The following is a 136,234-nucleotide window of genomic DNA, read 5'->3' on the forward strand; positions in this document are numbered from 1 at the left end:
AAGTTTCAGAAGTTTTAAGAATTTTTGATTTCAAGGCCATCTAAAATGATAGATCTAAGAATCTCTATTGTCTAATTTCAACTTTATGTCAAAAACTGGAAATGCTTCTAGCAGAGTTGGCATGAAAGCTTCTGTGGAATAATCTTAGAGTAATAAACGGCAATTTTTCCCAGTGGCCAGATGCCAGCGGCCTACGTGCGACTAAGAATGTGCGTGGGCACACGTGAGTTCTGCAAGTTCAGATTTTGCTACCCCAGATAATGTGGGTGGGCGCGGGATCTCCGTGGGCGAATTCAAGTCAAGGAAACTGAACTTGAACCCGCTTGGGAGCCGAGATGTACGGCTAATTTTAGATCCTAACCTGCGGCTGATGTTTGTATTCAGCGTTAGGAATGCTTATATGTATGTATATTCTTGCCAAATGGATTTTCGTGGAGAGGAGGTGGGTAGGGGAACTTAACTGCGGCGCAGTTTGCATTCAAAATCTGAAGGAGGTATAATGGAGAGAGGGGTGCGTAACGGTACGTCGGCCCATTTACACGCCCACATTCGCGAGAGAGTGGAGGCCATCGTTTCAGTTCCGCGCAAAATTTACACACGAATTCCGATTCCAATAACAAACACGAAGCAAAAACAAAAACAAAAACGCAAGTACTGCAAACACGCACACACACACAAGCAATTGCACGAATAGGCACGCCACAGACTGCTGGCTTTTTCGGCCCCTCTCACTCGCACTTACTCACTCGTCTGCACAGGCAAAGTATCAACAAATGTTCACGTGAACATCATGAGGTCAACGCGTGATACCAGACGGACCCACACAGACACTCACACACACCAAAAGACTCCCAGGCGAGCATGCTCAGCCAGTAATAAGGTTATTCGCAATATGCTCGATTAGAGGATACCATCTAAAGACAAACTTCGTAATAAGAAAATTGGTTTTAAATATATATTTTTAAAACAGCATTAACAAATTTATTAGCTATTCTTGAAAATTGCAAAAAAAATGTGGATGTATAAAAAAACTTTGAGTTTCTTAAAAACGACTTTGATTTAATAATTTCAAAGAACTACAAATGTTCGTCAAGTTTCTTTAATTGGTTTCTAGAGTACCCAGAACTGTATAATTAAATCAAACTTCAATTTTCATCTAAGGATTTGCGTTCTTCTATAATTCCCCTTTATACCCTCGATGGCGTGAACAGTCGCCCCACAAGTCTGGTGTGGGGTATGGCGTGCTAGTTATTCGTTGTTGTTGCGCAAGAGAGAAGGCGAGCGCCGCCTTTTAATAGTCACAGCTGTTTCTGGCGCTCGCTCTTGCCCGCTCTTTGGTATGTGTGCTGTGCACGAGCCCCTTTTTGCTTTGAAAACTGTTACAGGAGAATCGAGCATTGCCAGGTGGAAATTACTTCTGCATCGTGTGGGTTTTCCAATCAAAATAATTTAATCATTCAAAGAATTAATAGAATTACATGCTTCTGGTAAACAAGCTCATTTTGAAATGCCTGTTTTGGTGACTCATCTTTCTTATCTCTCCGTTTCTTGGGCCTGGCAATGCCAGTCGCTCAACTGTTGAGCTCCCACACTCTCTTGCTTTCTCGCTCTGCCTTTCGTTTATTAATGAAATCTACGTCTGCTTAAAGTCAGACTTTGCTTTTAAAGTTAATGCAAATATATGCGGCCGGGTCTTAGATTTAAGCTTGAGGGGCGTCTGCCCAGGTCCCGAGCCAGTTTTTAAGTATTTTTTTCGTCGATTAATCACAGACTTCCGTGGCAACAACTGCGTCAGCTATTCAGTCACGGCTTTGGGGTGTGTCTGTTAGTGTTGGTTGGTGCTCGCTGTGCACGCGGCTTGGGCATGCACAGCCTATGAATAGACAGCCCATGGAGCCCCCTAGCCCCTCTTTTGCTTCCCCTTTCACCTAAGCACCCATAACAAGACCCGCAGTAAACAGCTGATGACGTCCATGCGTTGGTTACGTGCTCATGGGTCTCTCTTTTTGCCTCTGTGTCTGTGTCCTGCACAGAAAAAAAAGAAGGGAGATGATGACCGACTTAATAGTTTTTCTAACATTATGAAACAGCTAAGACATTATTTTGTTATGATATTTTCTTCATTCGACACCGATATTGGTAAGTTGTATTGGGATATAGTGACAAAAGCGATATTTGTGTTCCGTGATTTCTACAATCTAGTGATGTAATTGATAGGAACTTGGAAGGTTCTCTGTGTGGTTCTTATGGTAGAATATGAATTTAAAACTGTTTCCTTAAACTGTTTTTTTCTGTGCACGTGGGTTGCTGAGAGGTAATTGAGGAGAAGACCTGACCTTTTCGCAGAGAGAGAGAGGGAGACTCTGCCCACGTTGCTGGTGGCTGATGTTCGTCCGGTTTCATTGCACTGGTTGCTCCACTGCCGATGACGATGGCCCGCTCACACACACTTGCCCACTTACAAGTGATTACGTCGTTGGCGTCTCCACTCACTCACACACGCAACTCGCGCACTCGCTGCCGGCAGCGACGTAGGCAGCGACAGCTCTGCTGGGAGCTGTATGCCTTTGCCTTTTTCATTCGCCTCTTGAATTCTGAACACAACGGTTCGCCTCCGCTCCAAAACGGCAAAAGGCACTCGAAAAGCGCCAGTGCAAAGTTAACTAAAGTGCAAACACCTAAGAATACTGAGATTAAACCCAGTGATAAGCTACAGAGCAAAACAACAAACAAACAAACAAAGACTCTAAAAGACTCTTCTTCGCAAAGAGAGTGTAGTTGAAAGTGCAATGGACATGGATACCTTGCTACCTTCACCGCCCGCAACACCCCCTCTGAGGGATAACAAGTTGGAAAACGTAAGTGACCTACAAAGTGGATATATGTAGTGTGATTAGTTCTATTGCTTATTGAGTGAGGATAGTGCATTCAAGGCAGCGGAAAATCAAACGGAATCGGACGTTAGCTCGCACTCGCTTCCACTTGCCGCGTTTCTAAAAACAAAAGTGCTCCATCCCGCTCGCACTCGCACAAAGCCATGCGATCACGCAGTCAGCACGCTTTCACGTGAACACCGCATGCACAGCGAGTGATGTGTAAGTGCGAGCGAGAAGGCTTCAGACTGAACATTGGACTTGGCACTACTAGGAAAAACAACAGAAAGACCCAGCAATTGAGAGAGAGAGAGCGCGCCGACTTTGTTTGAGAGCGAAGGTGAGTTGCCAATTGGCAACTGTGGGCGAGAATGAGAGGGGTAAAAGCTAGGCAAACAGGCCAAGCCCCAAACCATAAAATCATGTCACATTTCTGGCTCGTTTTTATTTTATCTGGCCAAGAAAGAAACAAACAAACACTGTCGCACATTTCAGCGCAACGTGCCGAGCCCATAAAAAGATTTCGACGTCTCCCCACACGAGTCATAATACACCCCTCGCAATCGCCTTCCCCATCGAATCGTCCACCTGAGGCTCTTATTGGTGGTGTGGCTGCATTTTCGTTTGCCTGCTTTTAGGCGGCACTTTTAAATTATCTAGTCCGTGAAAAATTCTACCGTACGGGAAAGCCTTATTTTTAAAATAATATATGTAACAGGCAGTTTAATATCCCAAATGAAGAAAACATTTTTGTTTTACTTTATACCGTTTACAAACCAAATTTTTAAAATCGAACCTCTGATTTTGAGATACTTAAGTTCCCAAACACAAAATAACAGATTTCTAAGAAATTGATTATATTTTTTTAATCAGATTGATGGTCAGAGATTTTTATGATCATAATTTAAATCACGTCGTAGCGCGAATCATTATTTCTCACCCTAAACGGCCTTTACAGCAGTTCAAAAACCGCCAAAACACTGTCCCCTTTGCCTTTTGAAGGACGTTGAACTTGGAGGTAGTGGGGTGCTACTGGGTGTGTGAAGGTTAACGGTGAACGGCCCTGTCAGCCGTCGGCGTAATTAGCGAATTGCGAGGGAAAAGTTATTGTGGGTCAATGCTGGTCAGAGAAAAGTGAATGGGAATGTGAATGCACTCCTGAATCCGATGTTGATGAACTCTCACTAACCCTAAACTTGTTCTTTCTTTACTTCAGGTCGCCAAGGACGAGCAACAGGTAAACGAGAACCTGCTCAAGGCCAAACTCAAACTGGTGGCCCAAAAGAACCAGAAGAATGGAGGGATTATCACACCCAATCCCTCGGACACGGAAGACGAGGCTCCGGAAATGGCGGTTCCCAACAAGAAACCCCGCCTGGAACAACCAGCAATGACCATGACACCGCCACCGGATCAGAAGCTGGATGATGAGCACAAGGCCGAGAGGGTTAGCGTCATAATGCGTGTCAACAGTTCTGGCGCTGTCTCTTCCAGCAACCAAGACGAGAACTCATCCAGCTCCAGCTCCTGCAGTTCTGCATTCAACACAACCACAAGTACAAATTCAGCCCCACCCACCGTGGAGGACGACTATCCAGAGGCCAATGTGTGGCGCAATCTCAAGTTCAAGATGAACAGGAAGCGGGCTGCGGAAGTGGCTCTACCACCATTACAAAAACTTGAGACACCAGCTTCAGAGCTTCCACCTCCATCTGCTCCAGCGGAAGAGGCGGAAGTCAAACCTAATCTTACTCCCATCTATGTGACTCCAGGAGCTTCGTCTGCCAGCCAGCTTATTCTGCTTAGCACAGTGGCCGCCCAACAGAGCCCAACACCTATACCCGCAATGCCCACGATATCTGAGGAGAAGCACACAACCAGAATTACAGCAGCTCAGGCGGCAGCCACCAGAAGCCGCATTTACGAATGCAGTTTCCCTGAATGCGGCAAGAATTACTTCAAGAGCAGTCACCTAAAAGCCCACCAAAGAGTTCACACTGGAGAACGACCTTTTATCTGCAAGTGGGAGAACTGTGACAAGAGATTCTCCCGGTCCGACGAGCTGTCTCGACACAAACGGACCCACACTGGAGAAAAAAAGTTTCAATGCAGCGTCTGTCAGAAGAAATTTATGAGGAGCGATCATCTGTCCAAGCACGTCAAACGCCACAACAAGGACAAGGCGAACGGTGTAAACCGTCATGTCTCCCTGGCCAACAGCTCAACAACCTCCACAGTACCTGCTTCCCTCTGCGATACCTCGCTCCACTTGCGTGCGATAGCACCAGCGGCTTCTAGCGTCAGCACCTCGCCCATCACCTCCGCCAGCTTGCAAATCTACAGTGCCCAGGACCTGCTGAGACTGCAGCAGCAGGCCAGCAGTTTTACCTTCGGCGGAACCTTGCTCCAAGTTCAGCGATGAAATAAGCTAAATGGACCACACCACCAGAACTAATCTCAACCCGACAGTATCGCCAGCTAGACAAAGAAAAACTACCACCGAATCAGGGAGAGGACACGTTTGAAGCTCGAATTATCCTACATTGAGAATGGTTCCGTCAAATCCAAAAATTCAAAATTATATTTTGAGTTTTACCCTCGTGTAGCTGGTGTAGACTTAAGCTTAGTTAAGAGCTAGATCTTGTCAACATTTTGTGCATATATCACCTTTCAAATTCAATATGCTTTGCATCTGTTAAACACAAATCGGATAGATGCGACTTCCTTTTCAGGAGCACAGAGCACTTTTTGGCTTAGCGATCTTCTTCAGATTCAGATTTCGATTCTGAATATCCCTATGCTTGTACATATTATAAAGAGGCGCATTCGGCGTCCAACATCTGTGATATTTAAGTTTTCTTAATTCTTTTCTATTGTACCATAGTTATCACTCTAATTCTCTAAAGCTTACACACAAACAATTGTATTTATTGCTATATGTGGAAAAAAGAGAAAGAATAACAAAACAAAATGAAATAATGGATCCTCACACGACTCCAATCTCAACAAACGAAAATATACATATTTTCAAAATAATTATAAATTGGTTGTATTATTATTATTAAATGGGCGGTAAAAAACTTAGGAAACCGTGAAAATGTTTAATGGAAAATCTAAAATTCCTTTGGAACATTTAATATCTAATGAAGTAGAAGATTACATTTCAGATAGGTGAAAAATAGTCGCTTGCTCACCTTTATGAATAATTTTGAATTAAATTGATTGTAGAATAGAGAATATGTGGGTTTTAGCTTGATTAGTAGCTTGCTTGTAATGTTCGGTGTGTTGATAGAGATGAAAATTTGATTTACCAATCAAAACTGAAATGTTGATTGGGAAAATATTATTTTTTGTTCAGTTTATTTATTTATTACGTTTTTTAAGTATATAGATCCCCAAGCAATATTTCCAATTTGGGAAACATTAAGAACTTTAAAAGAAACCTACTTGCCTTCTTTCTCTTGAAATCATCTTGAATAGAATTTGTATGTATAGTTAAAGAAACACCACATTAAACTCCCAGCAAAGTGGAAAGTTCGCAGACCGCTCTCGGTTTTGATTGGGGAGAACATGCCTGACGGACGGCCATTTCCCAGGTGTCCAAAAGATGTGAGAGTGAGTAGTTCTTGGGCAGCTTGGACATGCGAGCGATAAGGGCTTGTTGCACCGTCTGCAGAAAGGGGGTTGCCGAATACTCTTGTTCGGCTAAGGAACAGTCGGGAGCCTGCCAGGGATACTCCTCCGGAACACTGACACTCACTGGCGGAACACTGGGCAACCGTTTGTCATCCAGACAACAAATCAAACGAATTGCCTTTGTATTTATCTGCGACGTGGTGTCAAGTTTCACCTTAAATTTTGTATCCAGCCGAGCAATTTCACCCTGAAGCACATGGGGCACATCTTGCTCAAATGGCGTCGACTTCTCCTCCACTCTAGGTCGCTTTGCGGGCACTGGAGCTGTTATATCCGTACCAAAGAGCAGTTCCAAAGTGGGTCGGAAGGTACGATGAAGCGTGTGATTTGCGACTGGACTTTGCAGTGTGGTATTTATAACCTCTAGCAGTGGATTCGAAGATTTCTAGAGATGAAAACGTATGCTTTACCGACTTATTTGATATACCAATGTATTTTTATACTTACCCCAAACTGCTGACCGAGAATAGGAAATCAGATCCATCTTCTCAAGGGCTTTTTCACACTTCAGGAGAGTTTCCAGCGGCACCCGCTGGGTAGGATTGCAAAGGATTTCCAACAGCTTACTCATCTTGGTCATCTTCTCCACATCTTTAAAATAATGTCAACAGTGACATGATTAGTGAGATTTTAAATCCACCAATGGAATACTAATATTGTTGCGAATTTTATAGGTAAAAGATGTGTGATCCCAGTGAATTTTATTGCTATATGTTTTATAACATTATTAATAAATGTTATTCATTAGATCGTGTAATTGACTTTCGGATCCTCTACAAGTTCCGATAACATGCTTATATTATTATTTTATTCCGTTCTACTTTATAATTCTGAAAAAATATGTAATCATATACTCACTTGTTCCATCATTGCTGATCTTGGCCAGCATTCTCTTTAAAGGTTCAATGTATTTGGTCAACTGCTTATACTTCTCGCGGTACAATGCTTCCTCCTGGGGATTAAATGGACTGTTTGCAGTGACTTGACCAGGTGTGTTGATCGAGGCACTCGGCGACTGTTGTCGAATGTTGCGCTGCGGATTTTGCATCTGCATCATCTGCGGACTTGATTGTGGAACAAGTGCCGGACTTGGAATCATTGGCGTGGGCATCTGCGGAGTCGGAGGTTGTTGCGTGGGCGTCTGATTGCCCACAACCAGCTGCTGCTGCTGTTGCTGCATTTGTTGGAGCTGAGCCTGCTGCTGAAGCTGCTGAGCGTCAGCGGGCGAGGGGCTGGATCGCATGAAGGGCTGTCCTGGCTGCTGTCCTCCGACCCCCACACCTCTATTTCCGGGGAACATTTGATTAGACTGACCCATTGGCATGTTAGGCTTTTGCTGCAGGTTCGGTGGCATGTTCACGCCCATGCCACCCATGGTGTTTATACCGCTTTGTTGCACCGCATTGGGCGGTAGACCTGCGCCGCCCACTTGCTGCTGACCCGCCGGCCCGCCAACAACATTGTGAGGACCTTGCGTCATACCCTGCATGCCCTGGCCGGGCATTCCCTGAGGTCCACCCATTCCGTTGCCTTGGCCCATTCTCATCATCGGATTCATGCCCATCTAAAAAGGGGAAAAAGATGGTGTATTGCATGCAGTGTAATCACAATATTTTCTATCTACCCCCATTTGGTTCTGCTGTATCTGCTGCATGGGTGGCATCTGTTGCATGGCATTTACATTCATAGGGCCGCCCTGCATTTGGTTCGGTACAGGGCCAGTCGCTCCTGGGGCATTATTTGCCCCGCCGGCTCCGACGACAGCGGGTCCACTGTTTGGCCCAGGGCCTACCATTTGGTTAGGCATTCCCACACCCATCTGTTGCCCTGGATTACCGACGATCTGTCCTTGATTCTGAGTGCCGCCAGCTCCCATCACGTTCATCACTCCTGGGGCATTTCCCTGCTGCATTTGCATCATTTGCTGGGCTCCACCACCACCACCAGCGCCCATGGGCATCTGACCTCGGATATTGGGCATGGGCTGCATTTGCTGCTGCCCAGGTCGCTGTTGGTTAAGAGACTGCAGCAAATTGGAAGCTGTTCCCGGACCGCCGGTGACAGGAGCTCCTCCGGCGCCCATCGGCATCATCTGGGGGTTGCGATTGCCTTGGCTAGCGAGGTTTTGCAAAGCGTTTAGTGGATCCTGCATCATAGGCTGTCCGCCGCCCATTTCAGCATTTGGGGGCGGGCCACCCTGCTGTTGTTGTTGCTGTTGCTGCTGGGACTTCCTGGACATGTCCTTATAATGCATAAATAGCTTGGCCACTAAACCCAAATATTCGTCCTTTGTCCGGGACTTCCGGAATATGTGATTCTCCATAACACCGGCATTCTTTGATTGATCTTGCGCATTTGGTGGCAACAAGTCGTGGCTGCAAATATACAAACATAAGTAAATGATCGGAATCAACATTTTTGGTGACCACTACATTTTGGAGATGACGTTCTGCCGAAACTTTTGACTTTGCCAATCGTCCGTCATATTAGCAATCTGTTAAATGTGAGCTTTAAATTCTAAAATCAATCTATTTGCAATTTCCTTTCCCGTTTCTTGTTTTCGGCTTGATTTTAAAGCAGTATGACCGTTTGCGATTGATGCTTAAATGCCTAAAAATGTTAACTCTCGATAATAACACTTAACAGCATGTCAAGCATAAACCAGTTTTTCGTAACGGACTTTCAAATAATCTTTTATTTATTTTTTTAAAATTTGTAAAATTTTAAAATTGTTTTCATTTATTTAAATTTTTTTTTGCATTTCAGTTTAATTTATATAACAGTTTAGAAATTAATTTGCTTTCGGACTTTTTTTAGTTTTAGCTGTGAACACAAGAAAAATTTCCATCCTGCAGGTGTTTTATAAAAAAAATTATTTTTAAAAGTTAACATTAATTAATGTTATGTGAATTTCCAGTAAATATAAATGGTAAATGGATAACTCTAAAGTAAAATGCAAAGTACATGAGTATTTTGTAGAGATAATAGTGTGCAGGAGGGTCCAATTAGCACCTCCTTGATTGGTTTTGGCTATTTTCAGTATTGCTAATCAATATTATAGCAGAAAAAAAATCTTTATTCAAAATAGTGGTTTTTTAAACCAAATATCCTTTCTTACCAACTATCGAAAGGTAGTGTGCCTATTGGTAAGTCTTAGTGTCACCATGTCCTTTATCGATATAAAAACATTGGGATTTGTTCTATTTAAATTTTATTTACATTTTTCTAAAATGAACATCGCATAGCGCACATATATATTTTTGGATGAATTACAAAAGGGAAACGTTGCAGTTCAATCAATTACCTTTAAAAAATAGAAGTACCAATCTGGCATGCGCAGATGGCTTTAATATCGGAGGGCTTTTCTCTCCGTGTAAAAAAGAAGACCACCTGTGTGAGCTGTCTCCCTCGCACACCGAGAAAGAGAATGTTGCACTCTCTCCTCGGCTCTCCTGGCGCGTGCTGAGCGTAATTAGCACTCATCCGCCGTGTGTGTTTTCCCTGTTTGTCCAATGGCTCACTCGCGTTTTTGTCTTCGAAGAGAGTGGACGTGCACGGACGCGTACGCTGGCGCATCGCATCACTAGATTCCGTTCGGTTACGTTCCGGCGTGTTTTTTCTGTTTGTCGCGTTGTTATTAACTTTTGTATTTTACTACCACTACGGAACATTGTATAATTTCTGTTTCTGTTCTCCGTCGCTTACCCTCCGCCTTTTCGCCTTTTTTGCCACCTGTACAAGTGTGCGCTGGAAAAAGATAGTTCGGGAAATGGAGCGTTTTTAATGCCGGCTTTAAAGTGTGCGTTTTGCTGACGTTCTCAACTGTCATATCTATTTCGTGCTAACAGTTAAAAGAAATAGTAATAATAAAAGTGGAAAGAGCAAAGCAAGCGTGCAAGCAAAAATACAAATTTGGTTATTATCAGTTGATATCGCGCATACGACGTGCGCTAACTCGAAGGTGAAATGCCAAACTTGTGCCCCCTATCCATATATATATTTTCTCTCTGTGTATGTTTGAGTGCGTAGTCAAATAATAAGTGAAGTACAGAAACAACAATGAGCCACAACAGTTACTATTAAATTATATTGCAAGTTACAAGCTGAGGGAGAATAAAAAACAAAAAACACAAAATAATCAAGCGAAACAAGGCGAAAAAATACACAACAAAAACAAACAATAACAGCTCCAAAGCCAGCGAGAAGAACATTTAAGTGAGCAGTGGCTGCGCCGTCGACGTCAACTTCGGCAGAGGGTGCAACAGCAGCAACAACAAAAACAGCAGCGAAAATATCAACAAAATGCCGAAAAACTGTTGAGGTTCGTGCACCGTCAAAAATATTTATAAGTTTTAGAAATTTATCAAACGACACAAAATATCAACATTTTATAGATGATAATAAATGAATTGAATGAATGAATAAATTTAGGGCACATTAATATTTTTTATTTTTCACACACAATTTTAAAAACTTTGTAGATTTTTGTATTTTTTAATGGGTACTGCTATTAATAATTTAAAATTTATCCGATTTTTTTGAGCTTGGACGTTTTTGTAAATTTGTGTGTAAGTATGTCGAGTGTGTGGAATACGTGGTTTATTTGCTGCTTGAGTGCATACGCTTCCCCCATTCATTGTCTCCCCTCCCGCATTATTTTGCCGAGTGCGGCTTACGCTGCTGGCGTCGCTGCCGATGTCTCGCTGCTGACGCTGACGCCGCCGACTTGGGTGCTCTACTTTATTCTCTTCTTTGGCATTTTTGTTTAGCGGCAAGGCAACAACAAAGTCGATTACAACGACAGCACCAAAAAGAGCCACACAGACAGCAAAAATATTAACGCCCGTTTGGAAAGGTTCGACATAATCATACCCTTTGAAATAGGCTACACTTTTGTGGCAAAAAATTCCAAGATCCCGTCAAAACAGCGTTTTCAAAAGCTACAATAATATTCTCATCTTTGCGGAATTTGTTTATTGACTGTCAGAACAAATCGATGTAATGACCAAATATAAAGGGTGTAGTCTGCTACAAATTCTTTTACACTGTTCCTCTGAATTGCAAAAAATTGCCATTTTTAATAGTAGTGTGCATACTCCCGATTCCCAATCTAGGCAGGGTATTACATCAACAACAATAAAAGTGTGTTGACATTTTTGTGAGTGTGTACATTTTTTTCGATTTTTTACGTCTGTTTTGCTCTATACGTTGTGGCATATGTGCGAGTGTGTGTGTCGGTGATGTCGCTGAGTACTGGACTGTAGGGGTTACAGGGGTGCTTGAGGGTGGTGGGTGGTGCTTTGGGGGCGCAGTCCATGGCAGAAGCTCTAGTCGAGGGCTACGTGTTTAAATTATCAAGCCGAGCTTGTCATCGCCACACGCACGAACATCAAAACTACTGACACACATACGAGTATGCATGTTAACGTTCGTTCGTATGTCAGATCTATGTGTATACTGAAATATATATATATAGGTTCTATACATGATTGAAGTGAGTTTGCCGGCTGGCACTTGGATCGCTTCGACATTTGAATTCCGAGTTCCCTACCGCTGGGCAATCATGGAGAATGAATGACAAGCGGCCGAGCCTATTGATTTTCAATCAATATTTTGTCGTGGCCACATACCGTTCAGATATTTACATAGGCACACAGCACTGGTCAATAGTATAGTATTAATCACCATTATGAGTTAGATAGCAATGAACTTTGCATCTGCTAGTAAAAATATAAAATAATTTAGAATCAGTTTAAATAAGGAAAGGGAAAGGAAAAGAAAAGTATGCACGTAGTAAACATTTTTTAAAAATTTGAATATATTTAAGTAGTTGCGATATACCTTTAATAATAATAAAGCATGGAATACTCTTAAATGCATACATGGCGTATACTTGATGTACAGCTTTATCAGAAAGGTTAATGGCTTTAAATTGGTATATTTTGGATTTTTCAGCATTTAAGTTCACTGCTAAAAATAGTAGATATTAAAGGGTAAAAAAAACAACTAAATTTGATTAGGATGTGTTTTATAACACTTTAAGTTTTAGGCCTTTCGACCGCATAAATTAGAACCGATAGTGCTCCCATAATTGCGACCTCGGTTGTTTGTTTTTATACGACGACACCAGGTTTCTTTCTTTCTTTCGGTTTTCGTCAACGTCGCTGGCTTCTATCTGTTGTTCGATTTTCTTGAATTCGTTTTGCATTTGAATGTGGAATTGGGAATTGCTATAGCTTCTTCAGTCGGAGCCCCTATTTTCCAGCTCTTTCCTAGTGTTTCACCTTTGGAGACACCGTGTATGTAGAATATGTGGCATGCAAAATAATGGGGGACAGAAGCCCCACTGTGGCAGCGCTGCACGCGTCTCAGCCAGCGTAATCGTCGCTGCTTTTTATTATCATTTGATTGCGTTGCCTTTATGATTGCCCGTTGTTGCTGCTTGTCGCCTATTTTATTGTTGCCTTTTTCCACTTTTTCTAGCTTTTGCTTTTTGCCCATTTTCTGCTCATTGTTTTTTTTCTATTCTCTTTTTGATCTACCCTCTCTACACGAAAAGAAAAACTTTGGCTTTATTTGTGTATTGATATTTTTTTAACTAGTCAAAAATTGTATATGTACTTTATAAAAACTATTCTCTTAGTTTTTTGATAAAAATAAAACAATAAATTCGTAAGTATTTAAAATTCTGGTTGCTTGTTTTGTTCAGAGTGTATCGTTTCTCCCTCCAATTCTTTTACCACAACTCCAGATTTGTTGCTGTAGCTTGTTTGCTTGTTTACTAAATTTACTTAATTTGTTTTTGCGGTCGATGATTTAGCTCTATTTAAGCAGCTCTCACTCCGGCAAGCCATAAAGTTTGCTAGGGTCCGTCACCTCCCGGGGGAAAGCCCTCGATGCACTTTTCCAATCATTTTGGTTGCTCGAATCTACTGCCGTTATTATTTGTCACGCTTCGTCATGGAACTGGAAATGGGAAATGGGGAAAGAAAGGAGTTGCAAACAACAAAATTGGAACGCTAATGGGAGCGTGGAGCTGTCATGTTTGCTTATGAGCGGCGGCTTCATTTCCGCCCATTTCAGGACTAAGGACCTGGGTAAATTAGAGCAGGGAGTAGTGTGGGAACTGGTGCTGTCACATGTCTGGCAAAATGTTTCGGAGGCGACTGGACCCTGTAATTACTTTGGAGCAGGAGGTATGCTGATCTGGGCTATGGAATGATATGGAATTCCAGCATTTTGAACTCTTAATCTACAGGTTTATATCTTTTCTTTAAGATGTCTAACTATATCTGATTCAGCTTTTTCATTCAGCTTTTTAATTTTAAAATAGTCTTTTTGATTGCTTGCAGTGGTGAAGCCAATAATTTAATAACAGCCTTCAGTGCGAATGAACTTAATTAGTTGCCATATGTCAATCCACTAACGGACTGCACTTCGGAGCTATTTGAAACAGGGTGCGAGTGCAGCCGCTTTTCCTTTTCCTAGCTCAATCCTTTCGCTCTATTTTCGTGTCCGTTTTCTTCTCACCACGGCAACCACTTGTTTTCCCAAGCACAACAACAACAGACACACAGCTACACACCCGGACATGCTTATGGAGGACCTACACATCTAAACCTTATGTCTGTTTCTTTCCTTTTTTCCACACCCTTCGGGGTATTTTCATCGTCGGCTTTTCCTTTTCGGCGTCTGCGTCGGCGCAGGCGTCGCTGCCAGCTGTGCTGCTTGCGTCGCTGCCAATGTCAGCTTCGACGTCACATTCCTCGGCCTCAACAGCTTCAACAGATGAATAAGTTTTTGCTGGAAAGTCGCACGCGCTGTCACGCCTCCTTCTCGTAAAAATAACTGCAGTCCTCAAAGTTTCATAATTAAAACAAAGGGAACGCTGTGTGGGGAATCCCCTCGCACACACACACACTGGCACGACAACGTGTCCTTTCAGCGTGTGTGCGTGGCTCTCAGTGAGTGTGTATTTGTGTATTCGTGTTAGCCCGCCTTTTTCCCGTGCCCAACATATGGCAGCATAATTCCTCGCATTTTGGGTAAGAATTTCATAAAAGTTTGCCTGAAATGAAATTTTTCATTATTTTTTATGGCTCTACATTGAAGTATTTTCGTTTATTAAAAAATAAACAATTATTTATTTTCTACATTATAAAATAACTTAGAAAAGGGACTCTCCTCATAGCTTTTGTTTACTTATGTACTAATTAGTTAATAAAATGCATCAAGTTAGTGTGTTATTAATATATTAATGAATGGAAAATTGGATGTATGTACCTCTGGAATTATTCGTTTACTTATCTAAAGTTTATTTTATAACATTCCAACTTTATTTGTGTTGCAAAAGAGGGTCGTTTTGTTTAGCTTTTAAAATTCTTATTGTGAGGTGGTTATGTATGCATTTTGTAATTAAGTTTTTCTGCTTTAGCAAACATACTTGCACTTTCTATTCGAATGTGAGGCAGCAAACTCGTTTAATTCATTTGTGGTGATCTCCGATATCGGCGTACCCATGGGCGTATACGCAATGTGCTCGATTTACGACGCTGGCCGGCTGTTTGTACACCAGTATATTAGGTAGCGAGCTGAACTTCTTCGATTACCAATTCCCCTTTTTGGTTCACCGAGTCCATTCCTGATTTGCATTGCGATCCCATTTCGATTAGAGCCTGACTTGACAATCGCGATCTCATTTATTCCGGATGGTCGTTTCACGCCCAATTAGACTAAAAGCCCGACCCGAAACAAATCGAGAGGTCGATTATCCGGAGTCGAGTGTCCGGGTCATCAATAATATTTGCTTCGAGCGAAAGTGAATTATCATAATGAATTCCAGTTCGTCACTCGCTGTGCTCGGTTTACTTACTCTGTTTTAATTTTATTCCGTTCGCAGCGTTCTTTTGTTCCAATTGTCCAGTTTTCCACTTGTCCATTTCTCCGTAGTGTAAGCTATGTGGCTTCCAGCGGACAGTAGTTGTCCTTACGGATGGAACTGCCCCTGGTCCTCCCAGGTGGTTGTGAATGGACTGTGGATGGAACTTCCACCGGGGTACTACGGCAGTGCCAGAGGAAAGACGGGTACGGCTAAGAAATTGTTACACTATGCGAGAAACCAGCTCAACACCAAACAAATTATTACTTTTTAACATTTCTATAATAACCTATTTAAGCACAAATGTGATTTTTCTCATCCGACGCTATATCAGCTTTCTTTGAGTCGTTAATTCTTAATCTGGTCTAGAGTTTAAAGGTTGACCGCGTCTTTCCAAGAGCAACCATTCTTATCGGCATGCCAATATATAATCATAATCGTATTCTAGGAATATTTCAGCTTCTGTGACTGATCTTGAATGGAACGTGGGCTTCAGACATGGATTCGCTGTTGATCTGATCGGTCCTAAAATGGTTGTCTATAGGAAAACGTCTGTACCATACTTACTCCTTGTATTTCTCTCAGTGTGCTGCTTCTGCCCGAGCTCAAAAGTATTTGTCATTAGACAGAGGCGTTTCATTGGGCTCTAACAATTATCTGCGACAATTATTGGTTTTTCCCAGTGTGTGAATGTTTGTGGCCCACTTTGCGGTGGGCGTTGGCATTGGGTGGGCGTGGAAAAGGGCTTCGATTGTTTTTGTTACCGTTGCTCCCTGCATTGTCCATCCCCTTTGCCGGTGAGTGCGTGCGTGTGTGTGCCGGGGTCAATCATTAATATTTCATGAACATTCCACATTTCCATTTCACAAAGCCGACGCGCGCGCGTTTTATTTTGTAGTCCCAGTCTGCGCTACACAGAGAAAAATATCGTCCCTTTGGTCATTTGTCTGGTTCTAAGAATACATCAGAAACTTTTCAATTTAATCAGTCTTTTGATTTTCCTCGTTAATGCCGTTGTCCTCGAAAATAGATCCAATTTAAATTTTTATGGAAATGTTTTTAGCTTAAGAATTAGATGGCACTTCTTCCTGTGTGTGGGCTTACCAACATCACTGCACTTAGACATCAAAAACCCCACTGACACACTTGCAGGACTGCGAAGGACCTGCGTGCTGTTGAAGACCACATTTAATGACCAACAAAATCGAAACTGTCGCGGGAGAGTGGTGTAGTGGGGGGTATGTAGTGGGGCTTTCCATTTTACATTTAAATGCCAGGGAATAATTGCTTTTTCCTGTTCGCGGTGTGGGGAACCTTTAACAATTGCGAATGCAATTTGAGAATGCAGCCGGGCGAACGGAGGGGAAATCCTCCAAAGGAGGGTGTGGGTTAAACGTGGACATAGCCTTGTCTGGTGGGTGGGATGTATATGTTGACAGTACATGAAAGAAGAAGGCATTGTGTGCAGTTTTTAAAAACTTAAAAAAGCATTAACAGATTTAAATGTATTCCATATTATGGCTTTTTCAATAATGTTGCTCTTAGTAAATTTTAAACTTTAAAAGTTATCCAAATTTAATTGCCAACCCAATTTCTTCTTGCAGCCAAAAAGATGCAAGCGGTCATGGACACAGCTGCCATGGCCATCGCCGTGGGCTCCTCCGGTTCTGGTTCCGTGCCCGGGTTGAGTTCCGGCTCCAGTTCTGGACCGGGCAGCAGTAGCAGCGGGAGCAGTAGCAGCGGCTACGGAAGCGCCACTACCACGCCCACCGGCGGCAGCCATTACGACAACTCGCCCACCTCCGTGCCCATGGCCACAATTGCGACGGTGGCTCCGTTTTACAGCGAGGCTCTGACATCGTTGGATGCCCAGCAGCGACAACAACAGCAGCAGCAAAATCCGGGACACTATTATCACCAGAACTTTGGTTACGGAAATTCCCTGCCCCTGGAACCTGCCTACAATTACAGTGGAGCTCCGTACAACACCTACAGCACGCCAGCAGTGGGGCAACAACTGTCCGGCTCCAGTTATCCCGTAAGCGGAACCCGGTACGAAAAGCTGACGCCTAGTTCGGGGGTAAAATATGGAGGAAATCCAATTGGAGGAAGTACGGGTATAAAGCCGCAGGCCACGGCCACTCCCTTTTACGCTCAGCCGCTATCCGGTGGAGCGGCGGGATCTGGTGGTTATATAGCCCAATCGAATGCCATGTACGATCCGTATAAGTACAAGATGCCCTCCGCCCAAACTGCGTCGCAATCGATGTTGCCGAGCAATATGGCCGGTAGTGTGATTCCCGGTCCATCGGCGAGTCAGTTGTACGGTCAAGGCCTAGCCCTAAATCCTACCGTCCAGAAACAGTCACAGATGCCTCAACAGACGCAGCTAACCCAACTGGAGCCGAACTATGCGGCCATTAAGCCGAGCAGGACCTATCAGGGAATGTCCACAGCTGCGGCTTACGGCGGGTCCGGTGGAAACTCTGGTGGAGTGGTTAATTACGATAAGTACGGAATGGCCATGACCATGTACTCACCAAATGGCGGTCTGCCCATGTACAGCCAACCGGAATTGGGACCCGACTCCGGCGGACTACAAACTTACCGCAAATCCTCGAATAACTGTCATTGGGGAGTCGACTATAATTCGCCCAACTATAGATCTCTACCATCGGCGACGGTGTCCAACAGCTCGTACCATCATCCCCACCCGGCTCCCGGACCTGGACCTGGACCCGGACCTGCAACCATTAACAGCGAATTGTATTACGGCTCAACGAAGTACGACAAATATGGAAATACGGGTGTTTCACCCTATGTCAACAATCCGTATGCGGGTCCATCGATTACGCAATCCTATGCCGGACGAAACTTGTGGTCCGGTACGGAGAATGCGTCGGCAAGTTCCCGCCAGAATTGCTGCTCTCAGGGATACGCCCTAAACCAACCGAGCTGCTACTACCCGAGGAGTAACGGATATGGATCGATATCTGGACCATATGGAACAGCTGGAAATGCTCCGCAATCGCAGCCTCAATATCTAGGCTCTGGATCATCCGCCTCTACCATGAAGCTCAAGCATCCGACTGATATGTACGCGGGCCATGGGCCCTATGAAGCAACGCCGAGTCAACCGAGCTATGGGTACAACCCACAGGGGCTGTCAGGATCAACCTCATCGAATAGCATGAACAGCCAAAGATATGCGGCACCCTTGAGCCTGGGAATGGGTGCAATGGGAGGTATGGGAATGGGTATCGGAATGAGCATGGGCATGGGTATGGATCCCGGAAGCGGAGGCTACTACAATGATCTTAGTCTGAACAGCTTGGACAGCTATGTGACTCCGTCAATGCCTCAGCAGTCGCTGCGAACCCAACCCTATCAGGATTATCGCAAGAGATCTGGAATGGTTGGTTCCTCCTCGGCAAATTGTTACCTGGGACAAGCTGGAAGTGGAGGAGGTGGACCCCTCAGTAACCTGGAAGCCCAAGTGGAAAACTATGTGGGCTTTAATCTCCATGCATCTGCGCCTTCCAATATGAACTACGCAGTGCAGTCAGCGAAAGCTACCCAGAACTACAACATCCGGGACTTTCTTTCGACTTGGAAGGTCGATGACGAGGATGACACAAGTGCTGTTCTTGAGATAGATCCTCCGGCTGTGGCCATAGTTGCTCCTGTGCCCAGTACCCAGAACTTTATGTACGAATCTCTGCCACCAACTGGACCACAAGCCACAGCTGTCGTGGACCATCATGGTATTAATTTACCGGACATAATAATAGATATTGAAAAGGCCAATGGAAATGGCAATGCTCCTGTGGACGATTCTTTCGGCAGTTTCGATGTGGAGAAGGAGTTGGATGAACTGCGTCTGAAGACGTGTGCGTCTGATCAGCAACCCGTTAACGAAAGCGACGCTCTTGCGGAGATCCTTCGACAGCCTGTATCTGCTTCATTGATTTCGGATCAACCCCCAGCCCTTCCTTTGTCCAGCCCCAATCTCAAAAGCAATGAAGTTTTTGGCAGTGTATCCCAACCTCTCGCCCCCATGGACTTTGACCAGAACAACAGCTCGAACTCAAATGAATCCACCTTTGCCAAGGAGTACGAGACCTTCATTCACAAGAACGAGGGTTCCGAGAATGAGATAAAAGAGGCGTCTGTCCGGATTAAAGGTGAATATAAAGAGAATCCAAAGCGATTTAAGTTCTACAAGAGAAAGCGAAGAACCACAGAGCCCGAGGAAAGTCAGGATCAAAAGGATATAGAAGATCGGATGGTAGATGATAACCAAAGTCCCAATGCAATCTCTCTTTCGCCAAAGGCTTCGGCCAGAGCCAGTAAAAAGCTGCTTGCCAAGAAGCGCCGAAACCGCATCAAGATGCTAAAGATCCTGGAATTCGAGAGTCCAAAAATCAAGTATCGGCATTACTTCAGGGTACTTAAAGTTTTGCGAAAGAAAGCCGCTTTCAGTAGAACCAGAAAACTCCGAGCAGTGCTGATGAAGAAACAGTTGAGCAGATTGAAGGAGAACCGTCTACCCTTGATCAAGAGGCTGATCAAGAAATACACTGCTCCTCCAGAGCTGCGTAATCCTCTAAGTCTCAAGGGCTTGAGCGTATCGGCTTTGAATTCCTTCGAATTCAGGAGCAGTTTGTTGAGTGGAACGAATCGGGAGACAGTGATCAAGAGTGGTTACAGCTACAAGGATAAGACTGAAGAAGTTCCTGGAGAGGTAAACCTGGAGGAACAGAGCTTGGATACAAAATCGCTGGAGCTGCAGTCGAATTTCAAGGGATTCGATGACATAGAAAACACAAATATGTCTCCAAAAATAAAATTGAGAGTGGAGCCAGATGACGAAGAGGACACAAAGAGCCCCCTCAAAAAGTCAGAGGATGATGTTGTCCAAAATAAGGAGAAGCAAATACAAGCCTGGCTGAACAGTAGTGTGGCACCCATCCCAGAAGCAGAAACATCGAAACAAGTCACTTGTATCACTGTAACATCATCCTCGTCATCTTCGTCCAGTTCGAGTTCCAGTAGTTCCAGTTCGGACGATGACTCAACTAGTACGAGCAGCCAGGAACAAGATGCTTCGTCCAGTAGCAGCAGTTCAAGTAGCACCAGCTCCCAAAGTTCAACGGCAGGAGAAGAAAGTGACTTCAACGAGCTGGCAGCCCTGGAAAAAGAACTATCTCTACCACAAGCCGACGAACCCAAGAGGCAACTCTCTCACCTGGAAATAGTTGTCAAAAGGGAGGCCCCTGAGGAGTCACCACAAGAAGGGGAAGTCTGCAACCATGATATTGCCAAACTGAAACAGATACTGGAAAGCGACGGCGAGCCAAAGCCAAGTGACCTTAGTAAGATTGCCTTAAATAGTTCCTTAAAATCAAAAGAGTTAGTCGTAAGCGAGAAGGAGGATGAATCTCCTTTCGATGAATTGAATTCTCCGGATAAAAGTGACCCTGCTCCCCGAGAATTAAGCGTTGAAGAGGCGCTGGCGGAGATGCATCAGTTTTCAGATTTTGAGAGCAAGGAAGATGAGGAGGAACCGAATACCAATGGGCAGGATGTCCTACTCATTGACCTGGCTGAGATATTTGATAGCAGCAGTAATCTATATGTGGTGCAGTGTGATATGAACGAGAACATCCTGGGAGTGGTGGCCAATGATGAGGAAGTCGAGGGAGAACCCAGTCAGGCTAATCTCGTTCAGGTGAGTCCCGAGGAGGAGGAGCAAGTCAACACCCTGCAGCTCATCCAGCTGTTGGCTGAGCCCCAACCAGAATTCGATGCCACCCCATTGATACACCACGAGGAGATAATTCGCGATGAGAAGCCCGATCCGCACAAGGATCGGCGAATGTTGCTCAAATATCTGCATGAAAAGTATGTCCAAAGCGGAATCAATCGCTTCTTCCTTGCCCATCAAATCTTGCGGAAGTACAAGCGCCAAAGGGCAAATAAGAAACGCCCTCGCAGGGTCAAATAGGATTTCAGCTTCTACCAAAGATATTTCTGGTCCTCGGATAGGATCAGGTGTGTTCGGCCTGCCAAACCTGACGGTCCAGAAAGGCGCGCCTAATCGAAAACTAAGTAAAAAATACACCACACACACCTAGATACACCACAAAAAGAAAAGATACGGATGTAAATGCAGCTACACTTTACCAGAATCTCAAGACTTTTTAATATTTGGATTTATTTTAAGAAACGGAATATAGCTTAATGATGTGTATGTATAGTCGTTTTAGGGAAATCATAACTTTTAAACATTTACGATACTTATTTTACACCTAATCACATAGAGTACCACATTTATATATATGTATATATATATATATATATATATATGAGTATATATTTTAGATATTTGTGCAATATTTACATGGAAAATGTCGTGTTTATCTGGAATGCGCGAATTCGAATCTCGATGGGTTAACCATGAGTAAGCAGCGTTAGACGTCGGGTTAACCGGGGGTCAGTCGAGGAGTTGTGGGGTTTCGGCCCGAGTCCCGTGCAATTAACCAGATATATACATATTTTATCGGCTAATGTATCAGCGTTTTTGTCGCTCAGAAAGTCGGGCCAATTTAAAATGCTTTTCGCCAAAGGTCATGCCCAGATTGAGATACAATCGCAATAAAACACCTAAATCGAAAGAATAAATGCGATTCCAGTTGCGTGTTAGCCTCGGCATAAGTTTAGGGCCAAGATCCCCGCCAACCCCTTGAAGCTTCTATTTTTTATTGCCACCAAATGCAGCCTAGACCAAAAACTAAAAAAGAAACTAAATATACATATTTGTTGGAATTGTTTGATCTGTTAGTAGCCGAAGACTTTGTTTGTTTTTAGTACAATTATTGTTAGGTTCCTAGAGCAATTTGTTGTTTGTTTTACGGTTACGGGGAGTACCAGAATTGTTAAGCTTGGACCTAATACATTTGAATATGAAAACCATATTCCTATATCGACCAGGAAATCGAAGTCGGATTCGTTTCATAAGGCCCATTCCAAATTGATGGCTTGTACAGTCTGCGACTTTAGGGCATAACCGATTCGGGCCACAAATCAAATTTGGTATGGGGACCTTAAAGAATTATCAACGCTCGACTTTTGGAAAGTGCGGATGAGGAAAACAATTCAAGGGCAATGCCAATACCAACTATGAAATGGACTTAGGTGCTGGTCTAGTCTTAGAATCCTAGCCAACTGCTACACTAACATAATGATATCTTATCTTATAATCGAGACCACCTAGATATATTTTTTCTCTTGTAACACATTCCAAAGGACCAAACGTTTTGAAACTTAAAAATATCCTATGTCTAGCTAAGCCTCTGAGTGTACGACCTTTCGTTTAGTAACTTGTTTAAACTAAGAAATACGCTTAATTTTAGTACAAAAGTTCAAGAGCTAGCCCACTAAATGGAGTAACAACGTTAGCAGTAACAATAATATTTATTGCGCAATATGTACATACCATCCTTTGCCACTTCACACATTCCACAACGGATATATACCTACATATATGTTTCTAGCTCTGTGCTTGCAAATCGGAATGTTTTCACTGTACTTTAGCGCTAAGATTTGTGACTACATTAATGTGCGTGTCTTTGAGCAACCAAACAAAAGAAATGATATACGAAATTCAAAAAGAGAAATAAATGTTTTATGTAAATGTTATTTACTGAGTTTTCGTTTTATTAAATTGAAATTGGATCTGTTTTCACTTCTAAAGGTAAGTAAATTGAGGAGTGGTTTCTATTGTACAGAAATATTGCAATTTATTTTGTAGAATAAAAAAGAACAGCACAGTTCACAAATCTAGAATTTGCAGGCTAAAAGTAAAAAACCAACTTTCCGGCTTAGATTGGCGACCAGTCCTCACCTCCTTCGTCATATATATCATAATAATATCAACTATAGTTGATATATGGCTTTGGTATAGTTTCCTGCCTCTTCTTGCGAGGTCTCTTTGGTCTCTCCATCTTTCGATCCCGACCCATCTGACAAAGGGTCGACCGACAGTCTCCGGCCGCAGCTACATCCAACTCTATCCATCACTCGAAGTAGCGCTTCTTCAGGTCCGGAGGATAGGTCACGTAGATGTAGTGCTCATTCTGACCAAGACCCGCTTCCTGCTGCACAATCTCGTGCGTGGAGGCGGAGGCACGAAGGGATTGCTGCGAGGAACCCACATGGCGCCTCGTCTCCAGCGGCCGCGGATGCGTATTGTAGTGCCGCTGGGTATCCCCAGGTGCTGTAGCTCCTTGTCCTGATCCTGATCCAGCCAATAAATTGGTGGCTATGGGTCGCGGGGAACTACTTGTATAGTCGCGTCGGTCTAAAATGTCCTGTGGGTAAGCCAGGCTCGTCGAATGACGATGTTGCAGGTGGGGATGCTGTCCCGGATGCTGCACTCGATGGTGCAACGGCGTGTTGGCGTTGGAGGAGCTGCTGCGCACGGCCCCTTGGGTGGGTGTGCCCACTGGTGGCCCCACCGGACGCTGATCGGCGATGTAGTGTCGCGGACTGTGCCGATGGTACTGAACCTGATCCGGATATAAGTCCCGGACGGTGGCAGCCTGCTGCTGCTGCTGCTGCTGGTAGTAAAACTGCTGCTCCTGGAGCAACTGCTGCTGCTGCTGCCCAGCTATCCCTCCGGCGTCCAGGTCGAGGTCGTGCCGAGTGGCATAGTCTACATGGTAGTGATGACCCGCTGCTGCTCCGGGCATGTAGATGCTCCCTCCGCCGCCGATAGCTCCCTGGCCGTAATAGTGGTTCGCGTTGATTGTCGTCTCTTCGGAGCTGAAACAGATGACTTGGGTTCGCTCAATCTCAATGGAAGGAACAGAAGGCCAGGACACACTTACTCGAACAAAATCCATATTATGTAATAGCAGAAGCAGATCCCTGTGGACAACACGAAGATCAGGATCACTATCAATCCCCAGGGGAAGGCTCTGGGCTCCAAAGGGCCATCCTCCCAGTAACGATCGCAGGTTAAGTACCAGCACACTGCCTTGTTCATCTCATCTGCGGGCAAAAGGGGTTTAATTGTGAATTTGGATTACTTATAAATGACAAAACAAACCTTCCATCTCCTTGAAGGCTTGGTCCGACATGGACAGGAGTAATCCTCCAATGCAACTCCTCAGCAGCAACTCGCAGCGGTTCTTCAGTTTACTCAGCTCCTCCGGCTTGCAGTTGGCCCTAGCCTTATTGCCGTTTCCTTCTGCTCCTGATCCCTCCTCGGCTTTGGTCTCATGGGTGGCCTGGCCACTGCCCTCGGATTGTCCACTGCCCTCCTCGTCCTCCTCCTCATCTGTTTCGTTCTGCCTGCTGCTGTCCGGATCCGCTGATGTCTTCAGGTGCGCCTTGCCCAGCTCCTTGAGCTTGTGGAGCAGCTTTTCGCCAGCCGATCTCGGCCTAGCCGCCGATCCGTCCTCCGGGGATGGATCTAGGCGAAGGGGATTGGCTGTGGTGGATGCACGCTCTCGGGGATGGATGTGATGGTGGTGGGAGTGGGGATGTTTTCGCTCACCTGCCGGCGTCTGATCCTGCTTGCTGGCCTGGATTGGCTTGTCTTGGAGTAATTGACGGTTTTGTACTTTGGCGGCACGCGAGGCACCCAATGTGGAAGTTCTAATAGATCATGAGGTTAAATATTTTAAGGGTTCCAATCTATCAGATCATACCTTGGTATTAAGCTCAAGTAGGCAGCATTCGCTTTGGCCAACGCGGAATTCTGACCCAGGGAGTCGCCCCACACCTCGATGTCCGTGACGATGTGCTGGTCCCCGAATTTCAGGCTGGACGCATCCTCCGTTTCGAAAACTTCGCACCGCATGATGTCGCAGAAGTCGGCCAAGCATACAGCGTCCTCCGCCTTAGAAACACAACAAATCAATCAAATACATGACTATAAAAATTAAAGTTATGTATATTTCTTAAGGATTCTGTTATTCCGTTTTTTAGATAGTTATTTATATATATATATTGATATAGAAAAGCTGCTTGAATAATCAATCTCAAATCTTCATAAATTTTAACTAATTTTACCTCGTTAATAATGCTCTTGTGGCGGGTTTCGAAGTGCAGATCCAAGTGCTTCTCCTGGTAGAAGCTCTTGCCACATTTCCTACACGTCCACTGGGTGGGTCGGTCCCTTTGCTTGGCATCCTGTCGGGGAGCGAAAACATCTCGAAACGGATGCAGCGGGCACTCCAAAGGTAGCTTCACCTGGAAATATGTTAACTACGTATTAAGAATAGCCATTAAAGAGGAGAATTGGAGATGGCCGACTCACCTGATGCTTGTCCAATATAGGAGTCCATTTGGAGCGCACTATCTTGCGCACCAGTCGGCTGTTATCTCGCGAGCAAAGAATTCTGATCACATTCGTGGGTGGCCATGGTATCAGCAGCAGAAAGTAGACCAGTGCAATCTGAAAGGGTTTTTAGGTCTCTTAGTTTGGCACGGGACCAGGATGGATGAACTTGTCGAGCACGCAAGTTTGCCGGCTGACCTAAAACCACCCTCCCTTTCTTTTTTGGGTCACTTAAAGTTAAAGGGAGCAGAAAATCGATAGCGAACAAAAAGAGCGGAAGGGGTGGGCAGTTTCGTCTTCGTAGAGCAGCAAATCCCAGGAATTTCTGAGGTGCCCAAAGAGGCACCACCAACTCACCTCAAAATTATGATATTTAGGCGACATTCATACTATGTATTTATGGTCGCTTTTGTTATTGGTGCCTTGTTTTTCGTGTCGCAGGTGCAAGGGATTCCTTTAATTGTTTCGACTTATCTATGCTATCTCTTAGGTTTCGTGGGGTGGAAAACAGTGTTAAGATTGAAAATATATTTTCAGCTTTTCTAACGATCGGTCTTGACTGGGGCTATCTGTAAAAAAATAAAAGCCTGTCGGAGCTCGTCCTAATTCCGTACTGGTGAAAATTTCAACGCTCTCTGACAGCGAATATGCCACTTCCTGTGCCTCTCTCTCTCTTTTCCTTTTTTTTAAGCCGTTGTCCTGCGCTAGTTATCGACAGCTGAGCCAGAGTTGCAAAAGAGAGCTTATCGATGATGTGAGTGTTATTTTTTAAATATAAAAATATTGTAGATTCTTTTACTTATAACTAACCACAATAAAATGAGTTTCACAAACAATATTTATAATTTAAATCCGTTTTATTTTGTAGGGAGTTGGTTTTGTTTTGAAATTCCTTTTGTCACCAGGAACTGCTTTTAGTTTTCTGTCCTCGCTCATTAACTTTTCCTATTTTACAAAACTCTAAACTAAAATTAAATTGTTTTTATCGCACAACTTTTTTGAACAAAGTCATGTCTTGAATTGGGGGCGTTTCAAGACCGAAACCTCCCAGCTAGGCATTTAAATACTAGAGTACAGCCGGCGAGCGCATTTTTGGGAGGGGTTGATGTGGATTCACAGTCCATTGTAGATCCGATTGATGGAGGATTGGTCGAGTATTTTCTTGAGCGCTTTAAAAGAAAAAAACATTTAATTAAAAAGTGTGTTTAGTATATGTAGAGCTAATGAGTTATTTGAAACATTGCTAGTCAACTGAAGAAAAATAAAAATTTTGAAATTTAAATCTCTTCCTAATTAAAAAACACTTACCTTCCTTGTCCTCCTCCGTTAGATCCTTCTTGGGGAACTCAACATCAAAGGTGATGTACAAGTTGCCGGTGAGGTTGTTATTCTCGAAGTTGGGCATGCCCTCACCCTTTTTGCGGATTCTAGCGCCCGGCCACGTGACCTTTTCCCTCGTGACTGGCACCAAGTGCCCATCCAGATGCTTAATCTCCATGGAGAAGCCAACTAGGGCATCCTGAAGACTAATGGTCACGTTCGTGTACAGATCGTCGTTCTTGCGCAGGAATCGCGGATGCGGCATCTGTTGAACCTTCACAATGAGATCTCCGGGTTCACCATCGATATGGGGCTCTCCCTCGGCCACAAATCTTGTTTCCTGGCCATCGACCATTCCCTGTTCCACCTCTATTTCCAGGGTGCGCTCCTCGTTGACCAGTTTTACATTTGGGCACTCATCACAGACGGTTTGCTGAATCATCTGGAATCGTCCAGGTCCAAGGTTCCGGGTGACCATCTCCTGGCGGCAGTTGCATTTCCGGGTGCCAGAGGCAGGCTTAGTTACAGGCTTGTTTCTCACAATCTCAACAAAATTTCCGGAGTAGAGTTCCTCTAGAGAAACATACAGGTTCATAACGATATCTGCTCCTCGCGGAGCATCCTGTTGTTGGCCATCTCCGTTTCCAAAGTGGAATCCAAAGTCCCCGAAGAAGCTCGAGAACGGGTCGCCACCATGATCCATCATGCCCTCTTTCTTCAGGCAGTCCTCACCGCACCGGTCGTAAGTTTTCCGTTTATCTGGATTCGAAAGGACTTCATAGGCAGCTCCAAGGTCTTGAAACTTTGTGGAGGCATCCGGATCGTCTTTGTTCTTATCCGGATGCAATTCCTTGGCCAATCGACGATACGCCTTTTTTACCTCATTCGTGTTGGCGTTTTTCTTGATGTTCAGTATCTTGTAGAAATCCCGGCCGGCTAAAGACTCCTCCACCAGCGAAAGGGCCAGTTGCACCACCAGCAAGCACTTGATTATTTGCATTTTGTTTACTGTCCTATTTGTTTCAGTAATTCATTCTATTCCCGGGCGAATTAAATATTAAATGCTGGCAAAAATGTAAAAAATGTTGTAGTTGTCGCCGCTAGCTGCTTTGTTTGTGTGTGTGCGTCGTGGTCTGCGCTGATTGGCCGGTTCCGGCGACAGGGCTGCCACCTTTGCATTATTAAAAGCAGCTGATGGTAATTAACAGACATCACTAGAAACTCTGGCAGCGCGTTCTGCGTGCTTTAACAGCTCACCAAAACGCATCTAGCCACACTTTCTCTGAGCAAAGATAAAAGAAAATAATTTACTTAATCCAATTAAAACTGCCAAACAGTTAGTTTCTGGCTTGTCTTGCGTTGTTTTTCTTTGTCTGCCGACAAGCAAGTAAGTGCCTTTATTTTTGGTTAGCTGCCGGTCTGCGCCCTCATTACGCTTAAAATCCGTGGTAAAAACAAATTGAAATTCAATAATCCTTTGCAATTAAAAACTAACGGTATTTTTGCAATTGTAGGCCTTTTAGAAAGCCAAAGGATTAGGGCCCCAAAGCGGGGAGCTCCTAAAAACTATACATATTCAGCTCAAGAAATCGCATATGTTGAGTCAAGGCCAGCAGCAATAACATCATCTGAGGCTAAAATACAAATGCATTTGTGTGCGACATAAAAGGTGAGTAATTCATGTCTTTACATATTCAGCCGGTAATAAGTGTAATAATACGTGATAATTAGCGGTAGATTCATATATAACGCCCTGCTGGTGATGTCAATATTTTTTATTTAGTCCAAGCTTCAAGCTTAGGCTTCAGAAATACGAAATTATCACAACTGACGGGCACTAGAATGTAACTTACAATCAGCTTGAAAAATTGCAGTTAAATACTACTTAGTTAGCAACAACAAAGAACTTTAGATTACGTTTTTTAAAGGTCATATATCTTCTTATTAAATTTACATAAGCTAGGAAAAAAAAACAGTACGGGATGGAAAAGATTTACTGTGGTTTCAGACCCCTATTTCTGTTGTTATCAGTTATTGAACAAAGAAGAATAGTATAATAAAAAGCCCAATGAGCTGACAAAAACAAGTCTGAGTCAGTTGAATAAAGGAAACAAAGCAAGGGATCAAAATTGCAATATGATATGCACTAGACTTTTGATAAAAAAAAGCCCCGTTCCTATTTCGGCCGTAGAGCCTTGTGGTGAACGGCGGGTGAAGGCCTATATGTTGCAGTAATACAGATCTGACCCAACACATGTTGATCGGACTAATCAATATGTTATCTAATCTGGGCCATAAATAGGAACCCCTTGTGAGCGTTTGCATGAACTAAACATCTTGACCAACAATATCGACGTACGAACTGGCTAAGAAATGCGGATATTTCCCAGATTGTCGATCTATGTCAGTCATTAACCAACAATACCATTTATTAAGACGTTTTAGAGATCAATTTATGGTCATTGAAATGAAAAGTAACTAAGTTTACCGTTCAACATTTCACTCAATGAGTTTAATACTTATAATTCTTTAATTTTAATGCAATATATCTTAATTAAAATATATATTTTCCCATTTGCGTCCATTTTTTGAGTTTAAGATTTTAAATGTTAAACCTTTTAAAGTTCGGAATTTAAAAAAGCTGAACTACCCATTCTTTGGACATTTCAGCAGGCAAACATTCCAGATTAGCGAAATCCAGAGATTAGTTACGGAACCGAGTAGTAAACGTCAAGTGGCTCCATTTAAAGACCCCAAAAAGTCCGTTGGACAGCAGTTTCGCCCTGACAGGGGACGCGTGCGGTTGTGATAATTCCAATAGTGCCCAGTCTAAAGTATTTTCCTCTTCAGTTGGAAACTTGTAAGTTTGGGCCACCTTAACAGTAGCAAGTGCTTCTTAACTGACGGCTTCTGCGGATGTCTGTACTTGAAGTTTGCTGTATGCCGAGTGGACCGTCCCCGTAATCTTCTCCAGCTGTCATGGCGGCTTCAACGGACGTAGTCTTATTCAAAAATAAACTGACTTAATCGCAGAAGTTTATCAAATACTTAAGCAGGGACAAAAAAGCGATAAGCCGGGAAACGTATTATATTAACATTACCAACTCTGCTGGGTGTCAGGATGGTAAACCGGGAAAAATCGAATAAAAATTCTTTGAATAGCCGTTTGATATCGTTTATGGACACTGATTAAACGAGCTAAAATAACCATCGAACTCTAACAAACCTCTTTCAGATGCAACGTATTGCCTAGGATTTGTCCTCTCTTATTGCTTCCTAAAACAGTGAACCTTCCGCATCCACCATGTGCTGCAAGTGCTGTGGAGAAACTCAACGCAAAATCTGGGTCTTCGGCCTGGGCTCGCTCTTCCTGGTCCTGGGAGTACTTGTCGTGGTCTTCTGGCCCGGAATTGCGGATAGCCTAGTAGAGGATGTGAGTAAATGTATAATTATTTATTTTAATCAAACCAATACATTCTAGCGAATATAAAATCATAAATTTTACCTTTATTTTAGGGCCTTACTCTCAAGCCAGGCACAGATGCCTACGACAGCTGGCTTGAGGCACCTATCCCGATTTACCTAAGCTTCTACATGTTCAATTGGACAAATCCTGAGGACATAAGGAACCCTAACATAAAGCCAAACTTCGTGGAAATGGGTCCATACACCTTCTTGGAGAAGCACAAGAAGGAGAACTATACGTTCTACGACAATGCGACGGTAGCATATTATGAGCGCCGCACATGGTTCTTCGATCCAGAGCGATCGAATGGCACACTGGACGATATGGTGACCGCTGCCCACGCCATCACCGCCACGGTGGCGGATGAGATGCGCAACCAACGCAAGATAGTTAAGAAAATCATCAATTTTATGCTAAACCGCGAGGGAGGCGAATTGTATGTCACGAAGCCGGTTGGCGAATGGATCTTCGACGGATATCAGGACAATATTACCGATTTCCTAAACCTGTTCAATACCTCCATGATTGACATTCCATACAAGCGCTTCGGCTGGTTGGCGGATCGAAATACATCGCTGACCTACGACGGCTTGTTCACCATTCATACTGGAACTGATGATATATCCAATCTGGGCAGACTCACCCACTGGAATAGAAAACCGGAGACTGGTTTCTACAAAATGCCTTGCGGCGTAGTTAATGGAACTACAGGTGACTTGTTCCCGCCCAAAATGAATGTGAACGATGAGATTACCATTTTCGCAACCGATGCCTGTAGATTCATGAACCTCCGGCCACGAGGCACGTATGAGAATCACGGCCTGACTGCCACGAAATGGGTGGGCACTGAAGAGACCCTAGATTCTGGGGAGAATTACCCGAACCAAGCCTGCTTCTGTGATCCAGCGCGGTTTGACGAGTGTCCCAAGACCGGTGTCGTAGAGTGTAAGGCCTGCCGAGACAAGGCGCCGATCTACTCCTCCTTCCCGCATTTCTACCTGGCTGATCAGTCATATATCGATGCTGTCAGTGGAATGAAGCCGGAGAAGGACAAGCACGAGTTCTTCCTAGCGGTAGAGCCTATTACAGGAGTGCCTGTTCAGGTGCATGGTCGAATTCAGATAAACATGATGATTGAGCCCGACGATGACTTCGAGTAAGTACATATACTCAAAATTATATAATTCTGACGTTTGCAAGTTAATAATAATTGTTATTAAAAAAACGGTATTATTAAATAATGATGTGTGATGATAATATGTATTCATTAAACACTTTTTTCAGTATCTATCGTGGTGTACCAAAGGTACTGATGCCCATGTTTTGGTTCGATCAGTATGCTGAATTGTCTTCAGAATTGGCATCCAAGGCTAAGGTGAGTTTTCTCCTTATTTTAAATTATATATATATTTACTTTTTTCTCCCATGTAGTTGGCTATCAATTTGTCCAGCTACGGAGTTATTTTCGGCTATTCTCTGATAGCATTTGCCAGCGTTTTCATTGTCACTGGCATCACGTTGACCGTGACGAAGAAGTGGGTTCGACGACCTTCCGAAGATGAGGACATGCTGACGAACTAGAGGATAGTATTTTTAAGCATAGCCAAAGTGCCAGGACATGTTAAGTCTTCTAGTTTTTTCTGATAGTCGCGCAACGCTTGTTGTTCTTTGTCAGTTATGCGTTATGTAATATATAAGATATACGGATCGATGTTCGTCTTGCATCTTGTGATAGCAAACCTAACTCTTAACCCTACCAAGCCCTACTCTTAATTGCATTTCACATATCATTTCCATGTCGAAACTTTCCGGTTGAGATTTACCTTATTGTACTTGATAAAACATACTACACAAATTGTATTTTTACGATTTTCATTTGAATTTATATTTTATTTTGCAAAAATAATTTTTACATCTTTTTTATGCTTTACTCAGAGACTTTTCACTTATCGTATACGGTTGTTGGATGATTCAACAATTTGCTTTATAAATGCATAAATTGAATGTTGTTGTTTTGTAAATTAATAAATTAAAATAATTGCATATGCATAAAAATTTATTTATATATATATTTATTTGTGTACATGTAAGATATATGGCAAAAATTTTACATTTTCTCAAAGATCACATTCCTCAATTTAGCCATAGACTTTTAGTCGAGAAAAATCTACGCAAATATTTGTGACAATCATCAAAAACTCAAAATCATTTTTGCACGCAAACTCACACATCCAAAAAATAGTTTGGGGCTAATAATCGAACAAAAAATAATAAAAACGTGGATACAAAAATAAATCATAATTATCTCTCGCTTACTACTATAGTGGGGATGGAGGGCAAGTTTAGGCACTCTTGAAATTCTTTAGTTCCGTTCGGCCAGCGATCGAAACGAGCAAAACCGATTCGAAATTTTTATACCCGGTACAATCGCTGGCCCGATTCGTTGAGAGTATGTGTGTGTTACGTGTGAGGGGCGATTGCTACGTACTAGAAAATTTGCATAGTTTTATGTTAAATGTTGCGTTGTTCTTGGTGACTAAAATAGTTGTAAATTTAGTGTAAGTTTAAATAAAATCAATCACAGTTGTTTGGGCGGAAGTAGTTAGTGTTAAGTATTCGCATTTCTGGCCTAACTAAGTACTTGCAGCTAAGACTAAAGTTCTACGTTGTAGTTTAGTTAATTAGGTAGTGGTCGTATTTTATACTTGAGTATTGTTGCTTCCCATTTTTTCTACTCTCTCTCTATTTCCGTTGGTGTGTCATTGTGGCTTTCATTGTGGTTACGTTACCAATTCCCTTAAGTGACTAGACTGGGTTCAGATTATTTGAATGCGTATTTGAGGTTATGTTGCTCACGTCGTGTTAGGTTAGTTATTGACTTTGTGTTCAGTTTTACTCTATTTCTCTGTTTTTCTGAATTCATTAATGAAGATTAAGAAGCAAATGTTACGGTTTCTCGTCTATTCCTTTACGTGTTCTTCTAATAACTGGCCTCTGTTAGTTAAATGCTTGTTAGTTACTGTTTAGCTGACACTGATTCTGCTGCTCTGCTAACTGATCCTCCCGGTGGTTCTCATTACCCCTTGGTGTCAAGCGAATCTCTACCCTCCGAAACACTGTGATCGAATATAGAAAACTCTTTACACAACTCGATCTATGCAAATTTCAGAACGCAGAATTAGCGCTTCACCTGGGCACACAAATACGTCAGCAAGTCGATCAGCAATCGAACTAGAGAGGAGAGTGTCGTCTTGGACCCATTGTCCATTTCCGTTTCGGGTTCCCATTTAGCTTTGCGAGTCTAACTGGTCTTGTGGTGGTGCTGCTGCTGCTGCTGCTTCATCATGACGGCGGGATCGATCACGTAATTGTTGGCCTCCGCCAATTGTTGGACAGGCAAAGGTGGCAGTTTGTCCTGCGGATGGCGGTGGCTCACGGTGGATCCTTTCCTGACCTTGCTCAAGGTACCTCCGCCAGAGGAATTAGAACCACCATTGGTGGTGGGTCCTAAAGACTGCGCACTGGAGCTTGGAATCTCCTGGCCGGTCTTCGGATGAAGCATCACCTTTGTCTGCTTCAACAATGAGCGGTCGTTGCAAAGAGCGGATATCAGTGGCAGATCCAGATGCTTGCTTTTTTCCCGGAGCAGAGCAATATCCATGGCTTGAGCTTGCGATTCGGCTACCATTGAAGCCTGCAGCTGGGCCAGTATACTGTTGTTTCCTCGATTCAACCCGAGGCCAAGCCCCAAGTCCGGCCTCGGCCGCTCACCTGCCCATTGGGCGCCACTGGAAGTCTTCGTTAGCGGAGAGTTCGCGTGGTGCGGATTCAGTGTTGGTGGCTTGCGAGGTGGCAGCGGGCTCATCATACTGGGACTGGGCTTTGAGGGTACTGGAAAGAGGACAAAAAATCGGAGATAAGTGATGGACCAAAGAAAAACCTGGGTTTATGTTATTACTAACTTGGAGGTGGTTTTTCACTGGGCGCCGGCATAGGTGGTTTCTTCAGTCGCCTGTTGACGTAGGGCGGTGGTGGTGGTGGAGGCAGACGCTTCCCCTTAGGCATCGAATCCAACGAGTTCAGAATATTATCGTCTGATCGCGATCGTGCAAACATTGAGGAAGAATTACCACTGGCCCCGGCAGCAGCGGCTGCTGCCAATGCCGCCGGATGAAGGGGTGGAGGAGGTGGTGGCTCATACGAGGAACAGAGGCTGGCCATCGATGGAGAGTAAAGAGGTGAATAAGCAGGCCCCGGAAGCTGGACATAAGTGTCCGATAGATTTTGGGTGGACGCATATCTCGAGTGGGTTGACAGTGCCAGTGGTAGATAGGGGGTGCTCCTATAAATTGCTGGCGACACCTGCATTGCCAGATATGGGTGGTGCGGTGGTGGTGGTGCTGCTTGGGCCATCGCCGCCAGCAACGATCCCTGTTTGGCATCTAGATACTCCTGCTGGCTGACCGCTGGATCCTGAATGGGATAAATCACGTAATCCACATCGCTGTAGAGCTGCTGTTGATAGAGTTCCAACTGCTTCCTTGCTAGTTCCCTCCCATAAAGATGACCGGCTAGATGAGGATGATTCGGTGGAGGAGGAGGTGGCGGCTGCCTGGGCAAGCTGGGTGGTGGTGGTGCGAGAAACTGACGGGGCTTAATCACCGGCAGGAGCACACATGACTGATGCTGATGATGCAGTGAAGCCGTACTCTTGTGTAGGCCGTAAGGAACTATTGGTATCCCAATGGCAGCGGACCCGGAATGTCTGTGGTGTGCCGGCAAGTGATGGTGATGTAGTGAAGCCTGGGAACCGCCAGCATAGTTGGAGTTATGAAGCGATTGCTGACTCAACTGGTGACTGCAAACTGATCCATTGGAGGAGGCAACCGATGAGCAATGGTGCGGCGCCGCATAACTCGGCTTCGCTCCGTCAGGTATCAGGCTGGTGTGGGCTTTCAGAATACTAATCTGTGGCCTGGTGGTGATAAACCTGGCTGTAACCTCCTCGGATTTCAAAGAACTCATCGAGCCGGCAGCACTAGGAGCAGGATTCGCCGAGGAACTCACAGATATCAGGGATGTGGGTCTGGGCTTACTGGAGCTGGTATATGGCGGCGGATCTCTTCGTCGGAGAGCCACTGGTGGAGCTGGAAGTGGTGCTGGTGGTATTGGTGGACTGCAAGATGGTGTGTCCGGTTTGGGAGACACCACAGCTATAGGCTTGGGCACTGGTTTGGTAATCGGTGGGCCACATAGTCCGGTTTTCTCATGCCTGGCACTGTAGGGCGGCGGTGGTGCTGGTGGCTGATCCACCTCTTCCTCTCCTTGATTTGCTATTGGTAATGTCACGTAATCACAGTCAGAGTGCAGGCTGCTGGATACTGTTTTCCGGCTAGGATAGGTACCCCTGCCCACAATCAGATTGGTTAACTCTTCGGCCGAGAGCAAGGAATGCTTGTTATCTGTTGGATCGCTGCCATCGCCCCTGAAGGAACTGCCCGTACTGATGTTGGAGTCCGATCGCAGTCTGAATTCCTCTGGTTTTTTCCCATCTACAGAATCAGAGTGTGTCACATGGTTATCTTCCAGCTTCTGTGGCTGGAACATTCCGTAGTGCGAACTCTTTTCTGACTCAGCCATCTCCGACGACTGCCCGGTTAACTCGCTACTGTGCATGGTATAGACTCCTGATGTTTCGGTGGGTGGAACTCCGTGGGCCAAGGTATAAACTCCAGACGCACCCGAAACGCTCTCTGTTTCCTCTCTTGCGGATGTGGGAAGATAGTCTCCGGTATTCGTTTCGCTCAGGGCGGAGTTTTGAGCTGTGTGACTGAAGCCCAGTTCCAAACTAGATGAAGTGGAGTGCACAGGAATAGGAGCACCTGCTGATGAAGCACCTGTTCCATTTGCAGGCGAAGTTACCACCACAGTACTGCAGGTGGAAGAACACTGAGAGCCAATGTTATGCTGCGAGCTGGGGGAATCCGTAGCCGTAGAAGAATCGTTGGCTGCTGTGCCCATGGAATTTCTCTGGACAGATGTGTTCATTATGGACGTGGCTCCGTTGGAGCTCGCATCTGGTGGTCTGACACTTAAGGCAGCCAGTTGTTCTTCCAGATCCTTAAGGGACATCTGTCCCACACTGGAAGTTTGCCTGCTCACACTAGGTCTGTCCAAAAGATGGGCCAAAGCTAAACTTTCTGTCGAGGGAGCAGCCAAGGGGGCAGGCGGTGTATTGATCATAATCTCTAGCTCATCCTCGGAGTGCACTCGATCGCTTACTATCCCAGAGGTGGTATTGGAACTGGTGCTGGATATCACCGAGATGCGTTGCTCGTTTTTGCTTTTGTAGGGCAGGAGCAAACTTCTGGAACAGGCATAACTCGCGTGGAGCCTCTGGGACTCGGCAGCCTCCTCCTCTTCTCGCTTTGATACCTCCTTCAATCTGGCTGCCAGCTTCATGCTCCACTGATGGGTGTCCTTACAGAGGGTCAGAAGTAGTTTATTTTTCTCATCCGATGCAGCGTACAGGGTGATTCTGCTTTCCCCTGATCGTATCTCAAACTTCTTCCGCTCAAAGGAGAGCTTCGTGATATTTGGCCACAGAAAGGTGGTAGCTTCGGGGGTGGACGTACTGCTGATACACTCTCCTCCCAGGATCTTGATACCTTTGGCATAGACCACGAACCAAGCACTGCCCGATCCCTGCTCACTTTTGGCCAACCGCATTCTATAGGTGTGGGCATTGATGGTTTCATGGAGACTGCAAGCCTGTTGGATGTACAGCAATTCCGCCTCAGCCGTGGCCATTCCCAAATGCTCCCGATGACAAGCTCTCATTGCACTTCGAGCCCAAGGAGTGTGGAGTCCGCTGGGCAGGTAATCCTCTATCCGGTAGTAATCCGCACCGTTCGGTGGCAGGGTCGGTGGCAACGGTATCGATTCCCTCTTCGATGTGGAAGCAACATAGGTCGAGAGCCTTAACATCCTTTCATTGGCACGTTTGCTGATCTTGGGTAACGTTGTGGTAACACTCAGACCTCTGCTTGCTCCAGAAGTAGATGCCGGTGTCTCCTCGCCCGAGTCATCCTTAGAATAACCCGATCCCGGCGGAGCATCGCCCAGATCCGCCTGAAGAGCCAGCCCTGCGAGGAAGACCAGGGCTTGCTCCGCCTGTTCTCGTGGTAAGTCGCGCTGCAAGATGTTGTGACGCAGCTGCAGGTAGTAGTTGTGACGGGACGTCTCATCTTTCAGCATGAACGGACTCTCGATATAGAACTGCACGCGGAAGTGTAGCTCCAAGAGTGGTCGTCCATTGGCATCCAGCCCCTAAAATATAGATAAGTTGTGTTAAATAAAATATCTTTCTGATCATGTTAGTGTATCCTTACGTGAGTGTGCGAGGATCGCCAGCTCTTCGGGCCGTATTTGGAGAGCTTGCTTTCGGGATCTGCGAACATGTACTCGCCATCTGAAATAAAAAATTGGAATTACAAATTTGATTTTAAGTTAAAATAATTTAATTTAGTCTTTAAATTCATTGCCACAATGAAAAGATTACTAATATTCCCGTCTTTATAACGAAATGGTTGTCAAGTCGCATTTCTTCATTTGACTGCATTTCCGGTTGGGATAAGGAACTTTTTGGCGCGCAATCGCCAAGGTCGCTAATCAAAATTTTAAATAAACTTTCGGCTATGCGACACCGCCGAATCGGGCTCAAATCGTATCAGGACCCAAACCAGACTTCTGTCAGTTTGTCAGGCAATAAACAAGCAACCCATTGACATCAACAAGAGTCAGAGGCTCCGGCAGATGGAGACGATGATGATGACGACACATCAGGCTGTCAGAGGCCCGTTGCTCGATGCCCGAAGAGGAGACCGGTACCGGACCGGGCTATATAGCTCAGCTCCCAGCAGAAGGGCCCAAGGGCATGTCGGTGATGCTCGAGAAGGCAGGGAAAAACAACGAAATCAACACACACTTCATCGAACGAAAAATTGGAATTCCTGCATACGAAATGAAGAGCAGCAAGATGAAAAATAATAATTATGAAAAAACAGGCAGGCAGGCAGGTTGAAGGGGACGTGGAATGGAGTCAGCGCAGCATCCACAACACAGCAGCAGCAGCCACAATATCATAATAATCATCAGCGGCCGAATAAGTGCCTATCAATGACGATGTCGTGGACGCCGAGCTGGAATGGAAGTGGCAACAAGTGGATGGCCAGGGGAGAAGAGCTATTCGAGTTTCAATCACTTAAAAAAAAATTAAACAATACTGCTTCCCAAATAAGGCTTTCCATTTCCTTTTTCCTAAGTCTGATATGAGGATTCTATAGAAAGGGGATGTACTAACGATGTTAAACCAATCCATTTTTGTGTGCTAACTTACAATATTTATTTGAGTTTGGGAAAATTACTATCGGTTTTCGCAAAGTGTAGAAGTGGAGTCAGGGCGAGAGCGAGTGTTGCATACCAAGCCCATAACGCAGCAACAAAAAAGAAAGAGGAAAAAACAGGTAGAAAGACAGGTAAGCCGCACTGGAAAAAGAGGCAGCTGAAACCCAAGTCGTTCGGTTTTTAGCCGCAGTTTTTAGACTCGAACCTCGAAACTCCAGCGATTTCTTTTCGCATCCAAATTTCACTCCGCTCAAGGAGTTTTTGGCCAATGGAATTCGGAGTCTTCCTATTCTACCAGCTAAGAGCAGGTGTGAAGGCCAGAAGAGTCTCATCTGAGGTAGCCACTCGGCAGCCTGATGGATCCTCACGCAATCCCAGCGTTCCATTCTACCAGGCCCGCTCCCAGCGGCAAAAACCTAATAATTAACATATTTTCCATCGCATTCCTCAACGCTCACAATTAACACGCACGCACACGAGTTTAAGGAGGAGGGTTTTGGGGGCAACGAAATAAATCTTCAATTTGAAACACATGCAACACAAATTACAGCCTCAAAAGCACAGGCAGCTGGCAAAGGCAAAGGCAAACGCAAAGGTAAAGGTAAAGGCTCATCAAGCAGAGGAATTCCAGGAGGAGGAGGCCAGGAGGGTCTCTAGATGGGGTATGGAGTTGAAGATGGAGAAAGAGAATGAGAATGAGACGAAGTCAGAGTCGGAGTCGGAGACGGAGACAGCTGCGCCCAATGCCATGGCCTGGCATTCTTCAGATTCAGATTTATTTTCAAAAAGGTTGCAGTCCGAGTTTGAGTGGCCATAATAACCAACAAAAAATAAGAAACCCACAAAGGGAATCAGACGAACGACTACCCTCTATATAATCGGGCCGTCAATTATTTAAATTTAAAATATTAAAATAACAAATAATGATTAATGATCTTAAATTTAATAAAACCAAACTGAGGTACAAAACAGTAATTTACTTTCCAATATCCAAGTTCGAGCATGGCCTAGCGGGTAGAGTGGAGTTTGTAGGGTATCATAAGAATGGGCAGCAACAGAGATAAAAGAGTGTGCCTGGACATCGAAACTGACTGAGAAGAAAGGGAACGAAAGACGAAAAAAAACATAAAACCAAAAGAATTTTAATTTCCGATGTTATCAGATGCACGCAGCTCGAAGAGGAGAGGCGGTAGCTGGATGGGAGAAGGGAACGGGGAGGAGGATGGACAGCCATTGCAAGGCCGTGTGTCCAAGTCCAAAGATTGAAGACGCAGACGAAGACGAAACAGCCAACGCCGTATAATAATCATTATGAGCCATTAACATTAAATGGAAAAGAAAATGCTGGTCTACACATTTCAGCTACAAAAGGGGGCGGGGCTCCGCAAGAAAGGGCAGGGGCACAGATGAGTCAAGGGGGGACCAAAAAGGCCTGTGGAATGCGGCAGAGGAATCCAGACAACAGCCAGGCGACAGCCTAAAAGTAACACCAAAATGGGAGGATGAGTAGATGACCACTGGGATGACAATGTTGCCAAATTGCCATCGGCCGAGTGCCACTTAAAGTGCATCTTCGCTGCGATTCCGAAGGAGCAGCAACAAATTTACATAAAGATGAAATTTATTGACGGTGGCTGGCCATAAAATTTAAATTCATTTCCATCCCCGTCAGCGGACGTTTTCTTCAGGGCCTTGCTGTATTCAAAAGAAGTTAGTCAGTCCGTGGACTGTTAATATGGGCTTTCCAGGCTAAAAGTTTGATAATTATTTGATTAACTAGAAAATAAGATTTTACAAGACGAGGAAGAATCAAATTTCCATTATAAGGTATTTCTTCCTAACTCGATGTCTTCTTACGTTTTTAACCAATTAAACGACTTTTCTCTTGGAGTAGTAGATTGTAATATTTCAGTACTGCCATATATTATTCAGCGTATCTTTTGGGTTTTGGGAAAGAGTGCTGCGTGAAATGCTGGACAAGGGAATGCGGGGCTGAAGCAGCACGGACAGCTATGGAGGGGCATCTGTGTCCAGGGGGCAAGAGCAACAACAATTTAACCGCATACCACTCACAAATACACTGCCAACTGACATTGGCAGGAATCCTTGGCCACGGAACCAAAACCAAACAGAAAAACATCACACACACGAAAGCAGAATGCAAACTTCCAATTTCATAGTTGAACCCGAGGAATCCTCTGCGAGGCGAGGACGTTGGCATGCCCAGCCCGATCTTCAGATTCAGTTAAAGCTGCATAAACAGCTCCTACAGCGACTCCGGCTTCGAACTGCATACCAAATTCTTTGCCGAAGATGTTGTGGCAACTTCAACGCTCCCCTGTCTCTTGCCACGAAATTGATGCCAACCAGATTCGAAAATTTACGTGTTGTGTTCTTGGGTTCTTGCGCTAACATCGTAACAGGAAAAAGGGGTATACGGAAAAAGCCAGTGGGTTTAACAGGGAAATCCTACTTTGTAAACTGAATTCTTCAAATTTAAATACGTTTTATGAAGCAAATTGGCTGCTATGATTATATAATACAAATATATAACTAGCGATTCAGAAGTAGTAATCTCTTCTTTTGTAATAATAACCAAAAACATTTCCCTTTTCAGAGTAACCAAACTTCGACTTCTATTAACTCGAATTCCTCGCTCCTTTCTCGTTTGCTCGTCCCTGGACCCTCTCGCCCCCCACCCCTACCCATTTCTTTCTGTATGCTTGTGGGCCTTTGGAGAACGCATATATCTGTGGCCAATGCCAAAGACGTTGTCTGCTGGTTCTCCAAGTTTCAGTTCAGGCTCCGGAGCTCTGAGCTCCTCCATCCTCCATCCTCCAAACTCGAACCTCCATCCTCCCTGGCTGTCGTTCGATTCGTTTGTGTTAATGCAACGCGCGACGGCTACCTGAATTACTGAACACGCGTCTTGTGTCTGTTCCCCTACTCTTCATCTTCTCCTCATCTGCTCCTCTTTTCCTGAGCCCCTTTTCTGTGTTCCTGAAATTGTTTGTTCGCCATGGAGGCGACGCGTTCCCTGCCTTTTTGTTCGTTTTATGTGCCATTTTTGTGTTGCTCCGCTGTGTTGGTATTTTTATGTGTTTTGGCAGATCGCTTTGGCCAGAATGGAGGATGGAGACTGAATTTGCTGCTGCTGCTCCTGCTGCTGCTGCTGCTGCTGATGATGATGATGAGCAGCTTTTAGAGCGGACTGGTTTATGTTTATTAGTTGTATTTTTCATGCCTTATCGCTAGCATTTGGCTACTCCACAACTCGGAAACAAACTGGACGCTACGTGGAACCACAACACCGAAAGAGACTCACCTATGAGCACAGCCAGACCGAACAGTTCGGTGTCCAGCATCCCTTGCGTGGCAAAGTGCAGACATGTCTGCGTGTAGACCTCGCGAACTCGACTCTTGGCATCGACTAGGAAGTACAAGGTTTTCGGCTGCTGCTGCCCCAGAAGTCTGCAACATTTACAAAAATTAAGTAACTACATTTTCGGGCAGATGTTACCGCGCCAAACACTCACCTCAGGGCCAGGAATCGCGAGCCTGGTGATAGTTGCTCGGCTGAGGACGCGCATACTTCCAAAGGCGCGCTGACGGTGCAAAATGCTCGCATGCTGCATCATTTTCCGTATACAGCGCGCGCGTTTGAAATACGTTGCTATTTGGAAAGAAAATAGAAAACTGTATTAAAATCTCAGATTCTATACTTATAGAAGTTCTTAAAAACAAGTTTTTGTAAATTTAATAGCATCTATGATTAGCCTTTCCAAGATAAAATTTCATCACATTCCAGAGAGAAATTGACGCATCTCTAGCATCATTTCTAACCGCATTTCTGGCTCAAGAAATGCCGATAAAGTTGCCGCTTGATCGGCGCGGTTAGGCACCATTCTTTTAGGCAAATTGATGTCGCTGGAGCCGCCCCAGACGGAGTTGGAGACGAAAGCGGAAGACGGCGATGGCGCCCGCCTGTGTTGGGCTCACCGACTGCCGAACAATTTCACCAATCAATAACGAAAGACTTAGGCGACAAACTTGATAAGCGGCCGGGGGACTTGGACTCGGATAGAAAACTGAAAACTGAACAGTGAATAGTTGGGGACTCGAGGCGGTGCGTGCGTGGCAGCTAAACTCCCTCCCCCTCTTGATGCGTTGCGCATAAAATTATTAAAATTCAGTTAAAGAAAGTTCCAAAAGCCCGGGCACAGAGAAAGAGAGAGATACAGCTGACCGAAACTGGCCTCGTGATGAAAGAAAAGTATTTTATGCATAAATTAAAATCAAATCGAATCAAATCAACATTTTTGTATAGAGCGCCGGCAGCGGCGACTACAGTTTCTACCAACCCGGCGGAGACGCATAAATTTCAATATTGGCGCATTTTCTGTGTCTAATAAATTTCAACGTCCAATAAATTTATTCAGAGTCAAGTCGAGAGTCGGACTCGAGAGCCGAAAGAGAGGGCCAGGGGCATCTGCATGCCAAAGAGAGACAGAGGCTGGCAGAACCGCCCTGGCTTATAAATACATGCCCGGTCCGATCGAAGGAATGCCTCCGCCACCTCCGTCTCCGTGCCGAAAAGCGATCATCAATCAAAGCGCACATTTGACATAAATTAGAAACCAAAGAATATCTGGGAACAAACCAACAACAAGCGAAGCTCCCTCCCCCGGAAAGGCCTCTTCGAAAAAGCTTTTGAAAAGCAATTATATTTAAGCCGATTTCCATGCGCACCTTGGACCCGGCTAAGGTGCTCCGGAGAACAGGCTCAGACACACACTTTATGCCAGATCACCGACGATTATGAAACGAGAATTGAAATTCCAGGTCTCTAATGTGCTGCGATTGACTTATTACCGAGGAATTTATCGGATAAACATAAAAAATTTATTATTGGGCTCTTAGGGGTACTGGATTAAGCGATCACACAGTCTCAGATGTTAAGTAAGTGGTCAAGAAACAGGCTTTTGAAACGATTTTTCTAAGATTGGACAACCTTTTTCAGTATTATAAATCTAGCATTATGTTTTCTAACTAAGACTCGACATTTTAACGACATATAACTACATATCATTCAATTACACACTAATACCAGGATAATGGAGTGCGCAGTAATCAATGCTAGCAAGCGATTCAAGGAAATTCTCTGTGCCATTTAAATTTTAATAATATGCAATTAGGCCCGACAATAAAAGGAAGGCGTCCTATCAATTCTGATAACAACAAAAGGAAGCCAATTGGCTTTAATGAGGAAGAACTGTTGCAACAAGCTGATAGCCGTTTGATAGGATTTCTGCGGAAGTAATGGCTCAGGGTTGAAATGATTGATCGAATGTCTTGATCAATGGGTACATGATGTTAGTAAAGCAGCAATGTCGCTGAAGACCGCTCCAAAGAAAGCCCCCCGCAATTAAATCTCTGGAATTCCAGACCCCTCACAGAGCCGGCCATTATGCAATCGCCAGTGCCAAAAAGCAGAGACCGAATAAATATGCGATCACGATCAAGGATGAGTCAACGCAAGGGGCGAGCGAAAAGGTGTTTTTAATTCGAAATGCAAACAAATTAAAAGCATTTAACAATTTCAATCGTAGCAAATTATCCGCATTCCATCCGCTAATGAGAGCGGGAAGCAAAGAAAGCCGTGGCGGCGCTAATTACCAAAGCCAACAGGAGAAGGGGGGTCAGAGAGAAAAACCGATATGAAATCTTGATCAATTTGACAACTTTATAGTTAAGTTGACCCTACTACCAATAAGGTGGCTTATATGTTTAATATATATTAGACACATAATTTGCACCTGAAATATGAAATCGACATTAAGTTGCTTCTTTTTCCGCACAGTGTGCTGGCAATTTAAAAAACGCGGCAAAGAAGCGAGCCAAGTGGAGCTGAGCGACCGCAAGAGACACGCTAATCAGCAATTAGCAAATGGCAATAAATATTTTGTTTATGATTAAGCGAGGGGCGAGGTTGTTCAGGGGGTGGTGGGCGGTGGCTCTGTGAGTGTGTTTTCGAGAGAGCTTGGAATGCAGACGCTGGTATAGAGTATAGAACCGAAGAAAGAGGAATGGGGCCTGATGCCTGGGGCAATAAAATCTCACGGGCTCTGCCGCGATCAAAGTCAATTAAATGGCGCAAGCGCCAGCAGAGAATTTTCTGCTGGCTAAGCGAATGCCAAAGGGGTAATGAGAGCGAGAAGCAGAGAATTAAGTCAGCGGCTGAGACAGAAACAGAGACGTTCCGCATACGCCACGTTGTGCTGCGACAGCAACCGAAACAGCCAGCACTGTAACCAGTTAAGCATTTAAGCTTCAGGTCTTTTATAGCTGCCTACGCCTAGTAATTATAACAGTTATAACAGCGACTGAATGTTTTTTGATCCCTAATACAAAATATATATATCTATACTGAAACTTGCGTACAATTTAAACTTCTTTTCTCCCCGTGGACGCACCTTCGCTCACCCCTTGGCAACCGACTGACGGCTATGTCAACTGCACATGCCATTGCACTGAGCTCATTCGGGGCGTGTGTTTGTCAACCGAGTTTCAGTAATCGCCAAAGTCGAACGATCGATTCGAACGATCGGACCCCAGAGCCCAGACCTCAGGGGGGGTGCAAAGAATTTCGGGTCGAGGGGCAAGCCAAGGTGCCGGAACCGAGACCTATAGAGTCGATACTTCTATAAACGCTTTAACCGCATGTGCAGGTCCATTGAAATGCTGAACGAATCAAAAGTGGAAATATCCATATGGATCTCAGCGCGGAATGCGAGTGCGCATTGAGCAGATCAATAAACATGGCAGCGTAAACGATCGTAAAACCAAGCAGCGAGGAATGCGAATCCAATTGGATCCAGAGAGATCTTAGAGATCACGAAGTGAATATATACTGTTGGGGTAAAGAATACCTTCGAGTATACCTCATCGGGTACTGTGATTTTTGGGGAGAATTCGGATTAACCAAACTCTGAATTTTTAAGGACTTTCTTAGTTGCCGAAAAGTTAGATAAGTTTTACATTTCTAGGTTTGAATCCCATTTTGATGGGAATTAGTTACAAGATCAACAAGATATAACATACCGACTATTTTTGGCTTTTGATATTTAGGGTGTAAATCAGGGTAATCTAAATTTCGAATTTTCGGAAAGGGGTAACATCGTCAAATTTTCGAAAAATGGCCAAACATTGACATTTTAAACTGTGAATGCTGTTTTATTGGAAATTCAATTACGAGATCAACGAGATATAACATACCATTTTCCGACCAATATTGGCTTTGCTATGGAAAAAATACTGTTCTTTTGGAGAGAAAATCGTGATAGACCAAATTTTACATATTTGAGAATACTCTGATTTTAAATCGAAAAATGATTAGAAATCGGTTATGAAATCGATTCGTCAAATCGGTTATGAATAAAATTCCGAATCTTTTTTGCCCTGAACTGAACATCCGCTACAGCTGATGAAATAAATCAAACTAAATTCCAAACTCCTGTTGATACACCCCTAGTCACTTACTTGCTCTCTCCAGGGAAAGCTTCCAAAGAGCACCTTAATAATCAGCGAGATTCTTTAAAATTTTAAACCCCTCTTCTGCGAGAAAACGACGATCTTTTGAGTCAGAGAAACATATGTAAGTGCTTAAGTTCAGAGTGGCTCTCAAACTGGATTCGCAGTTTATTGAAAGTGTTTCGAGCGCTCTCAGCTTGCCAACTAATGAATGACGATCGGCGAGCGGTAACTTTTGACGTGGAATATTTTGCTCATGAGTTGGCTAGCCAAGACCGGAATGGAATGACAGGCTGGAGCGGGTTCTACGTGAGTCTGGGCCTTTTAATTACCGATAGAACGACTACTGGCGTCAATGGGGCGGCCAGAAATAGTTCAGTTTAAATCTATTTGGTTGGCATTTTCACACGCTGGCCAACGCGGCGGATGCGCGTCATTGAGAACGGGGCCTAGTAGTGTCATTCCAAAAGGGGTGTGGCTGCCGTCACGCAAATGGGCCTAACCTTAGTCGATCTCCGACTGAAACGGAGAAAAGCCACCCCGAAAATGGTAATTTTAGGACTGATTGTTTATTTATTTCGACCTAAAGCCCTTTAGAATATCAATTTTGAGCACAACATTCCTGAATTCTCATATTTTTAGACATTTAAAGCAAAAACTTTTCAGTTATACTATAATAATTCGCTTTCATTTTGAACGAAAAGAAGCAAATGTTTAATATTATTATGATGTTTGTTGTACGCGGCCTTTACTGTGCCATCAAATCGGCGAATCATTCAGCGTATTTTCGCCAAATTACGAATATTGAATAGGAGAAAACATAAAGAAGAGGAAGAGCGACAGAGACGCAGAGAAGCAGAGAAACAGCGGCAAATGCCGAATTCCGAGCTGCGGAATTCCACTTGTTGTGCCAGTTATGGCCAAACAATTTAGTGTCTTTGAAATGCGTGAAATGTCCCCGCCGATGATAATAACGAAAATGGTTTCTTGTGATGAGCAGCCAACTGGGCGGTTTGGGCCAAATGAAACCAGCGCACACGTCGCCGCCTGACTTCAGTTGGCTTGGCACCACACCCCGCAAAAGCACAGAGCCGAACTGGGCGGAGGTGGTAACGGTGGAGGAGGCGATGGCCTCCGCAATGAGAGCAGCAAACAGCAAGACACAAAAAGCAGCCGCAACGTGTGCCGCATGCCAAACCGAAGGCGTGCGAAACTATGCCTACCGCAATACCCTATAAGAAATAGCAGTGCCTAAAGGGTGTCTCGGTTTAATGAATGCCAAAGTATAAGACAGCTAACCTTGTCTAAACTAAGCAAAAAAGCATGGTCTACCTGAAATCATAGTCAAAGCCATTATAAGTTTGGATCCTCATATAGATCAGCACTAAAGTTACGCCTCTATCAGACCATCGAATGTGCTCTTTTTCCCAATTACATATTTGTTTAAAATATTTGTATATCGTAAATACAGGATGACTAAGGCTAGTCTGAGTACAGCCGGCGTGAAATGAGTAGCCATAATTTCCCGAACTCGAGTTCTCCTTAAAGGTCATCTATAAGTCTATCCACAACGGAATGAACTGGCAGCGCTATATCTCTCTGTCAGCCTCGACTCCGATTGTCATTCAAAATTTGTTTAATTTGTTGTACATTTTAATTGCTTGAATTGTTCGAAACAACAGGCAACCACACTTGTGCTGCGGCTATGTGTATACGCATATGACTGCGTGCAGGAATTTCGGTTTACGAAATTATTATTTTAAGTATTTATTATCATTGCTGTTGCCGTTGTCAGTTTCAATGCAAAACCCCAGGGCCTGAGGTCAAGAGTGATGTGGATATGGAGATAAAGATGGAGATGTATATGTCAGTACTCAATCGAAAAAACCACAAGTCGACAACAACGAATCGGTTAATACATGTGTACATGGCGAGACATAGATACGTCTGTTCGAAGATACAGTTACCCATAAGTATAATTGCCTGGTGGCAAAATCGTTTAACGATTAGCGTTTAAGGTTTAACCGCTTAAAGCTCATCGCCTGATACCTAAAGCGTGTGTTTTCAGCCGTTTGTTTATCTTCCGCGGCTGATTTACATTTGAGATGTCTGAATTGTCGGCCGGGGTCTGGTTTCACCTGTAGTTCCCTAGATCCCGATGGCCAATTGAAAGCCCAAACCCCTGACAAACAACATATACCCAGCCCCATCGAGAGATTCAATTTCCACTTAATTGTTCCACTGCCAATCGTTTTCAGACAACAGTTTAAGTACTGTCCATATAATCAAAGTACTCAACCCACTGCAACTTATTGTTCTTGCCTATTTTAATCAAAACTTAATTTCTGCTTTTTCAGCTTGAAAAAATCTATTATCACAAAATTTTCAACTCAGATAGATTTCATACATATATTGGTCTTGGAGACAGCTTCCCTTTTCAATGCACACTCCTTTGGTGTCCAATTTGACTGACATTTGATACTCCATGGCCGAAATGGGTTAATTGCACAATTCCCTGGATTTTCGACTCTTTAGCGGGGGCAGAAAAAAAAAAACGAAAAACTGGCGACAACAACGAAAAGTTAAACAATCGTTGGACGTTGGCGATTTTATGGTTGGCAGATAAGAAATTCGCTGGCATTTGTTTTGTTTGCCGTTGGCTTTATGAAACCGTTTTCGGGGAGTCATTAAAATTCCGGGGAAATGGGCCCCTTGAGTGTATACTACTCCATATACTATACGTGTGGATTCTTTCCCTTTCTTACCTTAAGCCGCTGCAGTGGTCGGCATTGTTGATTCTGTTTCTGCTGCTGTTTCGCGTAATCCACAATAACTGAGTTTTCAATTGGTAGTTTGATTAATTTTTTAGCTCACTCTTTGTGCACTTTGGAGGAAACTCATCGATTTGGCTATCGATAAATGCCTAAGAGTACAATTTTCGATTCGTTGTTGTTATTTTCTGACCTCTTCCACGACGCGCGCTGCGACTGCGCAGTCAACAGCGAACGGGCCGCATTCCAGCGTCGCTGGTTGAGGAAGGGGCAGTAACAGGGAAGAGGGGTAGCGGCCAAGTGTGGGAGAGGGAGAGCACACTTTAATCAAAATTCACTCACAACAGCACACATACACACGCGGGTGAGCGCAAATGGGAGTAACTGTGTGCTTGCTCTCTCTTTCGAGTCTTTGTTGTTGCGCGAAAGAATGCCGTTTGCTGGGTTGTTGTTTTTGGTTTTGCTGTCTGCTTTATTTGTTGTAGTTGTAGTTTCCAGCGGCCAGTTGTTGTTGTAGCTTGATTTTTTTGATCACCGTCAACTTTTAAAGTTGGTTTTTTTGTTGAGTTGGATTCAGCTTTTCCACTGCTAGTCGGAGTAATTTTGGTAGTTTTAAGGCGCGTTTCCCTAAAAACAACACTAGTTACACCAACACCAACAAAAATAAATTTTGTAATTTAAGCTAGTGCAAAAACGAAACACGCTGTTTGTGCTACTATAAAAACCGAACTTCACTTTTGAGCCACTGAATCTGTGTGCCTATGTGTGTGCATCCGTATCTGGTCGAGCTATTGTATGTGTGTGCATTTGAAATCCGCAGATAAACTTTTTCCAAAAAAGATCGCTTGAATTTAATAAACTGTATTCATATTTTTAGTGTAAACCACATGTTTTTTCCCGGCGATCTGTTCCGTTACCGTCGTTCAGTGATAGCAATTCCCTACTGATTTTGTCACACCGAACCGAAAGGCACGGACACAAACGAGCGCTGCTGGAAGATCGAGAGAGTGAGCGAGCGAGGTTGCTTAAATAGACTTTCCCTCCGAAAACTCAACGAAGCCCGCGTGCAGATTGGTTCCAGGTGAGCAAATGAGAGCCAAAGAGCCAAAAGAGAGACTACAAGATTTAAAGCCCCGCAACTCAAATCAATTATTTTTTTATTTCACAGAAAAAAGGTTTATATTTTAAATTTAATATTAGCTCTTAACAATTGTTTTAAATTCTACGCATTTTTTAAAAATTTATATTTAAATTCTTCCTAATGTCTAAATGTTATGAATTTAATCTAATTTTTAGCTTTAGGAATGCGGATAAAACAGTTAGAGAAATTAAAAAAAAAGGTTTTACGTCACATAAAATATAGCTTATACTGGACGAAGTCATTAAATATTTTTTAAATATAAGAAGGTCAATAATGATATATGTACATACAACATAGAACTCGGATGTTGAATGAAATATTCTCAACACAATAATGGTTTTTACGCTAGTTTTTAAATAGTTAGTATCTATACGCAATTCTTAGGGTCATGTTAAGTTGCTTAATGGTTCTTTTTAGCAGTGACATGTTTCACTCCAAAAGCGTTTTGGCTAAAATACGTGATTTTAAAAGAAAATTTTCAAATTAATTTATTTTTTAGCTAATTAAAGCTCTTAAAAATCAAAAGAGAGCTACAATCTGAGCGCCACAGGTGAGCCGAAAATGAAACTAGCCGCTCGCTCGCGAAGATTACAAAACTTAACGAAGTCTGCGCTTAACGAAAAGAGAGAAGAGAGAGCTCTATATCTGTATTTGTATCTCACTGAGATTTGAGATTGGAATGCGAATGAGAGCGAAAGAGAGAGATCGGCTCAGGCAAAGCAATTTAAAACAAAAAACAGAAAAAACTCGCACACAGTTACAGTTACATCTACGGCCCCTATCTCAAAATACGAAAAGAAAAACACAAATCCAAGAGCACCACAACAGCCACGAAAAATGTAAATAGCAGTAGGCAATAAAAGAAAAACAAACTTCAAAGGAGAATCCCAGTAGCCAACTGCCTTTGTGGCTGTATGTGTGTGTGTGCGATTCCGAGTGTGAGTGGAATTCCAATGGTTTATCTCGCGAGAAGACGAAGGAGCGAAAGAAGAGGTTCGGTCTGGGAGGGGCAGCCACGCCACTGGAATGCGAAACCAAGAAGGTAACTTCCCTGAAGGGCTTAAAGGATGTCCTGTAAAGCTTAAAGATATGATTCTTGGACTTATTTTAGAGGACTCTGAAGATAGCATACGCTAAATATAAAGATATTACAAAATGACAGCTTTTAAGAAGTGACCATGGATAATCAAATGAATATAAAATGAATGGGTATCCTAGATTTAACAATACATACATATGTACATATGTACATACACACTTACATTTTATTTATCACTTATATCAATGAGATTAAACTAAGCCTACATTGCTGTATAGGCATAAGCAAACAAGGAAAATCGTAAGACCATTGAAAAGACTGCAATACTCAGATCTAACTTTCAGCATCCCTTCGTTAGCTATCAATGCGGCTATCTTAAAGTTAAGCTCCCTGGGCAGAGCTCCAGGGACGGGCCAGGGGGTGAATTGGAACTTGGGCGTCTGAAGACTCTGCCTCGGCCGGCGTACTCTGCTGCTACGATATCGTCACTTGGGCGCATTCCTCAGCATAATGTGAGCTTGATTTGCTGGATTCTTTTTTCGTGGGTTTTGTTTTCATTTTTTCTTGCTGCTCCCTCTTCCTTCTTCAGCTTTAGCTTTTCTTCCTCCTCTTCCTCCTTCATTTGCTTCAAATATGCGGCATACATACTCCCCACAAAGGAGCGGGGAAAAAGGGATACCCTCAGAAATACTCAAACTGCGGCAGGTTAACTACACGAGTCGATCAGAACGAAATTGATCGAAAAATAAACTTCAAAATAGGAAAATCATTTGCCCCTTCCATGTTAAGTCCTGCCTACGCCCTTGGAGTGTTGGCCACAAGTCGCAGTAAGACTCACAGACGAGGAGTCGAGAGCCGAGAACCGAGAGAGCACGTTCTCAACGGGTCGGGGGTCGGGGTCGGGTCGCCTTGCCATGGTCATAACTTGTTAACTGAAGTCAGGGAGGAGGCCCAAGGGGCGGGACTCCCCGTGGAGGAGGGGGAGTGATGGGAACAATCCGAACAGCCTTTGATTTCTTCGAGTGTACTTAGGTGTTTTAGTCTGTGCCATGCACTATTTCGAGCGGTATGCTTAGCAATAAGGAGCAATTAAATAAATTGAAACCTCACTTGATACAAAAGATGGTAATACTCCGGAATTGTTAAGAACCTTCTAAAATTTTCCTGCGGAAGGTTCCATTATAATCGTCAAGCCAACCTAACTACTCCCGAGAAATTTAGAGTACTTACATCTTCGACTTCTTCAATCCGAGCTTTTCATTCTTGTTTTTAATGTTCGTTATTCTTTCGTCTTTAGTCGATCGCTTGGTCGCTGGTTCTCTAAGACCGGTTGTTGTTGCTGTTGCTGTAAGCTGCCTTTTGGGCGCTACGTTCTTGGTCAATATTGAGCAGATATATGTATGTACATACATACATACATGTACATATGTATATACATTCTACATACATTCATATACATACGTATGTGATTGTGTGTGTGCGAGATGTTTGGAGCCTGGTCGAGGCCGAAGTTTCGACGGCAACGAGGAAAGCGAAAAAGAAGAAATGAGCAAAAATGTTTTATGCAATTCCTTGAAGTCGATTTTACTCTGCAGTCTCCGGGTGGAGAATCTCTTTTGTGGAATTGGCGCGCAACTCTGGCCAATCTGTTTTGGCGAAGTGATCTTTTAGCCAAGAGCAGCTGCCACTGATCCTCTTTCTATTCAAAATTCCTCGGGCATTTTTCGGTTTTGGCCAGATCCAAAAGTAGTTGGCGATGATGATATGGCGAGAAGGCCAGGAATTTATTGAATAAGTTGGCATATGTATGACGTGGGTACCAACCTGAAGTAGTATGTGTCGCTGTTTCTGGTGTGTTTTCGTTACGCTCCATTGCTGTCGATGGCTTGTCGATATCGCCGATTCTCGCCCACTTTATACCCTTGTTGAAGACAATATATTTGATAAATTGTTCGAAAATATCCATTACACATGATAGTTAAACTTAATATCTCTAATTTATCTCGATAAGCAAAATTATTCCCATATAACACCTTTTCACTCCTGATAGAGGGTATCGTAGGCTTCGATGAGTTGACGATTAGGTTTCCGCTTCGATTCGCCGATCAATTCGATTTGTGTTGTTGTTTTGTAGTCTTTTTATTATGGTCAAATATTTCTGCTGGCCACGATAATGTTAATGGAGAGTCCCTCTTTCACCACCTTCATTTCGTGCCGAGCCCATCATCGTACCTTCTGTCCCAGGAATTTTTATCACTTCTGTTTTACTAAGTCACTTCCTATTAGATCGCTGCACTTTGCCCTTGCTTTTGTTGTTGTGACTGAATTCAAAAAACTTTTGGGTATTGGGAATACGAAAAGAGGGGTAGTAAGTAAGGTGAGATTAACGAATGGGGAGTCTCAAATCTGACCTTTGACTGTCTGGTTGGGACTTAAGAACGTTGTACCATCTAGGTTTACTGCCTTTTCTTTCTTTTTTTTATTAAAATAAAACTATACCAATGACTTTCGGTCAAGTGTACATTGATCGGCAAGTTGGAGTCAGATCCAATCCAAAGAGTCTAATCTGCCTACCCTACTTTCACTCCATTTCCAGTCGGCATCGCGACTCTTTGGCCTCTCATTCGTTTCGATTCAATTTATTCGAACCAAACTTTTCTCTCTCCTCTCTCAGTTTTAGTCAGCGAGCGGGAATCCGACTAAACTGCAATGAAATTTCAAGCCTCCAATCGATTTTGCTGCTGCAGCTGCAGCTTGGGATTTGCCTTTTTTGGGCCTTGGAATGCAGCATGTTGCTGCTGTGCTGCTGTTGCTGTTGCTGTTGCTGCTGGTCCTGCTAAGCCCCGGCAGAAACATCGATGGCAGAAACGGCAACACCAACAGCAACATCCAACGGCAGCAGCAACAATGTGTTCTAAATAAATTCCAGTGAAACGAAATTCAGGGAGCAGGGAGTCGAAGAGTCGCAGATTTATCTTGCAGATACAAATTCTGTACGCTGCGCGCAACGTGATTGCAATCTTTAGCATCGTCATCATCATCATCAGCAGCAGCAGCAACAACACACAAGGAAGAACTCGACCTGGCGATACTAAGGAACTCAACGTTTAAAAATTTATAAATTTTCTTGAGCCTTTGAAAATTTCTCCGGAGTTTTCAGATCTCGAGATATGAAATTTATAAGAATATATTGCTTAAAGAATCAAAACTATCTTAACATGCTTGAAACCCTTTTTCTATTACTGAATCATCGTGTATATACTACATGACACATTATACTCCAGTGGTTCCCTGTAAATACCGGCTAATAGCAAGAAGAAGAGCAACACAAGGCACGAGGTTCGAGGATGCCAAGGCCCCAAAGCCCCAAAAAAAAAAAAAAAATGGAAACAAAACACACACACTCTAAAGCAGCCAAACGCAGTGGAGGACGCCGACGTCTACGTCGCGCGTGCGCAACCCGAACGGGCGTATACACTGAGGAATCAATATGCTAGAATTATATTAGCTGTATTGCAAGATCCTGGCTGGCTCTTAATCTACTTGCAGGATTACAGAAATTGAAAAGTATAGAATTTGAAAATAAATATATATTTTTGTAAGATTTAACGAATGAACTGTCGGATGCCAGATATGTGATATAAAATGTCTTTATTGATTTTTTCTCTGTGTAAATTGTATGGATGTTGTTGACTTACCTGTTTTGGTCTTTCTTTTGCTTTTCCTCCTGGAAACACCATAAGGGGGTAGGATATATGGCCGCGAAAAATCGACAAAATCAACCAAGGTCCGTACAGTAGCTGCTGCTTTGCCTCCGTTTGGCTGGCTGGTCATTTTTATGCTTTTAATGAGCTTTTATATGGGCTGCAGGATAAGGGAATCGGGAGAAAGGTGAAAAAACCCGGGGCAACCGTACTACATCTCTGTGTCAGCAATCCTAGACATCGACTCCCCGGCCATCAATGAATTCGCTGCAATGCATTTGGTTTTCCACAGGTTAAGGAAAGAAAAAATAGCGGGCCGGCCTTATTATTATGGTAACACAGTTTTAGGCAGAAATAGAAATAAACCGCAGAAAAACACTTGTTCAAACAGAGGCGCGTGAAGGGCGAGGAATGTACATAAACAATTTCACACATGACACCTTAAATAGCAAGCCTACCGATGTAAAGATCTGTGAATGTTCTTATAAAACTCTAGTTTACGCTTGTGTGGAACAGAGATCTCTGAGGGCTGAATGAGTCTGGCAAATTTTAGTTTAATCTTTGAAAGCCGAGCAAAGATGAAAACGGGGTATCTGGAGCCGCGATGAAATACCTTTCTCGACTCGACTCACAGCTCAATCTCCAGCTGTCAGGTGGGGCCGGCTAATTGGGAGTCGCGTTACGAGATCATCTTGACACTTTGGAGGCACCTGCCGCCGGACGAGGCAAATACGCCAATGATTAACTAGTCACTCCGAGTGAGGGGCAGGTGAACAGTGCTGCAAGTCGCTGGCATGTCTGTGATAAAAAATAAAAAGCCCGTCATGTGCCCGCAAACGCTGACGCATTTCGGCCCAAACACTGATAAGCCCAGTCTACGCGAATTCAATGCCAAAAAGAAAACGAAACTCTCCTCGAAAACGGAAACGAGCAAATACAAGATACAGATAGAGATATATTTACAGCTAGATGTGTGGAAAGAGATACACATGTACACGACAACAAAATGTCTGGATTCGCATTTAAATTAGAAAATAAACAAGCTTTGCGAAAAACAAAGTAAATATGTAAATCTTTGGTAAAATTAGCACAGCCCTAACGAAATAAGGTATTTGTGTGACATTCATAGATAGATCAAGCATTTTAAGATATTCATAGCATGCATTATACTCGTATAAAAGCAATGGCTTAAATCAAATTTATTATGACCATTACAAACCAAACATGATGGGTCCCCAACTTACACTATTCCTATGAGTCCAATTTGCATCTTGGAGCTTTGCGCATCTTTAATTCATGGAGTTGGTTGTTTTTCCGAGTGTGTGAACAGCAAGTTTTTGGCACAACCGAAAACTCGAAAGCGTTATTCAAATTTCGATTAGCATCTTGGCCCCCGAGCCATGGGATCTGTTATCCCCAGCTAAGTAGAACTGGGTGCTCAGTAATTCTGTGGCCTGGCCCCTTCTAGGCTGATAAATATTTGGCTTTTGCATGCCAGCGCGATGAGTTCAACGTCGTGGGACGTTGCTCATTTAATTTTTAAACATTTATCAACAAATATTTGTCGCTTATCATTTGTTCCACTCAAACAAAGGGAAGGCGCGCAAGCCGAGTGGTTGGAGTAGTGCGACACTCCCACTACTCGCCAGAAGCCAAATCTTTGGCCTCAGCATCAGCAGATTTGCTGACCCGAACACCTGACAAATTGCATAGTGTTTCCACAAACTCCTCTATTCTCTGTTGGATTTTTGCACAACATTGCCGAGCTGTTCTGCTGAGACTGTTAATTGAAACGGAGGAACGGGAAGCATAAGCAGGTGGGTGGCTCTGGGGTCTTATGTACTCGTATTTCCAAACATAAATCATTTTTCATTGACTGTAAGCGAGGTAAAGAAAAAACGAAAGTCATTCATCGGGCGCAACTACCAAGTATTTGGAACTTAACCCTTAAGGCAATTCCCGACATATCCGTTCGATTTGCGAGGCTTAGCAATAGTTCATCAACAATTTTTAATTAATGTTTACTTTTCTTAAGTTGTTCAAAACAGTACGATCTTTTATCTGTTATCTTCTTATATCTACAGCTTGTAGTGCACATCCATAAACTCCAGATTGGTGGTAACCTCCGCAGCTTCCGGCATCACATCCTTGGCTGCATTCAGATAGGACTTAGCCCCCAAAATATCTCCAGCTTGGGCTGCTAGTACAGCTAAGTTATTAAGTGCAGCTCCATTCTGGGCATCTGATGTGAGACACAGTTGGAGACATCTTCTGGCCAGGTTGAAGTCACCAGAAGTCTACAATGAAGGTATTTTTGAGTATCAACCAACACCGAATATATAGAAAAACATTCAATGCTTACCACTGCCACAAAGCTGAGATTATACCAGATGTCCGCCTTTTGCCCGGGCTGAGTAGCCATGGCCAAAGCTCTTTGAAAACAAGGTAGAACCAAGTCGATTTGTCCACCATATAGGCAACACAGTGCTATATTGCAATAGAGCTCAGGAGACTGGGCTCCCAAAGACAAAATCCTCCGGTAGTACATAAGCTATGAAAAATGGTTTCATCAATATGATAATTAATGATCCTTATCGTGATAATCATACTGCCATTTCCGGATTGTTGTCGTAGAAAAAGCCCACGGCGATGCTAGCCAGAGATTCGACATTAATTGGCTGCAACTTGGCCACCAGTCTGTAGAGCTGCAGTGCATCCTCCTGCTGTTCCATGTACTGGTGAATCCTCGCCTGCTCGAGGCGGTAGGTGACATCGAAGGGTCGCTCATCCACTACTTCGCTGATAACATATAAAGCCCTCTCGGGTTGTTTTATCCTTTGGTAAACCCTGGAGAGAAGTAAATAAGTATCCGGATGGGGAAAGATGGCTAGGGATTGCTGAAGAAAGGGCTCCGCTCTTCGGGGATAGTGAAGGGCCAACAGACATCTGCCCATCTGCTGTTGCCACCACCAGGACGAGTTGGACGCAGTGGATCCACTGGGCTTCTGACGCTGAACCTCCAGAACCGCTTGGCAAAGGGAATGGGCTTTTTGCACATCCGCTTCGTGGTAATAGAGGAACTGGAACAGGGCCTTCACCAGAGTCTCCCGCTCAGCGTATATGGTGGGGTTTAGACGGGATGCCTGGTAAAGCTTAGAGGTGGCATCACCCACATTGAATGCCGCTGCAGAAGTGGCTCGAATTCTGGAAGCGGTGCCGCAACGAGAGCCTAGGGAAGACCCCGGTCGACTTAGACTTGTTCCAGGACGGGCCACCGCCGCCGATCCGGGCCTGGAACTATTCAACCGACCGTCGCTGGAGTGGGCCACCCCGGAACCTCTGCTCCTCGCCTGCTGCGCCCTCTGACTAGTGAGTGGGCGTGGCTGAAAAGCAGTCTTTATGCTGCTCCCTGGACGAGCAGCAGTGGCTATGCGCTCGAACTCAACTTCCTCCGTGCCTAAAGGGGTGAAAAATTATTAGAAAATTAAAAAGTTTAGGTGAAATTATAAAATTGTCTCACCCTCATTTCCGACCTCGTCCTCCAGGTCGTCCAGGTAGACGCGCTGCGTCAGGGCGCGCATCTTTAATTGCCAAACGCCCTCCATCAGCCAAGTGGGCATTATGATGGATGCTCCAGAGTCTGCTACTCCTCCTGCTGCTCCTCTTGGCCTGGGGCCAATGCGTTGCAAATTGCTACCGAATCTGCTATACTCCGTCTGCTGCTTCTGGTCTACCTCCTCCTCCTCCTTGGTGGCAAACAGTTGGACATGGCCATCGTGACCGGCCTGCAGGAGTGCGTTGCACAGGTCCGCACAGCGCTCGTAGGAGCGACGTCGGTAGAGGGACACCGCCCTAAAGTAGTCCAGTTCCAAAGTCGCCAACGTCGCCGTCGCCATCGTTTCGCGTCCTTAGCTTTTTAGCTGCCACACTCCAAAAAATTAGTAGAAATATATGGGCCACCTAAGAATATATAGTTGAGATAAATTGGTTAAAATAATTTACCAAGCATTTTAGTAATCTTTATCAGTAAAAAGAGGTGATTTTCTAAGTTTCAAAGATCTGAAGAACACTAAAAATCTGTACTTCACATTTAAGCATTTTTGTGGAACATTTTTTTTTTTTGAGTGCATTCGGCTTCTGTGTCCGATTCAAGTGTTTGAATTCCTTGGCTTGGTTCCTTTTTTCGGGTTCTTTTACTGCGCTCCGATCGCTGGAATTTTAAAACCGGATGCGTGTCATTCCTCTGCCCCTCCAAGACCGAAATCCAGGGGCATCAGGAATGTGGCTGCCGCTTCCTGCGGTTCTTCTCCCTCCGCACCACGTCACTGGATTCTTCTGGTTTCGAATCTGGTCTTAGTTCTTGGCTCGTCTGCATGCCATCTAATTTTTCTATGCCCATAATTTGTACCTCCCGCCTACCTCTTTTCCACGAGACTTAATTTGTAGATTCCTCCGCTGTGGTTTCTTGTATCGACTGACTGGCCTCTGGCAGGTATGTATATACGCGCCATATGGAAAGGGTCTTCCGGTTCGGTTTGGTTTGGTTAAGTTCGGGGTAAGAGGTGATTGCCATGGAGACCTGGTAGGCCAAAACATTAATTGGTTTGGTAGTTCGCCTGTTCCTATCCCTTTTCTGACACACTGGCTAGACCACCCTGTGAATCTACCTGACATTCCAGTTCCTATTTAAGTTTTAGCTAATATAACCTCCAGTTAAGACCATTTCCCGGAAGTATATAGAGAGCATTATAAGCCGAACTTTAATTATTTTATTGACAGATTTTGATTAAAACACGATGAATATCTTTATCATTTCGGTTCTTGTCTCCGATATTTTTCATTAGGGTCTCTGGAGCCAATCGTAGATGGGATCTAGACCCACTTTGGTTACTGCGCTGGCCTCCACAATTGTAACCTGCTGGCGAATTTGCTTCTGTAATTTGGACATCTGCAGCATAAGTAGGGCCTCGTTTCGCATCTGACGGTAGGAGTAATCCATTTTGGCCAAAACCAAAAGGATCTTTGTGTTGTGCCTACAAATAAATAGATCGATTGGCCATTCTTGTATTTGCCTTGTAACAAGAGGATACGTTTGTGGCCGTACTTACTGAAGTCGCGGTTCTGTTAAAATTGAATAGAAAAGAACACCAGCTGCGGAAATCTGGCAGAGATTAGAAGTGTCCACCACATAAATAAGCTTCTTGACATCCTCGAAGTACTGTCGCCACAAGGGAGCCATACTTCCTCCGATCTCCAAAATTTGTATAGATTTGGGCAAATTTTTACCGCCTTGGGGTATGTTAAGCTGAGTATCTGCGGGAGGGGGCCTAAGTTTATCCCCGTTGGGCGATTTTGTTGGAAAATGGATGCGGTAAATCCCAGTTCCAATGGTGGGCATTGAAAAGGTGGTCTCGTCTATGGAATCTGGATCTTGCAAAGCTTTGAGCAGGTGAGTTTTACCCGCCCTTTTGGGACCCAAGCAAATGCAGGAGGACATTTCTGTTAATATATACTTTAGTTATGGATCCAACATATGTAGCCTTGGTAACCAACCAATTAAATTCAAAATTGTATAGGAAATTTAACATGACGTATTATTTATTTACTTATGTTCTAGAATTTTCGTGTTTATTTCTCAAAAAGGTATAAAATTAATGTTTATTATACAAAGTTACAAAAATAACATTTCTATTTAAATCCGATAAGAAAATATATCGAAAAGGTGCGTAAGTCTGCATAACTTTTCCGCTAGGGGGCACTGCTACGCTAATTTAAAATAAAAATGTATATAAATAACTACGATTTCAAAACATGAGTTGCGCCATCTCTTGGGCTGAAACAGGAAGTTTCGATAGTGTTTTAAATTTTTCACTATGCGGTCACACTTTTTGCTATCTCATCGTAAACAAATCAAAATTGTTTTCAAAACTCTTTAATTTTGCCAAAAACATGACCAGTGGAACAGTTAAACCTCGTGATGTCGGTTTTGACAGGCAATTCTCCGCTAATGTAAATGGGGTACCCACCGAGATAGTGTTCCATTGTTTTGCCAACAAGTGGTTTTTGGTCATAACCCAGCTGGGCAAGATTCCCGGCATGTACAACGTGCACTTCGACGTCCACCGAGATGAACGTGTTGTTCCCTGTATGCATGGACCCGTGGACAATCCAGAATTTCACGTTTCAGTGCCCATCACGATGAATTGCTGTTTAGGGTTGGACACTGACGAGACCCGCAGCGCCATTCAGTTTTTGGTCAACAGAACCGGTCTCCACAAGTGCCCGACGGAGTTTGTGGTTGGATTGGGTCTCAAACAGATTGACGGGCCTAATCTGCGAGCCTTGGCCAAGGTCCTTGAGGAAGCGATCTTCTAATTTACGTTTTTCACAACCAATAAATAGTTGCTGTACAACAGTGTTGAGATAAGAACCGCATTTATGTTTGTTTCTGGACAAGATTTTGAAACTAAGCCATTTTATCATATTTAGAATTGAAAACGAAATTTATGAATTTCCATTTTGGTATTTGGCTGCATCCTAAGAGAGAATTTAGTAACCCTTTTTGATACAAATAATGTAATACACTTGATAACCATTCATTAAATACTTTCCGATTAATATTGAGTTTGATATTATCTGTTTAATTCGATTTTTCACCATGAAGTTGTATAAGTTTAAAATTCATTAATACCAGACCCTTTATGCCTAAATACAATTAACACCCTAGGGCCTACGCGGATATATTCGTGGCTTGTCGAACAAATTTCCTTAACATAATTAAATCCGAACCGTTTCAGTAAAAAGGCAGTCAACACTTTTTTTTAGCAAACGTTTTCTATATTTCCTCGAAATTGTACATTAAAACGTGTACGAAGGTCGGGAAACAAGAGCACACGTCCGCCCCTCGAGGATTAGAGCACAAACACAACGGATGTCAGGTTGTCCAGAAGATCTCTATAGAATGCCGGGGTTGTGGTACTAAGCTTAGTCGAACAGACCGAAGCCCATGTCGTCGTCGGACTGGTCGGACTCCTCCTCCTTCTTCTTCTCCTCCTTCTTAGACTCGGCGGCTGGAGCAGCTGCGGCGGCAGCAGGGGCAGCACCTCCGGCTGGGGCGGCACCGACTCCGGATCCGATGTTGGTGATCAGGTCCTTGACATTGATGCCCTCCAGGGCCTTGGCGAAGAGGCCGGGCCAGTAGGGCTCAACCTCGACGTTAGCGGCCTTCAGAATGGTGTTGATCTTCTCGCCCTGTTAGGATTTTGCGAAAATACTATTAGCACTCGTAACCGCAGCATCGACTATGCAGTAAGACACAGAAACCATCCAACTTCTCAGCCAGATGGCTTAAGCTTTGGAGGATTTGAGGTCCGCAATATCCGAATCCAAAAACTTACAGTGACGGCAACATCATCATCAACCAGGATGAGGGAGGCGTAGACGCAGGCGAGCTCGGCTTTGGTGGACATGTCGAAATGCTGTGGCTAATCACTGATTGTGCAAGTTGCCAAAAATTAATTGTTTATAACAAATGGCCTTAGCTCGAGACGAGAACAAGCACGCTGGTTAAAATCCTAAACCGGAAAGAGAAGGAAAAGGTAGAGATGGAACCAAAGCTGCTGAAACATCGATTTTGATATCGATAGTCAGACTTTACTCGATTTTATTTGGGAGCAACGAACCATAAAGATACCATCGGTGCCGTAAAATAACTACATAAAAAAGGCGCAATTATTTATACGGGCACACTTAATATAAAAGTAAACAATAAAAAAGCGCGCAAAAATGTCGGACCAAGATATAGAAATAAAACAGGAAGATCAGAGCATGGAAGACATGGACGAGAAGGACAGTAAGACCGAAGATGAGAACATTACGGACAGCGGCAAGATCACCTCATTGAAAACCTTGGGACCCTTTATAGCCGGCAGAGAGAACAGTCGTAATACGATTTACCTTAGCGATGTTCCGGATATATGCAAAGAGAAACCCTGCATGTTGGGTGTTGATGAAGCAGGTCGCGGTCCTGTCCTGGGTCCCATGGTATACGGCATCTCTTACTGTCCTGTGCAAAGCAAAAAAGCTCTCGAGGACTTAGGTTGTGCCGATTCCAAACAGTTGACCGAGGATAAACGGGACATCATATTCAACGATATTAACACCAAGGAGTATGCCACAAGTTGTATTGGCTGGGCCGTAGAGATCATATCACCAAATACTATAAGCACAAGCATGTACCGGCGGTCCAAGTGCTCATTGAACGAGGTTTCTATGGATTCGGCCATGGGTTTAATCCAACAAGCGATCGACGCGGGTGTCAATATAGCTGAAGTATATGTAGACACGGTGGGTCCGCCCGAGAAATATCAAGAGAAGCTTCTCAAACGTTTCCCCAACTTTAAGATCACCGTTGCCAAGAAAGCTGATTCCACTTATCCGATTGTCTCGGCGGCCAGTATTTGCGCCAAGGTAACCCGTGATCATGCCCTCAAGGTGTGGAAGTTCCCCGAGGGATTGGTCATCAAGGACAATGCCTTTGGCAGTGGCTATCCAGGAGATCCGGTTACGAAGAGATTTCTGACGGAGCACATAGATCTAGTGTTTGGATTTCCTCGCCTCGTGCGCTTCAGTTGGTCTACGGCGGAAAATGCGCTAGCGGACAAGGCGTACGACATGGAGTTCGACGAACCGGATTCCGAGAAACCCAAGTACGCCGGCACGAAGCTCACAAAGTTCTTTAAGGGCACCACAAAGTCCGGCGAGGTAATTCGAGAGGATTGTCGCTTTTACAAGCAACGACATCTTGGAAATGTTATAGAGTTCTAATTATTTCTGGATATTAAGTATCTTAATATATATTAAGTTAAACCTTTGTTAATCTGCTAAAATATTTTTTAACATTATTTACCTAAGCATTATAAAGTTCTATAGTTTTTATAAAATTTCAATTTTAAGATTAAGCCCAATTTAAAAATTTGTCCCAAAATAAAAATATAACGATTTAATTTGTATCTTTAATGGATTTAGCTGTTTTTGTGTTTTCGCCATTCTCGTGTTTTTATAATTCTTATGGTTACGTTCTTTTACAGACTACAGGGGATGCAGTTACACTGTTCTGAATGTATGCGTGAATCGGTCTGATCTGATCTCGTTGAAATCCCTCTATCTCAGAGGAAATATGTGGGATTTGATTAAGGTTTTTGGAGTGGGTGTTGGTTGGTATCTTCGATCGACACAATAACAAAATGCATAAAGTTATACTAAACGATTTCTGTATAAAAAGGGACGACCTTAGAAACATAGAGCTTATAACTAAGTTTAAAAAGAGACGAGTCGCATTCCGCAGATCGGAAAAGAACAACAACCAAGTTGAAGCCTTTGGGAACCCAGGCGCATTTCGGCTTGGTGTGACTCGAGAATAAGCGTACGGAAAAGACGTGGACAGAAAAGGGAGGATCTCAAGAGTTGAATCTTAAACAGCTAATTAGAAATTAAAGCAATTACAAATATAGATAGATTGCAGGGCGGGATAGCTAAGAAAGGATATATACGGCCTGGTTTCCAGTTCCAAATCTATTTACTTTGGCAGATTTTGAACTAATGATATTTCACTTCATTTGAAAATTTAACAGAATTAAATTTCTTAATAAAATTTAAAAGTTAAGAATTTCTGATTTCAAAGACAAGTAAAGTCCTACTGATTCTATTTCCACCAAATTATGAGTTGGAAAAGGGACACCTAGCTAATATAAGCGTTTGCTCAATAGACGAAATCCAGAAGAGGCAGCTGCAGCGATCAGAACTTTCGTAGATCCAAAACGAAAACGCTGCCATCGGAGGCACTGGCGCCGACCTTAGTTCCCTTGGAGTTCCAGCAGACCTCGAAGATGCCGCCAGTACCCTTGTAGCTGTGCACCAGCTGTCCTGTTTGCGTGCTCCAAATGTGGACGCACTTGTCGAAGCTGCCGGAGGCTAAGTGCTTGCCGTCCGGGCTGAAGGCCACCGAGTAGACGGGCTCCGTGTGCTTAGTCAGCGTGTGGATGCAGCTGCCTCGTTCCACATCCCACAGTCTCACCGTAGAATCGAAAGATGCTGAGGCGAGGATGAGGTTTGTGTTTGGATTATTGGTTCCTGGACCCGTGGGCGACCACTTTATCGTGTAGATCTCCTTTGAGTGCGCTTGCAGATCGTGGCAGCAGCGATCGCGGTTCATGCTCCAGATCTTTAGTGTCATGTCATCAGAGCACGAGGCCAGCAGCTGGCCTTGCGGGCACCACTTGATCGCATTTACCTCGTTTGTGTGTCCTTTGAAAGTTTTAATGGGTTCATTTACCCCCAGCCGGCACACATGAATTCGCTGATCCGTACTGCACGATGCAAAGGCCTGATTTGTTTGCCAGTCCACATCCAATGCTGGGGCGCTATGGAAAGCGAATTGCTGTGTGCACTGTCCCGTGGATGCGTCCCAAATAATTGTTGTCTTGTCTACACCCGCCGAAAGAATATAGTTGCCGCACTTGTTCCACTTCAGCGCAAAGATCGGACCCTTGTGTTGGCCCAAAGTGGAGGCCAGTCGGCCATCGGTCTTCCAAATCCGGGCATAACCATCATAACTGCCTGTGGCTAGCAGGGATCCATCACACTGTAAGAAATTATAAGAAAATTACGGTTAAAAAAACAGTCTGAAAATACTTTTTAAGACAACCATACATTCCAGTCTAGAGATGTGACATCTTTATTACTCGGCACCTCGGCGCCGCCCTTCTGGATGCAGTGGCGCAGTACAAGCTGGTTGGAGTTGGCGTTCGCATCGGACATGTCCCAGATTCTTGCAGTGCTGTCTCCTGATCCACTAGCTAGTAGATCCCTGCTTGGATTCCAGGCGCAGATGAATACCTCGCTCTCATGTCCGCGCAGAACACGAGCCTTGGACTCTGGAATTTCAATGCTTTCGTCGATTTCCATCGGCACAAGAGCTGCGGGAGTACCGGCGCCTCCGCCTGTGGACGAGGAGATGGTGCCGCTGGGCGCCGTGCTTTGAGCAGAGGTTGAACCAGCTTGAACATTGCTCCCTTGGGCTCCTACGCGAATCGTGACCGCTCCACTGGGCGCTTTGGCTCCAGCTGCCGTTGATGCAGTTCCCGTTGCCGCCGAGTCTGGATTAGAGGTGGATACAGTGCTACCAGCGGCCGTTACTCCGCTTGAGGGCTGCTCTACGCTGCTTGAGGTGCTGCTATTGCCATTTGTAGAAGTCGAAGAAGCTGCATCATCGGTGCTAGTTGCATTTGCATTGCCTGCATTGCCACTTGAAGAGTTGCCTGCCTCATTGGAGTTTTGCGATTTCTTTTGAGTTGCACCTGGTGCTGTTGAATCTCCAGAAGCTGTTGTACTTGTGCTATTGGGCCCTGCAGAGCTTGCTTGGTTGCCTCCAGCTCCATTGTTGCCGGCATAAGTTCCGCCAGTACTATTTGCCGCGTTCCCACTGGAGTCCACTTCACTGGCCGACTGGTCTGTAGGTGTGCTTGTTCCCGTGGTACTGCCAGCGGTCTTATTCCCTGCTGCAAGGCCTGCAGCACCGGTACCCGGTTCGATTTTGATCTCAGGCTTTGAATTGCTGTTCTGGTTGCCACCGGCCGGGGCAGAAGAGTCCACTGCCCCTGGTTTTCCTGGCTCTGTTTTAACAATGGGCTTAGGGGGCTTCACCTCTGGCATGACTGCGTCTATAAGTGATAGTCCCTCGATGGGTCGCGCTACCTCGCCGTCCTCGCCCACGCTCCACTCCACTTCGGTGTAAAGCAGACCCTTCTGCAGAATGGTCAGCAGGGCTGCCGGTGGAACCAATGCTCCATTGATATTGCTCTGCGAGATGTGCGACTCGATGCCAAATACGTAAGCGGAGTGCAGAAAGCCTGAAAAACGCATATTAATGAAGATTAAATCGGGTTATCATCGTTTAATCGGAAAGTTCCGAATTACTCACCCGACTCCTGTAAATATCGGTAAACCAGAAAGTTCACTTCGTCGCTGGAAAAACTCATGGCTGCCCGCGGTTTCCTCCTGCTACTAGCTTACTTCAAAATCTCCAATCTTCAATGCCAGTTCGGTTTTTGCGGTGCGAATATGGGAACTCTGCTGCGTAACATATGCGTCTGCATTCGGCACGCTTATCACTTCCACGCAAACGACAAAGGGCTACTCCTGGTCGTTCAGTCGGTCTGGTTGATCCTGTGTTCTCAAATTTGCCAGTTCGCTGCTTGCCGCACTAGCATTTCACATATTTTTTCCACAAATAAAAACCACGAATCGAAAACGCGTTTCTGAAACGCGCAAAAAAATGGCGGAGTTATGTCAGGGTGCGCTGTGTGCGAGGTGACGCAGCTAAGTGTGAGAAAAAATAAAACAATTTATTTCGATTTTAATTTATTAATGACCTAAATTTAATTTAAAGTTAGAAAAAAAAAGACAAATTGTGTCAAGAAACTTTGTACACAATGTAATTAAATTTTATTTTGCTTTGACATACACATCTGTATGAACATTTCGCGTAATGTTTGCAATCCCTTTTCCATAATTTAACATTGAACAGTAAGTTTTTCTAAAAAACAAAGGAATATAATGTTTAAAAAGTTTTTTAATAGTGTCTAGCCTGCGTAAACCTAAGTTTTTTGGTTCATATTTTCTCATTTTACATTAAAGCACATAGCTTGCTGATTAGTGTGTATCGATAGTTTCTTGACATTCTGTATCTCTTGTATTAAATATAATACATTTATTTCTTAACTATATATATCGAATTCTTAACGATATTGTAGAAACAATATAATGAGTATATGATAGCAACAATATGTGACGTCACACTTCCGACACAAGTGAAAACCTCGCCCATCCCTATTGCACCAAAAGTAAAAGAAATGGCAATATGGCAATATTGCGGTCATATGCCCTCTCGGTCACACTAATTGTTCCACCCGCGCCCGCTAGATGGCTCCACTTACTGGCAGCGAGAGCGAAGAAAAATCAATAGAAATTTTCATTTTAGTGAATTGCTCTGCGCTCGGGAATAGTTAACAAACAAATTAGCGGCGAAGTAGTGAGACAAAGCAAAGCCAGTTGAAGTTACATAAAGGGAAGCACTTGGAAATAAGCATTCCGCAGCCAACACCCCGGATTCCGAATTCCGATTCAGAAGCGAAGCCAACTCTAAAAATCTCTGATCTCTCTCGCTCCGCCACAGAAATTCCGCAACGCTAAGCGATTTTGCCCGCTCCGAGTGAAAAAATCGGCAAAGTAAGCCCCAAAAAATAATTTATAATACGCCCATTAATGTTTTAGTGGTGGCTTCATTTGTTTCTTTTTTTTTTGGGGCGAAACGCCTTCGTCATCCAGTGCTGAAAAAAGTGACGTGACATGAAGGCAAGAAAGAAGGCGCAAAGAGCGCAGTGAAAAACAGAAAATAAAACGAAACGGAAAGCGAAACAGAAAACAGAAGCCGGTGGTCGTACAAATCAAAAAATTATGTCCAAGTGCACATCGCACTTCGCCAGGCGATAAAAAGTTGGCGAGCGAGGTCACAGAATCTTTATCAGCGTGCAAAACCAAGTTGATGCCAAGTTGCAAATACATAAATCTGTTGCCAAAAGTGCGGGGGCACCACTTCCACCCGAAAATGTCAAAGTTCGCACTAAGTGCACTGCTCGAAAAATAGACATCCAAAGTTACTGGTTAAGTTTTCACAAAATAAAAGACCGCAACAAATGTAATCAAATTGATATCTGAGTAGTTTACTGCGGGAATTGTGTGGTGTATACATATTTCATTTTAAAGAGCCCCGATGTTTTATTAATCGAAACCTATTTGCAGGATCATATGAATAATAATTTGAAGTACGAAATGATTTCTTTGTATATTATGTTAAAATTTCACAATTGATAAGGGCTTTGAAATCTTAAAATACTAGTAATTGAAATTATAATTGTATCACATAAAGAATTTTATAAAAATTAAAATAAATTCTTAAAATATTATTAAACGAGTATCTTTTCTGTTTTTAGGTCCCAAGGAACAACAAATATCCGAAGGAAATATAGAGAAATAGAGAGGAGAGCAACTATTATATATCTTAGTTCCGACGTCGAGTTCGAGCGATAAGAACGCCTCGAGACTCGGCCGCCTTCCATCGACGATTTTCTTGCGCCCCCAGTTTGCATAAAACCAGCGAAAATTAACAAGCTAACTACCATGGCGCCGGTGCGGGGGGATGGCATGAGAGGGCTGGCCGTCTTTATATCGGATATAAGAAACTGTAAGTGCAGATCAGATCTCTTGGGTAACCACCATTAAATCCAATTGAGCGGATGACAGCAAGAGATTTTCCATAGGGGCGGAATCAGCGCCATTTCTTGATCAATTACCAGGAGCAGAACACTGACAATAAAGTGGGGCGGTACAATAACATATATACAGTATGCAGTCGATAGGAGGGATGTATTGAGATTACTATTAAATATCATTTGTTTCTTTAAATAATAATATTTACTACCAATCAAGTTAAACTATTAAATGTGGAAAATTTTTGTAGTTTAACTATTTAAAGGGTTTCTATAGTATTTCTAAATTTATGTCCGTATGTGTGCAACCGCCGCAATTGCTCACCGCCGCTTCGCTGTATAATGCTATCGTCACAACTCACTGTTTGCTGTATGCTGGGTTACTAGTTTTTGGTTTGTAGACAGCATATCAGAGAGCAGAGGTTCCGCAGCGGATCGGTGACTGGTACTAATTGGCGCCTATATAAACCGGAGAAAAAACGCGACATGGAGAGAGTGAAAGATGGTGAAGTCGGATTTGCCATCGATCGGTTATGGGTTGGAGAAGAAAGCAATACTTCCGCCGACGAATCGCTGTTGTTTTACTGTGAATCTCCATTTCTGACCTTGATACTTTTCTATTTTAATGCTAATATTCATATATATTCCCGACAACCATCGCAGGTAAAAGCAAAGAAGCGGAGGTCAAACGCATAAACAAGGAGTTGGCCAACATACGGAGCAAATTTAAAGGAGACAAAACTCTTGACGGCTATCAGAAGAAGAAATATGTTTGCAAGCTGCTATTCATTTTTCTCCTCGGCCATGACATCGACTTTGGCCACATGGAGGCGGTCAATTTACTGTCCTCCAACAAATACTCGGAGAAGCAGATCGTAAGTAAACCAAATATCGATAGATAAAACATATTGTAATTTAGCGACGGGAAATTGGACTGCGTTTATAATGATATTTTATGTAACTTAAACTAAAAACTAAGAAAGTTGTATTTGTATAAAAAAAATCTATTTAATCTGATTACATTTTTTAAAATATTTCATTGTGATTACTTTTATGATCGTTTCTAATAAACTTTGATTGTTCTAGGGATACCTATTCATCTCTGTGCTGGTGAACACGAACAGCGACCTAATTCGGCTGATCATTCAGTCGATCAAGAATGATTTGCAGTCTCGCAATCCTGTGCACGTTAATTTAGCCTTGCAGTGCATCGCCAATATCGGCAGCCGGGATATGGCTGAGTCCTTTTCCAACGAGATACCTAAGCTACTTGTTTCGGGGGACACCATGGACGTGGTTAAGCAGTCGGCGGCGCTGTGCCTGCTCCGCCTGTTCCGCTCCTCGCAGGATATCATTCCTGGCGGTGAGTGGACATCGCGCATCATCCATTTGCTCAATGATCAGCACATGGGAGTAGTCACAGCGGCCACCTCGCTGATCGACGCCTTGGTGAAACGCAACCCAGACGAGTACAAGGGTTGTGTAAACTTGGCAGTTTCTCGCTTGTCTCGGATCGTAACAGCCAGCTACACGGATCTTCAGGTAGGAGTTCTAGGTTCTGTTGATATAAAAAAACACTTAAATATATATATATTCCCTTGCAGGATTACACGTACTACTTTGTGCCGGCGCCGTGGCTATCCGTGAAACTTCTTCGGCTGCTGCAGAATTATAACCCAGTGACCGAGGAGGCAGGCGTACGGGCTCGGTTAAACGAAACTCTAGAAACGATTCTGAATAAGGCCCAGGAGCCACCGAAGAGTAAGAAAGTGCAGCACTCCAACGCCAAGAACGCTGTGCTCTTCGAAGCCATCAATTTGATCATTCACAGCGACAGCGAGCCCAACCTGCTAGTTCGCGCTTGCAACCAGTTGGGCCAGTTTCTTAGCAATCGAGAGACTAATTTACGTTACTTGGCTCTGGAGTCCATGTGCCACCTAGCCACTTCGGAGTTCTCGCACGAGGAGGTGAAGAAGCACCAGGAGGTAGTCATACTGTCGATGAAAATGGAGAAGGATGTATCCGTCCGCCAAATGGCGGTGGATCTATTGTATGCCATGTGTGATCGTGGTAATGCCGAGGAGATCGTTCAAGAGATGCTCAACTATCTGGAAACAGCTGACTACTCGATTCGCGAGGAGATGGTGCTCAAGGTGGCTATTCTCGCAGAGAAGTACGCGACGGATTATACCTGGTAAGAGCTAATTTGTCAAGTTAGGAAAAATATTTACATTTACTCTTTGTTTTTGGAGGTATGTGGATGTGATCCTTAATCTTATCCGCATTGCTGGAGACTACGTGTCCGAGGAAGTGTGGTACCGGGTCATACAAATCGTAATTAACCGTGAGGAAGTTCAGGGATATGCCGCGAAGACCGTTTTTGAAGCGCTACAGGCACCTGCCTGCCACGAAAACATGGTTAAAGTTGGAGGTTACATATTGGGAGAATTTGGAAACTTAATTGCCGGAGATTCCCGTTCCGCGCCATTAGTGCAGTTTAAACTGTTGCACTCCAAGTACCATTTGTGCTCGCCAATGACGCGGGCCCTGCTCCTATCCACGTACATCAAGTTTATCAACCTGTTTCCTGAGATTCGCACCAATATCCAGGATGTGTTCCGACAGCACAGCAATCTTCGTTCCGCAGATGCAGAACTTCAGCAGAGAGCCAGCGAATATCTCCAACTTAGTATCGTGGCATCTACGGATGTGTTGGCCACCGTTCTCGAAGAAATGCCATCGTTCCCGGAGCGCGAAAGCTCTATTCTAGCAGTGCTGAAGAAAAAGAAGCCCGGGCGAGTGCCGGAGAATGAGATCCGCGAGTCGAAGAGTCCGGCTCCGCTGTCTTCTGCAACGCAGAACAACGCCCACGTGAACAATTCTCACAGTAAACTGAATAACAGCAACGCGAATACGGATCTGCTTGGTTTGAGTACTCCACCATCAAATAATATTGGCAGTGGCACCAATAGCAACAGCACGCTAATTGATGTTTTGGGAGATATGTACGGCAGCAACAGTAACAACAACTCAAGTGCCGTGTACAACACAAAGAAGTTCTTGTTCAAGAATAATGGTGTCCTGTTCGAAAACGAAATGCTGCAGATCGGCGTAAAGAGCGAGTTTCGCCAAAATCTGGGACGACTGGGTCTGTTCTATGGTAACAAGACACAAGTCCCTCTGACGGTATGTACATATTTTTTTGAAATCTTAATACCAATACATTTCCTTTTTATTTTTTCGCAGAACTTTAATCCCGTGTTGCAGTGGTCCGCAGAGGATGCTCTTAAGCTAAACGTGCAGATGAAGGTTGTGGAACCGACCCTGGAGGCCGGCGCCCAGATTCAACAGCTGCTAACTGCGGAGTGCATAGAGGACTACGCCGATGCCCCAACCATCGAGATCAGTTTCCGCTACAACGGCACACAGCAAAAGTTTAGCATCAAATTGCCATTGAGCGTTAACAAGTTCTTTGAGCCTACAGAGATGAATGCCGAATCATTCTTTGCGCGATGGAAGAATCTAAGCGGGTAAGTAAAAGGTTCTTTACGGAAATGTTCAATATTAATTTTATATTTGTAGGGAGCAACAACGGTCACAGAAAGTGTTCAAGGCAGCACAGCCACTGGATTTAGCCGGAGCCCGCAATAAGCTGATGGGCTTCGGCATGCAGCTGCTGGACCAGGTGGATCCCAATCCAGACAACATGGTTTGTGCAGGTATCATTCATACGCAATCCCAGCAGGTGGGCTGCCTGATGAGATTGGAGCCGAATAAGCAAGCTCAGGTTAGAGACTATTATCTAATTTTATCATAACAAATTATAAATTCTATTGACTTATCAATAGATGTTCCGACTGACCGTCCGGGCCAGTAAAGAGACCGTTACTCGGGAGATCTGTGATCTGCTGTCAGATCAGTTCTAAGCCACAACAATCATTGACGGGGAGGATCGAGATGGAGCTACGAAGACATGGAGCCACGGCAACCACTTTACAATGCACAATCCCAATCACCTAGAGAAATATCAAAGCAAAAACAGTCCTCACACTTTGCGCGTTTAGTTATGCCAGTCACTCCTACTCTCTTCATAAGTACCTTTCATCTTTTTCAGCAGCGCGTTGCTGATTGAGCTTTACCCACTCTCCTGTTTACTTTTGAATTGAATATTATTTTTGTAAACCTACTCGTACTTTATCCATTTCCCTCTTTCATGTCCCCAAAACCCTTATCCGTATCAGAATTCTTTGTAAATGTTAAGCTCAAAAAGTTCATAGTAGAGAAAAGAGAGAACATAATTAGATTATGTTTATATGTATGACAAATTATATATTGTTGCATCATTTCGAGGCAGTAGCAATTGGATATTATATACCTATACACAGAAATACATTCATACAAACTACATACATATACATAGTATATACGTCGTTGTAATAAAAACAAAAACAATATAAAACAAAAGAGAAAAGCTTGCAAGGAAATTATTAAGATGCCTGCAAATGACAAGTATGCAAATCGTTATCTAAATATTTATACATATATTGATTATTGCAATTGCATCAAAACGAAATTCATGTTTAATGTTTTTGATTGTGAAGATTTAATGGAAAGCCGCAGGAGCAGAAATCTCATTAAATATTAGACAAATAATTAGAGATGGGTTAACCAAAACTCCCTGATTAATCACTGTTGAGCAACTAAAATTGATCGAAGACCGGAGAAAAGTCCAATTTTGAGAAAACAAAAGAAAAACATTCAAAATATTATTATACCTATAGCAGAATTTTTCGATTGATCCTGGGTAATATTTCGTTTTATATGTGTACCATAATAAACTGACGAGAACTACATGTTGTGCCGCTTCCTGGGAAGGAAAGCGATCTCTATAGCACCAAGTATTAACTTACCCGAAGCAGTAGCAGCAGCAAGCCATAAATCTGCTATAACTCTCTTCAATTGCGAGGCCGTAGCCGGTGAAGAACAAAGAATTGTAAACTAAAATAAACATTATATAGATACTGATACTGAATACCGATAAAGCAAATTGTCATCGTATACTTATTACCACTAAACTCTCAATCCTTTCGTATCAACCAATGTGCATGTCAGTTGGAAGTTTAATTATTTCCAAAGTGCAATAGTTAAATGTTAACAAAATTCCACAAGAATTCCATTCAACACAAACGCAAAGCAAATGCGACTAAAACAGCAACAAGAACATAAACCACAACTACATATAGCAAATGCAGGAATTTAACTGTAAACGTAAACAAATATGTATTTAAATAAATAAATAAATATAAATTGAAACCATATTGAACGTGTTTTAGAACGTTGCTAGATGAACAAAGCCAGATTAAGCTTATATAACACAAACAGACGTGGAAATCTTTTTGTCAACTTTATTGTGAATAGTGAAAGGTATAAAATGGGGTCTAATAAGGTTAGTTTTTTAAATCTCGTTTAATTTAAACCTGGCATTGATGTTCACTGAACTCAGTTCGGTGACCAGGAACTTAAAAGAGAATGGTATCTCGATCATTGAGACTGAACTGTTATCCCCGCACAGACGACAAGTCTTCGGCTGCGAGGACAGACCTCCAGTTTCATTACGCTTAACAATCTGCTGCAATGGTGCTAGTATAGAGCCACACTTGTGGCAAACTAGCGTGTGTGTTTTATCCGAGTTGTGGAATAAACGATCCTGCAGCAGGAAGGCCGCTCCATGGGAGATCAAAGCATCCCGTTCCATCTCTCCGAACCTCACCCCACCACCTCGTTTTCTTCCCTTAATTGGTTGATGGGTACGAGCTTCTACGGCTCCTGTGGATCTTACTTGCCACTTGTCGAAAACCATGTGACGGAGACGCTGGTAATGGACCACCCCAAAAAATATATCTGCTGCCATCTCGCGTCCATCTACTCCAGAATATAGTCTCTCCGTTCCATAGTAATTGTAATCCTCCAGCCTCGAGCATCTTACCGAAGTAATCAATAGCTGTATTTTCTTCGGAAAAGCGGAAAGGTGTGGCGTCGTAAACATCCCCGTGGATCGCTGCACCCTTCCCCGCCATTGTCTCGATCATCATGGCTATGGTCATACGAGAGGGAAAACCATGGGGATTGAACACTATGTCTGGTATCAAACCTGATTCCGTAAAGGGCAAATCTTCTGCCGGATATTTTTGTGAGCAAATACCTTTCTGGCCAGCTCTGGATGCAAACTTATCTCCAATAGTAGGTGGTCGAGGAACTCTCAAAGTAATGGCTACCGTTTTCTTGGGAGATAAATCAAAGCTTCCCAACTGTCGGACGCTTTCTACCATGCAATCCTCCTTCTCATCCATTTTCACAACTTTATAAGTGGCTACCTCTCCGTCAAAATAGCAGTATAACGGGGACCCATAACTTAATTTAGAGCCAGGATGTGGAAGACCATCTGTATCCAGATATTTAGTCAGTTCTGGCATATGCGGATGTCTGGCGAAGTAACTGCTCTTCTTGTCCAGCGTCAAGAACTTAGTTTTGTAGATACTCCCATATGCGAACCCTCGTTCATAAGCTGCTTTATTGATTATCATGGCATCTTCCATATCGTAACCTGTGTAGGATATTACAGCTACTATAGCGTTTGTGCCCATTGCGAAGTCATCCAGCTGAATGTTGTCGTAGTGAACGGGTCTAAAGAGAGGTGTTGCTGGAGTTTGTAACCGGTATAACTTATTGGCAGCTTGCTTGGGCCAATTTAAGCAAGGTGTTCCCATCGTTTGCTTTCCCATCTGACACTGGTACATGTTACGAGGTGATTGATTGTAGTCCGGCATGGGAATCAAGTTGGCCAGGTTGCTCATGAAATGCGTTTTAGCCAACTCCAGATGAGTAGTGAAGTCCGGATACATCTCTTTTGGATCAATTGCAATCTCCATGTACAGCTGCTCGAGTGTTCCAATGTATTCCACCCGCTTCCATTTTAGGTTCCAAACGGGTCTCATCATCCTAGCAGGTCCCGTTGCAAGGTAGAGTCCTGGGAACTGACCGTTCTTTTTAAAAGGTATATATCCAATTTCCATCATTTGTGGAAGGGTGCCAAATATCTTGCCATAGCGCAAATCATCTACTATTTTGGTGGCATCTGATTGATAAATATGGCCCAGATGTTTGCCGTCCAAAAATACCACGTAGAGTTTGTCCTCCGGATCACTTTGGATGGTCAATGGCATCATGCCCATCTCTATCAGTTGTGAGGGTATGGCCTGAAACAAAATAAGTAATTCGGTCAATTTTCTGAAATCTGCGATAATTTGGTGTCATACCTCTACCAGTTTGGGATCGGGACGCTTTGACAGCTCGCAGGTCAGGGTCAAATGATTAAGTAGGCCACAGGGCGTGCCATCGGGAGTGTGTACTGGACAAATGAAGCCCCAGGCATCCGGAAGCAATTGTCTCGCCTCCGTGGTCCTCATTGTTGTGAAATAGGAACCACGGTGGATAGCTCGGAAGTGAGACATGTATCGCATCCTGTTGATATTCTCCGCCATGATAACCAAACCACTATTTTGCATTAATCCTAGCCCAGTGCGACTGACAATATTTCCAGTGGCTAGGAAGGACTCCATGGAGCGGCCAACTCCGCCTGCTTGTCGCATACACTGAGTCATAATGGCGCTTGTCAGTAGGCCATCAGGAGTAGTCAGTTTCTTTTGAAGGCATCGGCGGACTTGCAAAACCCAAGACTCCACGCGTTCGCCTAGGTATTTCTGATATAAATGTCCTGGAAGGAGCACTTCCTGCATCATCGCCGAGTCCACGTTCTCCACTCTGTGTTTGCCTTGCGCACATTGAAAAAGCTTCTGTACCATGAACACAATTAACTGGAATTTGTCCTCATAGTTATCCAGGTGAATCATTACTCGTTCCTTGAGGATAAAGTCCGTAACATCCTCATCCGGTTGCCATTCCGGAATTTCTGGGAAGCGAGAACGGAACAGATTGCCAATGAAGCTCCTGCACTGGGAGTGTGTGTAGACACTTTCGTTTTGTACATCTCTCAACATACTTTGCACACAGGACACATAGTACTGGTCTGATTCATAGCCCTTAACTAATCTGTAGTATATTTCTTCATCTGTGTAATCCATAAGGCACTTGAGAATAAGGCAAACGGGTACATAAGATAACCTCTTGACATGGGAGAACATAAACTTGGCTGTTCCATTATTCAAAAAATGGACTACATTACTTTGGGATGATTCGTCCTCGCGGACTGTTTGCACTAAAACTCCCAGATCGCTAAAGTTCTGGCCACGATCTTTCCAGGAAGAGCGCTTTACGCAAATTGGATGATTTCTCCTGGTCATGATCAACATGCGCACGATCTTCTCATTTCCTCGAATTACAAATATTCCACCCCATTCGCTGTCGTGCTCGCCATGTTTCACCATATCTTCGGGGGAAGCCTGCCCCAGATTGCAGGCTTTCGAGCGCAGCATAATGGGAAGTTCACCTAGGTCCATGTTTATGGGAGACTTCTCCACTCCATTGATACTCCAACCCAACCGAACAGAGCACATTCCTGAGTAGGAGACGTGTAGCTGCCTGGAGTCGGTTGGGTAAATTTCTCGGGTACGCACATCAATCACATCTTGGGGCACCTGTGGCTTCGATATCCAAATAGATTGCAATTTCATTGAGATTTTTTCGCCGGCGGGACTCTGCCAGTGTATGGGAATCATGTGTTTGGCCACGAAATCCAGGCCCACGGTTAACATCTCATCGAAGGAATCCACATGGGGTGCTCCCAAGTTGGCCAGGTGCTATTCGTATGAGCACAAATTCGTTAGCATGGAAGGCAGACAGCACAAAATTTCTATTTACCCTGCTTAGTTTTTTGGGTATCTGCTTGAACTCCGGTCGTAAGTTGGTCAGCTCCGGAGTGGTCTTCATTCGATTCATCTCCTCCAGCATTTTGTAGGATTATATCTCTTCGAAAACCCCTCAATTATATTAAAAATCAAAATACTCCACTCTGCACGTGTTGTTTTGAACTGAGCCGTTTTCGACGTGAACCAGACTGTGTTGTTGTGGTTAATATGGGGAACTAGTTCACATTTTGTTTAAACTTTCAATAACACCTTATGTTAAACTTACCGAAAAAATACACAAGTGGTTCAATGATAAATGTTTTACCTTTAATTGAGTTGCAAAAATCAACTTATATTTAAAGAACTTTGACAGATTTCAAAACAAATGTTGCTCATCTCTTGATAATAGGGCTGCCAACTCGGTGGCGGAACAGCTGACAGATTCGCGATTTCAAAATTTTGTTATCAGTAATATTTTTAAAAGGTATGTAAGTTTAAGCCCAATTAAACTACTTGTAGGCATGGTATGTTACGTATTTTGTAAATGTGAACTCGTTAATAAATAAAATGTCCTCCAGAAAAGAATTTTTGTTATCAAAATATATAAAAATTTAAACGTTTTTATGTAAATCGAGTTCGCTCTCTATTTTTTCCTGACGTACTACTACTTTTTAAAAATATGAAAATATTTTATTTTATTTTTTGATTCTACAATTTTAATTAAAAAATTAAACTTTTGTAAGAGTTTAACTTTAAAGTCCGATGTGCACTAATGTACTATTGAGGAAGTATGAGTGACGGAAGTTTGGCTTTTTCCGAAAAGACCAAGGACAAACCTAAGAAGCTGCAGTAGCCAAGGAAAAAGGGAAAGGGCCTCAATCTGAACCCAGTCACTCCGGTTTATTATTCCATTATAATGAACACAATGCATTTTCTTGCAACTTTTTCCGGGCATACTGTCCTTGGCTGGTTCTCCTACCCTTGCAACTTCCTACTTTCGCTGCACATTTGCCTGTGTGCAATATCTGTGAAAGTTGAGGGCGTGGCTGGTTCGCAACTTTTTCCAGGAGCTTCAAGTTTCTAGCAGGATTTTTTGCCCCTTTTGAATTGCAACAAACAACAGAGTAAACCAGAACTGAGAGGCAGAGAAGGGCGCCATGGCAAATTGCATTGTTGATTTTCATTTTCAAGCCTGGCGACACTTTGCCAAATATGTGCTTCCTCTGCTTTCCTCTGGAAACCTCTGCTCATAGTTGTTTGGAGTCATGGCTGCGTGTTTTCCACTTTTCAAATGTGCGGACTGGAGACAAAAAAGCAGGAAGCTCGCGTAGCCGTTTCAAAAATCAGCTAGCAAATGCATTTTCATTTGAAACTTTCCCACTGAAGTTTTTCACAGGGTGCCGGATAACACGCACCCTTTGCCGACTTTCAAAATTGGTTAATAAGGTTTGAGAGACTTGTGACTTAAGGACAGATGGGTTTTTCGTTGAAAAGGTTTGTGTTATATAATACCCTGTAATATAGGTGCGAGCAAATTTGCTTATTGTACTTTAAAAATTAATAACATTAACATGTGGTAGGATCAATGACCTTGTAAGTGTTGCGGATCTATCCCTGGCAGCTCTTGACGAGTGGTCGTGATCTTCATTTTCCTGACAAGCGATGTGGCAAGAGCTTTGTTTTGATTTGCCCATTAGTCATAATTAAAATGACGCGTGGGTCTAAATTTAAACTGTTTCGTGTGACACGTTCTCCTAATTAAAAAGTGCATATGGGTAACGAGAAAAATTAAGAAATCCGGATAACGGGCTTCTAGTGAGTCTCCCTATTCTCTCTGCAATTCCTAGGCCCTTTAGAAACAACGTTCTCTAATTCACAAACAAAGCATTTTATGTGAGAATTCTGGCTGGGAGAAGCCGAATTGTGTGCAGACAGGAGAGACCATAGTGGGTTAAAAATAGCTGAATCTATTCGATGTTTTCTCAGTTTTTCCCGAGCTGGCCAACCAAAAAGTTGTGTTCGACCGTCGAACGGATAGAAATTAGAATCAAAAAATTTTCCTACCTCACGAATACATATAGAAATTTTTCATATGTATACTAGATAATTACTTTGGTTACTTTTTGTTATTTCTGAAGTGAAAGCTGCCAGTTACCTAGTATAGCGACATAATTTTTTCTAACATCCTTGGTTAAAAGTGAAAGTCAATAGAAAATTGCGAAATCGAAAAGCTCGTGTGTGATCGTCGGGCACAGATATAGACAGCGATATCTGTTGGTATTTTCCCTGCCCTGTGTTGGTGCCATATCAATTGGAAGCGATCTGTGGATTGGTGGATCGGTGGACCATTGGATTATCGGGGTTTCTTTGTGCCGACAAAGATTCTTTCTCTAGAAGAAAAGTCGCATTAAAGCGAATCGTAAAATTAACGTTTGCCAGGCGAAGACCATCGGTAAACAGATCATCACAGCCGCATACCACAGCTCGTTCGCCTTTGTTCTCTTGGGGAAAATGGGAAATGCCGAGTCCACACCCTCTGCAGATGACACGCAGATGCAGGTGCAGCAGGCAGCCGATGACGAGCCCTGGTGGAACAACATTGAGCACGAGAATCTGATTCTGGAACAGGCCCCTTTGGTCGCAGAAAAGAATTCAGAGAATCCAAAAGTTGAAAAGATAAATCTGGAAACACAAGTTGAAGCTAAAATGGAGCGCAAAGAGAAGGATTCTTCCCAAGAAGAACAGACCCTAGAGGAGTTCAAAGAAGAGCTTCGTCAAAAAAGAGAAGCTCGTCAAAATGCTGTTCAGGATCTTAGAGAAGAAATAGTTAATCTTAAAAAAGAATTGTCTAAGGAAAAAGCTGAAAACCGACGTCTGAGAAAAGACCAAGCTGAGGTCTATCAAGATGAGAGCTCAGATACTCTCAGTAATCATGAATCTGATCCAGATGATGAGAACCCCATCTCCAGAAGTCGTCATGCTAATATCGAGCTGGCCAGTGCCCAACTGGCGTTGCAGCAGGCTCAAGCCGAGAATTTGTCTTTGCGTGGAGAAGTGGAAGTGGTTCAACGCCAGGTGGGAACCCTGAAGGAAGTCATATCTTGCTGCAAGCAAATGCTAAGTGTCAAGGAGGAACAATGTGCTCAGGTAAGCATGTAATGTTGTAATTTAAAATTTGTGGCACATTAATAATTTTTTCCCTAGCTCAAAATGAAACTAACGCAAATAGAGAACTCCTTCAGCGAGCGTGAGATGAAGATCATGTCGAATAATCTCCGCCAGGAGTACGAACGCCAACTGGTAAATATCCGCCAGCTAAGGCAACTTTATGAGGAGCGACAGAGAGTGGCCGCTGCCGAGTACGAGAACCTGCAGCGTTTGATATCGATCAAGAGAGATGAACTTACGGCCGAGCAGGAGAAGTGAGTTACCGAAGCCAAGTTAAAGTTTCCTTGTTTATTTAAGCCATTTTCCACCTTCGTTTTAAACTAGAACCAAAAACTTCGAGGAGCGGAATCAGACCCTTTTGAAGGAAGTGGAGACAGCTAATGAGGAGCTTGCAAAGCTGCGCGAGGAGTGCAGCGAGCACAAGTTCGAAAAGCGTCTTTTAAGTGAGCAGGTGGGAGCAGTCAACCTGGTGAGTGGAACTTGTAAAGTATCCTAATCCTAGGTTGACATCAAAACTTCTTACAGCTCTTTAGCCAGCTGATCATGGGTTTTAATGGCAAGAGCAACATGAACATTGATCGTGTCAATCAAATGTTGGAGGAGAACCGCCAACTCCTTAATCAAATGACCCAGGCGGAGGGAAACTGCAGCGATGGAGCAACTCTGCCAAAGTTGCTCTTTGACCTTGTGGAGCAGGCAACTGGTCACGGGGACTACGCTAAGGAATCAAGCAAGAGCCGCAGCCCCACTGCCCATTCCAACAAATGACACCACGGACAGTTGTCAATCGGAAGGAGTCATCAAAAAACACCGGAAGGAGAGCTCGGGTTTGGGTGTGGATGGCACTGCTAGCCCACTAAAGAGCCACGAGCCCGAAATTATGGGAAAAGTTGCCTCGGCCCAAGAAATCATTGGCAACTTGCCAAAAGTTTGGAAAGTGTTGATGGAGCTCTTGAGCCACCACAAAATAGAGCGCGTGCAGTTCGAGGAGCTTCCATCCTGCAGTGGGAGTGCGACCTCAAGTGCGGCCCCTCTATCCTCCGCATTGTGTGCTCCAGAAAAGGACGAATGGGAGTCCCACCGCAAGCCGCCGGAGCTCAGCGTCAGCAAGACCTACATCAAACTGAAGGTGAGCCTAAGTTGCCAAGTTCCAGTTACTACACTGAGAACAATCAGTGTAATGGTTAAATTAGTTTTCCTATGGAAGATAAACCACGACAAATGAGAAAAGGAAAATAGGTATAGTGAATTCACCTGGGTTTAATTTTATTTTTGAACGAACATTAAGAAAGTTTAAATTAGTATTATTTCTTTTTGGGAAATATACATTTTTCCAGTTCAGTCGCAGCTCTCCCAGCTGTTCCTTCCTTCTGTGAAGTGCTGCAGACAATCGGGCTTGTTAGTTGTCGTATCCGCTTTGCTGATGAAGTGCAGCCTGCCAGGCTGCTCCAACCCATTCACCCCCGTGAATCCCTCTCCAGGAGCTCCGTCTGTGGCTGTTTCAAAGTTTTGCATTATTCACTTAAGCGCTTTATTTAGTCTAGTGCTGAGCTAGCGGCCAGGCACGAGCAGCTTCATTATTGCTGACGTCCTGCCGAGCATTGATGTAGAAAGGAAGTGGAAGTGCATCGGGCAAAGTGGGTGGGTCCTTGGACCAAGGTCCTGGCAACCGAGTCCGTTGTTGTGCACATAATTGAATTTATCGGTCAGTTGCCGTTGGCAAAGAATATGTTGCACATAGATACCCTTAAATAGGGGCTATTTCAATAACGTTTTGAGCCTGGTTACGTATTCGTTTTAGCTTTAAAGTTTCTAGATTTATTATAGATATGATAGAACACCTAATGCTTAGACTGTATATAAAATGTTTTAATGAAATGTAATTTTTTAAAAAATGTACATAGATGTGTGAGATTTAAAGGTAGTCTTCCTTTCCTTTAAAACTAATGCAGTGAAAAGTTCGGCCATCTCCTGATAAAGCACTTTAAAAGTTCGCACTTCAAAATAAGCCACAGCATAAGTAACGTAAAAAACTAATCTCTTTGCCCTATTACAGGACCTTATCCTGGAGAAGAAGTCCCTGGTGAAGGAGACGAACCGCCTGAAAACACTTAACAGTCACCTGGACTACCGTCTGAACCAACAGGAGAAGCGATTGAGCGGGTGTGTGTTTGGAGCTCACGAAAACCTGGCACCTGGTGGGCAAGATGCAGCGCCAGCACCGCCAGCTCCACACCCAGGAGCAGATTCTGCGCTATCAATTGCAGCAGAAAAGGCGTCTCCTCAGCGAACTCAAGGACGAGCTGGAGTACTGTCGCCGAAAATGGGCTTTGGCCAGGGCTAAGAACAATGAGAGCCAGGAACAGTGTGACGAATGGCGAAGGGAGTTTGCCAGGAGAAAGTTGGAGGATGCAAATCATTCAGCAGAGAGTGGTTACAGTGATTCTGGACCTCAATCAGATGAGGAGCGTGATGTTTTAAGCGGTGATTTGGGTAGCGAATGTCCCGAAGAGGCACCCACTTCATCGGCAGCCTGTCGTAGGAAAATTCTTAGAGATCAATTCGAGCATACGCGCAAGATTAAGCGGATGCAGAGCACGTCACCTGGTCGTCAAGGCTTCGCAGGCGAGGATGAAGAGACCGAGGATATAGTACTGCGGTGGAACAGTGCTCCACCGACATGCGGATGGAGGGAAGATGCTACGTATCCTGAAGAACAAGAAGATGACGAGGATAACGTAGAGGCAGGAGCACATGGTGGTACTCCACATAGTTCCAGGAGCAGACAAAGAAGTCATGCAGGCTCAAGCGAAACTTCAGGCACAGCCAGTCGCATCCAGAAGCTTGAAGAGCAGTGCAAAAACCTCATTCAACAAGTCCTCGAAACCTCTGGTAATCGCGAGCGCCTCGAGATTCAGTTATGCCAGTTTCAGGATGATATTGCACCCGCTCAGCATGCTGTGCCTTTGGAGGAATTCATTAATAGAAAGCATATGGAGCGAATGACCAGGGCCAGTTCGGCACCGGCCAACGGAAGCCTTACTCCTCGGGAGGAAGAGTACACCAGAAAAAGATCCGAGCGTTTAGGACGTCTTGAGGAGGAGTCGCGCCAATTGATGTCAAGGATTAAAAGGACTGCTGACCGAGGACACTACCTCAAAAAATCTTTAGACAGAATAAGAAGAGCACCGAGTCGTGAGGCAAGCTTTGAAAGTAATACAGAGGAGGAAGTTGTGGCTCCTGTATCCAAAACTGAATCCACTCCAGGTCCATCTCCGCTAACTGCTGAGGAAGAGGAGTACACAGCCAGAAGATCTGCGAGGATTCAGCGTTTGGAGCAGGAGAGTCGGCAGTTAATATCGCAACTCTCCCGAAACGCAGAACGTGGAGAAAACATGTCTACTAAATTGGATACTCTACATGAACACCACTCTCAAAATCATCAGCAGGAGCAGGCCCAAAACTCTGCTAGCATCTCGCAAACTGTTGAACAACGATTGGAGGATATTGAACGAGTTTCGGCCAGTAGAGCCGAACGTCTCCGTTTGCTAGAGGCTCAGGGAAATGAACTGATAGCCCGGTTGAGCTCCACGTCCGAGAGGGGAACAGCTATGATTAACAGGATTGCGGAGAGGGAAGCTATTCGGCGGCAGGAAGCCGAACTTGTAGAACAAGCGGTGCCCACTGAAGAGGCAACGAGCTCAGGAAATTCCATAGCCAGCTCTAGGATTGTCCGGGAACTAGAGGAGAATGTGGAAGGAGCTGCTTGTTGTGCAACAGTCACCACTACCCCTAGTCAGTTGGCGTTGAAGCAACAATCCACGGGAGCCATTCCCAAGACCATGAAGACAACGAGCAGACCACAATCTCAGTTGTGTGCTGCGACTCGTCAAGACGATGCGGCCAAGAAAAGGTCTTCTGGAAAGGAAGCTGCCGAAAAGGAGGAACCCGAATCCCTTGAGAATATGGTCGAGAGACTCAGGGCATTGCCCTTTCCAACAAAAGCTCAGGATAATGAGACTGTCGAATTTAAAATTAATAGTAAAACAGAAAGTAAGGAGGGTATTCAAAGGGACCCTGAGACGTTAAATCAAGAAGATCAAGTCCAGGGAGAAGAAGTTAAAGACCTGAAGACCGAAGACGAGGCCGAAGAGCAGCTGCAGGAGCGGAATCATATGGATGACGAACACTGAAAGATGTTCACTACATTTAAATACGACTAAAATAACTTGCTGATAAAACTACTAAGTCCACTCAAAGCTCTTGTTAATTGTAAAAATTAACGAAAAATAAATATATATTTTTTGATGTCCATTTAAATTTATAAATCTCTTTTAAATTTTTGTATACCCAAGAATCATTATCTCCCTCATAGAACAAAATTTGACACATATATTACTAATCGGAATGTGTACGCATCCCGTGCCTCCTCTCGCTTACCATATCCTTCACCCACAAAAGCGGATAAGAACTGGTTCGTCTTTCCGGAGGACTTATGTGCTCTCTTAGCCACGCACGCAGCCATGACATTGCATGGAATACAGAATACTGAGCAAGGAGCACGGAAGCTGCCACTAACGTGTGTGTGTGCGGGAAAGGGGCGAGAAGTAGGCGGCAAGGACGTGGCCATTGGGTGGCAATGGGCGACGCATTATCTCTGCATATGCAAGTAAAAATGCCAGCGTCCGCTAACAAGTCGGCGACATCGCCATCGTCATCCGACTCCGCCATATCCCCGACATGGCTGCTTTATGCAAATGCCTTTCCCCCTCATCTCAAGGCGTGTAAACAGCAATTGGTGGGTGGTGGGTGGTGGCTGGCACAGTCTGGGTAGGCGACTCTGTTCAGGCATAAAGACAACATCGCCTCATATGCTTTTAAAGCGAACAGAGATTGTACATTAACTTATCCGCTGTCTTCCGCCCAACAGCAAACTGTCAACAGTGGGAAGTTCTCAATCTGCCTCACCATATATGTACATTTCAATGTATGTATGACTGCAAGGCCCTGTTAGCCAGAGAGCTGTTAAGAGTTCACTATCTACCCCTGGCGAAAATGAACACTTCCAGTCGTTATGTTATGTTATGAAGGGGTGGCTGCTTCTTAACAGAGCTGTTAAAACACTCATATGCTATTAATGACTGTTGGATGGGGCAACTTTTCCAGCTGACCCAGTTCTTTTGAAATGTTGAATGGCAGAAAGTTTGCAGGGGTAAATTAACAGAGACACAAAATGTTAAGATTGTATTGATATGCGTATGTCAAAAGATATTAAGCTATTGAATCGCTGAAAAGAAGTATTATATTGATAGGTTTGATTCGGTTTGATGCATGTGCTTCTTAAGCCGGTTGATACCAAAATTTGAACGCTCAGGACTAACCCCTTACCTTGAACCTGTTAAGAACTTCCAACCTGCATGAGAACCCCTAAGCACGAGCATACTTTACAGCGTATAAGAGGAAACCCCGCTTTACCGCCATCTGCTGGAATTATCAAAAACGTGTTGCAGCTCAAAAAGCTTTTTGAGCTTCCCAGACAGCTTAACAGACTCTGTAGAGAGTCGGCTTAATTAGCTGGCGCCCAAATATCAGGTCCCATTTCTGGACTAATTGTGGTGGGTCTCCGACCACGTTCCTGCCCAAAAATGAAGCCCCTCTGGTGCTGAAAATGTATACAAATTGTTGCACCGTTAACTGCTCTCACTGTTTCTGGCGGAGATGATCTCGCATACTGCTTGCCTGCAACTGGAAACGTCAAATTAATAAACTGCCGGACGTACCACAAGCTGTGAAAAAGCAATCTTTGCCTGCATGCCAGGCCTCTAGAGTGTTTTTCCAGCTTGTTAGTCCACCTCAAGTCCACTCCCATTCCGATCCACTCCCCGTTCGTAGGGCTTAGTGAGCCTTTCAAGATTTATGCAGTTCGCGCGGATGTCGGAGATCCGAGGAAGCGGAGCTCCACTCCAAAATCCAAATAAGAGCCGAACAGAGGACTCCCAAGGTACACTTGAAAAAACTGGTAAGCCTCCCTTAATATATTAGCAGCCGAATCAAAGCTTTTTTTTTTATTAAAATACCAAAGAATTTTTGTTATCGCCAAAAGTAGAAAAAATGGATAAATGTTTTCCAAAAATTTCTCGTAGTTATCTGCACTTTTTATTTAAAGTGGTAAAACGAATAGTAATCTAATTTATTAAAAGTGCAGCCCCTGGCCGAAAGAAAAAGAAAGAGAGGGAGAGCAAGTCTCGTTTTGGTTTTGATTTACGCTGAAATAAATTAAAATATCATAAAAAGGAAATTAAAATTCATTCGCACAACAAAGCTGGACTCCGACTCCGACGCTCGACTCTCGACCCCGAGTTGATTTCGAGGCCCGACTGGGGGCTCTTAGCTAATTTCTGAACAAGTAAAAATACAAATAAATATTTTAATGTGTGATTTACGACAATAGCTCGCACAGGGGGTCGACGTGGGCCACTTTGGTGTTGGTTTTGAGCTCCAACTCCGACTCCAAACTCGGCTCTCGAGCTGGAGTTCTGGTGCCAGTGGCGTCTTGGGCTGCATTTTGATTGGATTTCTGTGCTTCTGGCGCTCGTGTGGAGTGCCAAGCCCGATTTCCAGCCCATGTTCCACATTGAAATACAATTTAAGCGCCTTTAATGAAGCGACGGTGAAACAGATCGAAGAAGTACAAAGGGTTTTGTTAAGATTTTCGACTAAGGAATTATGAATATATCTGAATAGTAATGAATAACATACTGGTGACGGGATTATATTTTAGCCCATTTAAGAACAATGTCGAGACCAGCGGATTGTGTTTAATTCGAAAATTAACTTTAATGCATGTTGAGAATTGTTATTGGCACATCCAGTGAGACAAATTTAACGACCCCATCGCACCGCAATTCTAATCGAACTGAGTTGCGTTAATGGCCGACGATCAATTTCAGATTTATGCGGATACCCCAAGCGTTTCCAGACTTTGCATATAAAAACGAGAGAGGCTCGTAAAGTATCGAAAGGGGCAGCCCGAAAATGGACTGCAATTAATTAAAAAACCATTGACATTCATAAAAAGTAAATTGTGGCAACAGCGAGCGGAAGCAAACATAATGTCCCACTATTATGAAATTCATCAAACAATTTTTTCAGCACACTTGCCGAGCTCGGGTTGCCTTGGTTCCTCTCCTCTTCAGAGTGCCAGGCGATGAGTATTTATTAACAGGCTGCGCTGGACCGAATCGATCACCGTTGCGATGCCAAAACACCTGCCCAGGCACTACAAATTCAAGCTAGGGAGGAGAGCGTGATTCTACGGGGTAATTTGTCTTCTTTCCATGTTTTAATTATCGCAGAACATTGCACTTTTATTATAAATTATATTCATTTTTACATAGGATCAGGATAAGAGATATTTATGTAAAATATACTGTTTTCCTCTTTGCGGTAGTCCCGTATTGGGATGAGTTTTCACTCGTAATATCACCTCATCTCTAGCTTTGAGTGATCGAAGCATCAGCAGCAAGATGCTGTTGATGATGATGGGTATTAAAGCTGGTGATGGAGTTGGTTATGTTGATGGCCAGGGCGATGGCGATGGGTCGGTGCTGTAGCCCCGAGCCGGCTAACGAGCGCGAAATAATGCGCGAAATATGGAGCAGAGGGATGGTTGGCTTGAGTGTCCCAGAACCCGAAAACAGGGAACAGGCCGTAGAGCCACCTGAACCAGCAGCCCGGCAACGGTGGCGACTGACAGAATTATAATCAATTAGTGGAGCGGCTGCGTGAGCGCATAAAATTATATATTCCAAGGCTCCGGTCTCAATTGGTGTAACGCGTAGCGCAATTTAGTTTAAATTAAAATAAATTCAATTACGAGAACATGAAAATCCATTACGTAAATTATTGTCATTAAATGTGCAATTTGGCCGGTGAGCGTTTATGAAATTTTTGATTAAATTTCTGACGCTTCGCTGAAAGCATTAACCCCCCACAAAAGTCAGAAACGAAAGACTCTGGCCGCAAACTCATTCGCGAAGGAAAGCACATGTCCGCCCCTGGAGAGGGAGAGGAAGAGATGGGCAGAGAGATCGCTGCCGGGTGGCTATTTAATTAATTATTTAATCCCAGCGATTAGCATAGCTCCGCTCCCAGATCCCAGGCATCCTCTCCTCTCTCATCCCAAGCCCAGTCAGCCACTTTCATTCATAGATCGCCAGTTCGGGCCAAGTCACACGCCACTGAAACGGGTTAGACTTGCTAAACGATTCGTTAGATAAGATATGTGTATATGTCCGTTATCGCATATGGCCAGCTTACTGACTCGCCCGGTTGGCCGGTTAGTTAGTTATAGCCACAAAGTTAGTTAGTGAGTGAGCAACTGACGCGTTTGATGGGAACTTGCTGCCGAGTGTCGCATTTAATTTGTTAACTCAGCTAATCAGCTAAAGTTTCAGGTCCGGACTTAATTTTAAAGCGATTACCCTTCTTAATATAAGTTAATCATTACAGATCTCGTTTTGCATTTATCTCACTTTGCAAGTTTCACACTACACTAAATCCAATGTCCAATATGACGATAAAATTTCTGTTTTAAACTTGCTTTTCCTCCTGCTTATCCCTTCTGCCTTTATAATTTTTATTTGCCCAATTTAGGCTTCCAAGTTTTGTCCGCCTGCCCGCTTAGTTGCTAAATGATTGCTGGGCCAGCTGCAGTTTGGATCGAAAATTGCTAGACCAAACAAAAACCAAACTACTTAGCCGCACACTCGCCGCATCGGTAATTGAAAATCGATAATCTCTTTGAACCAGTTTGGTCTGTTGATCGCTGCCCCTTCGGAGCTCTTGTGGATCCTCCAGCCATGTTGGCTTTTCTGCTGCCCACAAAGAGAAAAATCTTAACCGCAAATCGTCTGCAAATTGTAACCGCAGATGAAGGTGGACCGGAGGATTTTGGCGGGGATCTGGAAAGGTTCGGGTTTGTGGGGAGGAGCAGGCAATTGCGATTGATTTTAGCACGCTTAATGGTTATTGGTTTAGCTATTGGCTGGATCAGGAACTTGCACTCCAACTTGGTTGTTCGATGATGATGCCTCCTCTCGCTGGTAATAATCCTCTGCTGCTGCCACACCATAAATTACAAATAATTCGATTTACACAAGATTTTCACTCTTAATGGCCGAAAATGGCCCCGGCCGTGAAAATAATGATGAAAACAAACAAAACTTAATAAGATTTTAAGCGATCTGCTGCGGGTAATTGCCCAGCATCCCCTTTCCATCTGTCTGGCTGATTGAAAAATCAGGCAAATAGCGTAGGAATGGCCCGAAATGTGAGCAATACTCTGAGCCACATCCGCAGGCACCTCGTTGCCACATTAAGCCATTAAAGTTTCGGCCAGGAGCAGCCTTCTGCTCTCGCTCTTGTCACCCAAATGCCGTGGATGCCCGACTAAATGGCAAATTAGTGAGTCGAGCGGGCTAAAAAGGCAGGCTGGGCAGTTTCTTTTTTTGGGAGGCACGTCCAAATATATTTGAGTGAAACTCCACTACACTGCAACTTTATTCAGTCAGAAAATTTCAAAAACTTAACTTAAGCTTTGTAGTAGGTTAGGCAAAAGTTAGTTTTAAATGATTTTTTTAAATAGTTTTCTCTCAGTGCTCAGAGGCAGCTGCTGGGAGCGTCCTATTTAATTTCAGATACATATTTTTATTATGCTGTTGCCGCTTGTCAGATTTTGCACCGGCATGCCGCAGATGCCTCGCTGGATGGCAATTTTAATTTGTGGCAAACTCGAATTATAATTCGCATTGCGACGTGGCCGGCCAAGTTAATTACTGCTGCCCCGCAATTATCGAAAGGCAAACGCTCCATTTATCGACGGAATTTGTTTTGATCTCCAATCGTTGGGATTCCTGTTTTCTACAGACCCATTTCTGCCCCATCTGATCCGGCTGATTAGCCTAATCTAATCTTGCACGCCGCAACACCTACGACTGGAAAATGGTCGAAAACGGTTTAATCAGCTCATTATCGATCCTAATGCCCAGCTGCGTGGGCTGGAGTCCCCGAAACGAGTGGAATATGCTAATTCCCTCAAGCGATCCGATCTCTTACACATGTCTTCCGCAGATAAGCTAAGGAGGCGTAGAAAATGCCCGACCCAAGACTTTTATGTTTATTTAATTAGCGCATTCATTCCGTTTTCACTGGCTTTGGTTCGAATTATCAATTCTGTGCCCGCATGGGAATGGGTCAGTAGGATGTAACACATCGCGCTATATATAGATGGCTTATGTCTTCCTATGACAATATGTGGGAATACTTTATTTAAATGTACTTCAGAAATGCTTAAGAGATGTACTGACTTTGGGAAGTATTGATATGTAGATCTATTAGTAGTAATTTTTTACTACATACTTAATATTTCGGTTGTAAAGATTTAATTAACCTCTTACTCACAGCTACTAGAACTAGAAAACTCTCTTCCTTTCAGTAAGTCCCTGATGTAGCCTTGCGTGCGAGGTGTGCCCCACGAAGTGTCTCGTGCTAAGTTGTTTCTGCTTCTGCTGCTGCTGTTCGGCTACCAATTGCAGCAGATTCCAGAGTCCCCTCGTCGAGTGGCAGCCATGAGCGGAGATCCCGGCACCCCACATCCATGCCACAGGTAACTCACCGAAGATGTCGATAAGGATCGATGTTTAGCTGGGCTACGTTTTAATATTGTCTTGGCCCGGCACACGTTGCCATGATTTGGGGCGGGTCTACGACAACCGAGGAGGGTACTTTACGGGGAAATGGGGATCTTCAGGTCTTCACGCTGGGTTCCTCTCTTACAGCAACTTCGGTAGTCGATCCGTACTCGTTCCACCTTCTTGTAAGTTTATTTCTGTGTTCGTTTCGCACTCAGGATGAGTCATCGCTTGTATGGCTAATGTCCACTTTTTAGCTTTCCCGACGCCCCACTCTTTCCCTCCTTCCACATCCTCACAATGTCTCTCCTCTGGTATTTCGTTTTCATTTGGGTGGCTTCGAGTGCCCTGACTTTTGCTTGTCAATGCGCGACGTCTTTGATAACTAATTGCCACGGCGCCAAATGTTTCTCATCGTCTTCTTTTTTGGGTCTCTTCTGAGGGTCCCGTGTCGCTTTAGAGGAGTATAATAAAAGTCACGGCGTTACCGTTTTGTCGGCGCTTATGAGCACTTAGGTTCAAAATTATAGAATTCTTTTCATAAAAAACCAAGAACACTTCATGTATTAGTTGTGTTAAAAACTTAGTCGGAATACTCGAATTTCAAAGACTTAAGGTTAGTTTTTGAAATTTTACATAGATGATAAAAACAAATAATGAAAAAGTCGTTTGGAATTCTATCAAAAAGTAATAAAATCATTGTATAAATATGTGTTTTATTTTTTTGAATGGTGTTTTTGTCATCTTATATTTCGATGAGGTGATTTCATATATAATCTGATAAATTTGCCCAAAAGACTCGCGTTTATCGCGGAGATTATCTCATCGCTGATCCCACTATATCTGCTCTATAAATATATTCACATGTAACTGGATTTCTGGTATCATTCACATGCGAACAGTTTTATGCTGCTGCCCCTGCCCCTGCCTCTGCCCTGCCCCTTTCACCATAATTCTCATGCGGAGCAGAAAGTTCGTTGCCTAAGTCTTTTGTTTGCCTCAATGAATTTATAATTTCTGAATTGATTCCCACCGCAAGGTATTGCCCATAATCCAAATAAATGTTAGGCTGTGATATCTGACCAAAATCGTGAGTATCTATAAACTTTGTACATATAAATTTCAGGGCCAAAACGAATTTAGTATTAAGATTTCTGCGAATTTTCATTAGCATTTACCCACTTCTGCGGTCACTAGTCGTGAAAAACTCAGCCATTTTCATTTTCCATTTATTTCAATTTTTGTTGCCAAGCTTAATCAAAGTGGCGCTAATTAGTTTGAGTCGTTTGGATAATTGCAAATTAAACGCAAACTTAATTGCGCCGCCACACGAAAACACACATGTGCAGCGCGGCAATTACATATCCAGCAGATACAGCGAAAAGCAAAAACTAAAGCTGCATTTTGCCTGCAAGGCAACAAAAAAACATATGGAGAAAGAAGGAAAATAAGCAGAAACTGCCATGGAAGTATCAGTTTGTTGTTGCTGCTCATTCGTGGCTCGTGGAATTAGCAATTAGCTCGCTTTGAAGTTAAATTGAATTAAACTTAAACTAAAAAGCAGTACAAATGCTTCTGTGCTAATTTGCTAACAAACTTTCGTGGCTTATAGAAAATAATAGAGATGTTAGACAAACAGGTGGCGTGGGGAAATATAATTATTGTTTTATTGGTATGGGCCATAAAATTAAGGCGAGGAATTAACATGTGCATTTTGTTATAGAAGGAACTAGTTGGAAATAACTATTGGTTACTATTAATCTATGTGTTTAAATCGAGCTCGCTATTCCGCATAGTGTATATAAATATAGTGTATTAAAAAGATAAATAATTGCCTGAAAATTGTTTTAGGAATATATAAATTCATAAACTACCAGCTAAATGGCTTACTTACCCTAAACTATTTCCTACAGTAGGGTTGTGCAATCGTTAAAGCAGATCGTATATCTCAAAGGCAGACACCAAAAAAACTAAGCTAATTGCAAATCAAATCAAAGGGGCTGTAATTAAAATGCAGTCTCTTAATGTCAGCGTTAATTAGTCGCCTTAATTAATGATTATTAATATGGTTGTTGAACCTCCAACCCCCGTCTGACCTCGTCTTGGCTTGATTATTATGCAAATTAATTGTTTCGATCTTGCTCTTGGCTATCGTTCTCGTTCTCGTTGGGGTTCTGCATTTGACGAACTCATTGAAATGCATGAAATGCTGCCTGCCTCGGAGGGGAGATGGCCAATATAATGGAGGCCCGTCGGTTAAACATGATTATCACAGTTCCACCTCATCGCAATTACCAGGCCATCTGAGGAGGAGTCCTCAGTCGATGGAACTCCCTCTGCGTCTTCTTATTTTCCCGCACTGACTGAACGAAAAATGAACGGCTGACCAAAAAATCTGGTAATCGAATTAGGCAACTTCGTGTTTTATAAATGTTATCATAAATATTCCATTTTATTAATTACCGCGCATAATTCACCAACAAGAAGCCAGAGAAGCAGAGAGACAGAGACTCCGATAGTGGACGCCCCTCTCTTTGAATCTTCGACATTTAATTCGTCTCCGAACGGCTAGTCTCATTAACATACTTAATTCGTTTCTAATATATTCATAAATTTATATTTGTGGCACCCTCTCCCAGATGATGGCTGGCTTTTTGTTTTTGTTCGCTCCATTCCGATGCCCCTTCACTTGCTGATTTATGGGAAGAGCACTGATTAATGGCAGCTTCGACTCCGGATCCGAGCCGAAATCGTTCCTGACTCCTAAGATCTGGTCGGACTGGCTATGATTCAGTTTCTGGGCTGGATTACACGACCCCCTCTCTCCACCTAAGTAGGTGTTGTTACGCACATTATGAAGGGGCCTCTGTCCATTAGGCCTCGGCTTATGGATAATTTGTGGGAATAACCGAGGAAACACAAAGAGATGATGAAGAGCCAGGCGTTGTTCGGTGTGTTCCCAATGGGAAATTAGCGATAATAAACATGGCTTTATGCATAGACCCACAATTTCGAATCCCAAGCCGTGTATTTTTTGTCACCCGTGAAATTTTGATGTGTGTGTTAGTTCTACGGTTTTTCTCCTGGTGCTGTGCATTGGTGTAATATATTAACTTTGGGACTGCTAGTTTGTAATTAGTTTTCCATAAATTTTATTCAATTTTCAACCTTAAGTACATTCAATTAAATAACTTACAAGCCTAGATTTACAGTGAACGGGAAAAGTTTTTGCACTTGGGCTTGGAATCCTTGGAACTCACTTTCTCCTTCAGCTAGCTGACCACATCGTTTCCGTGTCCATTCTGACGCAGCAGTTCTAACTTCAGTTCGTGCTCCCTGGCCTTCAGACGCAGTGCGGCAATGGAGGATGTGCGTCTGTCCTCAGGAGGCGTGGCTGCTCTGGGTGGAGGAGGAGGAGGCTGATGCGATGGAGGTGGTGGTGCCAGTTGTCGCTGGGGAGAGTGCGACAAGGTCAGAGCCACCGGAGAAGTCTGGGTGGGCGATAGGCAAGGCGCCTGGTGGGTTAAGGCAATCCCAACTAGTTGTTGGGGTGAAAGTTGAGCGGGCTGGACTCCAACAGGCATTTGAGGAGGCGCCTGAGGGGGCGGTGGATGACCGACCGGGTGTTGTTGATGCTGAGAGGCATGTCCAGAGGCGGGAGAAGTGGGTGGGGAGGCAAGCAGGTGGTTGGGCGAGTGGAGATCGGGGGATCCCACCAGCAGGGCGGCAGGTTTTCCTAGAGGGGGACCTCGTGGAACCGCCGTCATATTGGCCAGCAGCGATTGAAAGGAGCTCGAAGGGGAGTACATGCCAGCCATCCCATGAGGCAACATGTGGGGAGGAGCCCTGAAATAATCATAGACAAATTATATAAAGCCATTTTATTTAAAATATATATATATATAATATGTCTTATCAAAGGAATATGATAGCACCTAAGGATTACTTACCTCTGGAATTGGTTGAAGTAGCCCGACGGAATCATGGGAGCGGCGGAGAGATGAGGATAGCGAAAGGCGGCCAGATTGGCGGCGTGTTGAGCGTCGAAGGGTTTACGCAGCTGGAAGCCGAGGTGGCTGAAGGGATTGGGCGGGAGGGCGGCCCCCACAACCGTCTGCATGGTAGCGGCGCCGCTGGGCAGGTAGGGATTATACGGATGCGACTGGGGGCCGACCTTCTCCTGCTTGCGCCACTTGGCACGCCGATTCTGGAACCAAACCTGGAAGGTATGGAAGTAATGGAAATCATGAGTTATGTGCTGCTGGCAGGCTACTGTATCTGCGTCCACCTTGGAGCACTCCGCTCCCAAAGCATCCAATTAATGGGCGTTGTTATTGAAAACGCCCCTTTAATTAGTTTTTAACATAACAATCTGAATATGGAGTCCGTCCCAGGATCTCCCTTTACTGATTGCGCTCGAATAGGAGCCGGAAAAGGAGTCTCCGTCCCAGTCGAAATGAATGTAGGCAAATAATGTTGTTTAGCATGAGCAGTAATTAAAAAGAAGCGGCGACTTCCCGGCCATAAACATACCGGGCATGTAATGACTGGCACTAAAACAGAATTAAATGAATTTCCCTGGCCTCGGACCTCCGCTGGCTGCCTGTCTAGTCCCGTCTCGATTTCATTAGTAGCGACATGCTCCATTATTTTTCAATTTTCAACATTGTTGGCTGCACGTGGGCCACTTGAATTAACCGCAAATCTCTGCAGCTTTGCCTCTGAGTTCTCATTTTTTGCGAAATGCTTACCTGAATGCGCGCCTCGGTTAATCCAATTTTCATCGCCAGCTCCTCTCTGCAAGAAGATGAAAGAGATACGTCGTTTAGCTTGGATTTGGGTCGGGTAATATAAAGCCCTACGAGTGATCTCAAACTGATTGTGTCTTTGGAAACTTCATCAATGATAAAATGAAGTCCGCAGCTTCCTAGTCCTTAAAGATATTATATCCCTCTAATATTAGCTTTGCATCACGAAAGCTTATTGAAACCTTAACAAAAAGTCAAAGGCGAGTTGATTTATTTGCTTAATTAATTGCCGAGCATTTAAATGAACCCGCAGGCTAATGAATTGAGTTCTGCCAGAGATATGGCAAAAAGTTGATCTAATTGTGGCTGCGATTGACTTTAAGCTCACTTTTTTATTTCGGTTTTAAGTTAGAGTCTGAGCTTCGTGCGGTCTCAATTAGCGTTCACTTCGGTTCCTCGACTGAGAAGTGACTGACTTTTAATTTATGGCAATTACTATCGCTGTCTTTCAACCACATTGCTGCATGCTAATTGCGATCGTTACCGTTTCTTAGGGCGAGGAACACGAGATGGTGTTATTACGGCTATCTAAGGAGGAGTTCCCCCCATATAAGCAGCTGTTCGAAATAAGATCGATCGATCCACTCAGGGGGGTCGCCTCTTTATGAGCATTTTTATTATCACCTGAACGTTTCCCATATTCGTGTCGTAAAACCGAGAGTCAACTTTCAAGCCTTTGTCGCGCCTCGATGAGCGATTTATGCAAATTTCTTTTCTTTCGGGCCACTCAGTTTGTTCGGCTTTATTCTTATCGAATTTTGTCATATGTTACTCACCTCGTAAACACGTCGGGATAATGGGTCCGGGAGAAGGCCTTCTCAAGCTCCTCCAGCTGAAAGCTGGTGAAGGTTGTGCGATAACGACGTTGCTTCCGCTTTGGGGCGTACTCGTCCGCCTCGCAGTCACTGTTCCCGTCCGAAATGGGGCTGTTGGTACCGCCACTTGCTCCACTGGCACCACTGGGCGTTGCGCCGGAGACCGACATTGAAACCGTTAACGCTGCGCCGGTGGAGGCGGCCGACGATCCGGGGGCGCGGTCCACCAGCACTCCGGCATCTGGGTGCGCTAGCTTGGCTTCTTGCGGTAGTTCCTCCAGCTTGATCTCCTCCGATATGCCCATAATCTAGGAGGGCGATCTGATCTAAGCTCGAAGGCAGCGGCTGCACAGGAAAAAATAAGCATCATCTAGTTAGTTTTGAGGGTTTAATCTTGTTTTAAGAGAAGTATTCGTAACAAAATAACTTATATAAATATTAATCCCAAATCCCGTTGTCAATATTATTATTTGCTTTAAAGTTATTAAGTCATTGCTTAACCTTTTATGATGAAGAGTGTAAGGGAAAGATATCTAGTTAGTCTCGCATTAGAAGCTTGTAATTCAATAAACGCTAAACGTGCAATTATCTTGCACTTTATTATGCCAATTTCCGTAATTTGCCATCTAGCCATGACCAAGTCAACGGCTGGGTCGGGACTCGTCGGTTGAGGTTAGCTGCGGTTACACTGGCCTACAGGGTTTGGCCGAGGGTCTAGGGAGTGCCAGAGCTTGCTGAGAGGGAGTGCTAAGATCTGACTCTGAAAAAGGTCAATGCCGACTAGAACACATCTTGTTTTTCAGAAATATATAGCTTAGAATGAAATCTAATAAAATTAAAAAATTAAATTAATTATACTTCATGTCTACTATTTGGTGTAATGTACAGTAAAGTATAAATATATTTGACTATATGTTAATTAAACTTAATAACGTTTATCTGCCAATAAAGCCAAATACCTCTTAATCTACTGCTCGAGAAAGAAGATGTATTATTCAACTTTTCCATTTTTAAAACCATCATAAAATATGATTTATTACTTTCTATTCCAGAAGCTATTCCTTAGTTTTAGTGCCAAATTTCGTTGAGATGAGTGCTTTTTCTAGGGGCTAGTTAGCCGGCTGGCTGCTCTGCGGTCTGGAAGCGTGCCTTACGGTCATGGCTTCCACTTTATTTCGAGATTCATCTTCGGGTTGAGGTTTCCGCTGCTGAGTTGCAGCTGCTGACGAACTTGCCTCAATGCAAATCGATGACCACAGCATGGGGCTGTCCGTCAGCTGATCTCTCCCATCAACACGTCTTTGGTCGGGCGCTGAGTTGGGTTTATTTTGCTCCCCGCTCTCCGCTCCCCACTCCTCGCTCCGAGCAACAACTTTCATGTGCAGATCGTTTGGAATTTTAATTAAATTGGGCGGCAACTTCATTTTCATCATCATCAACTCAACGGCTTCGCTCAGGCAGTCTCCAGACCCGTGTCCAAGTGGCTTCTATCAGACCAAATTAATATCAGGTGCCAGTTGGTCCCCGGGCTTCTCTCTGACGAACAGCAGCCGAAGTTTAAGTTTGGTAATTCCATGTTTTGCTAATTAATATACGACGACTTTTAATGACAACTAAATGGTTAGAGCCGCCGTGTAACCTTCCCCCTTCGCATTCATCTGTGAACTTCAGAACTCAGGGACATATGTACCTCCGGACCCTTTCCCATGCCCAAAACTCGGCTTGATTGATGGCCGCCGCTTCTGTTGACATCTCTACATATATCAAAATTGTCCAAATACCTTGTTAAATGGCAAATTAGTGTGGCGGTGATTGATTTAGTTGCATTCTTGCGCGGAATGAAGTTGCAACCGTCGAACAACCGAAGCTGGAGGAAGCAAATGTGCACTTAAAAATATTACTTGCGATCCGTTTTTTCAAATATTTCATCTAAAGTTAGATTGTTGGTAATCTCTCTATCATTGATCAAGGAACATAAGAACAGTATTTTTGTATTTATGACTATATTACACCGAAATCACAAATATTTTCCCAAGTGCATCTCAACTGGTTCATGAGGCTTTCAATGTCAGCAGGGCTCAGCTTGAGTGGCATCTTTCTTCACCTCGCCGAAGCATTCCGCATGAATCTTTCCTGCCAGTAAACTCCAGTTCATAACTCTCTTCTGGGCTCGATCATAACTTCGGTTATGAGTTGGACTGTCAGTTTTCAATGTTGTCAACGAATTCCGTGCATTGACAGCTGACAAACTTAATTTGCGGACCGCAAATTATTAAATTAGTTGTACGAATTGCAATTATGCTACTAGCTCCCCCCGAGTTCATTATAAGACCCGCACTGATTAATTCATCGCATGTGACTGCGAATGCACTGCGAATGGGAACCGTAGAGCAGTTTAGAGCTATGTTGGGAATGTGTGCCGTTCGGCTTTGTTGTAGAGCCGCCTTATAATTGTATCCGCGTTACGACTTTATTATAGCCCAGGCAATCGGAGCAGGAGGAATAGGAATCCTCCGCTGATTGACGTTTCGCTGGGTAATTAAAAGGCCAAGACTTCGCTGGAAACTGGAGACTGTCAAGTTTTTGACGTCTGCCTACCGATTTGGCTTGGTCGCGATGGCATGGCTTCATTTAGTTTTAGCCAGTGGCCAACTGGCCAACTACTAATGAAGTTAGCGCTGCACTTGCTCTGCCCAAATCCAGACACCAGAAGCACTCCAGGAAGCCTTCGATGTGAATGGGTGGGGCCGCGAACTTCTTGTGCTCTTCTAGCGGGGGCGATTTCGTGGCTAACATTTTGACACAACTTCTCGGCGTCTTTGCCCCTTTTAGTCCCTGCATGCTAATCAGGCCAAGCGCCAGTCCAACTTCTCCAGACCAAGTCTCATTCCGAATCTCAGCCAAAGTCTGGGCTTTCGGCTTTTGAGTTACAGTCCGAGTCCGAGTCTGGCAACTTGTTTGCGGTTGCTTGTTCCGTTTAGAGATAAGCTCCATTAGTGTCTGGGGAAATATTTAAGAGCAACATTGTAGGCTGTGTGGGTTTCCTAGCCCAGTCCAGTCATAAATACACTGTGAGAAAAGCAAATATAAATCGTAGAGGATGCTATTTATTGATCGAATATAGAAAGTAGATTCTTCCGATTCGACTCAGTAGCCGGAAACTTTCTCAGTGCAGGGATATGGAAAATGAAGAAATTAATTCGTAGTGCGAAACAAGTGTCCTTATATTCGGTTCTCCACTGACCGTTGTCCGAGGCCCACTGTCCGGTGTCCGCCGTCCGTTGTCGTCACTTCTGTCATCTCGATAAGCATCAATGTTTCTGCCCTGCCTGGCTGCTCTTTCCACAACTCAACTCTTCTGTGCAGAAGACTCGTCTTCAGCTGGCTCGTTCATGTTTGGTGTTGTTTTTATGGTTGCACTTTTGTGTTTTTAGCTTCACCAGCTCCCGATCTTCCCGATCCGATCCTCGATCCTCGATTCTCGGTGTCTGGGGACTGTTGTGCTGGCATATTTCATTAAAAGCCGGGCCGGAGGGACGACATCAGGTAGAACAGCAAACAGAAGCTCTTTTCTGGCATTTTGTTAATGCGTCTCCGTCTTGGGCCTCCACTGCCCAGACTTTGGTTTCTTGACTCCAGTTTCCAGTCAGTCCCCGGTCTGGCCAGTATCTGGGCTGCTTATTTATGGGTTTACATTAGGCTAAACCACTTTAGTCACACTTTGATGATCGGCATTGTAATTTCGCCCCCGGCGCCTCGATAATGGCAAACATTTTGGGTGGCTTAACTTTGAGCCCCAGGCGAAAGCTCACTGGTTGTCCCCTCGCTAGTGTGTGGTCCCTTCGAGATGTTGATGAATTGGCCAGACCCAATAGTCTCGGTTCGAAGCGGTCAATTATTAATTTTCGACCAGATCACGTGAGTCACCCAGAAATACATAAAACTGATATCAGAAGCAGCTGAGCGTCGACTCCGCAGCGTTTATCCCATTTTAAGCTGCACCTGAGCCCTCCGTTGGACATTCGTGGTTTGGGGTTGTTGTTGGGCTGTTTGTTTCTTGGCGCCGTCTTTTGGACCAGGTGCGATAAGGCAGCATTCTTGTTGTTGGCCAGGCGCCGTCATCACCGTCTCAGTTTCTGTATCTCTTTCTGTCCCTCTCCCTCTTCTTCTGCGCTCCTCGATATGGCCTCTAATGCACAGTGTGTGCATTATTCAATTATAATTAGTTTATTCACATCCTGTGTCGAAGCTGCTGCCTCATTTGTTATTCTTTTGCTGCAATCTTAATTCAATTTACTGGCTATCAGTCGGAGTCCCAACGAAAGTTAGGGTGCCACGTGGCACAAGTTCGGCATAGAAGGTTTTGGGTTCCTTCAATAATATTTTAATAAAGTATACTGCGGAGATCATCTCAACTTTTGAATGGTTAAGGACGTTCTCAATACCAGAGAATGCTTTTATAGCTCCTTAAAAACCAATATAACGAACGACTTTACAATAAAATTACAAAAATATTGAAAGTGACTTAAAATCAAACTCACTTCGAGCTCTCCAAGGGCATTTGAACTTCGCTTTCAGGTAGAAGACTTCAGTTCTGGCCACCCCAATGGAGAAGACTGCTGCTACGGTAGCCCTAACGTAGTCGCAGGTTCAAGTTGTGACTCAGAGCTGGAATCAGAGTCAGAGACTGAAGACCCAGACAGAAGACCAAGATGTTGTTGACGGTGAATAGTGATGCTGTAGGTACAAGCTTAGCCCATGTCGGTGATGTTGTTGCGGGGCCAATTACTCATAAAATGCATGTTAAGGACAGCAGTCGAAGCGAGGAGCTATGTAATGGAGCCAAGGGGGATTTGGAGGGGATCTGGGGATTGGACAACTGTTGCCCGACGCCATCTCAATCGCCGTCTGTTCCGCTCTGCCCTTTGTCATTGCCTTGTGTGGTTTGATAAGCGAATCCGAAGCAGACGGTGGGCAATTTGAGAACGACGACGTTAATTTCTCATGTTTGCATGTTCCATTTAGCGAGGGGAACAAGGACGGGGCCGAGAATTAATGAAGCACATCTCAATGGACCCTGGCGCCATCTTCCCGATGGAGAAGATTCATCTCCGGAGGTGTGTTGCCATCAACTATCATCCCTTCAAAAGACAGCGCCCCAAATTGGGAGCTGTCGAGCAATCGAACATCACCGAATCAAATGATATCGGAATTTGTGTTCAGATACCTGCCGAAAAGTCGGTTATATATCTATGAGAAACCGAAACAGTATCTAAAGTATCTGTCGACAAGTTTTAATTGTATGTTGCCGTAATTGAATTGAACTGCCAGTGAACTGGAGAACATATTTTAATTTTAGGCAGCCTCAAGAATCTGGCCAATCTTATCGGATCTTTTCGGTATTATCTATTGGGAAAGATGCTACCCAGAGATTGACATACTCGTACACTGCCAGCTATTTGCGTCACAATTTCGATTAAATTTGTGCTGACAAGTCGCTTGCGTTATGGGTTATGGGTATTAATTAAATCAGTTGGCCAAGTGCCCGATAATCACCAGGAAACTTTCCCATGGAACTTCGGGATACCTTGGTGGGCTCCCGGCTTTCTTGCGGTCTATCTGGATCCACATATCTATCTATATTTGTGTTATTTTCTATATAAGCTCGAGGCCCTCGTCCACGTCAAAAATGTAAGTGGTCAGGGGCTTTTGACACGATTATCGGAGAGCGATAGCTGCGGCCAGTTAATTTCATTTATTCTGTAGATACACACGGGTACAAGCAGAAGACTCTGCCCCCTAACTTCCCACCCAACCCCTCCGAAAATCGGAAAAACATCAGCTAGACAAAACGTGATTTATTGCCACCGACTGCGCCGCTGACAATTTGTACTTTTTAATGGTGTTTAATTAAACCCAATCAGCGATAAACTTATCGAGCTATCAGCGTGAGGCAAAGGCAAAGTCTTCTGCCCCCCAAAATTGAGTTAATCAAATTCTTATTCTACAGCAAAGATACGATTAGGCTTGATATTTGTCTGATTTGATATGTCCAGGTGGGGAATTAATCAAATTTAATGATATTTAATTTTCGTTATACCTTTTCAAGCTGATTGGGATGATTAGTCGGTGGAATTATGAAATATATTTGTGGGTTATACGTGTAATATTTGTCTATCATGCTGAAAAGTAGGTTAGACCCAAGGAGTGGTTAGGGAATTGGCGATAAGCGGTTTCGGAACTGATCTTAAATGGATCACTTTGACCGGAAGGTGGGTATTTAATACTGACAGATACTATAAAACTCCTTATGTTGTAAGTAATGTAACTTTTTTTTTCAAAACATTTTTCTTTTATATGGAAATAAATTCTATTTGTCAAAAAGTGTGTAACAGAGTGCATTAATGATCAGGATCTCTAGCTGTGTTCGTCTGTCCGTCCGGTTGTGTCTTTATCGGAATGCTTTTATCTAATATATGGTTCTACAACAACAACGATTCTACGTCATTATAGATTTTACAGCGATATAATATCAGGTGCATATTTATTATGAAATTAGTAAACAGATATCTCGGCATTCGTGTATAGCTTTCCAATACTCTTAAGTAAGTTGTAGATTAAGATAGAGTAAACTTACCTTCTCTTGCTTGTTGATCTGTGGTTCTATGTATGTACAGATAGAATAGACGTAACTTGTGACCTCCTCAGAAACTAAATCTTCTGTTTTTATTTTGGTTGTTGCCTCCGACAACACTGGCCTTATCAGCCCTGAAACTTTACACCAACCGGAACACTTGCCGACGGTCTTTCGTCTATTCGTCAAACAACCAGAACTCGAAAGTCTCAGGTGCCCACTCGGATCGCGGCTCAAAGGAGAACGAGTACGGATGAGAATAGCTATAGGTGCCGACACTTTTTCACGACTTTGGACACTTTTCGGAAATAATGATATATTTCCCACTCGACAACTCGAAACGAAACGAATCGGAAGCGAACGCTACGATGATGACCGGGCTGTTTCAGAGCCGCCAGCAAACTACACGGTGAGCAGTCGGCGCGCCGGTGAAAACTCAGGTGGGTCTCTAACAACAACCGGTTGGAGTTGTTGCTTCCCGATGTTGCGAGAGTGGTTTGCTGGCCTTCTAGTGGCTTTAGTGCCACAGAGCGAGAGGGAGCGATGCGATCGGAGCGTGTCGATCGATCGTCGCAGGTGTCGCAGGTGAGGCGGCAGGTGAGCAGAAGGCGGACTCCGCCCCTTTCCGGGTACTCGACCTATGGGAGACCGGCATTCAACAGAGCAAAATAATGGCGGTGCTGCTCGCTGCCCCTCTCTGTCGCTCCGCATCGCCCTCTCTCTCGCTCTCCCGTCGATTGGGCGTAATTGAATAAGCCCCGCACAAAGTGCAATAAATTTGATTAGCAAAATGGAAATTTATTTGCCCCCCAGCTCGACGCGCTTTCCTCTGGTTGCCATAGATGCGTTCGCGTTTGCGTTTCCCAGTTGTTGCGGCTCATAAATTAAATAATTTAGCCAAGACATATGGGAAAAGGGTTGCGTGGAGTGGGTTCGGGGATTTGGACCCGGCCATATAGACCGTTTTGGTAGTGTAAAGGGCCTCGTTAATGACTTTGTTGCCTTTATTGGATGATTGCCGGAATCGGACGTAGACTGTAGTTTGTTGACCTTTCGGAGTTAAGGTGTCAAGTGGGGAAATGCAGTGACCCACGAAAGGGTTAATGAGTGCCCTAAGCAGATGACTAAACTTTAAATTGGATGGGATGATTATTAAAATACGAAATTATATCGTTTTATTGATGATGATTCAAGATGCACTAGTTAGTTCTTAGTTTGAAAACTTATTAGGAGCTCTTACATAAGCCATGATCATTCTTAAGTATAGTTTTTAAGTAAAATTAAAAAAGAAACCTTTCCTTTAACTATTCTTTTTTCCGTGACTCTGTTTTAAGTCTGTGTAATTGAATGTAATTAATCCAATGAAAACTGTTCGCCGGTAATGCTGGAAAAAACGCAGCTCAATCCTGGTCTCGCCATTTCAGAGCAGACCTAACAGATTCCATTCCTTGATAACTACTTCATTAGGCTTGATATAAGCCTGCCTTATACATCGACAGCTTCAGTCCAGCGGCATTTTGCGCTGGAAGCTGGCCCCGCTGCAACCTCCATTTGCTGCCCAATTTGCTCGTATCGCAAGGCAATAAATAAAGTGTTAATGGCAATTGCATACAAATAGTTTGGTGTTGCCATTATATTGCCATATTATCTCATTGTCGGGCCTTAACAAGAAGTAAACAATGCGACGCTCTGCGAGTTCCATTTGAGATCGGAATAGGGATCGGAATCGGAATCGGAGTTGGATCGAGTGCAGCCAATTTCACGCTTCATTTACAGGCGAAATGCAAACAAAAGACCAGCGACCGTCGAGGAGTGACCATTTGGCCGACGGGTTCAATGGACAGCAAGCTGGACTGGGATCGGGAATACCGAGTACCGAACAGGGTATCCCTCGCCCCATGTGGCCGTGTCAATCAGCTCGTCGCGCAAGGTGTGCACTCGTTATACCCAGTACTTTGGAGGACCAAGGGCGTGTTGGTTTAAAAGTTAATAAAAAACCTAAAAAAGGGGTTTATATTTACAAAGTTAGAAAAGAATGTACAGGTTTTTTTTATTTTCTATATTTTTCTGCAAGTTTTTTAGAATAAAGGAAGTATAAGGTATTCTTTAGTCGAAAACCAACCACGCTAGTATACCTCTCCGGGTCCACTTTAGGCTGCCTCCGATCCTCTACAGCGCAAAAGAGACGGAGACTAAAAGTGAGAGAGTCGCGCATGCGCGCACGTCCTAATGTAATTATTATCTCAACAATTGAATTTCCGGTCCCGACTTCGACTCCGAGCTGTGGGTCTGCCTGCATCCACTCCTGCACATGGACAGATGTCGCGCAAAACGTTACAAATGTGCACTTAATTGCGCAATTAAATAATTTTATTTCTGCTCCGCGTTTTTCTTTTCTCCTTCTTTTCCCCCATAGGCCGCTCGACGTTTTCTCCTGGCCGATAGCAAACAAATTGCAGCCAAGTGGTCAGTCTGCTCGGCTGGTCCCTATCGGATGTCCGAGGCGTCTTATTCATTATGGCCATTATACAACTAAGATAGAAGCAGTTACCACTTGCCATTTGGCAACAAGGAGTATGCATTCGATGTGAGGGGATTTCCATGAGAACAGCAAAGCTCCAGACCTTTTCACCTTACTATGGAGTCCTTTTAATCTCTTAGTTAAGATACTTATAACTATAACTTGGTGCTATTACTGGATTGGGAACAGAAGAAAACCAATTACAGCTTACAAATTGACTCCCTGATTTAGGGGTATATAGTACTGTTAACAATATTTAACGATTTTGGTAACACACTTCCCGACCTCACTCCGCTCTTTATGCAAACTATGAGCCCGAAAGCGTGGCTCGTAGCTTTGGAATTTACCCCAAAAAGTTTCCCAATTACAACCATTACTTCGACGCAGATTTCCCCCACCACCGAAACCTGAAGTCAGTGAAAATGGTGTAGCAACGAAACGCAACTGTAAACGATACCAAATTATATTTAATTACGTGCGATTAGTTAGGGTTACTGGAGTCGCACGATGAAATGCTGGCGATAAGGCCCCGCCCGTCACCTGGCCCATAAATAGTGCACCCAACTACCCAACTATTCCAGATCCCAGACCACGGCAATAATTCAATTACAAATGGCTGCGGCTCAGCCAGCGAGCAGGGCGTGTGACATAATCACCCAACAAAACTGTCGCTTGATGGCAGCGATATGTACATAATGCTGACGTCTGATGGCTGAGTACCAGGTAAACCTGGTATTTTGGCTGGCATTTCCTTGGACCTCCCCCAGATCATTATTTGGTAATTTGATACGACGATTTGTCTTGCGTTCGTTGCTTTCGTTAGTTTCGTTAGTTTTGTTAGTTTCGGCGACACTGCATTTTCACTCGATTGTCGTTAGGCCCGCAATTGACTTGGGCGGAAGCGCGTTATTAACTGGTTTATGCAACCCAAAATCGCCAGATTTCCAGCCAGCGATAAGAGCCTCTGCTTGGCTGATTATGTATATACACGTACACATTCCTGGCCAATAAGCAGGCAGCAATTAAAACGAAAGCGAAGTAATTTCATTTGTTCATGAAAATAATTGTGGAAACTCTCTCATGGCCTCTAGTTTTCCCCTCTCCCGGCAAAATAAATATGTGAAATGCTTTGGTAATTAGTGCGTGTACCGACTGTGGTCTTACTATACCCCCCTCCCACCCCTCCATTAAATCCCGTCGCCCACCTGCTTTTCGTTTTATTTCAGCATTTCGAACGATTTGGCAAAACAGAAATGCATATTTGGGATAATTCGAGTTTAATGCGCATCAATTAAAATTATTAAATTTTATCTTCACATTGTTTTGAAGAAATTAAATATAATTATTGTTTCCCTGGCCAATTGAAGTCCCGTGGACAGTGGAAATGTTGGACATTCATGTGGAATAAAATGTCGATTTGGAAAAATTCGTAATTATTTATCTGCAGTTAATTAAGCACGCTTTCAGCGTTTAGCGGGCTTAAACTGACCTCTTGTTCCCTCAGAGGTGACGTTATTTTATATTAATAAAATTGTTTACCCGGAATCATAAGAGGTGTCCCCAAAGGCTTCTTGTAAGAGAAGGTGACCCTGATAAAGTCATCGCTCCCCGTCATCGCCGTATTCTTATCTACCAATAAATGGGTTAGATTTCCCGTCGTCCAGTTCGAGTTTCGGTTTTGCTCGGACCAGTGGCAGCTGTCGATAAGAGCAAAGTCCTTATCCCCTCTACCATCCTTTTTCCCTCGCTTCCCTCTCACCGCTTTGATCATCACATTAGTTGTATTTTATATAATTGATTAATTAGAGGCCGGCTTCTGATACCCCGAATCGAATAGAGGAACACGAAGGGGAACCTTCTGTTCCGTTCGAGACTATCGTTAGAATTATAATTGGTCTGCGGCCGGGGGCCGTGCCACATAGGATGCAAGATATATGGATCTGTTGTCCCTAATGTTAATATCCTCTGGGTCATTGTGTTGTTGTGTGTCGGCAATTTGTTTGTTCTTCGGCTGTCCAAATTGATTTTATTGACTTGTAAATGACGTTGGGTGCCCGCCGCAGTTGCCCTTCCCTCACTTCCCCTGTTGACTTGGCTTCCGAATAGGGAAAACGCCCCTTTCGGGATGAGCTTGTGGCTCGTTAATCTAGGATTGTTTCCGCGCTGTCTGGCTCCTATGCCCTTCTTCGCCTTCTGCAAATCGATGGCCAGTTTGCATACTTAATTTATTGATTTCACGCGGTCTCTGCAGTAGTACTCTTTGCCCCTTTCTGTTCTCTGTGGCGCCGTTCGCAGCATAAACTTGGGGTTCAAACATAATTACTTTTTGTAATTAGCTGCAGCTCCGAAAGCCTTCAAGAGAGCCGAGCGAAAAGTGTGCAACGAGGGGCATAAAGATTGATAACGGGCTAATGAATGTAAATTTCATATGTGGCCTGTCAGCCAGTCCGTCAGCCAGTCAGGCACTCTTTCTGGAGGCGGAGGCGGAGGCAGATGCCCCGTCATTTATGAGCTGCAGAACTCTTGGACTCTCTGGGACCCTCACCTTAATTTTAATTTCGCGCTAAGCTCGGCTTCTGTTTCGCACAAAATCAAGCTTGGTGGTCGGTTGCCTCTTTCAGGTACAGTGTAGACTGGTTGGTAATGAATGGAAATGGAATACATTCTGACGGAAATAGCTTAAATAGATTCCTTTGTTGTATCGGAAAAGGTTTTTGTGCTGTTCTTACAATTTAAATATAAAGCCAAGAAATATATTATATTATATTGACTTATTACTTCTATGGAAGATACCCGTTTGTGGTACTTGGTTAACCTTAAGTTAGAAAATCTCCCTGCTATATTCCCAGATTTATGCCCACTGTCCCCACTTAACAGCCAACCACGTAGGTGGTGCGAGCCAATGCAATTATGGGGAGACTACTTGCCAACATATATTGGTAATTAAATAGATGGGCTGGGGTTACCTCGGACGGGGATCTTCGGGAGGACGCCGAGTCGGGAAGGTGACGTTGACAAATGAGTTCATCAACAGCCCGAGCAGTAGCTCCCAACTTCTTTTTCTTTTTCGTTTTCGTTTTCGTTTTCGGAAGGAGGATGAGGAGTTAAGATTGTGTAGAGTGAAAAGCGATTTATTTTTCGCCATTTGTGGCTTGGTGCGGTCGTTTAATAAACAATTTAATAGCGCGCATAAATTTTTCCAGCCATCATACTTATAATAAACCCATTTGTCTTCGGAACGGGCCAGCACTCATATAGGTAGCCCCCATGGTCCCCGAAGTGAGGAGGGTTATTAAATTATGCGGCTCAAGCGTAAAAATAAACCGTAGCAAATGAGAATATAGGACGCGCCTCCACTCTCTTAACGAGCCCTAATAGTGGAAAGAGGCTCTCTTTGTCTTTCCCTTTACCATATACGCCTATCTCGCCGACTTTCTCCCGCGAGTCGGCTTCAATTAATCAGTGGAGATTCGAATAAATCAAGTGCCGTAAAGTGACACAGCGTGAGATGCACAGAGAGATGAATATTTAATTAGGAAGAAATTAAAAATGCAAATAAAGTGGAACTACCATGGCGACTCCTTTTATTATTAATCGATAGACTCTCATAATTAGTTGGCCATAACAAAGGCGACCCATGGAGCGCTGAGCTTGGCCCTCTTCTCCGGCATTTGGGTATTATTCTCATCGTGGGGCTTCTTTTTGTGGCTCTTTTCTATTAGCTAATTGGAGATCGACGCAGGGGCCTAGATTGCCATCTGTTATGGGCGCGTGCTTGCGGATCTCCTGACCCCTTATCTTATTTGCAGAGCTACAGGGGAAATCTTTCTTGTAAAGAATCAATAAGAATCTTAGTCGACTCCTATGTATAGGTCTTTCTAGGACATCTTCAAATGGCACCGACTTGGCTGGGGGAATGACCACACAGAGGGGGACAAATCGCTGCTCAACTGCCCCTAACATGTCCAATCGAACACCAAACGAGGTCATCTACTATTGTTAGTCACTTATTTATTTATTTCTAGCGTAAAACGACAGACAAATTGATTTTAATTGAATATGATTGACGTCCGTTTCGGGGGCGATATCTCCCTGCCCAAAATGCGATAATCTCAAACGGTTTGAATGGTTTCGGGTACTCATCGCAGCTAGCCCTCGACCTAATCTCAGTAATGTCGTTATCAACATGAACACTACATTGGTATGATTTTTAATTATAAAGAATTTAGTTGGGTATTCCATTTTTACAGTGGTCGTTGAAGCTTGAGTCAATAGATTGACCAGATTTCCCGATAAGGAAAAGCTTGACATCTTTCTTTTTTCAAATTACCCAACCATCTATATCCTAGCCCCATTTAAAGGTTATTCGATTAACTATTGTACTGTCTTGAAGGAGTAGGAAGGGGTTTTATACGATCGGTTGGGATGGTTTAACAACAATTATTCTTATTCGCAAACAGATCTCAGTGGTAAGCGGGAAATAATCTTCGCCCGCTTCTTGAGAAGCCGCCGAAGAACAACTTAATTAAGGTTCGATCGTCCGATAGAGAAGGGAAAGATCGTTTTCGGTCAAGCCAAGCGAAGGCATCAAGCAATTTGTATTCAGGTATCACACAGCAACAAGTCATTTCACACTTTGATCACGCTGCTTTAGCTGCAATCCAGCGACTCGGGCAACTGTCCTGGTCCAAAGCCTTGGAAGCCCGGCCTTAAAAGGATCTGCGACTCGACTGTGTTCAACTCTGGAATGCACTGGCTTGCATACATTAGTCGAATATTGAATATCGAATGGCCAAAGCGAGTCGTCATTGGACTCGCGAAGTCCGCACCCGCAGTCGGAGTTGGAGGCACCTTTGCAGTAATTAACTTGTTTCAATAATTACGCATGCGCATTTGCACATGTTGCAAGACACAAGACCCTCCCGCCCCTGCCCTGGCCCGCCCATTTGTTACAGTCTGCAACAAGATTTTTGCATTGCGTGTGCTACACACTCTCTGCGGCACGGACTCTGTTTCGATCGGGGTATCATGGCCAAAATTTCAGTACTAACTAAAGTGTAAAAATGTAATAGCAGACGTAAAAATTTAAGTGCCACAAAAATGACAGTTCTTAAATAGAATGGATAACATTAGTTTCCTGAAGATGTAGCTTTCAGAAACGAAACATATTTGAATGTTGTTCAGAAAGAGATATCTCAAATATCTCTATGATAGGGTATTTCGCTGTTGTTACCCAAAACGATTTTCGGCGAACACATTCGATTGGAATGTTTCTCTTTACTTGCAAATTTATGCAGCAGCCGTCGCTTATTAAGAATTCGTTGGCCCCTGCCACCAGCTTCTTGCTTATGGATCTCCTCCTTCTGGACTCCGTCCTGTCCTTACCACTCCAAAGTATCCAGTTCCTAGTCCTCTTCTGCGGCTGCCACTTCGATGTCCGCTCGAGGTGGCAATGGCACTTAATTATTGATAGCATTACAATCGCGGTTCACTGGGTCACGAAGTGTACATGTTCAAAAACGGAACGGAAACGGAGTGCTGCAGTTTTTAACATATCATTTAGGTTTCGGTATTCTCAAGGGTCAGCTGCTTTTTATCGATATGCAAATCTTTAAGAGTAGTTGTCGTCTGCTAAGAAATATAATTCATGAATATCGTGGAGATCATAACAAAATCTATAAATGATCTGATAGTAACCTTACCAACGTGTGACCTCACTCTATTTTTGCTTACACCCAAATGCTTCTTTGCCCTACGCACTTTTCCAATTAATTTCATTTCCGTTTCGTAGTCTCGGCCCCGGAACACATGTTTCAATCTTCAAAAGGTAGCGAAAACATAGAATCAATAATTAAGAAATGTCGAACATAAAACGAGAGGCCCGCGTCATGTGATAAGAATGGTACAAGTAACCAGAGGGTGCTGTCCCAAACTTGCGACTTATTTTCGGTGTTCTCGTTACAAATCATAATTGATTGTTCGCTTAATTGAATTGGAGTCTGATAAGGAGAAGAAGTCTTTCGGCCAGGTGAGCGTAATGGCTTCCAATAAGATCAATGACTCACGGCCACCCATCAAAAGCCCGCCCGTGACTCATGGTACATCCGAAAACACGGGATAAACAACACTAATAAATTGTTAATGGCTGTATCATAGGCCAGGGTGTATGATATAGCCCGATACGAAAGGTCGTAAAAAAACAGTATAACCAAGATAAGCGGAAGTTTGCCCTCGACCCTCGGGCATTAGTCTGTCAGTGGAAGAATGGCTTGGGGAATGTGGAGTGCGGGTTGGAGCTCCATAGGATCCTGCATAAGGATCTCTTGCTGTCAGTCGCAGAATCAACTCATCAACACTGACAGGCGTTTCGCCATCTCCATCTGGGTATGTATATCTCACCGATCGGTGATCGCATCTTTATGGCCATTGGCCTTTGCAATTGACGCGTGATTGGCATTCGATCTGTGACTGCCCCTTCTCAATCCTCGACTGTCGCACATCAGCATCCACTCAACGTTCTGGTGTCCCAAAGATAGGCATGAGCGAAACAAGTTCCTCCAAAGAGGGCCAAACAGATCGATCGATCGGCGGATGGATCGCTTGCCGGATCGTTTTTAAGGTGTCACCTACTTTGTATGGAGAGTGTGCGACCAGTTGACAGTCTTTTAGCAATGCATATTCAATTAGAGCTAAGTGGTGAAGGGAGTGTCGTCGTTACGAGGAGTTGATAATAGTTCTTACTATATTATACATATTAAAATGTATCGAAAGTGAAACATCAGTACGATTCTAAGGAGTTTTATTACTGCCCCTTTAAAAAACATTTACTTTAATTGCTATAAAAAACCAAATATATAACGTATATATATATCTAACAGTCGCTTCCTTGCCGGACTCGCTGTCTTTTATCTTTTTTCTTTTCCCTATTTCTCCACCACTTCGTTGGTAATCAGAAAGCCCAACCAACATTCAAACAATCCCAGAGGTAGCTTATTTAATTTGACTCAAAATCAACTCTTCCATTAAGCTGAGGCATCGCTCCAAATTGCACCGGCGACACCTGCCGTGCTCTCTCTCTCTCTCATTCATCGTGCCACTCTCTCGCTCTCCGAATTGCTAGCTCTTTGAGCTGCTTTGATAGGCCACTCCCCTTCTGTGAAGTCAGCCAATCGAAGAGCGGCGTTAAAAAGAGAGTTAAATTTGCTGGTGTGGGAAGTTGTTTATTGTCGTGGTTTCTTGTTGCTGCAGTTGTTGCCTCTGCCTATGTTGTTTTATTGGTGTTGTTGTCGTCGACAGGCAATTTACATGAAATCAAAATGAAACGCATAAAAGGGGGCGAAAAAGAAAGAAGTTTTGGCTAGGACGACTTTCAAATATGCTAAGATATACCGCCAATATGCTTTAAGAAGTAATCCCAGCTGGGAATATTTAGGTTAATACTGAATTAGAATTACTTTAGGAATATATATATTTTTTTAAATTATTCCACACTAATTTTAATTGAAATATATTAACTGAGAAATTAATATATTTGAATATTTATGATACTCGTAGCACACTTTTGAAGAGCTGTTTAATTGATTTACCTAAAGTATAATAGCACAAAGTTAAGGATACATTATATATAAATGTTCCCTTCCGAAGAGTAATCATTAAATTTGCATTTATTTTATACCCAATAGAGCCTACCCTTAATCCTGCCGGTAGAGCATTTCCACCTTCGAGCATTCCACTCAACTTTTGTTTACTTAAACTTTTACCATTTTGGGTAAGTGTTAAAGTGGCCGCCAGTCGCAGATGCCTACTGCCCCCTGTTCCCTGAATCTTGATATTCCCCGAGTTCCCCCATGTACCTCATATCTTATAGTGGGTGGCAGACAGTCCTCCATGGTTTTGTTCGGGGATCTGTTCTCTCTGCCGTTTGATATATTTTACGGTGCCATTGGCAGAGCTGATTGTTTTTTAAATTGTTTCTGCACGCGATTCGTGTTTGTCGGGTTTATGGCTGTAATAGCCACGGCCAACATTGTTGTTATTGTTATTGGTACGGTTCTGTTCTGTTTTGTACTGGCCATTGTTGGTGTTGCTGCAGCATAATTTAATTTGAATGCATATGAGACCCAAAGTGGGTAATTGAATAAGTTTCACTGCCGTCATATCGAGGTTCGTTTCGCTTATGTTGGGGTTTATTTTTTCTAAATTTGATTAGCGACACGATTCGAAAAAGTATTTTGCACGTTCCTGAGAAATCGCGTGTGGATGGGCTGGAGGGTACTTCGGGGGTTATGATATATATTGCAATTTATTTTTTGTCCGGCTTGGCTGGCTGCTTGCCACTCAAATTGATATGTAAACGTGCGGGATTTTTTAATGCAGCCGAACAGTTTGGTAAGTGGAGGTAAGGTTACACACTCGACTCGTGTAAGCTTCGATTTGTGTTTGTTTTCCGCGATATTTCGAGGAGCAGAATAAATCAGCGGGAGCCACGCCCTCGGGCAAATTCGATTGCAATTTTTGTGGCTTGTAATCAAAATCGATTTCTCATTTTCGCACACTAACCCGACTAAATTGGCAGCAATTTTAGGGCCTCCTCACGTACGAAACAAAGGAAATTGTTTAAAATGTGATTAAAGTCCATTCATTTGCCGTATTATCTCGCAAAAAGGTTCGCTTAAGGTCAGACACTTGATTAGAGTAATCTTTTGGCTGGTTTTCAGTATTTTGGTGGCTGTCATTGAACTCGAAACGAGGTGGAAACGAAATCAAAGCATATATTTAGCCAACAATCGCGAATGGAAATTGGTTAATTGCCTGAGAGCCGCAACCACGGACCGTGCCTCATTAATCATGCCAGAAATGCATATTTTTGCTTAGGTGGTTTTTAATTAATTTGATTAGCATCAATCGCTTGAATGCGAATTATGAATCAATTTATGGCAGAGTCGGTATCTCTCTTCTTTCCATTCTCGTTTCCGCTTGTAGCTACCGAAACGAGTTCGTTGCCTAAGTCTTTCGTTTCAGCCCTCTTGCCTTGTTTTGCTCTCAGCATCCGAAACTTAATCATTTTGACATGTCTCGCCTTCATTTGCATAATTTTAAATAACGTTTAATGTCGGGCCACGCCCCCAAAGTTATCGCTGTGAATCGGTTGTGGGTTGATATCCGCGATCGACGATTATTAATCGATCGGATCATGAATATGCAGAATGCCGCTATTAATTGGACAGCTCACAAGATTGTTAGCTTCTTGAATGCGGCAATAAATGTGGGCCACGCTTGGCTGGGTTTGAAATGCTTAATTACTGATATACACAGCAGGAATATTTATCTTTAAATTCACGGCTGACATCAACGATTATACCTATAACTAACATGCTTTAAAAACATATAATTACAGAAATAAATGTAGGGGAAAGTAAAGTTTTTGTAAAATATTATTTAGCTACCTTTGAATTTGTAAGATTTTCTGAGAATATAATTTGTAAATGAGTTTGCATTTTGTATTTTATCTCCCTTTTTATAGTTTGCTTACTTTTAGTACTAACCCAAACTTTCTGGCTAGTTTCCAGGTGTGGGTCAAACTTTTTTTTGGTTGATTTTCACTGTTAGTTGATCTCGGTTGGGTGACCTCATCTGGGATCGCTCAACTCCCTTGTAAATGCCTTGGGATTCAATTAATAACCTCCTAATACAACGTGAACCCCCGATCGGCAAATAGGAAAGGGGCTACCTACAGCAAAGCCTATGCTCAGTCATTCTCGGCTTGTTTGGCGTGGAGCTCTCCTGCTTTGCCGACGGATCCACCGGAGCCAATTCAGTGGAGCACTCACCACGTCAGACACACGGACAAATGTTTGCACAACACACGATAATGATGACAAGCCAAATTAGCTACTAATTTTCACACACACACGAAGGCAGCAAGAACATGGAAAAGGGTCAGTTGGAGCGCCAGGACCTCACACAGCTGGCGTTCGTTAATTTCTGGCACCGGAAGTTGAGAGCGAGGGAGGTTTCCCGGGGGATTGGAAGATGGCTGGGAATTGCCATAAATCAGCATTTGATTATCCTTCGTCCCGTCTAATTTTACCTCTCGGCTAATTTTCTGCTCCCTACCGCCTCTTTCTTTCTCGGTTCTTTCAACGTCGATGTCATGTGCGTGTTCGTTTGTTTTTAATTTATTAATTAGTAGGCGGTCTCGTTGCATAGCCGGGATGTATCTGGTATCGTTGGTTAAGGGCTATTAGCGAAATCTTTTAAGCCAAAGCTATCGTATGCCAAGCATGCGGGCAATGTCGAAAGGAAGCTCCGTTTTGACGGGGCTATTCGTAAAAGTTCTTTAAAAATGATTATACTAAAATTTATATGCTGTTGACATTTACAGTTGCTTAATTTTTATGTTTTTAATGCACGTAAGCCAAGTAAACTATGAAAACTTGTGATATATAATTATTCTTAATTTATCTTTAATTTTATATTCTGAGAATTTTAGTTTAGTTCTTTTTTTGGTGAATAAACTTTCCTCAAGAGCTTTCACATGCTAAGCGGCGGCTGTCAACCATCCCAAACAACTGCCACTTGGCTTCCCAAAAAGCCAGAGATCTTTCGGGGCAGAGCCAAGATCACCTCGGGTGGTCGTAGGACGTCACTCAAATTGAAGTCCGGTAAATGAGAATTGCTCGGGACTGAAGAAAGGGAGGGCGGGTGTATCCATATCCACTGGCCAATCTCCATCATCTCCGTCTGTGAGCTGGAGTTGTTGGATTTTTAATTAAGCGTGGCCTGCACCCGAGGCTTTTCGTCAAGTAGCTCCTCTAGACAGGGGAAGTATGAGGAACTCTCGGCTCGGATGTGGAACAGGTCTTGTTAGTAATTTTTAATTTGAGCTCTTCTGACAGCCAGCTGTCATATAAATTTAATTGAATTTACATTTTTATTAATTGCCAAGTCTGCTAGTGTGCCGAGTCGCGATCTCTTGGTGCTACCCGTTGGCATGAATGGGAGATGAGTTGCTCAAACTGACTGGCTACTCATCAGCCCATCCACATCCACGTCCACTCTGTGAATGAATTTAATTTGAGATGATTTGTTGATGGTTTCGTTGCGGTGATTTCTTGCTGACTAATTTAATGTGATTTTTAAATTGCCAGCAGACCAAGGCTAAGTGTGTGGCCTGTGAAGGGGTACCGGGATCTCTTCGGAAGATTGATTTGGGCTTTGCATCTGGGGAGTCGGGGCCGCATTTTCACGGAATTAATGAGATGACACGCCTCTCTTCTGGATACAAAACCCCCTCTCGATCATTATGAACTAATCTAATTTGCAAGCCCAGCGATGACAATCGAAGACGATGGAGTATCCCCTCGGTTTCCTTCCAGATCCTCCTCTTCATCCTGGCCAAATTTACTAACGAGTTACCCTTCTTGCTACTTCTTTGCCAAGACCTCTTTCAGTTTAATTCGCAAATCAAACAACCGCAGGGCAGGCCTCGGAAATTCACGCATAAGTAAATTAAAAATAAATTTATGTCCCGGCCATTGAGAGGGTCAGAAGAAGAAATGAACAGGCGGGCGGAGAGAGATGGAGCATGTGTAAACCGGTTTCGAGTCGATCGCGAATGCAAATCCAATTAAAATTTGCCAACCGCCCAATAGGTACCGGGCGGAGGGGAGGGCGGATCGCATCCTGCGACTGGCGCTAAGCCGTAAAACGAAGCTGTGCGCTGATTTTAAACACTGCGGGGCGTGCTTATTGATTAAATACAAATTGCATTCATTCATCATCAGCTCTAGGGGCTGCTTGATATTGGTAATCTGGTTTTAGTTGTTGTAATTGGTTAACGATTTCAGCTGGATGCGTTGCCCGATTTGCAATGAAATTAAGTTCTGCAGCCCCAAGAAGGAATAACAAAAAACTTCTTACAATTTTGAATCTAATAAAATTTTGCGCCAATATATCTGTAGCGTTAGCGCGTTTTCATTAGATATATGCCACAAAAAACAATCGATAGTTGGCTCTTCCAAATGACCGATTAAAATCGTTTTTTGACCACCTCTAGCGTATTATTATTATTTTATTTTACTTCGTTGTTTAGCAAATAGTTCGTTTCTTACTCACTGATTGCAGTACGGAGACAGTTAATCAATGACTTAAAAACAACCTTCGTCAGCTGTTTCTGAATAAAATTGCACGACGACGTCGATGGCGTAGCTGTAAATTAATGATAATTCCTGGACTTGGAGAGAACAATAGTGCAATTCAATGCCAAGAGGCAGCGACACACAGAGACTGGTGGCCGACCAGGACGAGGATGAAGAGATTTTGGGTACAGAGGGCAGTTTTGTCCCCGCCTTTCGACCACAAGATCAATCGGAATACGATCTGGGGGATGAGAGATGTGTTTTAGAGCGCCAGCAAGATGAAGTGGTTCTGGTTTCCAACGAACCAGCCAGTGGCAAACTTTTTACCTATTTCGTGTTCTACCTTCTAGGAATTGGCACAATGACCCCGTGGAACTTCTTTGTGACCGCTGAAGATGTAAGTTTCATGAATGGAAATGTTCACGCCCGCATCCAAGTCAATCAAACTGAACTTCGGACATCTGAAATCCAAACAGCTGAACAAGTGGGCCAAGCGCAATTCTAAGGCGCGTTTCTTATCAGCTTTTTTTATTGTGCTTTTACACGCTGAGACGATAACTCTTTTGTTTTTCTTTGTTTTCTACTGACTAAGCACTCTGTTTTTCTTTCAGTACTGGAAGTATAAGTTCCGGAATGCATCAATTAATATCACAGATGTGGACGAGGAGCTTACACCGTTACAGAAGAGCTTCACATGCGATTTGGCTCTCACGGCCACCATTTCGGGAACAACCTTCCTGCTGCTTAATGCCGTTTACGGTCACCATGTTTCGTTGCGCACCAAGATGCTGGGCACGCTATGGGTGATCCTTGTTCTGTTCGGTGTTACCACTGGCTTCGTAGAGGTCAACACGGACACGTGGCAGGAGCAGTTCTTCCTAATCACGCTCATCATTGTGGTGCTGCTAAATAGTGGGTAGTTAGAATTAATAATTAGTCCTATTATAACATTTGAATCTTTTAGTATCTGCGGCAACAATGTCGGGAGCACTTTACGGAGTCGCTGGACTCTTTCCCTCCGAGTTCATCACCGCTGTGGTCAGTGGACAAGCTCTAGGTGGTATTCTTACAGCCCTAGCGTTCATTCTCGTGCTTGCATTTGACACGGGCCCTAATACTACCGCATTTATCTTCTTTATCGTGGGCGGAGTGCTTATACTGCTCTGCATTGTCTGCTACGTGATTCTGGCGCGACAACCCTTCTTCCGGTATTATCTAGAGGGTGGCGATAAATACAAAGTTATTCAGGCAGTGCCGTCGCATAGTAGGAATGAAGGAGCAGAGGCCCCTCCCGCTCGAGCCAATTTTGCGGCAAGTCATGTCAAAAATCTATCTGCATGCCATTTGTCTAGCGCTTCTCTACATTACAACATTGTCTGTGTATCCGGCGGTTACAGTTCTTATGCAATCCGAACATAGTCACAGCGAATGGACAGGTAATATAACCCTTATTTTCCTTAAAATTTTTCTTCCTAACAGATTACTTTCAGATGTGTACTATCTACCCGTGGTAAACTATCTGATCTTCAACTGCGGTGACTACTTTGGCCGTCTGCTTTCTGGCTGGTTGGAAAAACCCGTCAACCAGAATACTTCGCTGTTATTTATAGTATGGCGGATGGCCTTCGTTCCATTCTTCCTGTGCTCCAATTCCAGCGAACACAATTTTCTACCTGTTTTGGTGAAGCACGACTACTCCTTCATTACGATGATGGTAATTTTTGCCCTGTCCAATGGCTACTTTACCAACATACTACTCATAATGGCGCCAAAAAGCGTAAAACAGCACGAAAAAGAGCTGGCTTCCTCCATTATGGCGGCAGCTTTAAGCTGCGGCATGGCTTTGGGATCGCTGCTAAGCCTGGTATTTGTTCAGATGCTGTGATCACTCGATAATAATGAGTCTGATATGGTGCCTTAAGTAATAAGAGAATCTTTTAGCTATGAAGTCTTACGTTTCTAGATAATTTTTATGTCAGCGGTGTCTTCAACGTTAAACAGCTCCGAATAATTTTTTTATTTGCCAAGTTAACTGTATATCGTTTCCTAGATGTAAGTTTTAAAGTTCTGTCGATGTGCTAGGAATAAGAACATTTTTAATCAAAATTGAAACTTAGCATTTCTCTTGGTTTAACGTTTATTTTCGTTTTGTGGATCACAACAACAATGTGGATAAATTTTATTTAATTTCCGTTTGACATTATTCTTTAAATTAACTAACAAACTCCACTGTAACATTGACTGCAAAGGATTTACTTAATGGGAAATATCTTGCCGCAGTAAACAGAATCACTGCTTACGGCTACAAAATGTGATTTTAGAAAAAAGCCTCTGCATTTCCGATTTCTAATCAAATCTTTTAAATCTTTTTTGATACAGAATCCCTGTTTTGGTATTTTGGGAATGACCATTTATCCGAAGCACAGAGCTTCTTAAACTGTTAAAGTTAATATATTCTACCTCAAAAGAATGAGTAGAATAAAATGAAGCCCGAAAAGTATGCTTTAAAGGTATACATATGTAAAATCGGCCAAAGCATAAAAGTCAACAAAGAAAACCCGAGAAATCGGGATGTCTGTAAAATTCTAAAAACTCCATTAATTTCAGTTCGAAACATTTTCTTTGTCTATGTTGTTCAATTGGTTTCATATTACTAGCTTTTAGTAAATTTTTTAATTCTTGCTAACATCAAGATCTTGGTTTTGGTTTGGTTTATTAGTGCCTGGCAATATTATTGCAACAATCGGGTTCGGTTCTTCAATATATATGTAGATTTACATATATCTCTAGGGTAAGTCTAAACATTTATTTAACTAATTTATAGTTATAGGCAACAACAAATTCGTTAGTTGCACTGTCAAAATGTATTGCGGGCCTCACAATTATGGCCTAAATAGTTGTTATTCATTTATTTTTAATTTTTGTCCTTTCGAAATCTTACGCTGTTCTTCGGTTTTCTGGTGTTTGACACCGGTTTTGCTTTTCAATTTAAATATCATTTTTTATAAGTTAATGGCTTTATCGTTAACTTAGCTTAACAAACACAAGCAAACAACGAACATCGATTAAAGCCTTTCATGCAAAAGATAGTTTGCGGTGAATAAAGTAATTACAACATCAACGGTAGGGATAGGAAAAACATCGACAGCACACAGATAGGGATGCAGATACACATAGTTGATCGAGTAATGCTTACATACGTACAACACCAAAACTATTTTCAAATTTCTGCTGAGTTGCTACAATGTTAATGGCTGCTTTATTGAATAAGTGAAGCCATTTGCACAATTACACAGATAGACACCGAATGATATAGACGATTGGCAATTAACATCGAAGTGGATGCAAATACCGGAGAAACACGTACGTAGGTAGGTAGATACCAATACTCTGGAATATTGCTTGTTCGCTATGTGGATATATCGTACCTTGTGGAACATTCTTAATATGAAATCTACGACACACACACATTAAAATTTACAACATCAATTGGGAGTAAGGAGACCAACTGTGAGCCAGATAGAACAGGCTCTGGTCCTGCCTTATGCGTTTGTGGTAGGATCTCGAGTCGGGTCTTGAGTAAGAGTTATGGGAAATTACAACATCTAAGGTGGTTCTGCCGTCCAGTGAAATGTAATTTCAACATTGTTTTGATTATTCTCATAGTGTTCGTTTAGATTACGTACTCATACGAGTATGTGTGTTGTAGGCTATGCTTGAATTTTGGATTTAGTTACAAGGCAGCTTGGGTTCATTTGATTTCTTTCTTGTTTCTCGTATGATTATGATTACGTTAGGGAAGGTGTCTGGTCTACAACATAGGTCAAATACATATACTGATCAAATTTACATATTGTTTGATTGTCTTGAAAATGCGCCTCCAGTCCACAGTTTGAGAGTCACATAAATCTATGCGTGATTCCCCGAAAACTGCTCACGATCTTTCGTTTTCTGGTATTTTTGGTGTTGTAGGTTGTGTGCGACGCCGTCTGTGCGTGTGTGTGTATACGTTGGACCAAGGTGAAAATTGGGAAAAGTAAATGGGGTAAAATTAAAAAATTGTAGAAATATTAATTCTGAATAGAAATTTATTGGAACCTGCTAACAACTATAAAAACGTAAGAGTAGTGACTAAATCAAGAATAAATAGCAACCAACCAAATAATAATTGACTAATTGTTGGTCTAGACTTGTGCTCAGACGTTCGCTTACACGTCCGCCTTATGTGTGCACGAGATTCATTCCAAAGCTTGTGCAAGAGCCTTAAACTTATAGTATAAATTAGATCGATTAAAACTGATGTAAAATACACACAACCACAATTAGCATTAGATAAATGGAGCACTAGACCTCCTTCGTATAGACAAATAAATTATACTTAGTTTCAGCTTCTGTTACGTTTGCTTGCTTAATTAGACACTCAGAGTTTCAGCGAAGTTCGAATAGGAAGAAACCGTACGGCTTGACGAGGGTTCGATGGACTAATGGATTTACATCCATCATAGATTAACAACGATAGTCACAGTTTACCGATAAAGTACTGTAAAGTACGGATACGTTAACAGTTACACTACAAGTACATCATACATGTGATAGATTACGTCTAGTTTGTTCAGTTAGAAAACGCGTTTCGCTTGGATTACCCTCAGTAGTGGGGTTTACAAGTCCGAAGGCCCTTAGATCTAGATCGAGGTCAGTTCCCGTTCAAAAGGTGTGGGAGTGTAGGGTCTACTCCTCAGTTGCTTAAATTCTAAGAAGACTTTTTCAATTCTATTTTTCTGCTGTGAATACTGAAGACTAACAACTGTTGAACCACATTTAATCCTAAGGATTGGGGCGGGAAGAAAAAATCGTAAGGGCAAGGCCCGTTTACGTCTTCATCTCCGCTGCTGCGGAGATGCTGTTGTGCGACTTGGCTGGCGATATAACCGAATGGCCACCGGAAGCCCCTGCATCCAAATTTAGTGTGAGATTATTGCCAGAAATGGCAGACGAACCGGAGCCCGAGCAGCCGTGGTGGTGTGGCCCGCGGAAAAGAACTAGGAAGCCATTGCTTGACACGCAGCTACGCGATTCCGCCTCCTTGTCGAGGATTTGACGAGCCTAGTGGTTCAAAAAGAGGTCGGCATTAAATAGGTCTATCAAAATGATTTAACAAATTATCTCACGGACTTACCTTGGAGCGGTGTTCTGTCAAGGCATTGCGAACTGATTCGTGCTGCTTCTGCAGTTCATCCGTACGCCTATCAAAGGTTTGCTTCAGACGTACCCGCTCCGCTACGCCGCGTTCCACCACGGAGCTAGCCACTTCTCGTTTCATTCTGCAAGACAAAATACGGATTAATAACCCATTTACAAATGAGGTATGCAACCCACCTTATCAGCTCATCCCGATCCCGATGCACGGTAGCCAGATTCTTGACTTCATTGCGGCGCGCCTCCTGGAGCTGGTGCATCACCTCGCCGGTGACCTTGTCCAGCGACGCTTTTAGCTGCTTTGTCTGACTAGACTGCGACGTCTTTAAGACCTTCTCAGCTGCAGTGTATATAGCATCATGGTATTTCTCCTGCAGCTCACGGTACTGAGACGTGTAATCGCGGCAGGCACTGCGTAATCGTGACTCTTGAGTGCTGCTATCCAGGGTGCTGCTCCCACCGGCCAAGTCCTCCCCAGCATCAGCGGCTGCACTCTCCTCACTGCTATCGCCCAGATCCAGAGGGCAGGCGGGAATCTCTATACCGGGCTCACTGTGCGGAGAAAGACAATTACTAATTTCAATGGCGTCGTCTGGCAGTGCCGCTCCCACTGAGAATCGCCCCCGCCCAAACACTTACAGACTCTTGTTGCTCAGCCGTTTCACAAGCTTGTTGGTGATGGCAAACTTTGGCTTCTTGCCCTCCATCGGACTGGATTTCTGGCCGGCGATCTTGACCTTCTCTTTGTCGTGCTTCTTGCGCAACGACTCTAGCTTCTTTTCCATTTCGAGACGCTTCTCCTTCACGGTCTTGTGGTCCAAGATCTTCTCCAGCGGTTCAGCCAGCACAAGGTCCACATCAAACTGCGAGGATTCGACCTGGCGAATGGAGGTGCTTACGGACTGATCCAGAGAGTGCTGGTGCTGAATGGAGGGTGCCACAATGGAGACGCTGTCCTCACCCCTACCGCCATCGGTGCGATCCATGCTAGCCTCCACGCTCATCACCGCCGTTGCCGAGATACTCGGCCTGTGTTTTGGCGAAGTGGCTAGCGATTCTACTGGGCGCAGCTCCTTTTTCTGACCACCTACTTGGACGAAAACGACTGGAGGATCAGACAGAATCGAATAAAGCGAGTGGGCAGGGGAAAAGGTTTAGAGGTTGTGCAGTTTGTGTGTCCGTCAACCGTTTTGAGTAAGGGAGTGTTTGTGGAGGTGGAAAGTGTTTTTGTGGGTTGTGTTGTGGTTGTGGTGTTGATTTAACCAAATCCGAAAATCCAAAAGTTCAACCGAAAGTTATATGAAAGGTTACCAAAAAGAAAAGTAGAAAGAAAAGAAGATAAATTAAAATCGCAACTTGAAATGGGTGAGTGGTTCTACTCTGTGCGGCTACTGCTGTTTACTCACACGACTTGGAGAGATCCTCGTCCGCATTGCTCACCGCTTCAGCTTCGTCTGTCAAGACAGACAGCTGAATATCGCGCTTCTCCAGCTCACTTTGGTATTTAATTGGATTAGCCAGGGCCTCGGCGAAGTTGGAGAGATCATCAGGCACATAATCCTTGACTACCACGCAAAGAAAAAGGGAGGCAAGGGCTATTGGTTGTCCCACCTCTGATCGAAGATTAACATGTCGATACCCAGGACAAAGGCCAATTACAGGCAAAACCCGATGACCAATAAGTTTGCCTCCCTCTTCATAAGCTGCAATTCGGATGCTCGCCAATTCTGGAAGAACCACTTTCTTAAACACAAACGGCTCCTCGTCATAAACAGGATTCATTCCATTATCCCGGACTGTCTTGGTGCGGAACTTCTTCCTCACCGTGTCCGCTGGCAGCCCGTACATATCCACTTCCACAAAAGTGTTGGCCCTCTTATCCGTGAGAAACTGACCGGATAATACCGTGATCGAGACAGTGCCTGCTATGATGCCATCCACAGTGCTTTCTGCAAAGGGATCCAACCTGCGATCGGATCGCCGCATAAACTCCGGCTTAAGTAGATAACCAGACCGGGCGTTATACTCGAAAATTCCCAAGTTCAGTTGCATGGCCAGATCGAGGGTTTGGAAGTTGAGAGCAACAAGTTGACATCCCGCATTCCAGAACAACTGCGGCATAAAGTTGGAACTATCAAAGCGTGTTCCCGCCGGATAGACACGGGATAACTGGTGTTTGTTGTAGTTCACAAACTCAATCGGTCGCTCCTTTAACAGGGTGGTCGCTTGCTTTTCATCGAACGAGGACATTTCATAGCAGCGGTTCTTTTCTATAAGATTGGTTAAAAGGAATGGGGGTTAAAAAATAGTAAGTATTCCTTACTCAGGAAAGAATACTCACTTTCTGCATTTTCAAAGGAGCTGAAGTGGATGGGTTGAACATAGTTGACCAAAGCTGAGATCTCTGCCCCGGCCTCTGTTTCCTTCTGAGCCTTTTCTGGGGGAGGTTCGTTGCCACTTGGCAGATTGGGCGTAGTGTTGGGCAGGGATTCGTCTTCCGATGAGCTGTCCGAATCGGAGGATCCGGTGCTGTCTTTGGAGCTCTGGCGGATTTGCTGATTTTGCGGTAAGAGATAAAAGATGAACGTTTTATTAGCATAGCCGTCAACAGTTAGATATAAAGTATACGCTGTGTGGTACCCCCTGACTGAACTATTAAAGTGCATGTCATTGCATTGTGCTAGTCCTGAAAGAGTATGTCACATACATGGAAAGGAAGATGGAATTTAAAACCCATTATTATTATTATACTTTGTGCTGTTTTAGTCGCCAGAAATCCAACGCTCTTCTTGTTTTGCTTTACACTGAGAAAAATATCCTTGCCAAAGTCTCATAGATACGAATGCTATTTCTCTGGCAAAATTATAGATACGATACGATTCGATGGATATTTTGTTATAATATTAATGTTAATACTTATATTACTTATACAAATTTGTATAGTTTTTCTCTGTGTGGCGATAATGCGAGTATGGGACAAGAAAATTGCACAGATTGTGTTTTCCCTTCACGGCGAAAAAGGGCCGAAAGGGGAAGTAGTCAACGCATTGTTAAGCATTGCATAAAGTTTACGACACGACGACAGCCAGGACATGACAGTCTGCGGTCTGCGGTCTCTGGTTTCCTTATTCCTTCACCCTTAACCCTTCACCCTTTGTCCCAGCGGAATCACGTCACTCTGAAATCGATTTATAAAAGTCCCATAATTCCGGCAGTCGAAGGAAGTGCGGATAATGTGCCGCTGGCCGAATATCAAGACCCTGGCGAATTCCCAGCGGCTAATGAGGCCAAAATGCACAGCATACAGCGCTACCCATGTATATGGGAATGGTTCGCCATGTGAGCAGCGGAACCTTGGCTGCCATTAGCACCGGCCCAAACGGCATTTATTATGCAACACAGCCATTAAACCTAAACCAGGACCAGCAAAAAATTCATAAATCATAGCACTGCGGCAGACCGGAAAATTAAATTCAAATCCATAAAGAGGCCTAAATGAATCTTTAGTAGGAATGAGATTTGACCACCATTTAGCCAAATTAGTTTGAATTTTAGTTCCAGCCAAGTTTGCAAATGGGGATTCCCCCGAAGCTCTGATTTTATTTACTGCTTGCGATAGTAATGGCAGGGATAACTTCTACGTAGTGACCACATCGTGTGTCACTTCCTGACCCACTTTGACTTTTCACAATTCGAAGCTCGTTGACTGTTACTGTAAATCAGCAAGAAACCTGACCTCATACATTTCCATTGTCAGGCATAACTAGCATATTCCATTCATATCAATAGACACCTTCATTATTAACTTTACTTCTCACACAATACACTCAGAAAAATGTGGGTTCCTAACAGAGACTATTTTATAAAACCAAAAGGGAATTGGCAAATATAACTGGCAAGCCTAACTATTATGAGTTCTGTGGTATTTGGGTTTGCCCTTTCAAGCATGCTTTGTTTGGCTGTGTATTAATGTCGGTTCTCCCTTCTGTATACTGTCATTATGAGTACTGCGTTTGCAAACGCGGACTGTAAACAAAACAGTCCGATGCCTATCATCACCAGCAGGAACAAATGCCAACAGCAAACAAAATACAAATCAGCCGGAGTCAACAGACAAACTACACAATACGCCTTGCCATAGATATGTCTGTATATCTCTACATACATATAAGTGCCATTGGGAGTGTGCCATTAAATGCAATTACAGGCATGCCAGTGCTACGCCCACAATAACCGTAATGGATGGAAACACTATGCTCCTTGACCTTTTATTGCTATGCTCGATGGCAGAAAACAGAACTCACTTGCAATGGCGGCGCATGTCCTGCTGTCCCAGGTGCACTTCCGGTTCCTGTTCCCGTGGCAATATCCCCGTTGGCGGTGCTCCTGGTCACGCTTCCGTCCTCTTGACCGGCCGCCAAAGCCACTTGTGCTGCTGCCGCCTTGGCATCCACTGGAAAACGCATTAATCAATTAATTGTATAAAAGCATTATAGACAGATATTTTCTCAAAAAATGTATGCCAGTTTTGGGTAATTGGCAATCTCTAAAATGTGTACTTAAATTCAAATTATATCTCGCTAACGCTTTTTGCCAAACCAATTAGATTATGGACGGAAGGAAAATGTGCCAAGCTTTTAAATGTAGTTTGCCCTAATAAAATATCATAAAAATATATATATATCAAATTATATAAGCCAGGAGTGGGAGGCGGATAAAGAGGATGCAATCGCCGCTGGGAGCCTAGAGACGGAGAGATGACAGAATGGATTCCTGAATTGCAGCCAGGGGCGAGGGGTCCAAAGTAATTTGCATTTATAAATTGGCTTTTTGCAATTCATGGGCTAAATGTCATCCAGCCAATGCCGAAAGGATGTGGCTGTTAAAGGAGTGCAAGGGTGGAAGAGTGGAAGAGCGCTGGGCGACAAATGTCGGGGCCCCGGGAAAACTGTGCAGCTGTGCATGCTAATGGCTCCTCCAGGAACTAGAAGCAAGCAAACAGAAAGTGTAAATGGAAGTGGTCAGACGGCAAATTTATAAACAACGTTTTCGTTGCAAAACTTTGAATAAAAGCAAGTCAAAGTTTTTCTAAATATTTGGCTCGGAAACCAGTTCTATTGATTGTAAACCAGAAATAAAAGGTTTTATCTTCTACAACAGACTTTAATGTCATATTCCTTACTTAAAGTCAAAGTGGGAGCTTCCAAGTAAGCTTCTTGTCAAAGATATATCAATCATAGGATATATACAAGCGAACTGATGAACTGGGGACCACCAACCCACATCCCTCTTTTTGAATATTGGGGCGTTGTTCCAAATTTGATATTCCCAGACTGCCTTCCCGGCTAATGAACATTTTGCAAAAAAAAAAAGCAGCAGGGAGCAGCTGCTTCGTGTGCGAAACTCATTTGCATCTTTCCTAGACCAAAAGGGGGCTCAGAAGGGGTAAATGAAAGGCAGGAAGCTTCGAAGCCAAAACATATGTGAGTCGGGAAACAGAACCTAAAAACAGCCAACAAGGCGAGCAAAAGAGGGGTAGAAGCACGTTGAGGGTAAGTTAGCTCACCTGAATTGGCCGTAGTCAGTTTGTTGCTGGCTGCCGGCGTGCCCACCTGTGCCGGCTTTTTGTGGTGGTGATGGTGGTGGTGGTGGTGGTGCTTTTTCTTGTTCTTGATGATAATCTTGCGCCGAAGCATCGCCGGTGGTGGCAGGTCCATGTTCGGTTCCAGTGGATGAGAGTCCAGCGGCTTGTCGAGAAGCATATCGCCAAATATTTCACGACAATAGTTGGCTATTTTGGCCTATTAAAAGCGAGAAAAAAATAATTGAGCTCGAATATTTTGTACGCTATCTACTAGTTTGCATTTGAGACAATAACTAAATGGGATCTGGAAACCGTATTTCTTTCTTAGCTAAGAGTTATGTCCTTAAAGAGCTTTTAGGAATCTTTTTAAATTGCATATCGAACAAACTGGGCAACATTGCAAATAGTTTTTATCGGTTTCATTACCCGGCCATCATATGTAAGAGGTTGATAGTAAAAGTTACTTTCTTTCTTGGTCCATTGTTACCAGCCTGTTTTCCCAGTGGGAAGTTTAGTATATATTACTGCTTTTAATGGTTTAACTTTAGCCTTTTACCTCTCAGGCTGTAAAAACTTTGCCTTGCTTATTAGCCAGCTCGTGGAGCTTAAGGATTCGGCAATTACCGTTCGAGTGGCTTTCGAGATTCGCCACGTTTCAGAGCTCTTGACTACCTTCATGGCCTTTAAGTAATGTTTTTGGACTCAAGGACTCCCCCATGTGTGCCGAGTTCTTTGCTTGTCTTTCCCCGAATGATGGATTAGGGTGATAAGTTAGGGACTCTACTGTTGTTTTAGGACAAATAACTTTTTGGCCTTCCCTGTTCTACAATTTTTCTTGCTAATTCCTTTTGAGACTTAGATTCTAGCCTTTATTCACTTCTCACCTGTTGCCTTGGGTTGCAATGGTTCTCAAAACTCAATATCACAGGGTATTCTGATGTTTTAAATGCACTCTCTGCGATGGCCTCCAACACGTCCTTAGCAAAAATCTCGGGCACGAACGTATAGCCGTGAACAATGACCGGCTCCTCGGTACGACCATTCCAAAAGTCAAGCTCAACGCATCTGCAACAGGGCGGGTAGAGGGAAAAACACAAGTTGTAAGTAGTTAAAGCAAATGACAATTTCCCACTTTCGGTTTTCATTTTCCTTTTCCCATTTCCTCTTCCCATTTCCCTCTGTAAATCGCACGCAGAGTGCCGAATGCATTCTGACAGTCGTACAAGCGCAGTATAAACTCAAAGTAACAGCTTCTGCGTCAATAAATTTTGTGATGTGTGCATCGGCGTCTGAATTAAAGTTGTCACTGACAGACAACCTTAAGTCGAATTAATTTAGCCTAATGGAACAAATTCGAAAGCGTGAGTTCAGGGTTGATCCCATAGTTTAGCAATCCTGCATTCCAGTTCTTTTTTTCTTCACGTTTGCAAAAATGGCCCAAACGTGGATTCGACCTCAAAACCTGCAGTAAACGTTTTAAGTGAGTGCGACAGAGAGTGGTTTTTTAGCTGTGGGATTCTCAGCTGAAGGTCACTACGTACGTACACACATGCACCAGCTCCCGAGCGAGGACAACCGACCACATCAATTGCGTCGTTGCCATTCCATTGTATGACCGGATTGACTCCACATTCCACTCACCTGCATCCCGCTAGGAGGCACTGCCTGTATATCTCGACGGAGGACTTGCCCGTCAGCTGGTGGCCTGTCAAGTAGGTATTGTGCGAGGAGTTGATGAAGTAGTGCGACATCGGCTGGTCCATATCGTCGCAGAGATCAAGCTTGTTGGGCGCCATAATGGGATTGTCGTCGCCCATTAAGTACCTGTGGGTACAAGGAAGAAGATAGGGATTAGTCAATTGTCGACATAGAGAGCTGTCATGATGGCAAAATCTACGGCAGTCTTAAGACTTTTATGCGAAAATGCTTATGCAAATTCAGGGTAGCGGTTTCTGTTTTCTGTGCGTGTAGGTCTTAGCGAAATACACACTCGGTGGCAGCTGAAGTGTCTGAGCAACTTTGCAGTTTCAGCTGAAGGCCGCGTCACTTTTCGCGTCGTCCTTCGCCCGCTTATTCCCCTTAGCAGCTGGCTGTTACATACAGTAAACTGTGGGGTAGACCCCTGAGGGGAAAACCATTTTCCCTTTTGCAGAGAGCAGAAGCAGCGCAACGGCAAATTCATATGCATATGCATATGCGCTTGCACTTGAGTGGGCCTTCGAGTGACTCTAACAGCACGAACAGCTTGCACTGCGCCTGATAAGCTGTCACGCCCAGAAGGGTTCCCAAAGTGAGTGGATCCAGTGGCTTTATGTGGCAGTCAGTCCACAGCAGCAACAAGTCAACTTACCTCAAAAAGCCATCCAGGCTGAGCTGGCCCTTTTGTGCGTTGAATTTGTTTGGCTCATATTGCTGGATGAGTTCCTTGGCGCGAGCGGGATTCGCGTACGGGTAGAGGATCTCGTTCAGCCGGGGATCGCGCTGCGTCTTGTTCAGGAATTCAACCAACTGGGCGATGGACATGCACTTGCGTTTTGAGTTGCCCACACTGAAGGGAGAAGAAAATCGTAAAATAAACGAATGGCTTTAATGAGATAACTGATTGAGGAATCTAATGAAATCTTTTGAGTAATAATACATAAACAAAAAATCGCAATTCTTTCCTACTGGATAAGTGTTTGATTACTTTTTTTCAGGTTCGCTTACATGCTGTCAAAGAGTCGTTCCACTTCCGAGCGCTGCGTCAGATATTTGTACAAATTGTAAAAATCCTCGAACTGAAATTTGGTCACCGATATGCTATCAACCTTTCCCGACGGCAAACCAGTCACGTCCAGCGCCTTCTCGACACGTTTGCGATCCTCCTTGTTCTGGGCGAAAAGTTTTATGATGCTGAAGTGGTCACGACGACGAAATTGACCAGCAGAGGAGTAGACAGCACGGTTGGATGGCGGACAATGGAGTGGGTTGAGGGTTGATGTCGTCGCAGTTATCATCATTGTGGTGGCCAGTGATGCGTGGAGCCACGTTCCAGAAGCAGCAGCAGCAGCAGCAGCAGGAGGAGGACCAGGAAAAAGGGAAATTGCGAAATAGAAATTGGCGTAAATTTCAATTTTCAGCTCAGCGTCGATGGCTACACTTAACAAATATTTGTCAAGTGCTTGAACGCACAATGCACAAAAGCCAGGGATCCGAACCCGAAAGTTGGCTGGGATTCACGGTTTCAGCACATTGAGCGTTGAGTGAGAGTAGTGTGAGAGGAATGGGGGGCTGTTGTGGATTACTTTTTCACTGGTATGCGACCGCTCTTGTCCACCTGCAGACACAGTTTGGTGTGGGCCTTCTGCAGGAACATAATTGCCGACCCGTTGAGCTGGGCCAGGCTGTAGGCCAACTTGATGAGTCCGTCCGACCAGAGCTGCAAAAAGCGGATGAGAACTGTATAAAATATCGAATGAAACCCGAAAAATGTCTGTATTCTGTAAAATATATATGTAATATTCTCTTTCTAGAGCGGGATTATTGATAAATTAAAATTATTATTATTATTTGTTCATTCTCTGTAGCTGCCAGTCTACAGCAGCCTCGAATTACAACGGAAGTATGAATATTATTTACATCAAAGCAAAGCAAAGGCAAAAGTTTATTAACCCATTTGCCAGGCTCATTGGCTTAAACTCAGCTACACTCAATTTAATGAACTCGGATCGTTCTGTAATTTACTGACAGGGCGTGATTAGCTCATACAAAGGGAATTTCTGAGATACTTTTTGAGTGGCAACACGGGGCGAATGCGTGATGCAGGCCGCAGATTGATTATATAGTCAGTCAGACAGAAAGCAGTGCAAGACCGTTGCCCATTTGGTCTCCATTTCATTGTTTTCCGTGCCCCAACTATCGTCCATTCAGTGTATTTTTGGCCAATATTGTTTATTTTATTTGCGAAATTCCTTTGAAAAAGTTATTGAAAATTTCGGCATTTTCATAATTTGATTTTCTTTTGTTGCCGTTTCTGCGGTATAAGTTGATTTTGTTTATTTCGGGAATGTCCGCGACGCGTGCCAAAAATAATAACCAAACCAGCACGCTACCGGGGCCGCTGACCATTGATGAAATAAAGCATTGATTTTGGGCAAGGTCAACCCATGGCAGTGTCTGACTCGGGGAATGGACGACGGATGGACAGTGACACGCCTTCGGGCGAAAATCAATAAAAGCGTCGTTGAGTGGTCCATAATAATTTTACGCGACTTCGGCGACCCACTAAAAATAGCCAAAGGCGGAAAGCGAAAAGGCATAGGTGTGTCCCGGATGAAAAATTGGCAGGGGGACATACATGCGGCCTAAGTTTTAGAGTGAAACCGAGGAGTTGAATTTACTTTGCGTTCTTGGAGCTACATGGAAAGTGCATACTCTTGTCCTAGTACATTTTTAATAAGAAAAAAACAAGAAGGACATGACTATCAAGGACATTGCTATCCACTTCAAAGCCAAGGCCCCCAAATAATGAAACCATTGGAATTACCTGGGCTATATCTCGCCGAGTGCAGCAAAAGTTGACGAAAGTCATGTTGACGAAATCCGAGCCGTGGCACACCGTCACCGTCTTCTCCTCCAGCGTGTCCTGCGGGCCCAGCGTCACAATCTGACGGAGCTTATTGTCCTGCAATGGAACGATGACCATGGCCATGATAATTAAAAATGAGGAAAATTAAGTTTTATGACGCAGCACTCGTAAATTAAAGTCATAAGACCTATTCTTTTAGTGCAGAAAAATTAATTATCTCAACTCTTAAACCAAAAACAAACACACCACTTCCGACGTCAATTGACTGGTGTAACATTCTTCTATTAAGCCGAGCGTTTAGGCAGAGAACCCTTTAAAGTATCGTTTAGCGTTGATAATCGAGAACGTACCTGGAAAATTATAAAAAGGAAGGGACTCCCTGGTTGGCGGCAGGTAACGTTTATCTGCGAGCGTCATGATTTGATTTTAACTAACAACTAATTTCGGAAAATTTGTCGCTCTGAATAATGTTAGGGGCTTTCCCGTCTCCCTCCTACGGGTCTCTGTATGGATTTTTGGCCCGGCACCGGGCGAAGCGTAAACCGGAAATGACTACGGCGATTATCTTAATTGCTCTCACGCTTCGCCCTTGGTATTCACGCGCATTTCTCCGCCCACCCACGGCCTCTCAACCCTGCGACTCCTTTTTGTCTGCTAATCCTTTCGGCTCTGGTTGAAATTTAAATTTTAAGAACGCTCATTATGGGCCAAATCGTTGGCGACAGCAGGAGGACTGAGACAATTTTAAATAGCCCAGTTATTGATTTAAGAGACGCCAACATTTTGTTACTTTAGCGACGTATGAACCTTATGGAAAACCTAGGGAATTTTCAATTTGTTGCCGGAACACATAACTTTTTGCCGAGAAAAGGCTTATTCGCATATCATAGGCCCTACGTAGTATCTGTCAGCTTTTTATCCCATATTGTTTAGATAGTCGTAAGAACCAGATAAGGAATTAAAATAATTTTTATATTTAAGACAGAAAAAAAAATTTTAAAATCCAAAACAAACTTCTCGGCCAATATAGCAGAAGCTTCGAGCGCGGTGAGAAAATTATGAGCAGTAAACGATCGATTGGCCAACGCCAAGACTCGCAAAATTACAGAGATTCCAATCATTCAAAAATTCCTTGCAACACATTTGGAACTCCGAACCCCGAGCTTAATCCCGGACCATACGAAGTGATCCGTCAGCGTAACTGCAAGACAGGAAAATTCGTCCAATGGGAGCAGTATCCAAACATAAAGCCACCTGTTTCCAAGTGCAGTTACGATCAGACTAAGTCTTGGCTTTATGATGCGGTGGATCGTGAAGGCTGTCTGGAACCCAGCAACACGGAGCAGGATGCTCTAAAGATCTGGAAAATGAGCCCGCACAAGAACACTCTTAACTATTATGGCGTGGTCGATGGACTACGCCGGCCGGAGGATATTAAGTTTAACAGGACCGTGACAGCCAGCCTAAGATACGCCAGTGGCTTTACGAGGAGGAAAGCCTCTAGTCGACCAGTTCCACCACAGACACAGAAACCACCACAACCCGCTCCCGTATGTCGGCCTTACGTCCTCAATCGGCAGGCTCTGCAGGCCGAGCTCCAACGGATGCCCATTGCTAGACAAAAACTAAGTCCCAATGAGGCTTTTAGTACGCTATTTTGCGAAAAGCTCCCGGATCCCAAGGATCCTTTAGGAGTGGATGGGGCCACTCGAAAGATTAGCTTCAGAGAAGTCCTCAATATGGAGAG

The 136,234-nt window shown here is 43.7% G+C and overlaps 20 protein-coding genes across 28 annotated transcripts in view; 9 read left to right on the forward strand and 11 right to left on the reverse strand.

Annotated features, from left to right (window-relative positions):
- The first annotated feature begins 2,591 nt into the window (after nt 1–2,591).
- On the forward strand, nt 2,592–5,909 carry LOC108110963 (Krueppel-like factor 10). Its single transcript, XM_017220263.2, has 2 exons — nt 2,592–2,858; nt 4,090–5,909. The coding sequence occupies exons 1-2, from the start codon at nt 2,790–2,792 to the stop codon at nt 5,293–5,295; spliced, it is 1,275 nt and encodes a 424-aa protein (XP_017075752.2). The 5' UTR covers nt 2,592–2,789; the 3' UTR covers nt 5,296–5,909.
- A 317-nt stretch (nt 5,910–6,226) lies between these two features.
- Nucleotides 6,227–9,157, reverse strand: LOC108110962 (mediator of RNA polymerase II transcription subunit 15). Its single transcript, XM_017220262.2, is given in 6 exon segments — nt 6,227–6,954; nt 7,017–7,031; nt 7,033–7,160; nt 7,428–8,133; nt 8,194–8,944; nt 9,002–9,157. Coding segments are annotated over 6 exon segments (2,223 nt in total). The 5' UTR covers nt 9,055–9,157; the 3' UTR covers nt 6,227–6,384.
- Nucleotides 9,158–10,113: 956 nt separating this feature from the next.
- On the forward strand, nt 10,114–23,148 carry LOC108110875 (serine-rich adhesin for platelets). 2 transcript variants are annotated; one of them, XM_017220122.2, is made up of 3 exons: nt 10,114–10,890; nt 15,469–15,653; nt 17,052–23,148. In XM_017220122.2, the coding sequence occupies exons 2-3, from the start codon at nt 15,527–15,529 to the stop codon at nt 21,452–21,454; spliced, it is 4,530 nt and encodes a 1,509-aa protein (XP_017075611.2). In that variant the 5' UTR covers nt 10,114–10,890; nt 15,469–15,526; the 3' UTR covers nt 21,455–23,148. The 2 variants fall into 2 exon arrangements, with proteins under 2 accessions (XP_017075611.2, XP_017075612.2); XM_017220123.2 differs by lacking the exon at nt 15,469–15,653.
- LOC108110876 lies at nt 23,146–26,277 on the reverse strand. Of its 3 annotated transcripts, XM_017220127.2 has the most exons (8): nt 26,153–26,277; nt 25,775–25,912; nt 25,528–25,707; nt 25,164–25,354; nt 25,010–25,110; nt 24,560–24,925; nt 24,339–24,501; nt 23,146–24,273 (listed from the first exon to the last, which is right to left on the reverse strand). In XM_017220127.2, exons 1-8 carry the CDS (start codon nt 26,177–26,179, stop codon nt 23,526–23,528), a joined length of 1,914 nt encoding a protein of 637 aa, XP_017075616.1. In that variant the 5' UTR covers nt 26,180–26,277; the 3' UTR covers nt 23,146–23,525. The 3 variants fall into 3 exon arrangements, with proteins under 3 accessions (XP_017075616.1, XP_017075615.1, XP_017075617.1); XM_017220126.2 differs by having other exon boundaries at nt 24,560–25,110; XM_017220128.2 differs by having other exon boundaries at nt 23,689–24,286; nt 24,560–25,110.
- A 356-nt stretch (nt 26,278–26,633) lies between these two features.
- Nucleotides 26,634–28,249, reverse strand: LOC108110748 (dnaJ homolog shv). Its single transcript, XM_017219958.2, has 2 exons — nt 27,104–28,249; nt 26,634–26,964 (listed from the first exon to the last, which is right to left on the reverse strand). The coding sequence occupies exons 1-2, from the start codon at nt 28,113–28,115 to the stop codon at nt 26,909–26,911; spliced, it is 1,068 nt and encodes a 355-aa protein (XP_017075447.1). The 5' UTR covers nt 28,116–28,249; the 3' UTR covers nt 26,634–26,908.
- Nucleotides 28,250–28,351: 102 nt separating this feature from the next.
- On the forward strand, nt 28,352–32,640 carry LOC108110747 (protein croquemort). 3 transcript variants are annotated; one of them, XM_017219955.2, is made up of 6 exons: nt 28,352–28,563; nt 28,630–28,784; nt 30,351–30,548; nt 30,632–31,737; nt 31,866–31,956; nt 32,013–32,640. In XM_017219955.2, exons 3-6 carry the CDS (start codon nt 30,420–30,422, stop codon nt 32,160–32,162), a joined length of 1,476 nt encoding a protein of 491 aa, XP_017075444.1. In that variant the 5' UTR covers nt 28,352–28,563; nt 28,630–28,784; nt 30,351–30,419; the 3' UTR covers nt 32,163–32,640. The 3 variants fall into 3 exon arrangements, with proteins under 3 accessions (XP_017075444.1, XP_017075445.1, XP_017075446.1); XM_017219956.2 differs by having other exon boundaries at nt 28,352–28,502; XM_017219957.2 differs by lacking the exons at nt 28,352–28,563; nt 28,630–28,784 and adding an exon at nt 29,891–29,975.
- Nucleotides 32,641–32,983: 343 nt separating this feature from the next.
- Nucleotides 32,984–50,271, reverse strand: LOC108110746 (protein expanded). The gene is made up of 6 exons (XM_017219954.2): nt 49,283–50,271; nt 42,524–42,660; nt 42,313–42,458; nt 37,973–38,052; nt 34,544–37,910; nt 32,984–34,472 (listed from the first exon to the last, which is right to left on the reverse strand). Exons 2-6 carry the CDS (start codon nt 42,613–42,615, stop codon nt 33,883–33,885), a joined length of 4,275 nt encoding a protein of 1,424 aa, XP_017075443.2. The 5' UTR covers nt 42,616–42,660; nt 49,283–50,271; the 3' UTR covers nt 32,984–33,882.
- Nucleotides 50,272–57,203: 6,932 nt separating this feature from the next.
- On the reverse strand, nt 57,204–59,695 carry LOC108110602 (tetratricopeptide repeat protein 8). The gene is made up of 5 exons (XM_017219699.2): nt 59,592–59,695; nt 58,693–59,132; nt 57,782–58,629; nt 57,535–57,723; nt 57,204–57,469 (listed from the first exon to the last, which is right to left on the reverse strand). Exons 2-5 carry the CDS (start codon nt 59,066–59,068, stop codon nt 57,251–57,253), a joined length of 1,632 nt encoding a protein of 543 aa, XP_017075188.2. The 5' UTR covers nt 59,069–59,132; nt 59,592–59,695; the 3' UTR covers nt 57,204–57,250.
- A 317-nt stretch (nt 59,696–60,012) lies between these two features.
- LOC108110637 (ADP-ribosylation factor-like protein 16) lies at nt 60,013–60,669 on the reverse strand. The gene is made up of 2 exons (XM_017219737.2): nt 60,281–60,669; nt 60,013–60,205 (listed from the first exon to the last, which is right to left on the reverse strand). The coding sequence occupies exons 1-2, from the start codon at nt 60,667–60,669 to the stop codon at nt 60,013–60,015; spliced, it is 582 nt and encodes a 193-aa protein (XP_017075226.1).
- Nucleotides 60,670–61,028: 359 nt separating this feature from the next.
- On the forward strand, nt 61,029–61,599 carry LOC108111172. The gene has a single exon (XM_017220551.2). The coding sequence runs from the start codon at nt 61,122–61,124 to the stop codon at nt 61,545–61,547; it is 426 nt and encodes a 141-aa protein (XP_017076040.2). The 5' UTR covers nt 61,029–61,121; the 3' UTR covers nt 61,548–61,599.
- A 193-nt stretch (nt 61,600–61,792) lies between these two features.
- LOC108111173 (60S acidic ribosomal protein P1) lies at nt 61,793–62,781 on the reverse strand. The gene is made up of 2 exons (XM_017220552.2): nt 62,570–62,781; nt 61,793–62,423 (listed from the first exon to the last, which is right to left on the reverse strand). Exons 1-2 carry the CDS (start codon nt 62,639–62,641, stop codon nt 62,157–62,159), a joined length of 339 nt encoding a protein of 112 aa, XP_017076041.1. The 5' UTR covers nt 62,642–62,781; the 3' UTR covers nt 61,793–62,156.
- A 147-nt stretch (nt 62,782–62,928) lies between these two features.
- LOC108111006 (ribonuclease H2 subunit A) lies at nt 62,929–64,190 on the forward strand. The gene has a single exon (XM_017220317.2). The coding sequence runs from the start codon at nt 62,958–62,960 to the stop codon at nt 63,996–63,998; it is 1,041 nt and encodes a 346-aa protein (XP_017075806.2). The 5' UTR covers nt 62,929–62,957; the 3' UTR covers nt 63,999–64,190.
- Nucleotides 64,175–67,549, reverse strand: LOC108111005 (F-box-like/WD repeat-containing protein ebi). Its single transcript, XM_017220316.2, has 3 exons — nt 67,153–67,549; nt 65,883–67,081; nt 64,175–65,814 (listed from the first exon to the last, which is right to left on the reverse strand). The coding sequence occupies exons 1-3, from the start codon at nt 67,208–67,210 to the stop codon at nt 64,969–64,971; spliced, it is 2,103 nt and encodes a 700-aa protein (XP_017075805.1). The 5' UTR covers nt 67,211–67,549; the 3' UTR covers nt 64,175–64,968.
- A 597-nt stretch (nt 67,550–68,146) lies between these two features.
- Nucleotides 68,147–74,817, forward strand: LOC108110781 (AP-2 complex subunit alpha). Its single transcript, XM_017220000.2, has 9 exons — nt 68,147–68,459; nt 69,224–69,474; nt 70,163–70,374; nt 70,586–71,041; nt 71,104–71,693; nt 71,752–72,685; nt 72,746–73,029; nt 73,082–73,286; nt 73,348–74,817. The coding sequence occupies exons 2-9, from the start codon at nt 69,411–69,413 to the stop codon at nt 73,423–73,425; spliced, it is 2,823 nt and encodes a 940-aa protein (XP_017075489.1). The 5' UTR covers nt 68,147–68,459; nt 69,224–69,410; the 3' UTR covers nt 73,426–74,817.
- Nucleotides 74,818–74,890: 73 nt separating this feature from the next.
- On the reverse strand, nt 74,891–78,577 carry LOC108110780 (DNA-directed RNA polymerase I subunit RPA2). The gene is given in 4 exon segments (XM_017219998.2): nt 74,891–75,461; nt 75,463–76,755; nt 76,816–78,315; nt 78,377–78,577. Coding segments are annotated over 4 exon segments (3,390 nt in total). The 5' UTR covers nt 78,467–78,577; the 3' UTR covers nt 74,891–74,954.
- A 1,791-nt stretch (nt 78,578–80,368) lies between these two features.
- Nucleotides 80,369–85,851, forward strand: LOC108111062 (centriolin). Its single transcript, XM_017220391.2, is given in 7 exon segments — nt 80,369–81,510; nt 81,568–81,785; nt 81,856–82,000; nt 82,057–82,281; nt 82,283–82,660; nt 83,588–83,692; nt 83,694–85,851. Coding segments are annotated over 7 exon segments (3,738 nt in total). The 5' UTR covers nt 80,369–80,874; the 3' UTR covers nt 85,725–85,851.
- A 9,506-nt stretch (nt 85,852–95,357) lies between these two features.
- On the reverse strand, nt 95,358–104,893 carry LOC108110484 (homeobox protein aristaless). Its single transcript, XM_017219562.2, has 5 exons — nt 104,483–104,893; nt 97,807–98,190; nt 96,974–97,019; nt 96,173–96,441; nt 95,358–96,068 (listed from the first exon to the last, which is right to left on the reverse strand). The coding sequence occupies exons 2-5, from the start codon at nt 98,148–98,150 to the stop codon at nt 95,495–95,497; spliced, it is 1,233 nt and encodes a 410-aa protein (XP_017075051.2). The 5' UTR covers nt 98,151–98,190; nt 104,483–104,893; the 3' UTR covers nt 95,358–95,494.
- A 14,167-nt stretch (nt 104,894–119,060) lies between these two features.
- Nucleotides 119,061–121,252, forward strand: LOC108110682 (equilibrative nucleoside transporter 3). The gene is given in 5 exon segments (XM_017219810.2): nt 119,061–119,537; nt 119,752–120,052; nt 120,105–120,427; nt 120,429–120,576; nt 120,631–121,252. Coding segments are annotated over 5 exon segments (1,443 nt in total). The 5' UTR covers nt 119,061–119,261; the 3' UTR covers nt 121,026–121,252.
- Nucleotides 121,253–123,210: 1,958 nt separating this feature from the next.
- LOC108110680 (1-phosphatidylinositol 4,5-bisphosphate phosphodiesterase classes I and II) overlaps nt 123,211–136,234 on the reverse strand; it is a 24,715-nt gene continuing 11,691 nt past the window's right edge. The window contains exons 3-16 of one of the 4 annotated variants that reach the window (XM_017219808.2): nt 134,446–134,583; nt 133,205–133,338; nt 132,627–132,812; nt 132,271–132,468; nt 131,562–131,744; nt 130,805–130,985; nt 129,903–130,137; nt 128,641–128,789; nt 126,678–126,891; nt 125,743–126,606; nt 124,976–125,423; nt 124,517–124,888; nt 124,317–124,461; nt 123,211–124,243 (exon numbers count right to left, since the gene is read on the reverse strand). In XM_017219808.2, the coding sequence (XP_017075297.2) occupies nt 124,010–124,243; nt 124,317–124,461; nt 124,517–124,888; nt 124,976–125,423; nt 125,743–126,606; nt 126,678–126,891; nt 128,641–128,789; nt 129,903–130,137; nt 130,805–130,985; nt 131,562–131,744; nt 132,271–132,468; nt 132,627–132,812; nt 133,205–133,338; nt 134,446–134,583 (3,681 nt within the window). In that variant the 3' untranslated portion in view covers nt 123,211–124,009. Of the gene's footprint in view, nt 124,244–124,316; nt 124,462–124,516; nt 124,910–124,975; nt 125,442–125,742; nt 126,607–126,677; nt 126,892–128,640; nt 128,790–129,902; nt 130,138–130,804; nt 130,986–131,561; nt 131,745–132,270; nt 132,469–132,626; nt 132,813–133,204; nt 133,339–134,445; nt 134,584–136,234 lie in introns of all 4 variants that reach the window. The other 3 variants (XM_017219806.2, XM_017219807.2, XM_017219805.2) reach the window with 3 other exon arrangements.
- The window catches only part of LOC108110681, a 2,384-nt gene continuing 1,583 nt past the window's right edge, over nt 135,434–136,234 (forward strand). Inside the window, exon 1 of the mRNA XM_017219809.2 lies at nt 135,434–136,234. This exon is cut by the window's right edge and continues 1,583 nt beyond it. Coding sequence (XP_017075298.2) covers nt 135,546–136,234 — 689 coding nt within the window. The 5' untranslated portion in view covers nt 135,434–135,545.

The sequence above is a fragment of the Drosophila eugracilis genome, unplaced genomic scaffold (assembly GCF_018153835.1).
Source record: "Drosophila eugracilis isolate 14026-0451.02 unplaced genomic scaffold, ASM1815383v1 contig_2152, whole genome shotgun sequence".
In the NCBI taxonomy this organism is placed as follows: domain Eukaryota; kingdom Metazoa; phylum Arthropoda; class Insecta; order Diptera; family Drosophilidae; genus Drosophila; species Drosophila eugracilis.

What these genes read in the sequence shown, in the direction of transcription:
- LOC108110963 (XM_017220263.2), top strand. Translation starts at nt 2,790, where the DNA reads ATGGACATGGATACCTTGCTACCTTCACCGCCCGCAACACCCCCTCTG. An exon ending in GGGATAACAAGTTGGAAAAC is followed by an intron (nt 2,859 to 4,089) that starts GTAAGTGACCTA and finishes TCTTTACTTCAG; the next exon opens with GTCGCCAAGGACGAGCAACA.
- LOC108110875 (XM_017220122.2), top strand. Translation starts at nt 15,527, where the DNA reads ATGTGGCTTCCAGCGGACAGTAGTTGTCCTTACGGATGGAACTGCCCC. An exon ending in CAGTGCCAGAGGAAAGACGG is followed by an intron (nt 15,654 to 17,051) that starts GTACGGCTAAGA and finishes TTCTTCTTGCAG; the next exon opens with CCAAAAAGATGCAAGCGGTC.
- LOC108110876 (XM_017220126.2), bottom strand. Translation starts at nt 26,179, where the DNA reads ATGTCGCCTAAATATCATAATTTTGAG. An exon ending in TACTTGAGCTTAATACCAAG is followed by an intron (nt 25,111 to 25,163) that starts GTATGATCTGAT and finishes ATGATCTATTAG; the next exon opens with AACTTCCACATTGGGTGCCT. An exon ending in ATAATATGGATTTTGTTCGA is followed by an intron (nt 24,274 to 24,338) that starts GTAAGTGTGTCC and finishes CATCTGTTTCAG; the next exon opens with CTCCGAAGAGACGACAATCA.
- LOC108110748 (XM_017219958.2), bottom strand. Translation starts at nt 28,115, where the DNA reads ATGCAAATAATCAAGTGCTTGCTGGTGGTGCAACTGGCCCTTTCGCTG. An exon ending in AACGGAGGAGGACAAGGAAG is followed by an intron (nt 26,965 to 27,103) that starts GTAAGTGTTTTT and finishes TTTCTTTTAAAG; the next exon opens with CGCTCAAGAAAATACTCGAC.
- LOC108110747 (XM_017219955.2), top strand. Translation starts at nt 30,420, where the DNA reads ATGTGCTGCAAGTGCTGTGGAGAAACTCAACGCAAAATCTGGGTCTTC. An exon ending in GAGCCCGACGATGACTTCGA is followed by an intron (nt 31,738 to 31,865) that starts GTAAGTACATAT and finishes CACTTTTTTCAG; the next exon opens with TATCTATCGTGGTGTACCAA. An exon ending in AATTGGCATCCAAGGCTAAG is followed by an intron (nt 31,957 to 32,012) that starts GTGAGTTTTCTC and finishes TCTCCCATGTAG; the next exon opens with TTGGCTATCAATTTGTCCAG.
- LOC108110746 (XM_017219954.2), bottom strand. Translation starts at nt 42,615, where the DNA reads ATGCGAGCATTTTGCACCGTCAGCGCGCCTTTGGAAGTATGCGCGTCC. An exon ending in CGGTCTGGCTGTGCTCATAG is followed by an intron (nt 38,053 to 42,312) that starts GTGAGTCTCTTT and finishes TTTTTATTTCAG; the next exon opens with ATGGCGAGTACATGTTCGCA. An exon ending in CAGTGAAAAACCACCTCCAA is followed by an intron (nt 34,473 to 34,543) that starts GTTAGTAATAAC and finishes TCCTCTTTCCAG; the next exon opens with TACCCTCAAAGCCCAGTCCC.
- LOC108110602 (XM_017219699.2), bottom strand. Translation starts at nt 59,068, where the DNA reads ATGGCGACGGCGACGTTGGCGACTTTGGAACTGGACTACTTTAGGGCG. An exon ending in GGACGAGGTCGGAAATGAGG is followed by an intron (nt 58,630 to 58,692) that starts GTGAGACAATTT and finishes TCACCCCTTTAG; the next exon opens with GCACGGAGGAAGTTGAGTTC. An exon ending in ACAACAATCCGGAAATGGCA is followed by an intron (nt 57,724 to 57,781) that starts GTATGATTATCA and finishes CATTTTTCATAG; the next exon opens with CTTATGTACTACCGGAGGAT.
- LOC108110637 (XM_017219737.2), bottom strand. Translation starts at nt 60,669, where the DNA reads ATGTCCTCCTGCATTTGCTTGGGTCCCAAAAGGGCGGGTAAAACTCAC. An exon ending in TTAACAGAACCGCGACTTCA is followed by an intron (nt 60,206 to 60,280) that starts GTAAGTACGGCC and finishes ATTTATTTGTAG; the next exon opens with GCACAACACAAAGATCCTTT.
- LOC108111172 (XM_017220551.2), top strand. Translation starts at nt 61,122, where the DNA reads ATGACCAGTGGAACAGTTAAACCTCGTGATGTCGGTTTTGACAGGCAA.
- LOC108111173 (XM_017220552.2), bottom strand. Translation starts at nt 62,641, where the DNA reads ATGTCCACCAAAGCCGAGCTCGCCTGCGTCTACGCCTCCCTCATCCTG. An exon ending in ATGATGATGTTGCCGTCACT is followed by an intron (nt 62,424 to 62,569) that starts GTAAGTTTTTGG and finishes AAATCCTAACAG; the next exon opens with GGCGAGAAGATCAACACCAT.
- LOC108111006 (XM_017220317.2), top strand. Translation starts at nt 62,958, where the DNA reads ATGTCGGACCAAGATATAGAAATAAAACAGGAAGATCAGAGCATGGAA.
- LOC108111005 (XM_017220316.2), bottom strand. Translation starts at nt 67,210, where the DNA reads ATGAGTTTTTCCAGCGACGAAGTGAACTTTCTGGTTTACCGATATTTA. An exon ending in CCGATATTTACAGGAGTCGG is followed by an intron (nt 67,082 to 67,152) that starts GTGAGTAATTCG and finishes TGCGTTTTTCAG; the next exon opens with GCTTTCTGCACTCCGCTTAC. An exon ending in TCACATCTCTAGACTGGAAT is followed by an intron (nt 65,815 to 65,882) that starts GTATGGTTGTCT and finishes AATTTCTTACAG; the next exon opens with TGTGATGGATCCCTGCTAGC.
- LOC108110781 (XM_017220000.2), top strand. Translation starts at nt 69,411, where the DNA reads ATGGCGCCGGTGCGGGGGGATGGCATGAGAGGGCTGGCCGTCTTTATA. An exon ending in TACGCGACGGATTATACCTG is followed by an intron (nt 71,694 to 71,751) that starts GTAAGAGCTAAT and finishes TTGTTTTTGGAG; the next exon opens with GTATGTGGATGTGATCCTTA. An exon ending in AGACACAAGTCCCTCTGACG is followed by an intron (nt 72,686 to 72,745) that starts GTATGTACATAT and finishes ATTTTTTCGCAG; the next exon opens with AACTTTAATCCCGTGTTGCA.
- LOC108110484 (XM_017219562.2), bottom strand. Translation starts at nt 98,150, where the DNA reads ATGGGCATATCGGAGGAGATCAAGCTGGAGGAACTACCGCAAGAAGCC. An exon ending in TATCCCGACGTGTTTACGAG is followed by an intron (nt 97,020 to 97,806) that starts GTGAGTAACATA and finishes ATCTTCTTGCAG; the next exon opens with AGAGGAGCTGGCGATGAAAA. An exon ending in TACTTCAACCAATTCCAGAG is followed by an intron (nt 96,069 to 96,172) that starts GTAAGTAATCCT and finishes TGATTATTTCAG; the next exon opens with GGCTCCTCCCCACATGTTGC.